This window comes from Callospermophilus lateralis, unplaced genomic scaffold (genome assembly GCF_048772815.1).
Source record: "Callospermophilus lateralis isolate mCalLat2 unplaced genomic scaffold, mCalLat2.hap1 Scaffold_144, whole genome shotgun sequence".
NCBI classification, from domain to species: domain Eukaryota; kingdom Metazoa; phylum Chordata; class Mammalia; order Rodentia; family Sciuridae; genus Callospermophilus; species Callospermophilus lateralis.
In genome coordinates, this window is record NW_027512584.1 from 122935 (window position 1) to 267113 (window position 144179).

Here is a 144179-nt window from a genome sequence, read left to right on the forward strand (position 1 = left end):
TTAGGTTTCTGAAGAGAAAAAAAAAATAGTAGGAGAATAAACATTTGTGATTGGCTCATATGATTATGACAAGTCACAAGAATTGGCTCAAATGATTATGACAAGTCCCAAGACTTGCAGAAGGCAAGGTACAAACTCTCAAGAGAACCAATGGTATAATTTGCACACCCAAAATCAGCAGGCTTAAGAACAGTAGATGGTTCAGGTTTTTTTGATAGTGGGAAAGATTTGTACTATCAGGAGCCATGCAGCAGGGGACCCCTGTTACTCTAACTTTGTTCTAATCAGGTCTTCAATTAATTCAATGAGACCCACAATTATGGGCAGCAATCTTCATTGCTCATTTACTTGTTCAAATGTTAATCTATTATGCTATCAAATATCTTCATAGGTAGGCTCAGCACAAAGTTTGGTCACATGCCTCAGTCAAGTTGACATGTAAATTTAACCCTCACTCCTTTGAAAAGGGATATGATTTCTTTGAAATACAAAGAGGCCAGCCACAGTGGTGCACTCTTGTAATCTAGGCAACTCAAGAGGCTGAGACAGGAGGATTGTGAGTTCAAAGCCAGCCTAAGCAGAGGAGAGGCACTAAGCAATTCAGTGAGATCCTATCTCTAAATAAAATACAAAATAGGGCTGGGGTTGTGGCTTAAGTGGTAGCACGTTCTCCTGGCATGTGTGTGGCCTAGGTTTGATCCTCAGCACCACATACAAACAAAGATGTGGAGTCCGCTGAAAACTAAAAAATAAATATTAAAATTGTCTCTCTCTCTCTTTAAAAAATAAAATAAAATACAAAATAGGGTGGGATGTAGCTCAGTGCTTGAGTGCCTCTGAGTTAAATCCTCAGTTTTTTGGAGGGACCAGAAATTGAACAAAGGGGCAGTACTTAACCACTGAACTCCAAATCTAATTATTTTTTAATTTTATTTATTGAGACAAGGTCTTGCAAGTTTCTTAGAGCCTTGCTCAGTTGAACTCACAATCCTCATGCCTCAGCTTTCCAAGTTGTCACATCCTGCAAGACCATTTATTCAGGGATGCAAGCACCCTGCTGAGGGATTAAGGAAAAGGAAAATCAGACAGAAAAGTAGACACAAAAGGCCAGGGCTTGGTAGTTCAACTTGCCTCTGGTAGGAGAAGACTGACCAAGAGGAAGATCAGCACATTTATTATATAGGTTTAAACATCAGAACGATTCATTGTGAGAAAGTTTCTTCAAGATAAACAAAACCAAAGCTGAGAGTAAAAGCAGCCCAATTAGAACTATCAGCTTTCGCCATATATCTCTACCTCTGGTTGGCAAACACTTGAACCCAAGTTTATGAACTAATAAAATTCCTTGGCAAGCAAGGCAAGTAGAGATTGGAAAAGGAACACCATCCATGGATTTCTTAGATGTGTCAGGCTAGAATGAATCTCCGCATCTTTGACATGCTCACTAGACACAAATTTTGCATAATTACTTTTTAGGAAATTTTAGGTTATGAAGGAGCAGTTTTAGAGCTTTCTGCTTGGCTTTCTCCATCATGGCAGTTATTAATCACAATCAGGAATCCAATTTGAATGTGTGTCAATTTCCAAGTATGTTAATGCCTATTAAATATTCAGGTTCATTGTTAGTGACCACCAAGGTGGTTCATATAAGCCATTTATTACCTGACTTCCTCATACCCTCAACAAGTAAGAGGGCTATGATACTATTTCCCAATATATCCATATTTTTTTAAATCTTGTATTATATTCATATGTGGTCCTGAGAATTGAATCCAGTGCTTCATACATGCGAGTCAGGTGCATTACCACTGAGCCATAACCCCAGCCTCAATGTGTCTGTATTTTAATATCACATAGAACCTGTATCAATAGTGCTAAAAATATGTGAGTAAACCTCATTCCCCAATATGCTACCTAACTGAACCTATGATTCCCTTTAGATAAAGAATGAAGAAATCATTAATGTATACGTATGTTATTGTACTGAAGGTTTGTTCTGCTTGAAAACTTCTGGATCTTAATACGGGTCAATTCTGGAAACTATGCAAGGGCTTGGAATATTTTTATTAAGATAATCTCCCTCAGATTTGCTGTGACCAAACTTTGATTTATCCTTCTAGTTTAAGCCAAATAGTGCATTTGTCTTGCACCAATCTATTTGTTCCTTGGGAGATCTATTGACCACCATTGTGAGTCTTTATGAATTGGGTCCATGGGGTTGCAACTCCAACAGTGCTGTGGTTAAATGCTTTCTAGTTGTTGTCATTTAAATGTCACCATCTGGATTGTCATATTTCAAAATTAATTCATGCCTACTGTTTTCAATTAGTCAAGTTTTATGAGTCTTTCTACCTCCAGCCTTGAAAATAAAAGATAATGCTAGCTTGGTAAATGATCTATTGTACTCTAATCTATAGGATTTTTCCTTTCTCATTTTTTTACATAATATTTTTCCCATATGGGCGATCATGTATCTTGAAAAATTAACAAATTCTGGACATGTTCCTGCTTTCACTCATATGAGTTTTATTTTTAGTGTATTTCTTTAAAGTTCTTCATTTATCTTACTTGGATATGTGTTTGTATGAGTATGTGTGGGGTGGGGGGTGGGGGGCAATTATTGGAGATTGATCCCAGAAGCATTCTACATTGAATTTTTGGTGATGTTGCTGCCTTTCACATCAGTGCATTCTTGTGGCCTTAATAAATTGTGTGTTTTCTAGACCATCAGAAAAAAATTTACCTTGCTTGTCTTTTATCTACTCTAGCATGCCCACTTCCCTGAACTTTTTACTCTATCATCTGATATAATTGAGGCATTTCTCTTTTACTCAGCTTAGACATTGTGCATATCATGGTGCTGGAAGTCATTTTATGAGTTTGCAAGATCTCCTTATGTATTAAATCCTTCCTCTTCAGATGATATTATCAGATAAATAAAGCCTCTGCTTTCCAATTTTATGTTCTAGTCTCTTTGATGAAGAATCTTCTAATCCATTGCCACACATACACCACAAGCTACTGCTACCATATGTCATTTAGGTTCATAGCTTCTTTAAATTGTAGTTCATTTCTTTCTTTATCAAGCCCTGTGGCCCCTGAGATGGTTGATGTTCTCATTTAAGCCTAGATATAGTCCAAGCAGCCAGAAGAGAAGTATAGACAGATCTCAAATGGTATTTTACCTTTCAGAATTATTGAGTCAATTATTCTTAATAGAAAGGAACAGGACATTTTGGTAGATTTAGATGTCTCAAAGGAGTTATAGCAATGAAAATCCTGAGGAGCAGCTACCACATTTTTCATACCTGTGTTAAGGTCACAGGTTTTCTGGTGAAACTCTTTCTTTGGATGCTATAAACATACCTTCCTTGAGGGCTTAATCTTCTTTTTAAAGTTAATCACATAGACTAATAAAGAGCAAGCTTTGTGCTTGACTTTCTCTTCACTGCCAATGCAAGACTTGAGGGTTTTTTTGGCCACTAAACCAAGGAGTCCCTTTGGCTTTTTTATACTTCATTTTTAGTTGCTTATTATTTTCTTTCTCATCCTATTAACATTATGTAGGGAAATTCAGCACAGGAATGTGTACAATGATGGAATGACAGAATGAAAGAAGGTTATGATGGTCTGTTTGAAACTAAACCAATACACATGTACATTGTTGGTAACAGTATTTTCTAATTTGTAAAGCTGTTGATTCACTTTTCTTCCTCAAATATCTGCAAGATAAATCCTGTCTACACACACTCATAAACACACACACACACACACACACACGCACACACACACACACTGCATAAGGTTCTATGTATTTGTTCACCACCTAAATATTAAATTTCTTTTTATTTCTGCTTTTCAGGACTTGGTAGGTAATATTTTTCAATGGACATTCACAAAAAGAAAAACCAAGAGAAGATCATCATCAACATTAGCAAATATCAACACAGAGCCAATCATGTTTGATTTCTTCCCATGGGTTTCTTTTATCTGCAACGAACTATGAATACAAATTCTATACATCATATATGTCCTGGAAAGAAAAATTGACATTGGGAATGAAAATATAAAAAAAACATAAAACAAACCATTTTCCAGCTTTCACCTACAAATTGAAAAATATGTGTTTAATTTTATCAAAAATTAGATTGTGTAGTGGGCTCAAGCTCTATGTCTCCTTCAAATTCAAATATGGTAATCCTAACGCCCAAAGTGATATTAAAAGGAAGTTTACCTTTGAGAGTGGAGCCGTCATAAACAGGATTAGTGACCTTACAACCAGGGGCTTTCACTCTCTACCATATGAGGACATAGGCAGAAGGCAATCAACTACAAACCAAAAACAAGATGAATCTTAATGAGAAGCTAAATCTACCAATGCTCAATATTGGATTTCTCAGCCACCAGAACTGAGAGAAATATATATATATATATTGGGTGTTTATAAGCCACCAAACTATGATATTTTTGTTATAGTAGACTGAATTAACTAATACAGTCATTTAATATTTATTCATCTATGTTTATTTCCATGATTTCTCCTAATTTATTTCAAAGTTATTTTGTTGAAATTAGGATCCCCAGTAGGGCACAAGATATTGCCATCTTGGTAAATGATTCTATTGTCCTCTAATCTATATAACTTTCCCTTTCTCATTTTTTTCCATAATATTATTCCTATATGGAAGATCATGTTTATTGAAAAATTCACAAAGTCTAGACACGTTTATGATTGTATTCCTATATATTTTATTTTTATTGTATTTCGTTAAAGTTCTTTATTTACTTTTTGGGCTGTGTGTGTGTGTGTGTGTGTGTGGTATTAGAGATTTATCGCAGAAGCATTCTACACTGAGCTATATACCTATTATATCCCATATATATATATATATATATATATATATATATATATATATATATATATATATATAATTATGAAACAAGGTTTTACTACAATGCCTCAGCAGGTTTTGAACTTGAACGTGTGATACTTCTCAGTCTCCTGAGTCGCTAGGATTACAATCTTACACCACCACACCCAGCTTGTTTCTTTGATTTTTGTTATTCTTCTTAGTTGGTGATTGCAAACTAGGATTTCGATTAGATTACATATTGATTTTTCCATAAGAGTACTTCATAAGTAAAGCACTATAATTTCTATTAATTTAATAAAGTAGAACATAATACCTGGTTGTCTCTAAACTTGTTCTTAAAATCCTCTCCGACATGCTGCTTCTTAAAGCATTAAGCTGTGCCATAGCTTACTGTATTTATAAACTTTTTAACATTTATTTTAAAGAAATAAAACAATTCAAAGGAATACATAATAATGTTACCACAAAATGTTTTGAAATAGGAAATATTAGAAACTTAATATGAAGCCAGCAAACAACTGTCTAAATTAATGTATTTACACATAATCAAATATGTTTATAGTTATTAAGCAGCAAGCTTTCAAAAAATTTCAATAAAATGGAAAATGGCTGGGCATGGTAAACAAACCTGTAATCACAGTTACTCTGGAAGCTGAGGCAACAGGATCTTAGGTTCAAAGCCAGCCTCAGCAGGACCCTGTTTCTAGTAAAACATAAAAAGTGTGCTGGGAATATGGCTCAGTGGTTCAGTGACTGTGGGATCAATCCCCAGTATAAATAAATAAATAGAAAATGTTCTTAACATAATGATACAATACATGTATAGACATATGCTCTTCCCTTTAAAAAACAGATGCCATTTCAAAATCAAAGAGCTAATATGTAATGTGAATAGCATAATTATTATTTTCTTATTTATTCTAATTCATTATATACGACAGTAGAATGCATTTCAATTCATATTACACATATAGTGCACAATTTTTATGTCTCTGTACACAGAGTCACACCTTTCCTGCCTTTATACATGTGCTTAGGGTAATGATATCCATCTCATTTTAATGTCTTTCCTACCCTCATGTTCCCGCCCCTCCCTTCCCACTACCAACTACGATATATTCCAATCTTGGCCCCTCCATTCTTTTTTTGTGTGTGTGCGTGTGTGTATGTGTGTGCTTATTATTTTCTTCTAATATGTTGTATATGATAGCAGAATGCATTACAGTTCATATTATACACACAGACCACAATTTTTTATATCTCTGGTTGTACACAAAATAGAGTCACACTATTTGTATCTTCATACATATACTTAAGAGTAATGATGTTCATCTCATTCCACCATCTTTCCGACACCCATACTTTTCCTTTTGCCTCCATCTCCTTTTCTTCCCCCCTCCAACACCCTTATGAATTAGCATCTTTATAACAGAAAACATCTGGAATATGTTTTGGGGGGATTGGAAAATTTACTTAGCATTATCTTCCATATATTCCATTGTATATATGTGACACATTTATTTTTATCCATTTATCTATTGAAAGGCATCTAAGTTTGTCCCACAATTTAGCTATTGTGAATTGTGCTGCTATAAACATTGATGTGGTCGTGTCTCTATAGTATGCTGTTTTTAAGTTCTTTGGATATAGACCTAGGAGAGGAATAGCTGGGTCAAATGGTGGTTCCATTCCCAGTTTTCCAAGGAATCTCCATACTGCTTTCCATATTGGCTGTGCCAATTTGCAGTCCCACCATCAGTGTATGAGTGTACCTTTTCCCCCACATCCTCACCAACACTTATTTTTGTTTGTTTTCATATTAGTTGTCATTCTGATAGGAGATAGATGAAATCTTAGAGTAGTTTGGATTTGCATTTCTCCAATTGCTAGTGATGATGAACATTTTTTCATATATTTATTGATTGATTATATTGATTGTATATCTTCTTCTGAGAAGTTCTGGTCCTTGGCCCATTTATTGATTTTTTTTTTAGTGCTTAGCTTCTTGAGTTCTTTATATATCCTAGAGATTAGAGATTAATGCTCTGATATGTGTGTGATAAAAATTTGTTCCCATTTTGATGGCTCCCTATTCAATTCACTGATTGTTTCTTTTGCTGAGAAAAAGCTTATCAGTTTGAATACATCCCATTTATTGAACAAAGTCAGGGCCTAATCCAACAAGATGAAGATTTGACCCTACTTTTTCTTCTTTAGGTATACCTCCGTTTTCTTCTTCTTTCTTCTTTGGTTTAATTCCTAGATCCTTGATCCTCTTTGAATTGAGTTTTGTGCATGGTGAGAGATAGTAGTTTAATTTTATTTTGCTACATGTGGGTTTCCAATTTTCCGAGAAACATTTGTTGAAGAGGTTATGCTTTCTTCAATGTATATTTCTGGCACATTTGTTGAATATGAGATAACTATAATTAAGTGCATTTGTCTTTGTGAGCTCTATTCTGTACCATTGGTCTACAAGTCTATCTTGGTGCCAATAATATGCTGTTTTTGTTACTAATACTCTGTAGTATAGCTTATGTTCTGGAATAGTGGTGTCACTCTTCTTGCTAAGGATTATTTTGGCTGTTGCTTTGGGTTTTTCATTTTCCCAGATGAATTTCATGACTGCTTATTCTATTTCTATGAGGAATGTCATTGGGATTTTGATTGAAATTGCATTAAATATGTATTGACCTTTTGATAGCATGGTCATTTTAACAATATTAATTCTTATCTAAGAACAAGGGGGATCATTCTATCTTCTAAGGTCTTCTTTTAGCATTCTGTAATTTTCATTGTATAGGTCTTCCACCTCTTTTGTTAAGTTGATTCACAGATTTTTTTAATCTATTGTAAATTGGGTAGTTTTCCTATCTTCTGTTTCAGATGATTTGTCACTGATATACAGAAATGCATTTGATTTATAGGTGTTGATTTTATATCCTGCTACTTGTCTGAATCCATTTATTACTTCTAATAATTTTCTGGTGAAATTTTTTGGGACTTCTAGGTATACAATCTTATTGTCAGCAAATAGTGATAATTTAAGTTCTTCTTTTATGTATCTATATCCTTTTTGTTTATTTTGCTGTGTAATTGCCATGACTAGATTTTCAAGAACTATGCTAAATAGAAGTAGTGAAAGAGAGCATGCTTTTCTTGTTCCAGTTTTTACAGAGAATGCTTTGAAGTTTTCCCCCATTTAGAATGATGTTGGCCTGGGGCCTAGCATAGATAGCTTTTAAAATGTTGAGGTATGTTCCTGTTATCCATAGGTTTTCTAGTGCTTTGAAAATTAATGGGTGGATTATTTTGTCAAATGCTTTTTCTTCATCCATTGATATGATTTTGTGATTTATATCTTTAAGTCTGTTGATGTGATGGATTGTTTTGCCACAGTCCGGCTGCAGCAAAATAACCAGGGGGTGACGAACAACTTGTGTACATTGATACAGCAGGAGTGGGAGCCGTTTATTGTAGGACAGGAGGAGTATATATACATTACACACAGCTTATTTACACCCAATGGGACACTGCTTCACAGAATGCCATAGAGCTCAGGAACATATCCAGCCATACTATCTAGACCCTCCCTGCATGTCCAGGTAATGCAGTATACTGGCCACAACCAAAGACTGTATCACAAGACTGCAGTTCAAATCTTAGCTCTGCCATTTACCATCTGGGTGATCTGGGCGGCTCCTCAATGTATCCACATCTCAGTTCCCCATCTGTAAGAACTGGGGAGTGATGATGTCTACCCTCTGAGATTATAGTGGGAAGTAAAAGAATCTGTACATACAAAACTAGCTCATATTGTGCCCTGGATATGTAACCACGTTCATCAATCTAACCCAATTAGCCCAATGTACAAAAGCACATCCATCTTTGCCCCATTTATCCTATCTCCAGCCAAAAGAAACGTTATGAAAATGAACTTTTCCCTCAAAACTTTTCTGCCAACTGAGTGAAACTAACCTTTAACTACCACCTCCCAAGGGATGGCTGGTCTGAGATCTTTCCACCACTATGTGGATTTCAATTCACAGAGTTTCCTTACAACCTCTTAGGGAGGTGTGATTCCAGCTAGAAGCCTCATGGTCCTGATAATAAAATTAAAAGGTCATCACTCTGGACAGCTCCACTGGGGGACAACAGGCTTCTTTTGTGGATGAAGCAGCCACTGTCCGCAGAGAAATAGCTGCCCCACGTCCACCTGCACCCAAAAGTCCTACCTAGCACACCGCCCAACAATTCCCTGCAAATCTGTCTGACCATGCAGAGAAGAAGTGTAAATGGGAATGTCAGCACACATGAAGAGTCAGTCACAACAAGGCACTTGGGGAAATAGATATCTATAAGGATGTTAGGAGATCAGGCAAAGTACAAAATGAGTGATAAGATCAGGGATAATTTCAACAGGGGGGTAGTTGAACACACTATCCTTGAAAGAATCAAGTGTATACTCACCATAGAAGTGAAATTTGAAAACAATAGGCAATGCAGACATAGATGATTTTAGTAATCCATGCTCTCTTTAAAATGAGGCTTTGGGAGAAGAATTAGATAAGTGTGAGTTTTGCATTTTGTGTCCAGAACATGATGTGATGAAAGGAATATATGGAGCAGGTGACATGTGTATTTCTTCCATCATTTCTGGGAGCATGTTTTGAAACCCTATCATTTAGAGTTTGGGGATAAAAATAGGTGTACCCTGGGTTTATGTATATAAAGATGATGCATGAATAGACCATATGGGGAATAAAAAATATAACAGGTTACTATTTTAAATAATGGATTGAATTGATATTTTAAACACATAAAGTCTGGTATTCACATACAAACATTCAATCCAAGTAGTTATACATGTAGTGGTAATATTAGGGTTACTAATTATAACAAACTGTGTTTGAGTTTTGCTTTGAAAATGATGATGGAATTCAAAAGTTATGTGATATAAAAGAAATCACATGAAAAAGCAAGTAAAGCAACATGGAGAAATACATGGGATCTGATACAGGGAGTGAATGAAAGTGAATCATATGCATATCAATTTGTGAATTGTGGATGAAATGATACATCCTATGATGTATATATACTGAAGAAATAGGAATATAACAATTTTGAATAAAAATTTAATTCAAAATACACATCATGTCCCATATGAATATACTTTCATTGATCTTAACCTGGGTCACTTACTGTAGAAATATTAGGGGTAGTACTCAATATTCACTGAAGTTCATTTTGAGTATTCCAAAATGAATATGTATGCCAAGAAAATGAATATTTCTGAAAAATATCTTCTGAAAAGTTGATTATAAATCCACACAGATGGACATGAAAGAATCAAGGTAGTATAAGTATATGACACATATAGTTCATGTTTGCAAATTCATAATATATATATATATATATATATATATATATATATATATATATATATATATTACACTAAAATGTAATAGTATATATGCCGATCGAAATTCATAAGAAGATATATATATCCTTCACATATGTACCCAAAATATTCATTTTCCTCTACATTGTTTCATGTCTAAACTTGTTGAAGTATAAAGCTCACCACAGCTTGAATTTTCAGTTACCTCAGTGTATTGGGGAGCAGTGATCTCTTCATGAAATTCATATTTATGAAAGTGAGAGTACTCTCAAAAATATACCTGTGATGGCAGTAGGATTATATATATGTATATAAAAATATATATTGTGACCCAGGCGACAGAGACAGGGAGTCAGGAAGTTACATATTTGTTGATTTTGAAAATTCTTGGAGAAGTAAAATGAGAAAAATGTGTCACAGGTTTTATAATATGTATCTCTGATGAAGCAAAAGGCAAGTCCAAGTATACACCATGCCTCCTATCAAATGCCTCTACTTCTATTCCTTTAGGATTATTTTTATCGATGTTAGGATAAGTAGTCAGAGTCTAGAAGGTTATGGGTTAGTGTCAGAGATTCAATATTTCAAATGGCAAAATGGAAAATGACTCTAATACATATGGGAACACGTGGCACATAAAAAGCTTCCACTGTCATCCACCACAATGCCTGGACATTACTATCACCCCAAAGAAGACACAATTAGAGGAGAAGAGGAAAAAAATCTGTGAATACATACCTGGAATTGGAAATTCTGAGGAGCTCACAAACTTGGGTGTGGCAGAAGAGATCCCAAAAGTAGAGGACAGGGTAAACATTCCACAAACATGGAACTTTGTTGGCCTAATGACTTCTTGACTATCTGCCTCTGACATTCATGCACTAGAAATATAGCTTTGTGTTTTAGCTTCCTTTGTAGTGAGATCATGAAAGCTTGGTCTGAGTCTATGTGAACAGGAGGACATGGGTTCATATTTTCCCATAGGAACAGGAGGCAGCAGAGCTGAGTCCTCTCTATGCAGGTAACTGTGGCCTTTGGGGTATGAATGTCTCCATGGGTGCATTGTGAAGCCTTTGGCTCACCGCCCAGTTTTAATGGCATTTTTTACATCTTCCATGGAAAATTGGTGTTTGTTTTTGAAATAAAAGAGGTCAACCAGAACACAGTGCTGGAGGGAGATCTGCCACATGGGGTGAGTCAGGGTCTGAAGGCAAAAACACAAACTGGGATGCTACCCCATATATCTTTCCCACTTGAGCATAGCAACTTGTTTCTGAGCATCGCACCAAATCCTCTCCCCACAACCACATGCCTTTACATTTTCGGGTCTCCTGGCTGCACCTTGTCAGTCACATGTCATTTGGAAGCCAATGACAGAACCACAGGGGCCCACCACAGATGTTGGATCACACACCTGCACTCCATTGCTCCAGGCCCAGTTCCCTTCTGGCTCCTACTCACTGGCATCTCTGTTCTTCACCATCGTCATGAATTCCACTCAGTCAAAAATGGCAATCGCTGGTTCAGTCATGATGAGCAACAGGAGATCTAAAGTTCTCCAGGGATTTCTGGTCATGGGACTCTCAAAAACTTCATGGTATTGGCCTAGCCATATTTCAAGAATGAAGAAGTTGACACTGTGGGTTTTGATTCATTCAGGAGCCAGTAAGTGTTGAGGAATCTCCTTTCAGTAAAAGCTCTGGAGATCGCATGCAGGCAAGGTTCCCAAGGAGTGGCAAAAGGTCACAGGAATCCAGGCCCATTGGGGTCTAAAATATGAGGTTCCTGTGAGTTTTGGATCTCAACTATAGCTGAGAAGGCTTTAACAGCAAAATCATGTAAAATCCTGGCTGAGATTCCCAGTATTGTGGAGAAAGACACCCTCGTTCTAGATCCCAGGTTCCAAAGGCTCCTCTAATGCCTGGCCTTCTAAAATCCCAACACAATTCATGGCAATAGTTCCCTGAGATCAGTTTCAGTACTCAGTCTCTAATGGCATCACACCAGAGTTCAACCTGAGGTGGACCCAGTCATCATTTCCAACCACCACACAAAAGACCACTATTCTAACAAAAACACTCCCACATGGCCCTCATCTTCTTCAATACAGACACTCATCATAACATCCTGGCTGGGGGTTTCTATAGGGTGAGCAGTCTTAGATGGTGTGCAAAGTAAGCTCTCATGCCCATCATATGCCAAATGTCATGGTGGCCTGGACACCCTTCCTGAGAAATAGGATAGATAAAATCGGCCTGTAGTTCATACTGCTCTGCTTGTCAAATTAGAGGCTTCCTGCCTGCCAGGGGTAGATTCTTTATGTGTACTGGACTCATGAAAAAACCCAAACACCTGTGTGCTAGTTACTGGAGGGCTTGCAACAACTCATTTGACCCAGAGGATCCCTGTTCTGACTTCATAGGGGTCAGGAGCCTGACCAGAGGACGGTAAGAGACTTCATCCAATAGTACACTTCGTTTTCATCCTTTTAGATTGGGATGGACACATGGGATTTTTCTTGAGTTTCCTTGGGTGCTGAGAATGTAATTCACAGCCACACACAGGGCCAAGAGTCTGATTCAGACACAGCTTTTACAAAGCACTTTACTTAAAAGGCACAGATTAGGCCTCTTTATTTCCATTTGAAACTGTTTTCTTGAGGAGTCCCAAAGGAGTGCCCTAAGGCAAACACCTCCCTGAAATTCAGGGGAACAGAACAATAGGGAAGAAAGAAGCCTGGAGAAAAACTTTTCTTTAATTGAACACTGTGGCACTGACAGCTCCTAATCATGCAACTTGGGTTACTATCTATCCAAGCAGGGATTCTCCAGAGAGATCCTTACCAGTCATGCTAATTTTTGAGTTTTCTGAGATGCTTGGCATGCCCTTCAGCAATCCAGTCCATGGCCATGTCACAGAGCTTGAATGTGGTACACATCTTGGACACAAAACCACGAACCCCTTCAGAGAGTGGCCAAAATTCAGGAAGAATACAGGAACTTAGGATCTTGGTAGGTGTTGCCCATCTGCAAAGCAAGCGGCAGTCCATTCATAAATTGGCCATGAGGAGTCCTGCAAAGATTTCCACTAGAGAAGACACATTCACGGCTGCATTCTTCTCTCTACTCTCTTTAACCACAACCCCAGTGGGATTCACCAACATAAAAAGGCTAACTAGTTAACAGTCCATTTCAAACCAACAACAACAACAAAAAAAAACCAACAAAACATTTTTTCTTCATGTTCTCAGAACATGAGACAAAATGACAAATTGAAACCCACACCCACTGAGACACACAAACCACCCCTGTATTTGGTCTGCATCTATCCACTCTGTCCTCTGACTGGTGGGTGAAAATATGTTACTCAGCAGTGGCCTGTCCTGTCTCAGCTCTGGTCTCCTTGGCCATCTCTGTGTAGTTGTCAGGAGCCAGCAATGAGCCAACACTTCTTTCTCAGGAAAAGCCCCTGTTGAGACCATTCAAGGCATTTGGCTATCCACACATCACTAGGTACCAACAAAGAATGACTCTGGCCTTGGTACAGACAATCAAGTGAGCCCACTGGAAGTGGAACTGCCTCTGGATGCCTCGCCTCCTGGATCCCAAGTTCAGAGAGTTCCATCACCAAGGAAGTGAGGTGAGGTCACTTCCTTCAGGGAAGTGAATGAGGTCACTGCCTTGGCAACCACTTTGTCCTAACAGTTGTTTCCAAGGGTCCCATGAGATGGAGGCTGCCCCACCTTCCTGTGACATTTTCACAAGACATAAAGGTCTATATACCCTAGGAGCCCGGGATCAGCAATCCACACAGACCTGATTGTGTCCATCTTCCCTGTATTGAGAAGAAAGAGGCTGATTCAGCCTCATCCCTTCATCCTGACTGGGTTGTTGACCATGGAAGATGACTTTAGACCTCACAGGTTCTACCTAGCTGCCTACATTTGCTCCAGGGATCATTTCTGCATCTACCTTTGAGCTTCTCAGCAGCTGGAGGATTCCCTACATACCTGCATGCCAAGATCAACTCAGGACCTGCTGTTATGTGAAAATAGATTGAGGGAACAGAGTATGGTTAAGGGAAATATCATGTTCGATTTGGGTTAGGAGTCATTCTGCTGGATGAATACCGGTATTGGGCAACTGGGATATTTATAGGAATGTAAGGGGAAATGAATTTCTATAAAATTTATGTTGTTCTGTATACATAAAAATACAGATAACAAATTCTTTTTTGTGTGTGTTAGGATATTTAACCCAGAACATTGTACTTGTTTGGCAAACACTGCCACTGAACTCTATCTTCAGCCCCCCACAGATAATAAATTCTTGGTTCAAATAAAGCAGTTTAATTGTGATTTTTATGATAATGATTTTTTTTGTAACAGAATTTTTTAAGTCCAATGAATGACAGACATTCAGTCATAAATTTCTGAAGACTGTGGCTGAGACTTATTCATGTATTTCCCTTTAGAATTTAGCATAACACCTTGTTTACAGAAGACCATGAGTGTGTGTGTGTGTGTGTGTGTGTGTGTGTGTGTGTGCATGCGTGTGTGTGTGTGTGTTTAATTTATATATGATAGCAGAATGCATTACAATTCTTATTACATATATAGAACACAATTTTTCCTATCTCTGGTTGTATATATAGTAATTCACACCAATTCGTGTCTTTATACCTGTACTTTGGATAATAATGTTCATCACATTCAACCATAGTTAATTGCCCCATGCCCCCTCCCTTCCCCTCCAACCCTTCTGCCCTATCTAGAGTTCATCTATTCCTCCCATACTCCCTCTCCCTATCCCACTATGAATCAGCCTCCTTATATCAAAGAAAATATTAGGCATTTGGCTTTTTGGGATTGGCTAACTTCACTTATCATTGTCTTCTCTAACTTCATGCATTTACCTACAAATGCTATGATTTTATTCTCTTTTATTGCTGAGTAATATTCCATTGTGTATATGTGCCACATTTTTTTAATTCATTCATCTATTGAAGGGCATCTAGGTTGGTTCCACAGTTCAGCTATTGTGAATAAACATTGATGTGGCTGTGTCCCTGTAGTATGCTATTTTTAAGTTGTTTGGATATAGACCAAGGAGAGGGATAGCTGGGTCAAATGGTGGTTCCATTCCCAATTTTCCAAGAAATCTCCATACTGCTTTCCATATTGGCTGCACCAATTTGCAGTCCCACCAGCAATGTATGAGTGTACCTTTTCCCCCTGCATCCTTGCCAACACTTATTGTTGTTTTTATGCATAATAAGTGCCATTCTGACTGGAGTGAGATGAAATCTTAGAGTGGTTTTGATTTGCATTTCTCTAATTGCTAGTGATGATGAACATTTTTTCATGTATTTGTTGATTGATCGTACATCATCTTCTGAGAAGTGTCCCTTCAGGACCTTGGCCCATTTATAGATTGGTTTATTTGTATTTTTGGTGTTTAGTTTTTTGAGTTCTTTATATAACAGAGATTAGTGCTCTATCTTATGTGTAAAGGTTAAAGATTTGCTTCTAAGATGTAGGCTCTCCATTCACCTCACAGATTGTTTCTTTTGCTGAGAAGAAACTTTTTAGTTTGATTCCATCCCATTTATTGATTCTTGATTTTAATTCTTATGTCATAGGAGACTTATTAAGGAAGTTGAGGCCTAATCCCACATGATGGAGATTAGAGTCTACTTTTTCTTCTGTTAGATATAGGGTCTCTGGTTGTATTCCTAAATCCTTGATCGATTTTGAGTTGAGTTTTGTGCATGGTGAGAGATAGGGGTTTAATTTCATTTTGTTGCATATGGATTTCCAGTTTTCCCAGCACCATTTGTTGAAAAGACTATCTTTTCTCCAATGATGTTCTTGGCACCTTTGTCTAATATAAGGTAATTGTAGTTTTGGAGGTTAGTCTTTGTGTCTTCTATTCTGTACCATTGTAATACCAGTCTGTTTTGTTGGCAATACTATGCTGTTTTTGTTACTATTACTCTGTAGTATAATTTAAGGTCTGGTACAGTGGTGCCACCTGCTTCTCTCTTCCTGCTAAGGATTGCTTTAGCTATTCTGGGTCTCTTGTTTTTCCAGATGAATTTCATGATTGCTTTTTCTATTTCTATGAGGAATGCCATTGAGATTTTGATCAGAATCGCATTAAATCTGTTTAGTGCTTTTGGAAGTATGGTCATTTTGATAATATTAATTCTGCCTATCCAAGAGCAAGGTAGATCTTTCCATCTTCTAAGATCTTCTTTGAATTCTTTCTTTAGAGTTCTGTAATTTTCATTATATAGTTCTTTCATCATTTTCATTAAGTTGATTCCCAAGTATTTTATTTATGTATTTATTCATTTAGTTTTGAGGCTATCGAGAAGGGGGTAGTTGTCCTCATTTCCCTTTCTGAGGATTTCTCACTGATATACAGAAATGCCTTTGATTTATGGGTGTTGATTTTATACCTTTCTATTTTGCTGAATTCATTTACTAGTTCTAGGAGTTTTCTGGTGGAAAACTAGAAAACTAGTTAGAGTGTTCCAGGTATAGAATCATATCATCAGCAATTTCTATTTCCTGAAATAAATTGGAGACTATTGGTATTAGTTCTTCTTTAAAGGTCTTGTAGAACTCGGCTGTGAATCCATCCAGTCCTGGGCTTTTCTCGGTTGGTAGATTTTGATGGTGTCTGCTATTTTGTCACTTGAAATTGATCTGTTTAAATTGTGTATATCATCCTACTTAAATTTGGGCAAATTATATGACTCTAGAAATTTGTCGATGCCTTCAATATTTTCTATTTTATTGGAGTATACGTTTTCAAAATAATTTCTAATTATCTTCTGTATTTCCGTAGTGTCTATTGTGATATTTCCTTTTTCATCATGTATGTTAGTGATTTGAGTTTTCTCTCTCCTTCTCTTTATTAGCATGGCTAAGGGTCTGTCAATTTTATTTATTTTTTCAAAGAACAACCTTTTTGTTCTGTCAGTTTTTTCAATTGTTTCTTTTGTTTCAATGTCATTGATTTCAGCTCTGATTCTAATTATTTCCTGTTGTCTGCTGCTTTTGTTGTTGATTTTTTGTTCTTTTTCTAGGGTTTTGATATGTAGTGGTAAGTAATTTATTTGTTGACTTTTTCTTCTTTTAAGGAATGAACTCCATGAAGTGAACTTTCCTCTTAGAACTGCTTTCATAGTGTCCCAGAAATTTTGATATATTCTATCTGGGTACCACTAAAAACTTTTTAACCTCTTCCTTGATGTTCTGTAACCCATTGATCATTCAGTAGCATATTATTTAGTCTCCAGGTGTTAGAGTGTATTTTATTTCTTATTTTATCATTGATTTCTAATTTTATTCCATTATGATCTGATAGAATGCAGGGTAGTATCTCTACTTTTTTATATTTGATAAGAGTTGCTTTGTGGCATAGTGTATGATCTATTTTAGAGAAGAATCCATGTGCTGCTGAGAAGGAATTATATTCTCTCATTGAAGGTTGGAATATTCTTAACTCAGTTAAGTCTAAGTTTTTGATTATATTATTGAGTTCTATAGTTTCTTTGTTCGGCTTTTGTTTGAAGATCTATCTAGTGATTAAAGAGGTGTGTTAAGGTCACCCAAAATTATTGTGTTGTGGTCTATTTGACTCTTGAACTTGAGAAAAGTTTGTTTGATGAACATAGCCACTCCATTGTTCGGGGCATATATATTTATAATTGTTAAGTCTTGTTGGTGTATGGTTCCCTTGAGCAGAATGTAGTGTCCTTCTTTATCCTTTTTGATTGACTTTAGTTTGAAGTCTACTTTATTTGAAATGATGATAGAAACCCCTGCTTGCTCCTGCAGTCCATGTGAGTGGTATGCTTTTTCCTAACCCATAACCTCAGTCTGTGAATGTCTTTTTCTATGAGTCTCTTGGAGGCAGCATATTGTTGGGTCTTTTTTTTTTTTTTTTTTTTTTTGGTCCAATCTGCTAGTCTATTTCTTTTGATTGGTGAGTTTAGGCCATTAACATTGTTATTGAGACCTGATTTGTATTCCCAGCCATTTTTGTTTATTTCTGATATTTAACATGACTTGGTTTCTCTTTGATGAGATTTTCCAATAGTGTAATCCCTCCCTCTGCTGATTTTCATCATTATTTTTCATTTCCCCTTCTTTGACTATTTTGCTGAAGATGCTCTGTAGTGTAGGCTTTCTAGTTGTAAATTATTTTAACTTTTTTTTTTTATCATGGAAGGTTTTTATTTCATCATTAAATCTAAAGCTTAGTTTTGCTGATATAAGATTCTTGGTTGGCATCCATTTTCTTTCAGAGCTTGGTATTTGTTGTTCCACAATCTCCTGGCTTGGAAGGTGTGGGTTGAAAAATCTGCTGAGATAATGAATTGGTATCTCCCTATATGTGATCTGATTCCTCTCTCTTGTGGCTTTTAAGATTCTATCCTTATTCTTTTTGTATGTTAGGCATTTTCACTATAATGTGCCTTGGTGTACATCTGTTGTAATTTTGTACATTTGGTGTCCTGTAAGCCTCTTGTATTTGGTTTTCCAATTTGTTCTTCATGCTTGGGAAATTTTCTCATATTATCTCATTCAAGAGATTGTGCATTCCTTTCACTTGAAACTCTATGCCTTTCTCTATCTCAATAACTCTTAGATTTGTTCTTTTGATGCTGTCCCATAATTCTTGGATGTTCTGTTCATGGTTTCTAACTTTCTTCACTGTGTGGTCAACTTTATTTTCCAGATTGTATACTTTGTCTTCATTATCTGACATTCTTTCTTCCAAGTGATCTAGTCTGTTGGTTTTGCTTTCTATTGAGTTTTTTATTTGATTTAAGCTATCCTTCATTTAAAGGATTTCTGACTGTTTTTTTTTTTCAGAGTCTTTATCTCTATTTTGAAGTAATCTTTTGCTACCTGTATTTGCTCTCCTATTTCTTTGTTGGAGTGATCAATTTGTGCTTGTATTTGCTCATTTAGGTCATTCTTTAATTCACAAATCATTTTGATTATGAACCTTCTGAACTCCTTCTCTGACATTTCATCAACTTCGGTGTTCATACTTTCTGTTATTATAGTGTCCTGTCTTGTTTGGGGCACTTTCCTCTCTTGTTTTTTCATGTTGTCTATGTGTCTTTCTTTCTTGCAGTGTGGATCTGAGACATTACAGTTTCTTCCCTATATTCTTGTGGTATCTGTGCAGATTGTCTGTACCTCACCTTGATGTTGGGCTTTCAGACCCTCAATGGATGCTACTGCATTCTGGATCTGGGCCCTGCAGAAGCTGGTGTGGGTGGATCTGGGCCACTGGGCTTGACCTCCTGTGGTAGTCTGCTGGTAGGAAGAGGTGGTCTTGTGCCAAAGGCTAGGCTCTGGAGGTGTCTGCCCCACTGGGGGAGGGATGAACCCGATCTACTCAGAGCATAAACCCAGGGTGCTGGAGTGGCAGTCTGGGCTGGATCTGGGCTCCTCAGTAGTCGAATGGTCAGACGGGGTGGTCCTGCACCAGAGGCTAGGCTATGGCGAGTGTCTGCCCCGCTGGGAAAGGGCTGTGCACCTGGGCCCTGCGCGCCTGGGCCCTGTGCGGCAGAGGCCAGTCTGGGTGGATCCCAGTAGCTATATTTTGAATGTATCAGTCTATGATGAAATGTATCCAACCAAGTTTTTGTTCCTTTTCAGTTGCTAAAAAAATAGAATAATAAACTAGAATTTATTTTAACTTTTGTTTTCTTACAGAAATTATTACATTTCTGAAACGTGAAAAGTAGGTAATAAAGATGAATGCAATTGGCATTTGAAAAGTCAGATTTACTAAAACAGTACATCATGAGGTGATTGATTACTAGTTTTTATGAAAGAATATTGTTTAAAAATTGTTTTTATTTAGTAATTCATTGTATTTATTCAATTATTAAGTGCTTACTTCAACCACCATTTTATTTATTTAATTGGGTTTATTTAGGGATGAATCAGTTATATGAGTTATGTATATATCAAACATATCCAACTTAAAAATTGAGCTTTTTATAGGAAAAAAGAGTTTATTGCAGTTTAATTACCCCATCCTAATGATAATATATCTTTATTTTACAGGAGGGAAAACAGATATAATTTGCTGTCTTGTTTGGAGGCACATGGTGAGTTTTAAGATCAAAATTCTCCCCAATAATTTCTTAATTCCAAGTCCCATGTTTTAATATTTAGTCTTCCTTAAAGTGATTCATAAAATTGACTGATCTCATGTATCAGTACTTAGGTGACAATTTACAGAAAATTAGCTCTGCAACTTGATGGGCGAAAACCCTTTTCAACCAAAAGGTAAGTGTTGTGGCCACAACAGATGACAGTATGTATGGTTTTTGTTTAACTGCTTCAAGAGAAGGTGGAGGACTTTTTCTTAAAAACTTAAAATTGTTGGAGTAGCAAATGTTCATATAAAAAAGTAAAGTAGAAGTGAACTTTATTCTTTTTGTTAAAAGAGATAAATATCAATTTAGTATATTCATGTGTTTCTTCTATGCATAGACAAAAAATATTTCTAGAAAACATTTAAAAAGTGCTATGTGACCTTAACCTTTCTCTCTGCAGTGTATTCTGGATATTTTAACAATGGCAGAGTCCTGTGAGAAAGAACAAGAAAGATCTTTGCATACTCTTATCAGTTCTCTAGGGCTGCCACAACAAAGTACCACAGACTAGGTGGTTTATAGGATGGAAGTTTGTTTTCTCATAATTTTTGAGGCTAAAAAGCCAAGATTAACTTGTTGGTAGGGTTGGTTTCTTCAGAGGGCCACAAGGGGAGGGCCTGGCTTCTCTCTTGGGCTTGTAGATAGCCATGTTCTCTTTAGGTTTTCACATGGTCCTCTCTGTGTGCATATGCCTGCATCCCAATTTTCACTTCTGTTAAAAGACAACAGTTATATGGATTTTATTGCCACCCATGTGACCTTTTTAAAAAATATTATTTATTCATTTATTTATTTACTTATTTATATGTGGTGCTCAGGCTCAAACCTAGTGCCTCATGCATGCAAGGCATGTGCTCTACCACTGAGCTATCACCCAGCCCCTAGTGACCTTATTTCTAAAGGTCTATCTATAAATATAGCCAAAGTCTGAGGTAGTGAGGGTTAGGAATTTAGCATATGGCTTTTGAGATAACACAATTTAACTCATTACATATATCAGCTGGAAATAAATAGTACTTTTATTATCAGTTCACAGTGGATCTTTCCTAATTTTTCAAAATTAGGTACTATCTTACTTCACCTTATCTATACGTTACCTCATGCTGTGGGTATGTTGATTATCTAATGTTCTGGGGGAAATGTATTCTCAGTGAATTAAATTTGACTGTGGCTATGTAAAATTAAGACATGAAGAAAGAGAGTAGTTTGAGATCATGTGTTTTAACATTTGAATTGAATGATATTGACTGTCAATGTAGTTCAAAATTCAAAGGAAAATAAAAATGTAATGGTTTATTGAGGAATTTATAATTGAACCAAGGATTAGTGCAAGCAGGCAATTAATTGTTTGAGTTTCTAGTTGAAAATGGATGTTTTACATGGTGTTTTCCATTTTCTTGAATGTATATAAAACTTAGGTAGATATCATAAATAGCTTCAAGTAATTTCTTCAGTCATACAATTACAAGGCAGTGAAGATTTAAACCATTCAATTTGATTTCAAGTCCATGTCCTTTTTATGTTGTAGACTGGAATGATATAGACTATTAAGGTAAGGTACTCTGTGCAGAAGTGATATAGATTTTTAGTATTTTTAATGACCTGAGTTGAAAAACTTAAAGAACTCTTATCTAACTATTAAAATAGTACAATTATAAAAGAAAGGGGTCAGTTTGTGATGTCGATGACATTTGAAAAAATAGGAAGGCCTTTGATAGGTAGATTACTAAACATTTAAATATTAGACCAGGGAATGGTTTGTGACATACTTTTCTATATATTTATAAAAAAATGGCATCTAATTTGTTAAAATATTTGCTTTGCATGCCGTCTCCAGAGCATAATTTCAGTTGGTATCTTTCAGTTTTATGGTAGAATATTGCTTGAATTTTGAGTTAAAAGTAGAAATGATATTATTTTGGTATAATAAAAAATTACCTTTTAAAAATGATGTATGAAAGATAATGCCAGAACCCTGGAAATTTTTATTTCTTTTGTGGATAGGAGGTTTTCCTAAAATCCTGATGCTACTGGTGTTCTACCTATATCTATGTGCTTCTTAGGAGCTCAGTATACTTGGTCATAATTTCTGAGAAGTAGTATTTACTGTATGTATTGTTTTGATCGGTTTCTTCAGGTGAGAAAATGTAATATAACCTGGCTGGTATAAGCCTCCCTCATTTCCTGTATTTTAATTTAGCACCTATCTCTTCTTTGCTCTGTGCCTAATGTTCCTGAATTTGGTAGTAATTCTAGTTTGTTTCCTACCTGTTATTTCTTAGTCTTAGTCTACCTGTGGTTAATATCTCTTTAGAAAGATAATGATTAGATAGAATATGTTTATCTAGGTGTACTACTGCAGCTCACTTTGGATTTTATTATCTCTAAGTTTTCTATCTATGGTAAATAACTAATATCTTTCATTTTCTGTCTTCCTATCTACCTTTTAATCTATCTTAATTGTACTAGTTTTTATCCTAGTGAGATCTGAATTTCTTACTGTTATTACAGGGTACTGACTACGAATATCAATTCAGAAATTGCTATTAGAATTTTTAAAGTAGATCTTCAATATCAGGTATTACAAAAATGTTTTTACTGCCAGGCATGGTGGTGCAAGCCTGTAATCCCAGCAATCTCAGCAGCTTGGGAGGCAGAGACAGGAGGATCACAAGTTTAAAGCCAATCTCAGCAAAATCGAGGTGTTAAGCAACTCAGTGAGACCCTGTCTCTAAATAAAATATAAAATAGGGTTGGGATATGGCTCAGTGGTCTAGTGTCCACTAGTTCAATCCCTGGTACTCACCCTGCAAAATGTTTTTACTTTTCTTTTTGAAAATAAGGTTACTTCTCTCCTTTTGAAAATTAGATAATTTAAAAATGGCAGAACTCTTTATGGAATGTGAAGAAGAACTGGAACCATGGCAGAAGAAAGTAAAAGAAGTTGAGGATGATGATGATGATGAGCCCATCTTTGTTGGAGAGATATCGAGTTCAAAACCAGCAATTTCCAGTAAGCATTTACTTTTACTAAAGCCAAATTTTATAAGATATTATTTTTAAAGAAAAACTTGTGAATGTCTTATGGGACTCAGTTTATTTATTCTACTGTAAGGAGTTAGGGATGAGAGATGAGGGGGAGGCCAGTAAGAACTTGAGAATCAAAATGGGGATGTGATTGGAGACTAGAAGGAAGCCAAAGGTTAAATATCAGATGTGTGAGAAAGAAGTAGGCTTAGATTGGCTTGTTGCATTGGAGGTCTTCTGAGATTGGAAAAATTTTCTAGTGAAACTGTTTATCCGAGTGAACTGTTTATCTGTTTATTTCTGTCTTTTCTCATTTAGCAGTTACATAAGGAAAGATTTGGAATGCTTAGATTAAAATTTTGGAATATACTAAGTGTATATTAGTATCAGATGGAAGTTCTCACATCTAGGCCTCATTGCATTGTCATTCATACATGGCTAAAACTGTATGTAGGCAGTGAATGATTCAGAGTCTCTGGCTTCAGTCCTAGATGGGTTGTAGATTCCAGTTATATTCATTTCCTTGATGAAACTACTAAGATCTATTAACACCAGTTTAAGTATAAAACATTAATGTCATTAATTTTTAAACTCTACCCATTAATATTTGTCTTTTAAAATATTTTGCATGATGAAATAGTATACATAAAGTACTTCTGTGTCTGAAGTTTGGTGCTTGTGTGATTGAATTATGAGCTACACTGTTTTTTAAAAATAGAACATTTTATCTAAATAGACATTTCCCAAATTTATTCTTGAACTAAATATTTAATTATAGCTTTATAATGTAAGTGATCCCTATGTAGGGCATATAGGTTTTTTTTTCTCGTCTCATTAAACCTGAAAAAGGTGACCATTATGAGCCTCCCCTGTTTTCTCCCATAAGGCGGAGACTATGTGTAAGACATCTGTTTAATCCATCATACTGGAATGTTTTTTCCCTAGATATTACTAATCCCAAATTATATATAATCTTTTTGTTAAAAGACTGTAGATTCTTACAGAAGAATTAGCTCTTTTCTAAGCCTAAAAGTTCAAGCAGTGTGCCAAGTCCTTTTCAGAGCCCTTCATTGAAAGTTTCATGAAATCGGTAGATGGCACCAGATGGTCTAAGGGGTAGGGATCCAGGTGAGTTTCCAGGTCATGACCTTTTGGATTTTGAAACCAACAGTTATTTTTCTGCTTCATTTTAATTACCTTGCAATATTGGTCATGCCTTACCTAAACTATAAATGGAATTGGGGTATGGAAATTTGAAAGTTTGAGTTTGTTTTACTTATATCTTAGGAAATTCTCATTCCTTAAGCCCAGAATCAAAAGAGTTATCTTTTTCTTATTGTCTTATATTCTTTTTAGTCTAAATTTTCTTTCCTTATTTATGGAATGGTATATGAAACCCTTACCTGGTAATTTAATGGCTACAGGCATAGAGTTTTACTGGATAACACATGGATAGAAGAAGGCTGTTTTTTTGGTTTTTGGTTGTCTTCCCTGTGTACCAGGAAATTTCTTTGACATTTCACTCTATTCCCTGGGTATCCAGTTTTACACATAATAGATGGTATTGTGCTCCTACGTTTCTGTTGTTCTTGCTGGTCCCTTACAATATCTTTACACAAGTTCTCCATTTCAAGTGATTTGGAGATAGACCATCCTATACTTAGGAATAGTATTCCAAAAATGCAGAAAGGGAATCATTACACCAAACATAGATAATCAGACCCATTCTGTGTATAGATATACAAACCTGGGCTCAAATTTTTCCTACAATGTGCCTAATCAAGTTTGAGTGGTTTCTACCCTATCCTCAAGCAGCTGTTGATGGTTTTACTGGTAAAGAATAACTTTTGGTAGAGGAAACTATAGGTCCTTTGCACGAGATTGCAGTCCTTTGTTCAGGGACTGTAATCTTGTACTTATACAACTAAGTATATTGTATCTTTCACACTTCAGAAATTCTCCGCATCTGATCTTTTCTTTCCTTTTGACCAGGACTACATTTTTCAGGTAATCCCTAAGAACTAATAAATAATTCTTTATAAGAAATATAGTAATGGATTTAATTTGAAAAATATATGCCCATTTGTGTACATTGGATGACTCGAGACTTCCTCATTGTGCTGTTTTTATTGTTTATCTTTATTTTTTTGGCAATTGTAAAGGAATAAAATTCCAAGATTAATTACAACAAAAATTAGAACACCATTTTTACTTGAAACAATGACTGACAAACCATGGTGTATTATTTATTTGTTTTTTTGTATCAACATTATCACACATGTATGTATTTAAAACAACACATGCATTATCTCACAGTCTTATGTAATATTACTGTGGGTCGGATGATGGTTTAGCTGGCTCCTCTGCTTTAGGGTCTCACAAGGCCACTTTCAGTATGTGGTTCCTGAAGTTGCAGTCTTATCTGAAGCTTTGTGGGGGAAGTATCTGCTTCAAGTTCACATGGTTGTTTGTAGCATTCATTTCCTTACAGGTTGTCAAACTGAGTCTCAGTATCTGACTGTTTTTTGGTTCATTCTTTGTCAGATGGGTCTTCCCAGGTTGGCTACTTGCTTTCTCAAAGGTATTAAGGGAGAATCCTTAGCAAAATGTCATTAGAGTCTGAATTAATGTAATTACTAAAAGAAAACCATGTTTATCCTATTACTTTTGCTGTATTCTACTGGTTCGAATCAAGTCAGAGGTCCAATGCAAAGGGAGGGAATCACACAGGATATGATTAACAGGAGGTGGGATGTGGTGGCCACTTTAGTATATATCTGCCAGGCGTGGTTCTTTTATTTTGGGTAGTTGGCAATCACTTCCTCAAAATTGAACACAGTGTACCTGCCATCTCAAGGAAAATGACTCAATTGGAGATAAAATAATTCTCAATTGGAGAATTATTTTAATTAGTTATTGTTGATTAGTGGATTGCCTGCTCTCTGAAATTGTGATAATTAACCAGAGTTTTCTTCTAGAAAAGTGTTTAACAGCATTAACTTTGTTATACTTATGTTAAAAGAACTATTTTAGAAAATGAAATTTTCAATTCTTAAAGTGCATATATTTAGAAAAAATATTTAAATTGAAGTAAAATTTTGCTTAGTTATAGTTCAGTATGGCATTATTGATTTTTTTAAACTACATTTTAAGGCTCAAATATCCATATCTCTCTTTTTGGTACTAAATTCTAGATGTTATTTGTGTTACAGTAATAACTTATTTCAATAACTTCTTAACAGTCCTGTGTCAATTGGAAAGTTAGTAACAAAGCAAAATTCTTAAACTTGATCAGCCCTCAATTTATAAACAAAATACTTCAAATTTTGTTATAAAATAATATGTATTTTGTGAGGAAAGTTTAGAAAAGAGAGAAGAATATATCCGGATCATGTTGTATATGTCAATATGTATTTCACTTCTTACTAAACATTCTACTTGGATCATATCATTGATTATTTCTCAAAATCTTGATGTTAATGACTGCATGATTATCCATCAATTTATTTTACCACTCCTCTATTATTAGATATATAGGTTTTAATGTTTCTGCTATTATAAATAATTTTCCATTACACTTTCATTTCCTTATCATGATGAATCCTTGAATGTAGAATAATTTAATCATGTGAACCTTATTTTAAAGGCTTTGGTAACTACTGCTAACATTTTTATGCAGATAATACCAAAATATAATCTCTACTTTGCCAGTAGTGAATGTTTCATCATTTTTTAAAAAATTTATTTATTTTTTTAGTTTTTAGGTGGATATAATATTTTTATTTTTTATTTTAATGTGGTGTTGGGGATGGAACCTAGCGCCCCATGCATGCCAGGCGAGCACGCTACTGCTTGAGCCACATCCCCAGTCATCATTTTCAAACTTTAACTTAATTCAAACTATCATTAGTCTTTTTAATTAAATTATTTATTTATTCTAATTAGTTATACACAATGGCAGAATGCAGTTGATTTCATATTACACATATAGAGCACAATTTTTCAAGTCACTGATTGTGCACAAAGTATTTTCACACCATTCATGTCTTCATACATATACTTAGGGTAATGATGTCTAACTCATTCCACATCATTCCTACGCCCTTGCTCCCTTTCTTCCCCTCCCTCCCACTGCTTAAGAAAACCATATATCAATAAGACATAACAGTTCTATCATTAGTCTTACAAGAAAAAAATAATTCAAACAGTTCCTATATTTCTCTTACCCATTTTCCCCCAATGTTAACTTTTTATCACAGGCAATTAATATGAACTAAACCTCAGAACTTATTAGAATTTTACCAGTTTTTTCATTAATGTTTCTTTTCTTTCCAGGATCCTATTCATGATCTCACCTTGTAGTTTATTCTTAGTCTTATGTTTTCTGCAGTTATTAATTCTTTTTTTGATCTTGATACTCTTAAGCGTAGCTGCTAATTATATATTTTGCAGTGTTGAAGAATGCCAATACAGTAAACACTATTATTTGCATTTCTTTGACTAGTATGTTGGAAAAAAAGGTATTTTGAATATATTGGCCATTGCATTTTAGTTTGAATTATCTCAGTTTATGTCCTTTGCCCATTTTTTTCCTAAAAGTAGCTGTCTTTTTTTCCAGTTTGATTTTTAAGCATTGTTAATCTTAAAACTTGCTTGCTATATATTACAACATGTAGAGTGGTCTGGCTTACTCTCAACAATGATTGTCTTTTATGAAAATGGCATTGGAGCATAATATTGTGGTGTGTGTTTTGTGTATGTGTCAGTATTTTTAATATACAATGCTATTTGAATATTCCTAAATTTATTGACCACAATTCTCATAATTATTTATAATAAATATATGTGTATATTTTCACATAAATGTATTTATTACTGTATATTTGACCACAGCATAGTTCATCTCATACTTTTTACTTCTCTTTTCTTGAGATCTTCCTGCTAGTTTGAACCACCCTTTCTCCTCATGGAAGGGCTGAAATTTCCTTTGAGGCTCTGGTCTCTAGGAGCAGGGCTGCTGACCCAGATCACTTCTGTAAATAACTTCTATTCTGTTCCCTGTCTGCTTGGCATTCTTACTTATTCAGCCTACTGGCCAGGTTGCTTTTATATTTGCCTTATTAAAGGAGAGGTTGGCCTACCACAGCTTTCTGTGGGATGATAGGAAGAGTGAGGGGACCAGTCTTTTCTGATTTATAACATTCTCCAAGAAACATGGTTCCAAAATTCATATTGTCTGATATGTTTCATATTGTCCTTAATGTTTCTGTTTGTTTGTATTGATATTTTGAAAGCAGGATTTAAAAAATATATATTTTTTAGTTGTACATGGATGCAGTATCTTTATTTTGTTTATTTACTTTTATGTGGTGCTGAGGCTCAAACCCAGTGCCTCACATGTGGGAGGCAAGTGCTTTACCACTGAGCCACACCCCAGACACCAGGATGCAGAATTTTTTAGAGGCACAAGAACTTTTAACTTTTATAACCATGTTAATATTTTTTATACTTGTCTCCTTGTTTAGCCCAAGATTTTGCCCAGTTCTATTATTTGCTTTTTGATGGTGATACAGCATTTTTAGAATCCCTCTCAGAGTGTATCACTGTTATTAATGTAAAATGGATTTACTTTTCTTTTATCTTGAAAATGTTGGACTATAATTTTTCCTTCAAATTAATTGGCTAGTCAGGAATAAACCAGCTCTCTTAGCTTGCTTTCAAAGTTTTAGTAAATTATAATTTTGTCAAATTAGAAATCATCTTTGTGTTTTTAAGCTTATTAATAATTGAGGCATCAAAGGTTATTCTTATAATATTGGCATATAATTAATTTGCATTTATAAATTTTATGAAAAATAATTATAACTATAATAAATAAATGTAATATTCTTTCTCTGAAATATTTTAACAGGATTACATAATGAGCTCATCACAAGTTGTATCTAATAATTCTTCAGAATTACTATTTGACTTGACCCAGGAGACAGGATTATCACATTACCAAGGGGGACCAACACTTTCTATAGCAGGTTGGTATTAGTACTTTTTCCAAAAAGTTATAAAAGAAAAACTTGATGAATTTGCTTATGGAATTAACTTTCTATTTTGAAGCTCAAATCCTCTTGTGAAGTCTTTCATATATTGTAACATGGAGTTGTGCTAATAGTTTTTGAATGCCTTTTTGGGTAACTTTATATAAAATCTTGGCTAAACTTCTTTGAACTCATTCTCACTTGGAGCCAAACTTAACACCTTAAAGTAATTTATATGAATTATAGAGGTCCTCATATGCCCTAAATATTCTATTTTAAAAATTAGTTTCTATGACCAGTTAGGGGAAAAAGTGTTTGTTATTATTGATTTCTTCATTAGGTTAGTGTCACTCTAGTCCAATAAATGGTCTCAATATGATAGTAAAACATGATTTTAAAGTGTTAGTGTAAAGTAACCACATTAAAGAAATGATTTGTACATAGTAAGTACTCAATAAATGCTATTTGAAAAAGTAATGAAATTTACCTATTGAAGAAGATTTTAAGTTCATTGAGGGTATAACAAAATTCTTCATTAATCAAAATACATTTGTATAGTATAAATTTTGTCTTATTGAAAATTTTCTGTAATCAAAGTACTTAATCTTTATGTACTGGCAATTTATATGTGTTTCAAATATTTGATGAAGTAGAGATGTATATGATTTTTTTGGAGTTTTTAGGTTGTTTACTAAACAGATCAGTGTGAAGAATCTACCAAACTCAACTTCTGTCCATTCTTTTTCCATAGTAATAATGCTTAATGTTTTTTTTCTTTTTTGTGTGTGTGGTATAGAGGATTTGAATCTAGGGCATTACATGTGCTAAGCAAGCATTCTACCACTGATCTAGAACTTTATTAAAAATATTTTTACTTGAGACTAGCTGTTGTTGAGTTGCCCTCAAACTTTCAATCCTCTTACCTCAGCCTCATGAGTCATTGTGATTTTAGATGTACACCACTGTTTTTCTTTTCCACAATATTTGATACTCACTTCTCTTGGTGTCACTACATACCTAGTAAACTTCTAGTTAATAAAGTAGGTAAGACCCAAAGAGAAATGGGGATGTATTTGTGCTAAATCTGGTTTTACAAACGCATGGACTTTTATTCATAGAAGATATGAATTCTTGAAACTTCTTAAAAGTAAGGATTATGACACCTATTCTCTAGTCAGGTTTTCTGATATAAAGAATGAAACTTTAGTCTGAGCAGTAAATAAGGTAATTTGAAAGAAGTAAGTTTGAACCTCTAATCTGGAGAATGTTTAGTCAGTTTACCTCTTTCCACTTTTGTTTTCTGATATTATTCAAAGTAGAGGTACTTATTTTTCTTATATTATGTATTCATTCACCATACCTGAATCAGCCATTTGGAGATTTACTTAAATTCTTTTTTAAAAAATATTTTTTTAGTTGTAGGTGGACACACAGTATCTATTTCATTTTTATGTAGTGCTGAGGATTGAACCCAATGCCTCACGCATGCTAGGTGAGCAGTCTACCACTGAGCCACAACCTCAGCCCTTTATTTTAATTTTTAATATAGTTTATTCCAGGCTTTTTTTAATTTTAAAATTTGTTTTAATTAGCTATACATGACAGAAGAATGCATTTATGCACTTTGATATACATAGTGGGATATAATTTCTCATTTTTCTTAGTGTACATATTGTAGAAACATATATCTCATGCAATCACATATACATAAAGTAATAATGTCTGTTTCATTCTATGATTCTTCCTATCCCCACATCACCTTCCCTCCTCTCCCCTCCCTTCACTTCCCTCTACCTAATTTAAGGTAATGCTATTCTTCTCTAGTGCCTCCCATCTTATTGTGAATTAGCATCCAGGTATTGGAGAAAGCATTTGGCCTTTGATTTTTCAGGGTTGGCTTATTTCTCTTAGCATGATATTCTCCAACTCCATCCATTTACTGGCAAATGCCATAATTTCATTCTTCTTTAAAGCTGAGTAATAATCCATTATATATATATATATATATATCACATTTTCTTTACCCATTCATCTATTGAAGAACACCTAGATTAGTTCCATACTTTAGCTATTGTGAATTGAGCTTCTATAAACATTGAATGGCTGCATTACTCCAATATGCAGATTTTAAGTCCTTTGGGTATAAACTGAGGAGTGGGATAACTGGGTCAAATGGTGGTTCCCTTCCAAGTTTTCTGAAGAATCTCCATACTGCTTTCCATCGTGGTTGTACCAATTTTCAGTCCCACCAACAATATTTGTGTATACCTTTTTCCCCACATCCTCGTCAACATTTATTGTTGCCGTATTCTTGATGATTGCCATTCTATTCAGGGCTTTTCTGATGGCCAAATAAGATAAGTAAATTTAAAAATGCATTTATAAGGTTTAAATGACATGACAGCAGTTATGTATGATAAATATTAATAATTATATGTACTATGATGTTCAGTAACACACGGTAGAAATTATGAGGGTTCAGAGAAGACTGAATTTGAGTTTGATCTTGAGTGAGTATAGGATTTATACTGGCAGAGATAGAATTTCTTAAAAGTAGGGAATAGCACAGCCTAATAGAATGGAGATAAGTTAAAGAATCAGAAGTTCAATCAAATGCAAGTGACTTTTTTTAACATTGAGATTTCTTCTGTTAAATTCCTCCATTAAAGCAATCTATTTCTACTATTTAGCCTGTTGTAAAATCAACTGATTCATTTGAAATGCTAGCACTTAGTGGTTTTTCAGGTAACCTAAACCTCTCACAAGAATGCTAAAGGGATCTCATGGAATCTGTCTTATGGACCTGCAGTTTGTAATAGAGTGCTTCATTAGTGGGAGATCATTTTTATGTTATCTCAAAGGATGTAAGAAAGAAGCTAACTACTATAATACTTTTTTTATGGCATATTTGCTCTTACTATTATATCTGTTGGAATAATTTTTCCCCCTAAAATAAAGATGGGAAATATTTAGTTAGTAATGATAGTAGCTTTCACTTTCTACTGAGTGTTTTTATGTACCAAATATTTTCTTGGGATATTTTAAGTATATTATCTTTTTCTTAAATAGCTCTATAAAATAAGGCATTATAACTTATTTTACAAAAAAGGAAGCTTAAACTCAGAAAAATTAATTAAATAAGCTTAAGAGTGCATAACTAGAGACTGACGTCGTAGTCTGGATTTGAACTTATCTTGTCTGACTTAAAAGCCAAGAATATTTGTAGTTTATTCACTGCTTCTACTTTTAGTGTATAGTTGGCATTATTAAAATATGATGTACAGTTTTAGAATCCATTTTTACAAAGCCCATTGTGTATTATTTTCTAAAAGGACTTTGCCTGGCTTGGTTATAGTCTAAATATCCCCATTTTTCTTAGTAATGCTCTAAATAGGTCTAAATTCTTTATCCTTAAGGCAATGGTTTTTAAATGGAAGAGGTTTTTTTTTAATGAAATCCCTGTACAAACAAAATTTTATGTGAATATCAAATAAATAAAATGGAAAAGTGTTTTTTTGTCAGACATGCCCAATATATTCCCTAAAATGACCCCATTAAATTCTGGGGAACATAGTATGAAAATCCTTATACTAACTCCCTGCATTATGTGCCCTTTCATATGAATGAGTAAAATATTATTCAAACTTAGTTGTTTCCACTTTGTACATGGCAATAAGTGGTTAAAATCACCTAAAGCTGTCAGTAGACCTCTCTTCAGTTTGTTAGGTGAGAAAAGAGCTAACATTGCAGTAGACATTTTAAGTTGCAAAATAAAAAAGCATATGAGGGTATCAATTTTTGGAACAAAAAAAAGTTATTGTCAGATTTTCCTTCTTTTTTTTAACAAATTCTAACACATTTAAGTATCCAAAAGTAATTTACTTCTGGGAACTTGGTTCAGTGTTTTCTGCTTTAAAATTTTTGGTCTGGCTTCTTTTATAATAGCAGTTTATGTATTTCTGTTTGAAGCCACATTTAGAATTTCTTGCATAGAAAGGTTATTTTACAAATTATCTTAATTCTTGGAGTTTATAATAAATGTTTATACTATTTCTGTATATGCCCTGAGTTTGGATCACTTAATTTTTGTTGTTATTTGTGTGATATGGTAATTAATTTTATTATCTGTAAATTAACTCCAAAGTATTTGTACTTAGTTATGAGTAGTATTCTAGGTGTTCTAAAATATTTTTTCCACTGTTTAAATCATTGTAGGTGTGAATGAAAGTTCATTTTTATCAAAACATCCTTCTGCTTCTGAAGTAAACAGTGCTAATCCAAAAAATCCTAAGCCCTGTGAGGTTGTTTCTGGAACAAATTCTCCAGCTGAATTCCCTTCAGTTAAACCTCCTTCACTGACATCTTCCCAGGCTATGCCATCAAAAGTTAAATATGAAATCTGACATTCTATACTATAAAAATTACTATAGTATGTATACATAAATTTTAGAAATTATTATAAATTTTGAAACTATTAGTGATTATTTAATGTTCAAAAGTGATGAGTTTTGAATCATAAATGTTCTGAATTTATTTTAGGTGCAAACACCTCATCAAATCAATCTAAAAATGGAACACCTTTTCCAAGAGCTTGTCCAAAGTGCAATATTCATTTCAATCTTTTGGATCCTTTGAAAAATCACATGAAGGTAAAACTTTCAGAATTTAATTTTTATAAAGGTTGAAGCCAGGCATGGTGGCACATGATTATATTTGCAACTACTTGGGAAGATGAGGATAGAGGATTACAAGTTCAAGGCCAGTCGGGCAACATAGTGAGACTCCCCCTCTCAAAAAGGAATTTTTTGAGATTTACAGTCACTATGGTCTATCTCAATATTTAGATAAGAAATCTTCTCATAATGGAATTTCTATTTAGCTTAGATAAAAATCTGCTTTCATAGTAATTATGTAAGACTGGCATTCCTTAATCATCAGATTTAAGAAATTAAGTTCGTATATTTATAATGGATGCTTATTCTTATTTTATTTTAAAAAATCAATATTTTATTGGTCACATTGTTTTTCAAATTTAGAAAACATTTGTTTAATTTTTTAATAACTTATAAATTTTGTTACCTTATTTTCATAATCGCCAACATGTACATGCCACATTACATATGAAAATCTGAGTTTTTACATTTTAATTTTTAAATGTCAGACATAAACTTCAAATGGTGAAGTGTTTCATATGAAATAATTGTTTTAACACACAGTTCAGAGCATAGTTTATATAATTCTCTTAAACTAGTTTGAGCATTTTATTATTTTAGGAGGCTCTGAAATTCAGATTTTAAGGAATTTTTTAGATTATATAAGAAAAAGAAGGGTTCTGTGGCAAAGAAGTAAGGAAAAGTTCTTGCTCACTATTTCAACGGTACAGATTTGTGGCTTTATTCTTGTTTTTCTATTCTATTCATAGCCTTCATGTCTGTTTTTACGTCAGTACATATCTTTGTTACTATAGCTGTGTAGTGTATTTTTAAGTCAGGTATTGTGATGGCTCCTACATTGTGCATTCTGCTGAGGATTGCTTTGACTATTCTAGGTCTTTTATGATTCCATACAAATTTTAGAATTTTTTTCAAGTTCTATGAATAATGTCATTGATATTTTCATAAGGATTGCATGGTACATGTAGATCACTTTTGGTGTTATAGCCATTTAAATTATATTCTCCTAATATGAACATGAGAAGCCTTCCCATGTTCCATTAGTTTTTTCTTTTTTTCCTCAAGTTCTTTATGTTTATACCTCTTTGGGGTCATTTTTATTATAGAAGTCTTTCACAGTTCTGGTTTTATTTATTCCTAGGTATTTTAGTTTTTGTTTTCTGAGACTACTGTGAATAGGATTGCTTTTTGATTTCTTTCTCAGTGGGTTTGATATTGGTGTCTAGAAAAGCTACTGATTTTTGTGTGTGCATTTTGTAAAATCTTACAAATCTGCTGAATTTGTCAGTTCTAAGAGTATTTTGGTGGAGTCTAGGATTTTCTGAATATAGAATTGTGTCTGTAATCAAGGGATACATTAACTTCCTCCTATCCTATCTTTATCCCTTTTATTTCTTTCTGTTGCCTGATTGGCCTGGCTAAGGTTTTAAGTACTACTATATTGAATAAGAGTGGTGGAACATGTATGAAGGCACGAATTGGTGTCAATACACTTTATATATAACCAGAGGTATGAAAAAGTGTACTCTATATGTGTAATATGAATTGTAAGGCATTCCACTGTCATTTATAAAAAAAAATTGTAATGCATTTCACTGTTGTATTTATAAAAAATTATAATTGTATTGCATTCCACTGTCATATTCAATTAAAAAAAAAGATTGGTGAGAATAGGTATGCTTGTCTTATTGCTGAGTTTATTTATTTATTTATTTTAGTGTTTATTTTTTAGTTGTAGCTGAACACAATACCTCTATTTTATTTATTCATTTTTACGTGGTGCTGAGGATCAAACCCAGTGCCCCGCATGCACTACGCGAGCGTTCTACTGCTGAGCCACAACTCCAGGTCCTTGTTGCTGAGTTTAGAAGGGACACTTTCAATTTTTCTGTATTCAGTATGATGTTGGCTATGATATATATCCTTTATTATGTTAAAGTATGATTGTGTTATATATAGTTTATTCAGAGCATTTTATCATGAAGCTTTACTGAATTTTATCAAAGGTTTTTTTCTCTTATCTATGAGATCAAGTTTTTTTATCCTCTATTAATTTTTGTATTAATGTGCTATATTACATTTATTGAATTGTGTGTGTTAAACCATCCTTGCATCCCTTTCATGAAGCCAACTTGTGGACAAGCTTTTTAATGTGCCATTGAATTTGATTTGTATTTTATTGAGGATTTTGCATTTATTTGCATTTATGTTTATCAAGGATATTAGTATATAGTTTTCTCCTTTTTGTTGTGTCATTATCAGGTCTTGGTTGCAGGGTAATTCTAGCTTGGTAAGCTGAGTTTGGAAACATTTTCTTCCTTTTTTTTCTAAATAGCTTAAGAAGCATTGCTGTTCTTTAAAAGTCTGCTAAATTTCAGCATTGAATCTGTCTAGGCGTGGGCTTTTCCTTGTTTGGAGACTTTTCTCCTGCTTCAGTCACATTGCTCATTACTGATCTAATTGGATTTTTAAAATATGTGTTCAGAATCTCCTCCATTTCTTCTAGATATTCCATTTTTTTTGGGTATGTAGTTTTCCCAGATTTTCCCGAAGGATCTTATGATTGTTGTCTTTTGTAGTATACCTTTTTCATCTCTATTTTTGTTAATTTGGGTCTTCTCTTTCTTTTGGTTAAATTTGGTAAAAGTTTTTCAATTTTATTTTTCTTTTCAAAGAAACAGCTCTTTGTTTCATTTATTTTTTCTTTTCTTTTTTTGGTACCAGGGATTGAACTCATGGGCACTCAATCACTGAGCCGCATCCCTAGCCCTGTTTTGTATTTTCTTTAGAGACAGGGTCTCACTGTTGCTGAGGCTGGCTTTGAACTTGTGATGCTCCTGCCTCAGCCTCCCACGCCACTGGGGTTATAGGTGTGAGCCTCTGCACCTGGCCCCTTAGTTTATTCTTGTTTTTCAAAGACCTTGAGATTTATCTTAGGTTATTATTTGGGATCTCCTCCCCCTACCTCCCTCAATATAGCCATTCATATCTATAAACTTCCCCCAAAGTACTGTTTTCACTGTATCCCACAGGTTCTACTATATTATGTTTTCATTTTTATTTGATTCTTGGAATTTTTAAATTTCCTTCCTGGTTTTTTCCATAACCTACTGTTTGTTCACCAGTGTATTTTTAGTCTCAATGTTTTGATATAATTACTGCAGTTTTTCTTGTTACAAATTTCTGGTTTCATTCCATCATGATACAATATGATACAAGTAATCATTTCAGTTTTTCTGAATTAGTTAACTCTTGCTTTATGGTCAGAAATATGATCTATTGTGTAAAAAGTTTCATGCACTGATGAAAAGAATACACGTTTTGCAGCCCTTAGATGTATATGTCTGTTAAGTTATTTGAACTATGGTATAATTCACCCCTGATGATTTTTTGGTTGATTTTATTTGGTCTGTAGGGTGAAAGTGGGAACTGCGGTTACTCATTATTAGGGCCATCTCTCCCTTTGTGTCCTGTGGTGTTTTATAAAATTGGTGCTCTTATGTTTGGTGCATATGTTTGTAATTGTTAATGTGTCTTGATGAATAATTTCCTTTATCAATATGTAATAACCTCCTTTGTTTTTTTTCTGTTTTGTCATCTATGAGTATAGCTATTGCTGCTTGCTTTTGGATTTGGTTTTCTTACAGTATCATTTTCCATCCTTTCACTTTCAGTTTGTGTATGTTGTTGCCAGTGAGTTTTTTAGAATGTATATTATTTGGTCTTCTTTTTTAATCTAATGAGCTAATCTGCACCTTTTAATTGAAGAATTAAGACCATTTATGTTGAGAATTCTTATTAAAAGGTGTGTGTGCACTTTTTTCTTGTTATTCTGTAATTTTTAAAATTATTTTATTTGTGCCAAAGATTGAACTCAGGGGCATTCAACCACTGAGTCATATCCCAAGCCCTGTTTGTATTTTATTAGAGACAGAGTCTCACTGATTTGCTTAGGGTCTTGGTAAGTTGCTAAACCTGACTTTGAACACACAACCCTCCTGCCTCAGGCTGCCCAGGTGCTGGGATTACAGGCATGTGCCACCATACATGGCTAAAGTTTTTTTTTTTCTTTTTTTTTTTAGAGAGAGAGAGAGAGAGAGAGAGAATTTTTTTTATATTTATTTTTTAGTTTTTGGAGGACACACCATCTTTGTATGTGGTGCTGAGGATGGAACCCGGGCCGAACGCATTCTAGGCGAGCGTGCTACTGCTTGAGCCACATCCCCAGCCGAGGCTGAAGTTTTTTCCTAGTTGTTTTGAATGTTCTATGTTGTGTCTTGCTCTTTTATTGATCTTAGAAATTTGATGATTTTATTAATACTGTTTGGTTCTCTCCTTTTTTTTTCTTATTAGCTGTTCTAATCTCGTCTACTGAAATTTATTTTTTCCTGTGTCATTATTTTTGTGTTAGTCTTTCTTCCTCACTTCTGTGTAGAATTCCCTTATGTATATTCTATAATGCTGATTTAGTGGTCAGGAATTCCTTTAATGTATGCTTATCATGAAAGTTCTTTATTTTTCCTTTGATTTGGGAAACTTTGCTGGGTATGGTAATTGAGTTTGACATTTATTTTTTTTTAGGCCTTGAAATACATCATTCCTTGCCCTTCTGGCCTTTTTGAGTTTCTTCTGAGAAATCCACTGTTACTCTAATGTTTTTGTCTTAAAATATGACTTGACCCTTCTTTTTTGCAGCTTTATAAATATTTTTTGTTAGGTACTTTTGGGAGTTTAAATATAATATGTTGTGGGTAAGCTTTTTTTTCTTTTCTTTTTTCTTTTTGTTATGTCTACTTGGGGTTTTTTTTTGTTTTATTTTGTTTTGTTTTGATACGGGGGATTGAACTCAGAGTCACTCAACCACTGAGCCACACCCCCAGCCCAATTTTGTATTTTATTAGAGATAGGGTCTCACTGAGTTGCTTAGTGCCTTGGCAGTTGCTGATTCTGGCTTTGAACTCATGATCCTCCTATCTCAGCCTCCCAAGTTGCTGGGATTACAGGCAAGCACCATGGCGCTTGGCTAGTTGGGACTCTTTATGTCTCTTTGACCTGGATATCCATGTCTTTTCCAGGATTTGGGAAGCTATCTTCTGACATTTCGCTGAATAGACTTTCTATGCCTTCAATCTGTAGCTCTTCTCCCTCATCCTTTCTGATCATACCTGTGTTTGGTTCTTTAATGGTATCCTAGAGATCTTGTATATTATGTTCATTTTTACTGATTTTTTAAAATTAGTTTCTGAATCTGATAACTCCTCAACTTTTTCTTTAAGTCTTGTTATTCTTTCTTTTGGTCTATCTAATGTTTTGGTGGGGCTTTCAAGTGAGTTTTTAAAAATCTGACTTATTGAGCTTTTCATTTCCAAGAATTCTGGTTGGTTCTGTTTCAAAATCCCTGTCTATCAAATTTCTCATTCATATCCTGCATTGGTTTCCTTAATTCATTCAGCTCTTATATCCTCTTGGAATTCATTGAACTGTTTTTAAAAAAATTATTCTTTTAATTTCTCTGTCAAGTAGTTCATCTACTTTTATATCTTTGGATTACAGATTTATTAGAGATTTATAAATCTCAGGAGCTATTCTACTGCCTTGTGCTTTCATATTTCTTGTGTTTGTATGTTGAGATTTGCTCATCCACTGGGATGGATATCTTTCACTCTTTTCCACTATTTCTTGGTGAGCCCTGGGTTACTGGGTTTCTATTTAGTATTGAATTTAATTCAATTTGTACTTCCTTGTGTACTTTCCTGTGGCTTCTTTGGCTGTGGTTAGATTTTTACACAATATATAATATGTCAGAGCCTAAGTGATTTATTTTCTTTATAGGACTTGCAAGAGGGTAGTCTGTCTGGTATTTCAGGCAATTTTGCTATAGACAGCAATAGATATAGAGTGTACCCTCTGTGATTACTCCTATAGTGGGAATCGAAGCCCCTATCAGGTATGTGTTGGGGGTTTCCCCTGGGCTTTGTTGATCTTGGTTGTTAACTTGGAAGCAGTTCTGCTACTGGCTGTTCCAATTGTGGTGATGTCCCGGAGCCTTTATCTTTTGTTTAGACATTCAGGGCATCTCTAGTTGTTTCATGGGGAGAAACAATGGCCAGTTACAGCTCCCTCCACTGTCACACTCACCTCCAACCCTATCAGCAATATGCTGTCTGATAAGGTATGGGAATGACAGATATTGATGCACCATATACCATATTTATGGTGCCTATAACAGTTATGCTATTTCTTCTGTTCTTGTTATAATAGTGAGGGTTCCCAAGAGGGACTTCAGATTCACCCACCTTGCCATGCTTGCTTGGGGACAGGTTATAGTCTGTGGGCTTTTATTCCTCCTATTCCCTAAGTTGAAGTATCTGCCAAGGTTTAAGTGTGGCCCAAGCAAGGCATAATTCCCCTCAGCTGGGTTGGAAGTGTAGCTCAGTGGCAGAGCACCCAGCTGATGTGTTCAACACAATCAGACTCAATCTCAATCACTGAAAAAAAAGAAGAGGAACAAAGAAGAAAGAAAAAATGAGATAGATAAATAAAGTAAAATCCAAAAACTAAAAACAGTAATACCACAACAAATGAAAAGAAAGAAGAAAAATAATATTAAATAACAAACAGTTAAATAATAAAAATAGAATTAATCAAAGGGATAAAATATAGTTGGAGAAAAGTAAAATAGAAAAGGGAGAAAGGAAGAGAAGAAAAATATTTCATATTAAAAAGAGGAGAAAAATACAGGCATGGTGGCACATGCCTGTAATACCAGTGACTTGGGAGGCAGAGGTAGGAGGACCAAGAGTTCAAAGCCAGCTTCAGCAATTTAGCAAGGCGCTAAGTAACTCAGTAAGACCTTGTCTCTAAATAAAACACAAACAAGGGCTGGGAATGTGGCCAAGGGGTCGAGTGTCCCCGAGTTCAGTCCCCAATATCAAAAAAATAAGAGGAAAAAAGTGAAATAAGCACAAAACAGCACATAAAAATAAGAACAACAACAAAAACTTAAGCCAGGTGTGGTGGTATATGCCTGTAATCCCAGTTATTCAGGAAGTTGAGGCAGGAGGATCACAGGTTCAAAGCCAGTATTGAAGAGAACCTGTCTGAAAAAATGAAAAGGGCTGGGGATGTAGTGCAGTTTTGAAAGTACCCCTGAGTTAAAAAAAAAAAAAAAAAGTAAAACTATGAATAAAAAAAATGAAAATTTTCTTTTCCCTCGAGTGCCCAAGTGAGCAGGAAGGATAGAAACTCTTTGACTGTGCTGATCAGAGAATTTCTTTGTCTTTAGTCTGTGTGCTGCTTGGACAGAGAGAAGACTGGGGCTTACTCCTTTCTTTTGTGGTAGTAGTCAGTTGACTGATGGTAGCAATTTGTGGCTTGATTCAGTTGGAATACCTCTCAGCTGCTTTGTACACCAGAATGAGCTAGTGTGGAATGCAGAGTTTCCTAGAAACAAATTCTCTCTGGAGCTATTTGTGTTATGCACTTCTAGAGCAGAGCTGATGCTGACATCATGGCATGTCAGAATGTGGAACTCCCCAAATCTTCTCTTCAGAGCTTAGTACTTGGAGGGTAGAGCTAATACTAGCTCTGTGGAGTGTCCCTGTATGCCTCCCCCAAGGATGGAGAGAGGATATAGAGTCTCAAAGATCTGTGGTGGAAGGGATGGTGGTGAGTTCTGCATAATCCACAGTCCATTTTTCTGGTGTTTCCAGTCCTGGCTACATGTGACTGCTCATTCCCCAGACTCTGAGAGCTGCGTCTGGCAAACTGCCAGGTTTAATGAGAAGCACCATCTGTTACTACATATGCTGATTGCTGAAGCAGTAAGTAACCTCAGACAATAGGACCTTTTCTAAGATGGCTCCAAATTATAAAACTGAGAATATGCAAAGAAGTACAGGTGTCTTCTACAGAGCCAATTTAACATGCAAACTGTACTGTTGTTTGCTTAGCCTATATTTCTGCAGGAGGCTGGATCCTGTGCCAGTCATGTTTGTTGGGACTCTGTTTCTTCTCTACCTCTGGGGCATACTTCCCTGGGATTGGCACTGGTGCATTTTGTTTCATTCTGTCTTCCACAGTCGATTTTATTTGGGCTTCTCCAAGTCTCTATCCACAGTTGAAACCTGGTATTTTCTCATAGTCATTCATCTCAGTGAGCAACTATGTTACAGTTATTTTAATTTGGTTTCAAGGAGATGCAGGCAAGTGTATAATGCCTCTAATCTACCATTTTTGGAAGATCTCTTGCTACTATGTTCTCTTAGTCATATTTATTTATTTATTCATTTATTTATTTATTTATTTATTTATTTATTTATTTATTTATTTATTTTTACTAGGTAGCAAAGTCACATTATTAAAAATTAAAAATAGGAAGGTGTGTATGGGAAGAATCTTTACCTCAGACTCTTATGACCTGGTTGCCAGTTTTATATCCTTCCTGATTTTCTTTCCACATATAGAAGTAGGCATGAATGTTCTTATTTCCCCTCTATTTTGCATACAGTCTGTATACAAAATAGAATCAGTTAAACATGCAAAACGTACACATTTCTGAGCCTGGAGAGATTGGCAACCTTATTCCATGTGTGACTTTTACATGTTATAGCATTATTTGTGATTACTTGTACTGGAAATAACCAAAATATTAAAAGATTTATGTAATGGAACACTGTAACATTTTATGAAAGGAGGGTATCTCTATGATAGATAAAATGGGACAATGTGTAAGAAATACTATTTAACTAAATTGAATGCAATTGAATAATGTATGTGTTTATAATAATGAAGTCTCAAAGCATAGTCACAAATCTAGGAAGGAAATGTTTAAAACTGGAGAGTTTCAGGCACAGAAAGACAAATACTACATGATCTCAGGCAGTGGGCAGTTTTAAAAAGTTGATCTCATAGAAATCAAATAGACTAGAGGTCATCAGAGATGGGGACAAGTAGAGGGGGAATGGAATAGAAATTGGTTGGTCACCAGGTACAGTGTTATAGTTTGATAGGCACAGCAAATTCTTATGTTCTATGGCATAATAGGGTGAGTATAATTAACAGTAATGCATTCTATATCTCATATTAGAAGAGGATTTTGATTGTGTTCACACAATTGCATCATAAAAATGTAAAAATCACATTGTTTCAAAAATGTATAAATATAATGTGTTGATCATAAAAATTAAAAAATAGAAAACTGGGGACTTTTTTTTACTTTTTAGCTTTTATATTTTTATATTTTAGTTAAAATTTAATATAATTTCCATAAAATAATGTAATTTTTAGATCAATAATTTTAAAAAACTTAAATAGAAGTTTTTAATAAATCAAAGTTCATTATAACACAGTTAATGATTTTTTCCAATGGAAAAATATTAAAATATCCTATAATAATTTATTTGATTCCATGTGTCAAACATAAAACTAAGCTTTGAATAAATACATTATTTCATTTATTCTTTAGGAATTTCTTAAAGTTAGACATTTTTCTCATTGTATTATTAGTTAATTGGTATTCTAACCATACCTCTTATAGTAAAGCCCAAGTGCTGATGAATACTTTTTTTTCTTTAGCAAAAATGTCTGTAGGTTGTTTTCTTTACTATTAGGTAGAAATTTGAAAATACGTGTATGATATAGTAAGATATACTATAGATAGTGAGGTACACTAAAAATAATAAGTAAATTATTTGCTTGTCATATAAACTTTTCCAGAGTATTCATTATAATTTTAGTCTTTATTTACATTAATTTTGACTGGTACATAAAGCATAAAATTTTTCGTATTAATGGAGTACGATGCTTTGATATGTGTCCATTGTTTAATGTTTTACTCTGCAAACACTTATCAATTCTTTATGGTGAAAACTTTAAATTTTCTGGCTTTTTTTTTTAAATTTTAGCTGTAGGTGGACACAATGTCTTTATTTTTATTTATTTATTTTTATGTGGTGCTGAGGATTGAACCCAGTGCCTCACCCGCACCAGGTGAGCAGTCTACCACTGATCCATAATCCCCACTCCCTTTTTCTGGCTTTTTAAAGTGTACAGTGCATTATTGTTATCTATAGACACCCTACTATGTAATAATAGCATACCAGAACATGTATTCCTATCTAACTGTAGTTTAGTATCCACTGATAAAACTTTTTACATATCCTTATCTTCACTTATTCTGTCCTAGATATATAATCACATCTCAATCCATATCTTTCATTACTTAGCTGATATTTGTGATACAGAAGAATCTAGCTTTCATAACTGTATCATGAATGTATCCTTAACATTTTAAAATGTTCAAAAAGTGTTTTGTTTTTGATTCTAGTGTTCAGTGTTTGTTGTTGTTTGTTTTTTGTTACTTTGTGTTTTGGTACTGGGAATTGATCTCAGGGGCTCTTTACCACTGAACTACATTCCAGTTCTTTTTTTTTTTTTTTTTTTTTTTTTTTTGCAACAAGGTCTCACTAAATTGCAGAGGGTCTCATCTAGAAAGTAATAAGTTTCTTTTTCTTTTTCTTTTTTTTTTTGATACTGGGGATTTAGGGGCACTTTACCTCTAAGCTACATCCCAGTCTATCTATCTATCTATCTATCTATCTATCTATCTATCTATATTAGACTAATATTTTTAACATTAATAATTTTATAGTGACATAACTTACTATAGAAAGTTTGAGTCAGTCTTCTCTAGTGTACAGTGTATTCTTTTGCCTTTATATTTGTGTCTTCCTTTGTTTTAGCACAGTTTGCCTGAATTATATTTTAAAATATTTATTCCATACAGTTGTATGTCCAAAATGAATTTTCCTTTGCATGCTATATCTGTCATTTTCTCTCTAATCCTAATCTCTCTTTTTTTAAACCTTGCTATTCTCATTACTGGCCTCTCTTTCCCTTCTTTTATTTTGCAGTATCTGTTTACTACTATCCTTGTCTCTAATTTATCTTACCTCTCTGTTATTCATTTTTCCCTCTCCTTTTCCCTTCTCCTTTTCCCTTGATGTCCTACTTCTTAATCTCTCTCTGGGATAAGGTGGGATTCTAAAGCAATTTTATTTCTGTAGAAAGGGCATGTTTTGTGTTTGTGCACAGGGAAGAGGAAGAGGAAAACTAGGTATTCAGCCTCTTTTTTTCCCCTTCTCAGAACCCAGTCTCTAAGTTTTCAGCAACATCATGCAGTGCTTTAGCATTCTTACTGGGACCAGAGATGTTAGGATCATGAAGTGTCAGACTGGTCAACAATTGTTTAAAGTCATCCAGGCTTCATGGTAGAGATGACAGATTTCCAGGTCTAAGAGATGACCTGTTGTTGGTGAGGGGTTACTGTGAGGGCTGGGGTTGTGGCTCACTGTAGAGCACTCATATATCACGTATGAAGCACTGGGTTCGATCCTCACTGGGTTCGATCCACATAAAAATAAATTTTAAAAAAGGTATAGTTTCCAACTACAATTTAAAAACAAATTTTTAAAGTTGCTGTGAACAAGATTTGTATGTTAATTTTTAAAAATCTGATCCTGTCTTTTGTGTAAAAGAAAAAAAAAGAACAGCAAGTAATTGATTATATGATATATATATATATATATATATATATATATATATATATATATAGAGAGAGAGAGAGAGAGAGAGAGAGAGAGTAATTTATTACTCTAGGTCAACTTTAATTTCAAATTAGACATTTCTGGAGAATATAAACCTTGCAACATACTCTCTCATAAACTATTTTGTAGATTTCAGAAAATAATCAGGTGCTAAATATGACTCAGAATAACTTCTACTAAATGCCAGATTTTGTGTTTGGGACACAAAATAATCTGCATTTCTTATTAGGAAGACTTTTCTCTTTTATTTATTTTTGTGCATTATAACTTCTCATTGTTTGAGATCTTTCTCCAAGGAATCCTTCAAATAAGTGAAGAGTTTTGTTTGTCAAAATGGTGCCAGTGATACATATTAGTAGTAGTAAGAAGATACACATTTTGAGTAATTTTTCTAATAATGCTAGTTGTTTTATTCCCTACCATGTTTTTCTTCATTTATCCTTAAAGTAGAAAGTAGCATTTTTTTAAAAGAAGGAACTTAGTCTTGTAAAACTCCTTAGAAATAGTCTGAATTTCCTAAGTTTGAGCTCTCAGATATTATGTAATATTGCAAGAAGAATATAGGAACATAAATAGCAAAACCTTTCTTACCTCCCTTTTTATGTTGTATTTCTATTTCAATTATAATTTATTCTGAATGGAAGACTACAGAGATTCATGTTGTATTAGAGAACTAATCTATTTGTCCTAATTTTGCATGTGGGTGAAACCTCAACTCCTTAACATAGGTTAGTTATACCACTTATTTGTGGCCCATTTTACTTAGTATTTTTTTTCTTTGTATCTATTTTAGATTGTGTGTGTGTGTGTGTGTGTGTGTGTGTGTTTTCTTTTCAGATTTATAAATTGATAAGTAAAACAAAATAAGTAAAATGCAACCTTGAAAGAAATGTTATAAGTCTGTCTTGGACCAGAAAGGCCCACTGTCCCTTGTAATACAGAGTGTTCCACCAGTTGTCTAACATTTCACATGTGGTAGAAGTGGATGTTGTTATCTTAGAAATGAAATAGGTGTATTAAGAGTTTAAAATTTTCTTATGTTGATGCCAGTTTAACACATAACACATATAGAAAACACTTAAGTTGTAAAAGAATTACCGCTTGTTAAAAAATATAACTTCTAGGTCTGGGGCTCTAACTCAGTGGCAGATCTCTTGCGTAGCATGTATGAGGCACTTGGTTCGATCCTTAGCACCACGTAAAAATAAACATAAAATAAAGGCATGCTGTCCATCTACAACTATCAAAAAAATAGATAATATATTAACTTCTAGGCCCTATCTCTGGACATTGTAGCTTAGTTGTTCTGAAGTGAGGCCCAGGAATTAGCATTTTAACAAATATTATAATGCACATCTTCCTGAGCTTGCCCTTTAAGTAAAAACTATACAACTGAATGTTATGTGCAATAAATAAATAAAAGATAGAATTAGTTCTATGTTGTTGAAAAAGAAAAGGAAAAGCTCACATATGAACAAATTCCATATTAAAATCATTTTATGTGACATTGTGATTTTACTCCCGAAGAGGTAAGTTTCCTCTTCAGATATTTAGCATTCTAGGTTTTAAGATGTAAAAACACTTTTCTTTTATACCTAATGTAAAAAAGTGGATTTTTTTCTTTTCTTTCTTTCTTTCTTTTTTTTTTTTAAGAAGGAAGATTAGTCTTATATATCTTTGCGTTCAATACCTTTTCTAGTACCTTGAGTCTAAGAAATAGCAGGTTAGTAGGGTCAAAGTCTAGTTCCATTAAGGTCTTACAAAATTTTTTTGTGTTACTTGATAATTAAAAATATACATCAAGCAAATGAAATATTTCTTTATGTACTCTCGAAATAGATGTGAAATGAATAATTTTGGACCAAGCAACAAATTATTATTAAATAGTTACACCTGAATAGATAAATTGCAAAGGAATGGTTATTACATCTATAGCCGAGTCCTGTTTAAGGGTTTTCATTTCTTTTTGAAAAATTTTTTTTTTGTTTATTAAGACAATAAGTGTTTGTCATTTGAGATTTTTAGAATATGTATATGCACCACAAATTTTTGGTGACTGTTTTTCCAGATGTATTACCAAGCAGAGTTTTACATAGCCTGACCTTACTTGTAACCACAGAATAATTTTTGCTTTTTTTTTTTAAACAAGGCTTCTAATTTTTTTCTTTCTCAGTATTGTTGTCCAGAAATGATAAATAACTTCTTGGGACTGGCTAAAACAGAATTTTCAAATACAGCAAATACAAATAAGACTATTGATTCAGAGAAAGGAAAATTGATCATGTTAGTTAATGACTTTTATTATGGAAAACATGAAGAAGATGCCCAGGAAGAACAGAAGACTCACACAACCTTTAAACGCTTCAGTTGCTTGAAAATTCTAAAAAATAATATTAGGTATGTAAATATTTATTTTTATTTCTATTTGAAAATTGAAATGCTAAAAATATAATTGTTGTATCTTTAGGTTACATTTTCCTATGCTATTCTAGATAAACAATTCTAATACTTTCTACTATAGACAAAGGCAGACTTTTTGTTTGTTGGTTCGTTGTTGAAAAGCTTTTGTCATTTCTTGTATTTTAGAATTTGACACCAGGATCTACTTATTTGTATTTCTTTCACATTTCTTAAGATGTACAAAGTTTATTTTAACTTAAAAGAAAAAAATAAGTTCATTTTGTTTTAGCAGTGAATCTTTTAGGTAGTTTACATTTTATTTTTCTTCAGTTATAGGAGAAAGCACTTCAAAAGTGTCCAGTTTTGAACTTCTTTATGCTAATCTTAATGCTCAAAGCTTTCAATTCATATTAAGAACATTTACCTAGTGGGAAAAGTGATCTATTTTGGGGGATGGGGTTACTAGGGATTCAATTCAGGGACACTCAACCACTGAGCAACATCCCCAGCCCTATTTTGTATTTTATTTAGAGATAGTGTCTCACTGAGTTGCTTAACACCTCGCTTTTGCTGAGCCTGGCTCTGAACTCGAGATCCTCCTGCTTCAGCCTCCCAAGCCTCTGGGATGATAGGCATGTGCCACCAAGCCCAGCCAAAAGCAATGTGTTTTAAAGATATACCATTTCTAGGAGATGTGTCTGCTTTGATTTTATAATTTGACACCTTTAACAATTAGAGATTTCATTCACAATGAAATTTTGAAGAGGTGTACACAAATGTTTTAAATTTTAGAAACTTACTTTGGAATTTTTGCATTACATGATATACTATAAAGATATCTTATGTAAGTGAGTAACAAGAATAAAATAACAAGATATATTGAATGGTATTTTTCATTGATTATATGGCATGACATTTATAGTATATAAGGTTACTTTCTACAATTTCATTATAAAAATTTTCAAATACTTATCAAAAATTTAAGTCTTATTGGACACTTCTACACTTACAACTTTTATTTTATTCTTAATATTTTACTGTACTTGCTTTATCATATTTTTCTTCCTTTGGACTATCTGACTTTTAAATTAATTTCAAAGTAAGTTGCAGATATCAGTGTACTTAGACAAGATATGTGTGTGTTTGTGTATACAAACATACATATATATGTGTATATTCCATTTACTCTTTATAACTATCACCTGTAGCATTTTTAAGCATGTACTTACACGTCTGGGCCCAGCATTTATTTGTTTTCTTGTCTTCTATGATATGCTCCTATAATAATCATTAATGGTTGCTTTATGGTAGAACTTTTTCCAAGTTCTTTCCCATATCTTATATCATATGAATTTTCTCATTGTTTTACCTCCTTTGTGACACTGTTAACTGCCATCAAGAACTAGTGGTCCCCATTCTTTAACAAAGGGGAAGTTGTGCTTTGACATATAACACTGAAACAGTACTATAATAGAACTCTACCACCTATTTACATATTTTTACCATTTTAATAGTAAAATATGTCAGAAATCATGTTAATAGATGCAATGAGGGCTGGGGTTGTGGCTCAGTGGTAGAGCGCTTGCCTAGCACCTGTGAGGCCCTGGGTTCTGTCCTCAGCACCACATAAAAATAAATAAATAAATAAAAAGTATTGTGTCCAACTACAACTAAAAATATATATATTTAAAAAATAGATGCAATGATAAGCATGGAAGTGTGATTAACTGATTTAAGCTCCTTGTTCAAATTAAATATGACACATATCATATTACAAATTATTTGAGCAACAAGTTTTTTTTTTTGCTTTTAAGATTAGCCATTTCCATTTCATATCAAACATGAAAATGGGAAATTCCTTTTTTCAGGAATTATTTCAGGAGACATAGGTCTATGTTATCAGAATATTTAGAAATTTTCAGCATGCTCCGTTTGATAACATCCAGTGATTAAGCATTTAAAATATATTGGTTATCTGATAAATGTAACCTTAAAGTAAAGTACCTCATAACCAAAATTATGTGTATTATATAACATTGCTTTTAATTTTTCCAGTAAAGCTGGGAAGGCAAATTATTTTTCAAGGATGGTAAGAAACAAACAGCTCAAGATTTCTACTCTGTTCTGTTATTATCATACTGTGATATTAGTATTTTACCCCTTACTTATCAATGAAAATAGGTATATTTCATTCTGTGAACATGATTCCAAAAAATTTGCCCTTTTAGTTTCTCCCATTTCCATCTGTTCATTTGAAAAATATGAACTCCAGATTGGGCTTATTTAATAATTGAGAAAAATAACTAGCTGATTAAAGGATCCTTTATATAAATATACTTAAGTGCTTATGATTTTGAGCTAAAAGATATTGGCTTTGCATATGTAAATACTTAACCAAGACTAGGACTTTTCTGGTAGGTGTTGTAGAGCTTGTGTTAAAGCCAAAGAAGAAAGATATTTTAAGGTGTATCATAACTTGCTGTAAAGAGTAGTGTGGTAGAGGTGTAAAAAAAGAGATATATGTTATAACCTTCTTGATGATAGTTATCCAGATTGATGACATTATCATCAATGTTAATAGTTGCAAGTTTATTTCTTATAGGGCTTCAAAATGAGTAATTGTAAATAGCTGACCAGTCCAAAAATTGTTGTTTTGATTGAATAACTTTTATTTTCAAATTCAGCAAAAAGCTTCAGTAAGCTCTTCTAAATAAGTATTCTCATTTATACTACACTCTGTGCTGTTGAAGGTCATAGTTTCTTTTCATAAGGAGCCTTTTAGGGAAGCTGAAATAGCAGAATGTAAAACTGAAAAATGGACCTTTTTTATAAAGGGCACAGTCTGCAAGTTAAAATAAACAGTATGTGCTAACAGTAAGCCAGTATCATTAAAAAAAAGTTCTTGTAATTTTAAGCATTAAAATTGCTATTACATGCATTTAGAAACCAAGACACAAGTAAAAATACCAGTAATTTGTCTTTTAAGCAGCTGGAATCTATTATATGTCTTCACAGTCTTAAAAGATTTCTCTCATGACTCTAGCTGCTTTTGGTGCTAGGGTTTCCTTTCTTTCAGTGTTTTATTTTAAACTAAAAATAGTATTTAAGGTATAAAAAACAAGCCTGCTCTTTTACCTTAAATTTTTAAAAATAATCTGAAGTAATGATTGAGTTAGAAAATGAGTGATATTTTGATTATTTTGAAATAAATTCGAAAAAATTCACTGAAAAGGCAATATTTAAAATATACTCTTTTCTAGAGGACTTTTAAGACATTTTGGATTTTGAGTAATACTTGGTATTTTTGAGATTAAGAGTCAGAGATTGGTGAGATTTTGTTTTTAAATCTGAATTTTTGCACCTGTTGACAATCTTTTATAGGTTTATGAACCACATGAAACATCATTTGGAACTTGAGAAGCAGAGCAGTGAAAGCTGGGAAAACCACACCACCTGCCAGCACTGCTACCGTCAGTTTCCCACACCATTTCAGCTGCAGTGTCACATTGAAAGTACACATACGCCCCATGAATTTTCTAGTAAGTTGCAGCTTCATTTAAATGTTGAATATTATTGAATTTGAAGATAGAAACTCTGAGAAAACCTGAGTAACTCTGTAAGAAAAATAAGAAATAGACTCTGGAATTTGGGGGCAAAACGGAAAAATTAAGTTTTAACTTTTAGAAATTTTGAAATAAAATTTGTTACTAAAATTAAAGTCCCTCTGGCAAGTAATTCATTATAGTAATTGCCTTGGCATAATCTGGACATTACATATTGGGGATTCAGAAGCCTCAAATCATATATATCAAATGCGAAATCAGTGTTCTTCATTTAAACTTTAAGTAACTACGGTTGTAGTTAAAATCAAATTTTGAAGCTAAGTAGCTTGAGTTTAAATACCAGATCCTCCTTTTGTTATAGCTATAAGAATTGAGACATGAACTCTTGGAAAATGAGGATAATAGAAATGCCTTCCTCATATGCTGTTATAGGAATCAAGTGAGTTAATTTAGGTGAAGTGTTTAGGAATGTGCTTGGCAACCAGTTAACAAACTATATGATTGATCACTTCTGCTGCTGCTGCTGTTACTACCACTATTTATATAAATTTGTAAAATAATTTTTTATATCTTAAAATGTAATACCTTTTCCCCCCTCTCACTTTTAGCCATTTGTAAAATCTGTGAATTATCATTTGAAACAGAACATGTTCTTTTACAACATATGAAGGATAATCATAAACCTGGTGAAATGCCATATATCTGCTAGGTACATACACATTTTTATTGTGTTCTTTTAAGTGGTGTGTTTGTGTTTTAACTACAAGATTTAAGCCCGTTAACCCAGAGGTCAATACATTTTTTTTTCAGGAAATATTTCAGGTTTTGATGGTTTACTGTCATTGTTGGAAACAAGCAACTCTGCCATAGTAGTACAAGGGCATGTTCCAATAAAAATTTATATATAGACATTGAAATTTGATTCCATAAAACTTTCATGTGTCATAAAATATATCAGTGTTTTATTCTTTAATCATTTAGGTAATTTGGTTACCAAAATTAAAGTCCCTCTTATAAATAATTTATTAGTGGAAGGCATAACTCATTCATTATATGAGGGGTAGGCAGTGAGCTGCATTTGGCCCACAGACTGTTGCTTGCTTACATCTGTGGTAGTCAAAGAAGAGCCCAGCTAGACATACAGATGGACATGTTTTACCATATAGGGAAGAATGTGTATACAAGGGAAATTTGAAATGCTGTTAGTTATAAAGAACCCTAGCTAATGTTTTGTGACCAGTATTTTTCCAGAATTTGAAGGAATAGGAAGACAAAAGAATAAAAGATTGATTGCCACCACCATAGTGAGGGGTCCATTTGCAGTCTAAAAAGAGTGCTGTTTTGTAGCAGAAAAAGCACTTTATAGGACAGGAGGTGCCAAAACTTGAAAATTTCAGTCAAGGCAGTGATAGATGAACGATCTGCTAAAAACCACAAAACCTAGTTATGTTTTGAGAAGAATTCTTTAATTTTGAAAGATAATTTCTGGGTTTTTATTTTGATGCTTCTGTTAGTGGAATTTTTGGGTGTATAGGCATCAGCAAGAGTAGTAGTACACAGTGTTCTTCTAAACAAATGATCCATCATTTGCTTTGTAATTGCACATCAGTTATAAATTTTTGAATCAAACAAAACCTTCTTTCTATTTCTAGGTTTGCAATTATAGATCATCATCATTTTCTGATGTGGAAACTCAGTTTAGAACATCCCATGAAAACACTAAGAACTTGCTGTGTCCTTTTTGCCTCAAAGTTACTAAAATCGCAACACCTATATGCATCATTATATGAAACATCAGGTGAGATTTTCTAATTCCTGTTTCATATTATCTTAATGAAAAACCAGGTTAAGTCTTGAAACAGTGATTAGTTTTATTCTGCAAATGAAGCAGAGTTGTTCCAAATAACCCAATTAAATTTATAATTTATGTTGAATTATTTGTGAAACTTCCAGTTCTTTCCTTACCTCCTTTCCAGTGATGGTGTAGACCATAAATAAAGATCATAAATAAAATTGTGAAAAATGATTAGAAATAGGCAACCAAGGATTGAGGGGGAAAAAACAAGAGAGAAGGTGAGTGAAATAAGCAAGTGGCAGATAGTTAGGTCCTAAGAGTAGATCTGGGAATGATTTTGAAGGAGTTTTCAAGAAGCAGGATGGGGGGAATATTACTTTGAACTGAGAAAAAAAAGATTGTGGATACATAACCTTATTTTCCTATTTCTTTTCAAACTTTATTTCCACTTTCAAAGCTCTGTTATTATGAGAAAATGTGTTGTCATTGACCTAGGTTCATCCTTCACAGCTACAAGGCAAAGGAAGCTGTTGATGGATTGATGTATGAATTCTGCCAGAGAACTGTGTTTAGATCCTAACTTCTTTCCTGGATTACTTCTGCCAGTTCTGCTGTGTAATTTTTGGAACTCAGCATTAGTGCTTGGAATTCTGATGTTATGCTTATTGTGTTTTTTTTTCCTGAAGCCCTTAAATTATCCCTGTTTATGCTAGAAATGTTGATACAACAGTGTTTTTGTCAAAATCAGAACCTAATGGATTTATTGCACCTGATCATATAATCAGGTTTTTCCAACTCATTAAGCATTTCCGTATTATGAATTAAACTGGCACACCAATTTATTCACCATTGGTAATCACCTTGCTATGAGATGCAGTTGTTAGATAATCATGAAATCAGGTAGTAATTTTTAATTGGGAAAGATGATAAAAGTAGCATTTCCAAATGAATTTGGGATCGCTGGTGTTGTGACTGGGATACCACTCATCCTTGAGAAGTTCTGGAAAGATCTTTTATTTGATGGTCCCCCAACAGTATTCCAACAGGTGTTAATAGGGGTTCTCCCAGTATTGTCACTGGTAAATCAATTTGGTAAATGCCTGGATTTAAAAAATTAAACAGTTTTCTTTGTCTGTTTTTTTAAAACAGGACTTCTCAGAGCTTTTAATATGCTAATGGACATTGTAAATCTCCAAGCAAAAGATAAAGTATGTATCATTTCCCAAACTTGTTTAACCACTGAACACTTTATTTGAACATACCTATTAACATTTCTTGATAAAGAGTTTGGGAAACATTGTCCTTCGTATTCTGTATTTCATCTTTAGCCTTTAATTTTAAAAGGGAGAGTAAGGTATAAACTATTTTATTTTGAGTCTTTTTAATGTAACTTTCCCCAGATGCTTTACTAAGCTCTACATTGAGTTATAGACATGAAAATAATGATAAGATGTGTGGAGCCAGTGTGTGGGGTGTACAATGTGTTCTATTTATTTTTTGTGGTGTAGGGCATTGAATGCAGGACTTTGCACATGCTGAGCATGTGCTACTAAGTTGTGTCACCAGCCTAGGCTATGTTATTTAAAATCAAACCTTCATGCCTGGAGCCATCTTGACTTGCCATGGGTTCCTAACTTTTAAATTTTTTGTTTGGGTGTGCCTGGGAAGTAGATAGCCAGCAGTAAAGATAGGGCAATCTATTAGTAAGGAAGAAGGATCATCAGGCATCCTCCAATGTATTTATAATATGTATACTTATTTATGAAAGACTGGGAAACCTTCACTGAGTAGAATTATAAACTTTTAACAGATGACAGTACAATATCAGGTAATAAAAATTGTTGATTCTGTGTCTCATTTTATTATGTTGAAGACCTCACTTGTAATTGTTTCTTTAAAAGATTATATTGTTATGTCTTGAGTAATTTTAGAGCAAACAACCCAGTTTATATGACTTTTATGAAATAATTTAAGAATTTCTGATATATTAAAAAAGCTTATTAGATAAAACAATAAGCAGTTAACATATAGTAATCACCATATGGTATCAGGGTACTTAATCCTCACAACCTATATATGTTTTATAAATGAGGAAACAGGGTTTTAGTGAAAGTAACTTGCCTGATGTTGCATTGTCTCATAAAAGGCAAAGACAGGGCTGGGGATGTGGCTCAAGTGGTAGCGCGCTCGCCTGGCATGCGTGCGACCCGGGTTCGATTCTCAGCACCACATACCAACAAAGATGTTGTGTCCGCCGAGAACTAAAAAATAAATATTAAAAAAAAATTCTCTCTCTCTCTCTCTCTCTCTCTCTCTCTCTCTCTCTCTCTCTCTCTCTCCCTCCTCTCTAAAAAAAAATTTAAAAAAGGCAAAGACAGAACATGACTTTAGAGCACTAGTTTTTACTGCTGTCACGGAGTTGATTTTACATTGGCATTAGATCTAAAGGTAGAAATTACATATAGTAAGAATTACCCTTAAATACCTCAAGACTCTCAAAAAATTCAGTACAGTTATTTTTCTATACTCTGAATAGATCATTATATCTTTGATTGAACATTGTTGTTATTAAAAACTGTGATACTGTATTTTCATCACCCTTAGCACATTAAAATGCATATGTACATAACATCAGAGATGTATAAGTCCACCTCAGGGAATTATAGATTGATGTTTTCTGTCTCAGGATTTTGGATAAATGTGCATTGAATGAAGTAGCAGTCATTTGAACTAGTTAAATTGTACCTGCCGCTCATGTATTTTTCTGCATTAGTCTCTTGCTTTCTGCTTCACTATTTAGTCGTCCAACAAATATTTATTAAGGATGCCTTACTGTATGTCAGGAACTGTTTTAGGTATTATATAGCAGTGTGATTTAGGAATTGGTACTGTAATGGAGAAAGATAATAAATTTGTGTGAATGTGTGTTTGTATATGCTGGTGATAAGTATTGTGGGTAGGAAATAAATGTGGAAAATAAGGAGTGCCAAGCACTGGGGAGGAGGGTTTTCTATTTTATATACAGCATGGGCATTAAAGGGCCTCTTCAAAGGAAATTAAGGAGTAAGCCATGTGGGAGAGGTAACATTATGTAGGCAATGAAGTGAGTATAAACCAGAGTTACTAATAAGATTGGCAAGGAGGCCATTGAAGCTAGAGCAGAGTTAACTAACAGAAGGATGAATTGTAGGAGATAAGGTTGTAGCAATAGAATGCAGGCCAATTTGTGTGGACCCAGAGTCATGACTTTGGAAAGCTCCTGGAAGGTTTTAAGTGAGAGACCTAGCATATTTCAAGAATTACCAACAACCATGGAGAGAATAGATCACAGGGCAGAAAAAGACATGAAAGGAAGATAGAAGTTTTTTTTTTTTTTTTTTTTTTTAAATCATAGTCTGGGTGACTTGCACCAGTATGGTAGAAGTGGTTGGAGGTAATGACAAATAGGAATGTTATCAGTAGTCTTGAAAGTGAAGTTGGCAGGTTTTATTAATGTGTTAAAGAGAGAGGGGGGGCAGGAGGGGACACTGAGTTTTTTGTCTTAAGCATTTATAAGAATGGAGTTTTAATATTCTAAGCTATGGAGAAAACTGAGCAAGGAACAGATTTAGGATGGTAGGAGAGAGATATAGGAAACCTAGAGTTTAGTTTGTCCATAGAGAAGCATATAAGATGTCAAGTAATATTGCCAAATAAGCATTTGGGTAGGTGGTATTTAAAATCATGAAGCTGGATGAGGTAACCTAGTAAGTGATTCTAGTAAAGAGTTCTGGGAAATGAATTCTAGTGAACTTTTGTTCTGTCCTGTTGTTCTGGTATCTGTTTCTTGGCCAAGTTTTTCTCTCTTTTTTCCTCCTCTCTTTGAATACTTTATAAGTGAATTTGTGTTAAGTTGCTTATATCTATGATATAAGATAGTGCATTACACTGCTAGTCTTAAGATACAGCTTAAATTATTCTAACATGTTGTTCTTACATATTGCTTTGGACATTGTGAAGAACTATTTTCTATTTTTTTTAAATTTTAATTGACATATAACAATTGTACATATTTATTGGAAATAGAGTTATAATTCAATACATGTTTACAATGTATAAGTTCAAATTAAGGTAATTAGCATTTCCCTCAAACATTTTTATCATTTGTGTTGGGAACATTCACATAACTCTCTTCTAGCTCTTTATAATAATATATAAATTATTATAAACATAGTCACCCTGCCGTGCTGTTGGATACTAGAACTTATTCTTCCTATCAAAGTGTTTTGTTTTCCAGTGTCTGATCTCCCTCATCCATATCCCTGCACCCTTCCTAGCCTCTAGTGACCACTTTATATACTTCCCATGAGATCAACTTTTTTATCTTGAATGTATGAGTGAGAGCATATGATTTTTGCGGGGGGAGGGTACTGGGAATTGAACCCAACTATACTTTACCACTGAGCTATATCCCCAGCCCTTTTCATTTTTTGAGACAGGGTCTTGCTAAGTAGCTGAAGCTGGTCTCAAACTTGAAATCCTCTTGCCTTAGCCTTCGAAATTCTGGGAATACAGGAATGAGCATTACACCCAGTTGAATATGTGATATTGTATTTCTATGTCTGGCTTTTTTTTAATGAAATGTTTGCTGTGTGCTAGTAACTTTGCTAGATACTTCTCTGTATATTACCTCAGAGAAGTATTACCTTAAATTTTATGAAGAGTTGGTTGTATTTAAAGGGAAATAGTGATGTATCTGGCAGAGATACAGCTTTGAAGAAAATATTTTGCATGTGTTATTTTAAATTTCTATATACTATAAGCATATGTATATGAAATATATTTTTTATATTATTGAGAATAAATGTGTAAAGGTTTCAGTTGATATTATACAGTAGGAAGAACACTGGATCAGGGAGTCTAGCATTGTTATTATCTAGCTATGGGAGAGGGACTTAGATTTCTCTTGGGTTCTATTTCCCATCTGTAGAATGTGATAGGACCAGGATATTAGGAGGAACTCAGGGAGTTTTCAACTGAAACATAGGTTATGATCAGTTATATTTTATGCCTCCGTATCTATGTTGACCAGTGTAGTAGCCACTGGTCACAATTACCTGTGTAAATTAATTAAATAAAATTTAAAATATTTAGCTCCTCACTTTCATTTGCCACGTTTCAAGTGCTCAGTAACCATTATATGGCTAGTAATTACCATGTTGAACAGCAAAGCTCTAGAGCATTTTGTTATTGCAGGAAATTTTATTGGACAACATTGCTTTGTATAACCATTTTTGTAACTTAACCTTTGAAATATCTAGTTAGATTTACTTGAGTTTAGAGGGTGTAATTTACTTTACCAACTTGTCAAATGATTGAAAATAGCAAAATTTTAAAATGATTTTGACATTTTCTAAAATTAAAACATGTTTAGCTCATTTTCATAGTATCATGTTTTTAAATAATTTAAGTTTATAATTAAAAGCTTTCATACATTTGGTATAACTTCTATTTGAACCTGTTAATAGAACTTTTATGTTTGACTCTATATAGTAACAAATACATTTGATAGTAATATAAGTTTTAAAAAATACTATCTATGATAAGAAATTATAAACTTTCATTAAAATTAAGTTAGAGTAGTTCCAGGACACAGAATTTTGTGGTTATAAAAGTTATTTTTCCTTTTTTCTGTTTCTCAATAGAAAAAAGGAATACATCATTGTACAAAATGTAGACTGCAATTTTTGACATGCAAGGAGAAAATGGATCATAAGACACAGCATCATCGAACATTTATAAAACCTAAACAACTAGAAGGATTTCCTCCTGGAACAAAAGTGAGTTCAAATATGTTATATTTTAACATTTTGTATAATAAAAATTAGCTCTAACCTGGTTTTATCTATTAAATATGACTTTTTAAAAATGACTTCAGATTTTTATTGACTAATTTTAGTTTTCATTGTTTTTATGCTTAGAAAGGAAAGCTTTAACCATTGAGTTCAGTGGTGGGTACTACGTTGAAATGGCATTTCTCCATTAAAAGTGTACGTAGTTTAACTGTTCCTTGGGTCAGGGGGTTGTTTCAATATTATATAGGCTATTTTTGAACTATGTCAGTTTTAGCAGTTAACTCTAAGAGACTTGATATCAGGAATCTTATTTTATTTATCTTTGTATCCCCCAATGTCTGACATAGTGCCTTGAATGCCATAGGTTCTCAGATGTTTGTTGAAGTTGTTATCATTTAGTCTACTCTCAGAGAAGCAAGTACTGCTGCTGGACAGCATTGCATTTTAAGTGAGCAAACACATGTCTGACTGCATACTGATGATTGTAATTTGCTTTTCCCTTTCTGCCTTATATACATCTGTTTTCTCTAACTTCTTTACATATAGTCAGCTCTTGAATATTTGCTCTAGTGGAGGAAAACAGAGGCATGGATAATCCAAAGTGAAATAACCCCCAAAACATTTATATTTGGCTTTGGGTACTTACCTTTGAATGTGGGTATGTCTGGTACTTGAATTAAATAAAATAATATAAAGCCATGCTCTGAAGACTTAGAGCAAGAGAAGCTATCCAGCATTCTTCCCTGCAAACCATTCATTTCATGCTGGAACTAGACATGCAGAACACTAATGTAAGCAGTGCAGTCCTCTCTCATTTTTCCCCTTAATAATAATAATAATATTAATGATAATGATACTAAATGTTGTTATGACATCTTAGAATGAGGCTTTCAGTGTACTTTTCATACATTGTATTATTTAATCCATACAATCATTCAGTGAGTAGAAAAGGCAAATAGTGCCCTGTATTTTAGATATGAAGAAGTTTAAAGAGGATATCTTATTTACTCAAGATTACATGGCTTGGAAGGCATAATGTGAGATTCAACCTCAGTTCTTTTGATTCCTGACCTAGTGCTTTTGTATAATACCTAAGCACACGTTTCATAGGACTTCATCATAGTCTGTTCCTCACATGCATGAGGAGAGTATAGTCAAGTGATCAATGAGAATGTTGGTAGGCAATTGACCTTTCCATTGTCAACTAACAGATATAATTGAATATTTTCTATTTTGAACACTAAATGATAAATTTTGTGTTAGTTCCCTTTAAGAGAAGTCTCAATATTAAATTCTTCACACAGTGCAAAAAGTTGACTTAACTCTTTCTTATAACATTTTATAAGTATAAATCCAGGATAATGAGCCTGTAAAGGAGAGGTCACATTTACTATAGATCTATTTGTTTTGTAGTTATGAAAGGGTGATATCAGTAGGCCTTTCTAGAGTGATTTTTCAAGCTTTGTGAAACTTAGACCTATATATGAATTTTTAAAAAAATTATGTCACAGCATAAAAATAGCTATGGAATGTGCTCTTTTGATAGTCATACAATTTTTATTAACTCCTAATTACTCATTAATAACTGTGTTTACACATAACTGATTTTACATTAAGTGAATAAATATCAAATTTAACTTTATTTAATTGTTTTGAACATTTGGAGTAAATAAGACTAAATACAATTGTAGTTTATGTGTACTCTTTCAAAATACTTGATGTTTAAGTGGTTTTTGTACAGTGATATTTTAATAGTAATATAGTGATTTTTTTTTGAAGTAAATATATTCTGCATTCTTGTAGGTTACTATTCGAGCTTCAGTTGGACCTCTTCAGTCAGGATCTTCACCTACACCTTCCATTAATGCAAGCACTTCTACCCTTCAGCTCTCACCTCCAAGGACTAAAAATATAACTGCTAAAAATCCCACAAATCGAATACAAGTAAACCTAATACAACCAAATCCAATGCAAATAAACCTAATGGAAATAAGCCTAATGGAAGTAAATCTAAATACAAATCAAAAATCTCTAATATGCAAAAGAAACAAAGCACATTGGCTAATAGCAATAAAAAAATCCAAGTTAATACTGCATTGAGGAACTTAATGTGATGTTTTATTCCTAATATACAATACCAATTTAAATTTAAGTATAAAAACATTATACTTTAGTTAATTAGAATAGTAATATGGCTCTTACTTATTACTTTTGTTTTAAAATATATTTATACCATTTTCTTTGTGTCTCCACAAGGTGTCGTCGGGGCATTCACAAGTGCATTGAGTGCTGTTCTGAAATAAAAGATTTTGCAAACCATTTTCCTACATATGTCCACTGTAGCTTTTGCAGATACAATACTATCTGTAGTAAAGCCTATGTAAATCATATGATGAGGTAAGAAGAGTTAAACCTGTAAATTGACAACTAAAATTATAGTACAGGAAGTTTTTGTTTTGAAGCAAAGTTATCCCTATTAGAAACTAGTTTTTCTCCTCAAAGAGCCAAAAGGACCTAGCAGTAAGGAACTTTTAAGATACTATCTGATGTTATTTTCCAACATAGTAACTCAAGTAATTACTGGTCTTAAATTGTAAGAACGGTTAATTAAACTAATAAAATTAGGATAGGTTTGTTGGGAAAATAATTTTTCTGTTTTTTTATTTTTCCCTATAGGTATTTAAAAATGGTGATTTTCAAATAAAACTTTAAGTGTTTTAAGCTTATTTAGCATACAAATAAATGTCCTCATTAGGAATATCCTCTTCAAATTAGTCACTTTGAGAGAAGCTGTGGTTTTGTGATGAAATCCAGTGATTACTGCTTCTGCTCATAGAGGAATAGCTGTACCTAAATGTATTGATAGTTGAAACTATTAACCTTTTATTCAACTAGTAGCTGTAGCTTTTTAATTAATAGCTAACATTATTGGAGGATTTTCAGTGATGTTAGGAACTTCATTGAATCTGGTTTTCTTTCTATGGTCCTTCATCTGTCAGGCCATCTATACATACATTTGTTCAGTGAAAAGGAGAGACTCTTCTGGTTATGATGCCACCGTTGGAATTCTTTTTCATTAATTCATTTAATTTATGTTGTTTAAGTACCTATCATTACACTATACTAAGAAACCCCTTCAGAACCCATATTATTTTCATTTGTATTTCTTTAATAGGAGAATATTTTATTCTATCAGGGTGGATTTTTTATCTTTAAAAATAGTTATTCCATTATAAATGTGATATACTGCTTATTCATAGTGAGTTTGTTACATTTAAATAAACATTAGAATTAATGTATAACTGAGTTTCTTGGAGATCATGACATAACCTCTGTTTTGCTTTCTTATCATTATCAGAAACTGCGTTTCCAGAATTCTCCTACCTTTCATGGAAACTTTAGCCCTTCTCTCTCAGTTTTTCTGCCTTGATGATTGGCCTACCTCCTGGTGTTTTGGCTTCTTTAGTGCCAGCACTTCACATCAGCTTTTAAGTTTTGGGTCCTCTTCATTTTTAGTCTCATCCTATATACTCTTCATTCCTTCTGAATTCTTAATACTCTATGATGTTCAGAGTTTTGACTCTTTTTGCCAGTCTAGCAGCATTCATCTAACTTTATAGTCATCGTGGTCCTCTGTTTCGAATCCTGTTCTTTTCTTTGTCTTCTACATTTTTATTCATGCTCACCTAGCATAAAAGCCAGTTTAAGATTTCAGCCTCTTCCCCTTTCCATCTTTATGTATGCTTAATTCTAGAATACAAGAGTTTGTTTATTCATTCTGACTTTATAATCTTTAACTTTGATTAAGACCTATCTCTTTATTTTTCTTTTTAAAGACCTCCTTATTTTTACCTACAGTGTTTGTTTAATCCTTTTTCAGTATCCTAAAGATTTTATTTTCATCTTTCAGTTGTTAACCCAACTTATTAATTGCTCAATTGAAGGTCATCTTTTTCATTTTTCCTTAAATTAGCTCTTTTCAACTCCAAATATTTTTCTTCATCCAGATATTAATCTCAGAAATTAAGCTTGTCCCATTTCTCCATAGCCAGTTCTATCTTTTATTTCCTTCAATTCATCATAAACTAATTCAGTTAACTTGTATCTTCATCCCTATGTCACTATTGGTCTTCTGCTTATAAACACTTTCTTTAATTTTAGGATGAGGGAGCTGTGTCCTTCCTGCGTATTTTCTTTATTTCTTGTCAGCCTTTTTCCATCAACATTTTTCAAAATGTTTGTTGCCAGCTTAATTGTGACTCATTTCTTTACCCTTTTGAGTATCATCCCTACCTATCAACTAACACTGACCCTTTAAAGATTATTGTGTCATGTACTTATCACCACACTTTTCCTCTTTTTTCATTCTTTACTCCTTAACTTTATTTTTAACGTTGTTGCCACTCACTTTTGAAACGTTTCTCTTTAGTCTCTATTAAGCGGTTAATACCATTTTTCTTCTTTTTAGGTAACACCTCTCTTTCATTGCCTGTCTCCAACTGTTTATAGTCCCTTTCTTAGTAATTTTAGCACTTGCACTTTCAGCTTTCAACTTGAAATCTTAGAATTTCAATCTTTTGTTTTTCTAAGATCCAAATCTGTGTTTCTAATTATTTTGTAGATGCTTTTACCCTAGACCCACTGGCATCTCAATAGAACAACAATAAAAGCCAAATATTATTATCTGTCTCAGATTCACATTACTATCATCCCAACTTTTTAAGTTCCATCTCTTTCAGGGCACCATTTTGTGTGAATGTTTAGCTCCAGCTAGAAATAATTTACTGCTCCAAGTTTCTGAAACTCAAGAAGTTCTTTGGATTCACTGTGCATCATGGCTTCCTGAGACTGCCTCCCAACCACTGCAGTATCTGATAGACCTATTGCTCTAAACCAGGCGCCATTATATTTTCCCCTAGTATACTTCTGGGTAGAATGCTAATCTCTTATTCTGTTCAAAACACAAAGCTACCTAAGGATGTCTTTTATTTTGCCCTTAATTTCTAAAGGATCAAATTGGAAAGTATTTTGTGTTTCTTAAACTAAGGTTCATCTGGCCTTCCTTCTCCCATTTATCATAGGTTTCCTTCCTGTCCTGAAGAACTTCCAAATCCATTATATCTCCAACCATTTGCAGTTGGCTCAAGACATTCTTCTTACCCTTTTTCAAACCACCCAAACCTGCATTTCATTGTCATCACATATACTCCTTATTCATTGTTAGCTCCTTTCTCCTTTTTTTTTTGTTTTGTTTTTCCTTCATTGATACTGTTGTTTCCTTTGCCTTCTCACTGAGTAGCACACCCTTATTTCTACTTACTGCAGATACTTGATCTAGGTTTGAAGTTTTTATGAAGGGAAGCTTCATTTCTCCAAAAGATGTGTACATTCAGTTCTTACCCTATACCATACCAACTCTGTAGCCTTTCAAGTAGTCTTTCTTTCTGGTCTCATACCTGCCCAGTCTTCTATAAAGAGAGACTCTGATCCTCATAAGTTGGCTAATCTTTTCAAAAGTATTTTTCTTCCCATACTTATTTTATATAGTAGTTTTTTCTTATTCTTTATTAGTCCCCATGACACCCTGTCCTTCCCTCCCAGTTCATCTTTCAAATGGTCAATTCTTTTGAATTGTGTACCATTCATCTGATCTGCCTTTCATTTTGTTTGTGTATGTAGAATCTCCTTGAGAAGTGGTCTTTGTATTTATCATATCACTTACTACTTTATAAACTATAAATGATAATCATTATTTATAATTAGAAGAGGCCCCAAACTTAATCTCAAAGAAGAGATTAAAAAATCTTGAAGCTGTTGAAACATCTTTAAAGTCAGACTCTTTGAAGGAAACAGATCATTAACTTCATAATTATAAATTATTTTTTAAAAATAGTATTACTGGGGTCAGTTATTTGAATTATTGTACTTTGCTAATAGCTTGTAAGTGGTAATCGAAATCACCTGAGAAAGTGAAAATTAACTACTATATAATATTACTGTTATTCCTCAAAAAGATATATGAGACAACTTTTTCTTCTACATGTAAGAGAATTAAGTTAATGGACATTACTAATATCTCTTTTTAATAGTATTTATATCACCCAGATTCATTTTCACAAATACTGATTATTACATACTAGGAAGGTACAGTTTGTGTTTTAGTCAAAAGACCTGACAAAAACAATTAGAGAAGGAAAAGTTTATTTTGGAGCTCATAGTTTTAGAGGTCTCTGTCTGTAGATGGTTGACTCCATGGGCCTGGGCCTGAGATGAGGCAGAATATCATGGTGGAAGCAAATGGTGGAGGAAAGCAACTGGGAACATGGCATCAGGAAGGAGAGGCAGAGCACTCTCATGATCACAAAATATATATCCAAAGACGAGCCTCCAGTCACACCCTACCTGCCTACAGTTACCACCCAGTTAATCCCTATCTGGGATCAATGCACTGATTATGTTAAGGCTCTCATAAACTAATTGAGTCATCTCTAAACTTTCTTGCATTGCTCACACATGAGCTTTGGGAGGCATATGAAACCATACAGTTTTCTATAAAGTGTGATAGGCAGGTAGTATTGGGGGTCAAGTCCTTGCTGTTAATTTTTGCTAATTAGTAGGAGAAATATGTTTACCTAGGTTAATGTGATAAGCAGATGACTATGAGAGCACAGAGAAGGTAAGAATAAATTCTTTAAATAAGAAGTAGAGAAGACTTTCTATAAATGACATTTCTCTTAGGCTTTGAAGAAAGATGTTAAACGTTTCCAAGTAAAACGAAAGCTGTTGTAATGATTTGTTCCTGTACACAGAGTTCTGTGTCACTGTTGATTTTTTTCTTGCATTAATTTATGAATATATATTCATTCCACATTTATTTATTAGCATTTATTCTGTGTCAAACCATCTTCTTCTCTTTCACTCAACCATGAATTCTAGGGCAGGCGACTTACCACTCTAGTTATTATATCATCATTCTACAGTGTCTTAAATAGTAGGTATACCATCAATATTGTTGGATGTTAAGGAAGTCATTCCTTTTGTGTTTCTCAGAAAGTTAAGTTGTTTCTTACATGGAATCAAGATTATTAAGGAAAATATGGTCAAAGAGGGATTTTGTCCTCAATTTCCTTGAGGTATAATTTATACCTAATAAAATTTACCTATTTGTGAAGAACAATTCAATGAGCTTTTGGTAATTATAGTCATGCAGTTGGGTAGCAGGTTTTTTAGACCTACGTCTTAACACTGTATTTTTACTGTATTGAATAAAAGTCTTAGCCTTTTCTGTTTTCTTAGGTGTGTTTCTGTATTTCTATCAACTTTGTGGAAATAGGGAAGAAAGGTAGCTTTTTCCTCCTTTTTATTTGTGAGTTGTGATTCACTTTTCCATTCTTACATTACAAAAAATTGCAGTTGTAGAAGTTATGTAGTAAATACAGATGAGTTACAGAGGCAGTATAAATGCTTTTTTTTTCCAAAGATAGGGAACTCTAAATCATAACTGGATTCAGACAACTAAAAATTTAATTAGGAACATTTGTAGATATTTGGTTCAAGTTATAGATAGATGTGGAAGCCATCAAAAAGACCCTAAAATATAATTTTTCTCTCTCCTTATCAAAGAATAAATAAAAACAGTATACTTATTTGAAGAGAAAAAACTTTAAAATGTCATTAAAAAAATAACTTATTTTGAACTGAACCTGGTGGTACATACTTGTAATCCCAGTGACTTAGGAGGTTGAGGCTAGAGGATTCCAAGTTGGAGGCCAGCTCATCAATTTATGAGAGACCTAGTCTAAAAATAAAAAGGGCTGGAGGTATATTTCACTGGTAGAGCATGCTGGGGTTCAATCCCCAGTAAACCTGCCTCCCAGTCTTGGACTCATTCCTCTAAGGAAACAATGATTTATATAATTTTTTGCACACAATTTCAGGGCTTCCCAACCCCCGATCTCTCTAAAAACTGTGTTTTTGTGATAATATCTTAAATTCATAAATCTCCAAATAATAGTTACCCTAGCTTGAAGAAATGATATTTGAAATCTTCTGAGGCTGTTTTCTAGGGATTATATTTAGCCAGAACATTTCTGTTCCTTTACATACAGGCATCACTGATGTGAGTAGCCATTTATCTAGTTTGTTGGCTACTGCTTTTCAAACTTTAACTTATATAAGAACCACTGAAAAACTTGTTAAGGCAGTTTCCTGGATCCCACTGCCAGAGATTAATTCAGTAGGTTTGTGAAGAGCCTAAGATTTTGCATTTCTAAATAAACTCTCAGGTGATGGTGATACGGTTTTCTGTGACTTTCAGATATAGTGTGCTAAACTACTTCTGGTTTTCTAGTACAGAAAGCTTTCCTTATTGGCTACAATGTTTGGTTAGTGGTTTTTTGTTCTGTGATTAGAGGAAGCATTAAGTTATGAGTTCTGCTTTTTTTCTTAAACCTCTACTAACAATTACAAAGAACTGTCTAGATGTTTGAATTTACAGATGGTAAACAGTAATATTTAGCTGAAATAGTGTGTACTTTCTAGATCAATTGAATTCTGTTCCCCTGCCTCTATACCAGCATGCTAAGATTATTAAAAAGTTATTTTCAAAAAGTTGATTTCTAATAATAATTCAGATTGTAGCAAAATTAATTTGTTAATAAAAATTTAGAATTGTTTTAAATGTATAATAAATGAAAAATTTAGTTTGTTTTTTAACTCTTTGAGCATTTCCTTTTTACATAATGGTGAGGTATTGATCATCTAAGTATATGCTTAGGGAAAAAAGTATGTGTCATTAGGAATTAAAAGCAAAATGGAATATCAGATCAAATGTTAAATTAAACAGAGTTAATGGTTCAGTATTTATTCTATAGTCTTTTAAAAACTAGAAACTTAAGTACAGACTTGAAATATGTTTATAAATTAATATAATTATTATTATGAAATAATATAATTCTATACTAAAATTATTAAAATGTCTTCTGTCTCTCCAGCTTTCACAGTAGTCGTCCAAGTAAAAGGTTTTGTATATTTAAGGAGCATTCTGAAGATCTCAGGTAACTAGTTGATTTTTTTTAATTCTTTCTACTAAACAATGGTTATAATTTACATTCTTTCTTGCATAACAAATTTATTGAAATATAATTCACATGCTGTACAATATGCATTTAACAATAAAATTAATAGGTTATGGTATTGTGCTATATTATACTATACAGTATAGTATAGCATCCAAACCTATAATAGGTTATAATATTATACTGTACTGCTGCTGTACAGCAATGACCACAGTTAATTTTAGTACATATTGGTCATTCCAAACAGAAACCCTTTCCCCATTCATTAGTGGTTATCCCCATTTCTTTTCAACTCTCCCCATTACTAAGCAATCATGAATCTACTTTGTGCCTATGTAGATTAGTTCATTCTAGATATTTTCTACAAATGGAATGATAGACTGTGTATGTAGTCTTTTCCAACTGTCTATAAAGGTTTATGTATATTGTAGCATGCATGTATGAATGCTTCATTTTTCAAAGTGCTGAATGATATTCCATATTATGAATATGTCATAGTTTAGCCATTCATTCAGTTCATTTTCACTTTAGGTTGTTATAATGCTACATTGTGAACATTTACATATTAATTTTTTTAAGGACATGTCTTTTTATTTTTCTTTAGTATATACTTAACATTAAATTTGCTGGATTTTATAGTACATTGATCCTTTTGAGGAACTGCTAAATTGCTTTTCAAAGTAGCCTCATTATTTACATTCCCACCAGCAGTGTATGAGGGTTCTAGTTTCTTCACAATCTTTTGTAACATTCTGTATTATATCTTTTTTGTTATAGTCATCCTAGTTGCTAGGAAGTGCTGTATCATTGTGGTTTGCACTTTTAAATTAAACTGTCTGGGAGTGCCAGTTTGGAAATCTGAGTGATTCCTAATGGATATTATATTGCTCCTTATAAGACCTGAGATATGCCATTAATCTCTTGGTAAATTTATTTCATTGGTGACAAATGGTGTCAAGATGAAATTCTCATGCATTTGCATTGTAAAATGAAAGGAAAAATCAGGCCCACCAACAATATTTGAATATCAAAAAGTTACTTAAGATACCTATTAAAGTGACGCTGTTAATTTTTGAAGCACATATATGAAACCACTGAAATTCTTGAAATCAGTAGTCTTCATAATTCTTTTTTGTTTGTTTCTTTTTCAAATAGAAGTATACATCTTAGCTTCTGTAAAGAAACTATGGATGAATGTTGATAATTAGCATTGGTTATACCACACACTGAATTCAAAATCCATTGAGCACCATTTTTTAAAATTCTGATTTCCTTTGTTTCTTTTTCTTTGTTTATTTTCTGCTTATGTTGCTATTCTCCTTGAAATAACAATATCTTTGTTCCACCAAACTAATTTATTGATAAGTATAGCCAAAGACTTGTTTGATGCTTTGGGTTCATGGAAAAGGAGGAAGAGGGAATGGCATTATGTCTTAGGATCTTTGTGTTTATTATCTCCTATGCATAGTTTACTCTTTCCCAGATATTATATGGTTACTCCTTTATCTCCACTCTGACAGTGATCCTTTCCTTAATTACTGCATTTGAAATTGTATCCACTCCCCCCATGCTTCACTCTAGCACTTTTACCTCCTTTTAATATTTTTTTTCAAAGTGCATTTGCAATACTGTATATTTTACTTTTTGTTTGTCTGTGGTCTGTGTTCTCTTACTACATTCTATGTGGCTTGTGTTTTTTTTTTTTGTTGTTGTTCATTTGTTTTTGTTTTTTTAAGCCTAGCATATAGTAGGCATTCAGTAAATATTTGTTGAATAAATTAATGTATATGGAAAAAATATGTATTTGGACAAAAGGTCCCATTTATGATGCTGAGCCAGTAGCTCACAGGAAGATAAAAAATAATGGTTCAATATTAAAACTTTTAGTCTCATTAGAGTGTTTATTGTATTCAGAGAAATTGATTGTTACTTGAGGTACTGCCTTAATAAAGACTTTTATAAGAATGAATAGGATTTATTGCATTTTAAAAATCAGATTTTAATTTGATTTTTACCTCATTGTTGTCTAGCTCAGATGTGTGTTAGTTTTTTAAACAAATTATCTGATTTTTTAAAGGTCTGGAGTGTTTTTCTCTCAACTACCATTATGTCTCACATTGGAATTGGTCAATTTCTGTGAGTGGAACTTAGCATATTTATAAAATTCCATATCCCCCAATCTTTGTAATTACTTATTGAAATGGAATACTTTTTATTGTGTATATTATGTGTATTATGCATTTATCATGTATGTATTGTAGCAGGTTCTGTGTAGATGATAGGGATAAAGCAATCTTGGAACTAGCCTTCAGGGAATGTTGTTCATTAGGTGGGAAATAAAGTATGAACAGAAGTAACTATGGATTTTAATAAGTGCAATAAGTTATTTCAGAGAAGTGAGAGATTACTTGGAATGATCTGGATAGGAATTAGGTTTACTTTGTTTTTAAGGATGAGTGTTTTTTTTTAAACTGGCAGAAGAAGCAGAGGGATCTTCTAGTTGGAGAAAATAGCACAAAAGTGCAGAAATGAAAAAGAGAAGACATACAGAAAGTATGGCTAGTAGTAAATGGATGGAACATGATGTTTGTGTGATAGTAATGGATTAAAGTCTGTAGCAACAATTTTGAGCTTACAATCATATTGGAATGCATTGAAAATTAAACTTAGGAAATTTGGACTTAATTCAGAGGGCACTGGAGAACCATTAGTGTTTTGTGTAGATTCAAGTGATACTGAAGGAAAGTTGAATTCAGGGACATGCAAGGTGAGTTGTAGGTGCATAAATCATTTAGATTAGGGATCTGAATTAAGGTGGTGAGGTGGTATTACATTGTGTTTATGATGTAATATGGGCTCTGGAATCAAAGTGCATAATTTTACACCTGATTTTGACCTTTACCAGCTCTATGTCCTTGGTAGGCTACTAAGCTAACTCTGTACTGTATAAAAGGGTAATAATTATAACACTTAACTCTTCAGGTTGTTGTAAGATTTAGATGAGATGATATGTTTAAAAGCAGCCTGGCACAGATAAGTACTCAATAAGTTGTTAATATTATAGAATGCTTGACATATTAAATGTTGTAAGAAAGGAGAAAGTCATAGGTGACTATGGTTTGAGCTTTAGTGTCAAGTGAAATGGGACCATAAGAAAGTCAGGAGGAGATGATTTGGGGAGAAAGCAGATGATTTTAGATTTGATGTGCCAGTGAATTCTCTCAGTGCACACATATATCATGCTATTAAAATAGAACTTAAGGAGGAGAAATCAGTCTGAAGTATCCTGTTTGTTTGTATTCATATACTGGTGTAACATATATATTATGTAATGAACATCAAATATATGAACGTTGAATGTATATACTTTGTATTAAACTGATAATAACAGTGATCAGTTAAATGATCAATTTTTTCACCTAAACAAAATTTAGGTGAAACTTTGATTTATTAGAGAGATTCCAAAGACTCTTATAGACCCTTAAGTAGAGGAGCAACAGGCAGAGCAAATAAGGAAAACAAAAAGTCATCAAGAACTTACTTTAGTTCTCTCTGCTTTGATCTGCTAAGGCAGCACAATGCTGTCTTATTTTCTCTGGACTTGGGTTTCTTTCTGCTTTCTCTGTACAGACCATCTTTTCTCTACTAATGACTCAACTATAATATTCCCAGACTCACATATTTTCCCAAATCAAGAAATTTGATTAAAAATTCCAATTACAAATCCCTGTTTAAAACAGATTGAGTTAGTCATGCCATCCCTTTTTAAATTATCTATATCCAGTGGAATAGGCAGTAGCCTGTTCTTTACCAGTGAAACTCTTTTTAGTATCTATGAGGGCAGTTTGTTCATAGAAAAAATTGTAGTTAGTTATTTAAGCTAAGTATTTTACATTTTAACTTTCTTTAAGCTTTTAAGTCTCCATACTCCATTTAGAATTTTAGAAATACTCCATTTAGAATTTGAGTACTTTTTAGTAATCACTTTCTAGAGGAACTTTAATTTAATGTAAGATAAAGTTCATTTAAATTGAACAGAGTGAATTTTTTTCAACAGTGACATTTAAGTTCAAATTACTTTAAACAATTTAGTGTCATTTATCCATTAAATATACTTGATTTTCTTTTAAACAGCACTTCAAATGCTTGACCCAACTAGCTCCCAATTGCTTAACATTTTAATAAATCTAATAAGTTCAATTATATAGTGGCTTTCTAAGTTCTCTGAACCATCTCAATATTTTTACAGTCTTAATAATATTTAAGATACTTTTCAATTAAAAGTCACGAGATCAAACACATTTTAAATATGAATCTTAAGGCCATTGACACATAACTTTAACATGCCAATTATGTTTAAATACTTCAGATAGCAAATGTTATTCAGTTTAATTCAGTGAGTATAAGAACTATTCTAGACTCAGAAAAAGTTTTTCATGATTTTGGGACTTGTTTCCTAACTTCCTTTGAAAGTCCTTAATCATTTCATGTGTTATTTAAGAATCAAGAACATATTGGAGTTCTCCCTGCTTTGACCTGCTAAGGCAGCATGATGCTGTCTTTATTTTCTCTGGACTTGAGTTTCTTTCTCCTTTCTCTGTACAGCACTCACAAGTTTTGTTAAAGAGAATGAGTAGTATAGGCCCCATCAGGTAGGCAATAGCATTCACAGTGCTGGGATGATGAGGATTCCAAATTTGTGGACTCCAACATTTTTATTAACTACGTCAGTTAATTCCATGTTAAATAATAACCACCCTTGAAAGATCATGCTAAAACCTTGGCATGTAGTGGCAGGTATCATACTATACTTCTAAATACTTTATAATTTTCTTCTAATTTTGTCCTCAACTAAATAAAACACTAGATTATAAATTTCATTCAAGTACTGACTGGCTTTTTTTGTTGTTGTGGTTCATAATAACAGTGATACAGTTGTATAGACAACCTCAGTAAATATATATTGAGTGAATGAATGCTATTCTCACTTTGCAGATGGGCAGGGGAACAAATAGAATGTGACTTGCCTATATTATTGCAAATTGTTAATGGAACCTAGACTGGTTGTAGGTCTTTTGACTGGTACAAAAGATAAATATTTATAAAACATAAATACTCTATGTAAATAAGTAGTAGCAAAATTTGGACATAGCTGTACCATTTTATAGAGAATCATTTCAGTTACATCAAATTTATATAACAAATAACAAGTTACATTTATTACACAAAAAGATAATTTGTGGAAAAATAATCATTGAACTTGTATATAGATTTAACAACAGATAAAAACTTTTCTTTTATGCTATTTTTTAATAGGGGCATTACTCTAGTGTGCCTTAATTGTGATTTCCTAACTGATGTTTCTGGCTTAGATAATATGGCTGCACACTTAAGTCAACATGAAACCCATACTTGCCAAGTTGTAGTAGAGAAAGGTACGTATATATAACTGTGCGCTTGTGGATTTTGTTATTTATTCCATTATTTTTGGTCAACCACAATATGAACTCTTTACTAAATTGTTACTCTCATCATAGTTCATATGCTGTTGTAAATATAAAACTTTTCTTCTAATTTCAGTTTCTGTCTGTATCCCAAATTCTGAACATCTTTCTGAGTAAGTTTAATTTTTTTCAGTGCATTTTACTTTGATGGATTTTAGCACTTACTGCATTTTTAAGTGTATCATTAATAGCAATGAAAAATATTTTTTAAATGTTTTTTAAACCTGCTTGTTGAAATAGGTTCCTGCTCTGTGGAGCTCGTGACCTGGTGCAAGACAAGTTGGAATTTCCTAAGTTCAAAGTTCTGAGATATTTTCTTACACAAAGCCAGTCAAGCAGCCAAGTTTATGACACTAGCTTTCATTATTCAGCTCTGTTCAGCTTGTAAATGGGTTCAGATTCCTGTTCTACTTTATCTTTGTGTCAAGTTGACATGTCTTAACATACATATTTTTTCTCCAGTTGGTTTTCTCTAAAAATAACTTATTGCTATGGTCTTTTCTTACTTTGCTTAAAATAATTTGTGTTTCTCTCTACTGTACTTGCCTTCAGAGTAATACATTCCAAGTGATATGGTTGTTTGTCTTCTGTTTTGTCTGCTTCTTAATTTCATGTCTTAAGTTTTTGGACCAGATGATTGTCCTTTTTCTCATTTGTTGTCTATCATTGTGCTATCTTTTTTATCAGGTGCAGAATCAGCCCAGAGATTTCAAAAAATATCCAGGGTACACCTGGACAGTGTCCCCCTTCGATGGACACAACTGATGACTGTGTATAAACTATATTATCACCTGTAACTTCATTTTTTAAAAATTGGTTTGACTAAAGCAGGACAAAGCTTGCTAATTATTGTAGGTAATTAGTTGAATTTGTGTGACACTAATAGGTTTTAACTTAAGCCTGATCTTTCTTTACCATCAAGTTATTCTAAATAGTTGATTTGCCTCATCAGCTATTGCCATGTCACATGTTTATGCTTTTTGGTTACTGTTGAATAGGTCTAATTTTTAGATTGAGTCTATTGTCATTCTTAGAAAATGACTCTTAAGCTATAGAAACTTGGATTCTTGCCTTATTGTCACATTTTGGCAAAACATCTTGCCTGTATTTTAGATGATGGTCAATACTTTGAAGAAGAATAAAGTAGGGAAGAGAAATACAGGAATATGGGGTAGAAATTAGGAGACCACCATTTTAAATCTGGTATCAGGGAAAACTTCGCGGACACATGACATTTTGAGTAGAGGCTTTTACCTATTTTTAAATTGAATTATCTCTTACCTATTGAGTTGTAGGTGTTCTTTATGTACTACAGATAAAAGTTCTTTATTTTTACAATATTTTCTCCCAATCTGTTGCCTAATTTTTGAAAACAGGATTATTTTAATTTAGTCTCCTTTATTCTGATTATTAGTATTTATTTATTTAGTTTAAAATATTTATTCTTAAGTTTTAGATGAACACAATATCTTTATTTTACATTTATGTGGTGCTGAGGATCGAACCCAATGCCTTGTGCATGCTAGGCGAGCACTCTACCACTGAGCCACAACCCCAGCCCTGATTATTAGTATTTAACCAGGAGTTGAAAGCTATACTTTTTTTTCCTGACAAGAATCCTGCTTAGGGGCTGGGGCTGGAGCTTGGGCTTATTGGTAGAGTGCTTGCCTAGCACGTGCAAGGCACTGGGTTCCATCCTCAGTACCACATAAAATAAATACATAAAATAAAAGGTATTGGTTCCAACTAAAACTAAAAAAATAACAAAACAAAAACTATTTAAAGAAAAAAAAAGAATCCTGCTTAGGTTGATAGCCACTCCTAGCAAATTATATGTAGAAATATTCAAATAAAGAAACTATTACACTATAACTTCCCTGAACTCAGGGATGTATAGTTGACATTGCTAAGGGTGTATAGACCGTGAATTCCTGTAAGAGTCCACATAGGTCAGCAAGAGTTAAAAAAAAAAGAAAGCAAATACAGAAAAAGGACAATGGGCCATATTTATTTGTACCTTCTCCTGCATAAGAATTTATAAAAATGTGAGACTATGAGTCAGTGAATGACATTTTAGGAAAATATATTGTGTGGTTTCCAGCTTTGGAAGCAAGTAAGTAAATGGATGAAAATTTGACTGAGTAACATGGTGGAGCTATCTTAGCAAATGTTAAGATTTTTTTGTAAGAATTTCTTGCTTAATGATAAAGGATGCAGACTTTTCATAAAGAGGATAGAGGCCATTGAGAATACTACTTGATCTTTAAGGATATGATTGCATAGAATAGAACTCCTATCTAGTTCTTGTTTTTTGGAACTGTGATGAACTTCTTCTTTAATTGCCTTTTCTACCTAGCACTTGCTGTCATTCCTACTCCCAGACCTCAACCAGAATAGAAATCTTATTTTCAAAATATTTTGCTAGCATTTTTTTTTACATATACCATAAAACTCACTATTTTAACGTGTACAGTGAAGTGGTCTTTAATGTATTCACAATGTGTTATAACCATCACTATTGTAATTCCTAAAAATTTCTTCCACTCCAAGAAGAAACTTCACACCTGGTATCAGTCATTCTAAATTTTTCCATATCCTGGAAACCACTCATCTGCTTTCTTTCTCTATGAATTTACCTTTCCTGGACATTTCATGTAAATGGAATCATATAACATGACCATTTACATATGACTTCTTTTTATATAGCATAATCTTTTTGAAGTTCATTCATAACTGTAGCTAGCATATTATGTGAGTTTCATTCCTCTTTATGACTGAATAATAGTCTACTGAATATATGTACCACGTTTTGTTGATGGAAATTTTGGTTTTATGACTTTTTGATTATTACAAATAATGCTGCTGTAAACATTTGTGTACATGTGCTTTGTGTGAACATTTATTTTTAGTTCTTTTGGATATATCCATTCAGGAGTTTGAAGGAGCATACAGTTCCTCTGTATTTAACTATATTAAACTTTTCCACAATGGCTGGCACCAATTTACATTCCCATCAGCAATGTATGGGGGTTCCAGTTTTTTCCGTACTCTCCCTAGGCCTATAATTTTCTTCATCTCTTTAAATTATATCCATCTGCATGGGTGCTAAGTAATTATTTTATGATTCTGATATGCATTTCCCTGATGTCTAATGATACATAATATCTTTTCATGTGTTTATTGGCCATTTTTATAACTTGTTTAGAAATATGTCTAATCATATACTGTGTCTAAAATTGGTCTCTTTTTTTCCCTCTCTTTCTTCATAAGAGTAAGTCTTTGCCTTTTGCTGTCTCAGAAATAGCTTTGGATCTTCACCATTGAGCTTGGACTAGCATCATAAATTCATCCTGGAAAACTCACTCAAGGCCTACCTGCCATTTTTAGATATGATGATAACTGGGCAAGCAGTATTTTCTGTTTTTGATTGGTGGACGGCTTTTCTTTATTTTCCATTTAAAAATGTTTCAAAAGCATATTTTGATGGAGTTATTGTCATGGCTGTAATTTGGATTTGGGCAAATCTCATTGGGAAATGAATTATGATAGAATGATAACGTATCTATGGTTGATATATTATTGGTGCTCACTGGAAGTGTTAAAGTAGAATCTGGACAACTATTTATTGGTTGTTTATAGAAGAAATTAGTGCATAGTAAAGAAAGTTGAATTATGTGCTTTTTGAGATTCTTTGCAGCTCTAAGATTCTGAAATTTGTCCCAGTGAAATGGTATAAAAAGTATCTTATTTCATCATTATTTTGTACAAACTTTTTTTTTGTAAAAAGTTTGATTCTCAGGGTAATGTAGATTTGCCTTGAAAATGTGGAATTACTTCAATAACATAACAAAGTATTATGCACTTTATTGTTTTTAAGAGATTTAATTTGTTTTACTTTGTTGCAGTTGAGATAGTTTGCTTTCAGTTCTAAAAAAAAGTTTTCTTCTTACAGATTAGCAAGACATCTACAAAAAGAGGCCCAAGCTCAACGTAACAATTCTGAATTCACAGAAGAGCAAAAGATACCATCAAATAATATCTAGATATATTCAATTCCAAATGAAATTGCTCTTGAGTCCATTAAGCAGAAAAATAAACAAAAAACTGTTATATTTAAGTAAAAAAAAAATCAGATTGATTATGCTTTGCCTAACATTAAGTGAACATTTATACAGATATATAACTTATCACTTAATGAATTACTTTAGTTAACTATTTAGGCCTTATTTAACTCTAATGGAAGTCATCCACACTTTTAGTTGAAAAGCGTGGGTAACCCAAAGACTGGAGATTGTTCCGAGTCACTTGGAAAAACAGAAGGATTGGGAATAAGTGCATTCCACCTCAATGCTTAACTCTGAATTTTCATAACTCTTTATGTATCACCTCTCAAAGCAAAACAGAAAACACACACAAAACCCCCCAAACCAAAAAACAAATGGAAAAAAATTAGCTCAAGTCAAGAAGTTGGCGTACAGATCTGTCAGCTAAATAAGTATATAAGATTGCAAAATGTTTCAGTACTGTTCTTTCTTCCTTGAATTAAAATTTTTGTATATCAAGTTGATTCCCTGATAGAGATTATGTAAAAGGGGATACTTTAAAGTAACTTCATTCTAAAAGAAGAGAAGAAATGGGAGGAAACGACTCCCATTTTCTCCTGGCTCAGAGTAACTAGTTTTAAGTCAATTTTTAATCCTGTAGATAGTGAAAAATATGTGTTAGTCTTTTCCTCATCTCTTAAGAAAAGGCAGTGTGAAAATCCTGGTGACCTAATTCACTCTTATTAATACTTTTCTTTTTTTGCACAAGGGGAAATGGGAGTAATTTTTGCATAACTTTTTAATTAAACCTAAGCAAGTTTTTAGTCCATAGGCCTGTGTTTATTAATTCTTAGTTACAGGAGTTTGGGGAGAAAAAGCCCCCAGAGGGTTAGCTGTATTTCTTGCCCAAATATATTTGTATTTTTAAAATATTTAAAGTCTACTTCAAAAAAATTATGTTACTGCAATACAGCACCACACCCTTTTCATTTCCACCTTAGCTATTCATATTCTTATTCTGAATATTGTTTAGACAGTTTGAAATAACTTAAATGATTTTTCCTTCAGTTTTTCCCCTTTCCTTTAAATTATGTATACATTGCATACCTGTATCACAATAGCCAAGGGGTTTTTTGTTTGTTTTTTTAGAAAGAATCTCACCGTGTTGCCCACACAGGCCTTAAACTTTTAGGCTCCTGCCTTAGCCTTGCCAGTAGATGGTACACATAACTATGCCCAGCTCACAACAGTGTTCTTAAGGGCATGTCTGTTAAAAAAAAGAACAATAAAAACACACTTCTGTGTAACTTATTGTTAAAGAAATCCTAGATTCCTCAGCAAGGAGTTTGTGGAAGGTCCATTTTCAGAATGACTATGCCCTACTTCACTTTACTTTTCAAACCTATCCCTCTGCTTTCAGTTCGGGATTTTAAGTAATTAAACCATGACAATTTTCCAAACTCTTTGATTTGAAAATCCTCATTAGTCTTTGGGACTGGATTCCTAATGTAGATCTTGTTCTTTTCCTTTAGGACATAAAAGGAACTTATTTTGCTGAAGCTTATAGATTGAGTGTCTCTCTTTTTAATATAGTGATTTTGTATATGTTTTATCACACATAATAGAACATGAGCATATTAAAAGCAAGGACTGTGCCCTATCACATCTGTTTTGTAGCTTATTTTATAAAACAGGTAGACTGTAAAATCTGCACCATTCATCACAAATACTGATTTTGTTAATATTGCCTACGTTTTTAAACAAGTCAGAATTGAGCTTTAATCAGAATTAAATTAGACCATTGTGCTATCTTTCAGATATCTTTTAGTAAATTTCAGGCTTTATGAGAAGATGATTGGAAGGGAAGATGTCAAAAATCCCTTTTCATTGCCATCCCCCTTTTTAATTTTTTTAATTTTCTGTTTTCTTTTTTAAAGTTAGTATTTGGGGGCTAGAGTTCTGGCTCAATGGTAGAGTGCTTGCTTGCCCAGAATGTGTGAGGAACTGGGTTCAATCCTCAGCACCACATAAAAACAAATTAATAAAATAAAGGTATTATGTCCATCTACAACTAAAAAAGAGCTATTTTTAAAACAAATAAAGTCAATATTTTAACTTACAGATAACAAAGATAGTACATATAAATGGGGTAACATGTTTTGATACATGTATATATTGTGTGATATTTAAATCCAGTTAACATTTTCTACTCACTTATCATTTCTTATGTTTAAAAACTTTCAAATTTTTCTTTTTTCTTTTGAAATGTAGGATGCATTTATTTATCCCTCCACCCACCCCTACTGGCTCCAACCCCTGGTAACTACTATTCTACTTTCAACTTCTATGAAATCAACTTTTTTGTATTCCACATGAATAAGATTTTTTGGGTCTTGTCTCTGTGCCTGGCTTACTTCATTAATATAATGATCTTGTTCCATCATGTTGTTGCAAAGGATAGGATTTCTTTATTTTTATGACTGAATAGTATTCCATTGTGTATATATAACATTTTTTTTTATCCACTTATCAGTTGATGGACTCTTAGGTTTCCATTTCTTGGCTAATAGGAATAGTGCTGCTATGAGTATGGGAGTGCAGGTGTCTCTGCAGCTTACTGATTTCCTTTCCTTTGGCCATATATCCTGGAGTGGAATTGTTGGATCATATCATAGTTCAATTTTTAATCTTTTGAGGAACCTCCACACTGCTTTCCATAATGGCTATCTTTGTTGCCCTTTAAATCATATCTAGACCTATCACCAAACCAAACTTGATTTAGAATTGGTTATGGCATATTAGTTTAGAGGAGAATATATACTCATCTCTCTCCCACTTCTCAGCCCTTTGTCTTCAGATTCTCTTCTCTAAAATCTGCAAGGTGCTAGAAAAGGAATAATAATTTATTTAAAGAAGTATAGATCTCTTTTGTAAATTTTTTAAATTGTAGATGGACACTATATCTTTGTTTTATTTTTTTTTTAATGTAGTACTGAGGATCGAGCCCAGTGCCTCACACATGTGAGGCAAGTTTTCAACCACTGAGCTAAAATCCCAGTCCCTATAGATCTCTTATAAATAAAAATTCTTGATTTTAGTAACTGACAGTTAAAATTATCTTGGGATGTATAGCATTTTTTTTTCCCTACAGAAAACCATAGGCAAAATTGCAACATGCTTGGAATTGCGAAGCGCAGCTTTACAGGTAAATGGATTTTTTTAATGAATTATTCTAAATTGTTCTGATAAGATATTAGACATTCATGCCCAAAGCAATATTATCTCAGAAGGGTTTTATAACAATTGTAATTGATCAGTTGAACTCACACATAAATGATTTAGTTCATACTTTGTACACTGTAGAAATAAAAGATATGATTTTAATTTTTTCTGTTTCTATTAGCTTGAATATTCCAAAAATCAGTTTGGAACTTTTCATTTTCTACCTTTAAAGCAAGAAATATATTTATTTTAATATTTGATTCTTGCCACTTAAAAGACATAGGGTGTAGTGAAATCTTTGTAATGAAAAGATATAATATGCATATTTTAAATTTAGTCCACACAGTCCCAGGAAGAATTTAAACTGGAGGACCTGAAGAAGCTAGAACCAAGTAAGTTTGTTTTATATTTTTTAGTGATATTCCTTTAGAAAGAGTTTTATCTGTTGTGAATATTAAGATTGTTTAGCACAGAAAGTGATTGGATTTATTTCTCTTACTTTTTGGTGCTTTTAAACTCCTACAATATTTGCATTTTTAATTACCATTTGGATTTCATCTTGCAGTATGGGCAAAGGCACAGTGTGAATAACTGAATGAATGTAAGTTAATGTAGCCTTTTTAAAATTTTTTTTTAGTTGTAGACAGATACAATACCTTTGTTTTATTTATTTGTTTTTATGTGGTGTTGAGGATCGAATCCAGTGCCTCACACATGCAAGGCAAATGCTCTACAAACAGAACTATAACCCAGCTCCTGTACTCTTTTTTTTTATTGAGATAAGATTGCACATCTCAGTGCATTTATGTGACTAGGGAATAGTAGATTTTATTTATCTGACTAAGTAAGATTTTTAAGTAGGGAATCATAAAATCAAAGCATTTTCAAACAGAAAGGAGTCTCAGACTTGTGGTCACATTCTCGATTGAGGAAAGAAATGAAATGATTTGTTTGCCCTGTTTCATTTAAATCCCCAGTAACTGAGCAGGGTCTAGATCTCAGAACATTTGTCAGTCTATCTCAGTTCACACTAGTGCAATCCTTTTAATGTAAACATGCTTTGAGTAAGAGGTAAAAAATTAATTTAAGAACTAAAGAGGGCCTTGCACAGTGGCGCATGCCTGTAATCCCAGCGGCTCGGGAGGCTGAGGCAGAAGGATATCAAATTCAAAGCCAGCCCTAGCAAAGCAAGGCACTAAGCAACTTAGTGAGACCCTGTCTCTAAATAAAATATGAAATGGGGCTGGGGATGTGGCTCAGTGGTCAAGTGCCCCTGAGTTCAGTCCCAGTATCCCCTGCCAAAAAAGAACTAAATAGAATGTTCCTATAAATTCCACAAACTGCCAATATCTAATTCATTCATAGCAATTCTAAAAAAGACATATATTATTGAGATAGCTGAAATGTGATTGTATTACAAATCCAGGGTAGAAAAAGGATTCTCAGAGTATACTGAAGGGGATCTGATTTTCTGTTGTTTGGGTTGGAAAAGAAAAGTTAACAACAACAGACAACAACAAAGGAATGCGTAACGGATTTGTTGTGATTCTGGTGGCTTTTCCACAGTTTTAGATGATCATATTTCATTTCTTCAGAACACCATCCTTCTGAATATGGCAAGAATTCTGATGAACTCTGTCATTTTAATAGTTTTGGTTACTTTATGTAATCCAGATCATAAAGTTTTTTTTTTTTCTTTGTGGTTCTGGGGATCAAACCCATGACCTCACACATGCTAGGCAAGCGTTTTACCACTGAGCTACATCTCCAGCCATAGATCATAAGAGTTGGAGATGTTATAAGAGACACACTTATATTCAGAAATAGTTCTTATGCCTATATCCAATGTATATAAGGATACTAATCAATGTAATATTTCTCACAATTTTTTGGGTTTTTTTGTACCTAAAACTTTATTTTTCAAAAGCATTAATAAATACTTTGTATATGATTGAGATATAATTTATATAAAGCACAGTTCACCAATTTAACATATCATATTCAATTTTTTAGTAAATTGGAAGAGTTATGCAGACATCACCACAATCAATTTTAGGACATTTTCATCACCACAAGAAGAAACCCTATTCCCATGAGCAGTCATTCACTTCTTGCCATCCCCCTAAAATTCCTTCCAATTCCCAGCCCTAGGAAACCATTAGTTTGATTTCTGTCTATAAATTGTCCTATTGAAGACATTTTATTTAAATGGACTCATATGATATATAATCTTTTATTACTGGCTACATATAAGATTATTTTGAGAAAAACACATTGATGGCTTTAAATAAAATGTTGCAACAGTTGTTTATACAGTGGTTCTACTGAAAATTATGTTTGTGTGTGAGTGTGTGCGTATGTGTGTGTGTGTGTGTGTGTGTGTGAGAGAGAGAGAGAGAGAGAGAGAGAGAGAGAGATAGATAGAGAGAGAGAGAGAGAGAGAGAGAGAGAGAGAGAGAGATGATGCTGGGGATTGAACCAAGGGCTTTGGGCATGTTAGACAAGTGCTTTACCAGTAAACTACGTCACCAGCCCTCAGTTTTTTATGATAAAAATAATTAGGATTTTGCCTTCTTATTCAGTCACTATTTCCTATTAGTTTGTTTCCAAACAAAATTTAAGAATCTTATAGATACACAGAGTGGCTGTAAAGACTGTGGATGTTTATTTCATATATTTATTGTCTCTTCCTCTGAGCATGCTCAAGTACTTCTATTGCCTCACAAGATCTTTCATTAATTGCCTTTTTTTTTTTTAGAATAGCATCTATATGCTAAGCACTCGAATCCTCTCAGTTTCATTTTGCTAAGGACAACACCGACATTAGCTTGTAAATCCCAGGAATGAGTTTTAGGGTCACCTGGACCGGTTCTTTCACTATGCTGTTATTAATACCTGTAGTGGTGCTGTACTACATCATTCCTAAGTACAGCTCTCCAGTTCAAATTCCTAAGAAATTATTGATCCATGTATTAGTCGAAGATCAGGTTAAAATCTATTACTTTTTCGGCTTTTTAAAAAAGATTTGGAGTAGAAAAGGAAAGAGAATTTTGGAGATTCACTTTATTATATTTTTTATAATGTTTTTCATTTGTACTTTTTCCCTTCTTGATAGTTATCCTTTTAGATGATTTTAATTTGCTGTTGCTTCTGAAAGAAACATAAACGAGTATTTCAGTAGGGTAGACTCTGTAATTTGGAATTTATCCAAGCAGGGCACTTGTTGTGAGTTAATTATTGAGTTGTAATTAAATATTTTCTACAAATTGGTATTTAGTAATATTTCAGATTAAGTATACTTATTCAAGCTTGCTTTTTAAAAAATTAAGCCTCTTCTAAGGAAAAATAGTGAATTCTAACTTTTAATATGTTAAACTTAGCTGGTTTCCTTTCTTTTAAAAAAAGTTTTTTTAAAATTTAATTTTGTGCATGTGTGTGGTGCTGGGGATCAAACCCAGGGCATTGCCCATATAAGGCAAATGCTCTGCCACTGAGCTACATCCCTAGCTCTTGGCTGGTTTATTAGGCTGATGTATTCTTTACTTCAACATTTTGAAATCTTTTAAATTCTGTCTGAAAATACTAAAACTATGATTGTGAAAGTCTGAGCCATTTTTTCTTATGTAATTGCAGTAATGTACTGCTGCTTACTCAAGCATATCTCCCCACCACCACCCTGCAAAATTCCCTTCTATTAAGTCACCCTTCAAGGCTTCACAGAATCCCACCTCTCCCTGAAAGCTCTCTCTGCTGTCTCTATAGAGGCATAATTAAACTCTGCCTCCTCTCCTGTATAGGATCATTTTAACTATCCATTGTCAGACTCTCACATGTGTTATTTTTCACTTGTATTTGTTTCAGTCCTCAAAGAGATTATGAATGGACTCTTCCCCCACCCCAGCGCCTATTGAATGCTTTAAGTGTAGTATGAACTTTGCAAGATTGTGTTGAGTCAAATAGATTTGAATGTTTTGAAGGAATCTTTTCCTATAATTTAAAAAATACCCTTTCAAAATTGAGGCAGCTGCCCATTTTTCCTACCACAAAAATGAAACACGTCAGTCACAAAAGCAGAATGCATTTTGATATTTGCCTGTGTGTCATCTTTTGAGGGTTAGCTTCAGGAGGTTGGTAGGTCCGTCCTCCAAGAGCAAGGCTGGGAGTGCTGAATTTTCCATGGTGGAGTAGCATCAGATGTCTGCCATGTAGTGATCCAAAGTGTGTAAGACCTACCAAATCAGCCCATGAATCTCCAACCCATGACATGCTTCATACTTATGATAATATCTTTTGTAAAATTCAAGCTCCTCTTCAGATCCTCCTAAGACATCATTGCTAGTATTGGTAGAAAGAAAACTCTATGTAAAGTTTAAGCTATTTTAAAAGAACAATAGAAGCTGTTATTCCATAGTTGTTGAAAATGTAAACCTATACTACAGTTATAGAAAGTAAAACATAATTTGTTTTTTTAGTTCTAAAGCTATTCACATAAATTAAATGTTTGATAATACTTTAACTTGTAAAAATAATATAACAAAGCTATTATTCTAAAGCAAATACTTCCTCTTCAGAGCTTTGATACTAAAGAAAAGAAAATACTATTTAATTATTCTGTTACAATACAAATGCAAGATAACCACTGAGCCACATCCCCAGCCCTATTTTGTATTTTATTTAGAGACAGGGTCTCACTGAGTTGCTTATGCCTCACTTTTGCTGAGGCTGGCTTTGAATTCTTAATCCTCCTAAGCCACTGGGATTACAGGTGTGCACTACCACACTCAGCCAAGATATTCTTAATAACCAAGATATTTTTCAACTTTTTTGTTTGTTTTTGATGTACTGGGGATTGAACCCAGGGGTGCTCTACCACTGAGCTGTATTTCCAGTCCTTTTTATTTTTTAAAACTTTTTTAGTTGTAGATGGACACAATACCTTTATTTCATTTATTTATTTCATGTAGTGCTAAGGATCGAACCCAGTGCCACATGTGCAAGGCAAGCACTCTACCACTGAACTACAACCCCAGCTCTTTTATTGTTTTATTTTTATTTTGAGACAGGGTCTCCCTACGTTGCTTAGGCAGATGAACTTCTAGTCCTCCTGACTCAGGCTTTTGGTACCTAGGATTACAGACACATGCCACCATCACAGGATCAACTTTTAAAAATTATTGTTATATACATTTTTAATGGTTGATTTTTTTGCCCATTTTATTAAACTCTTATTACAATATGATCCTTTCTGTGTTTTTGTTTCTGATATAAGTGAGACATGATCTTTTTGTTACCTGCTCCCCATTCTTGGGTATCTATTCCATTGTTGTGTAAGTGATCAATATTTATTAATATTACTTATTAATATTGAGTTGATTTAATAGTTTAGTAACAATGATCATGCAGAAGTATAGAAAAGATGTTCTTGTATTAAAAAATAAACAGTACTTCTTAGTAAGATAAGAAATATTAGGATTCTAGTCAACTAGATCAAAAAGGTCATGGAGAGAGTGAATGTCCATTTTAGATTTTCCCTCGCCATTTTGTATACATTTATTTAGGCTGTAATTCTCTCAATAGCCTGTAAAGGAAGTAGCATTCTCATTTTAGAACTGGGGAGATTAGAGTATTTATGTAAATGTTCAAGTTATTGTTGTAATTGTAGGGCTAGGTTTTGATTTAAACCTTCTACTTTGATCTCCTGCTGCTTCCCCTTTGCTTGTCAGACTTAAGTTCTCACAGTCCTTTCTATGCCTTGAATAAGGCAAACTCTTTCCTACTTGGAACCTTTGTTGTTGCTCCAGCCTGTTCTCTAATACCTGGGAAGCCCTTATGCTAGAGCCACTTGTGGATGATTCCTCTCATCTCAGGTCTTGGCTCAAATGTCTTCTTACAGTTTAGTTTCGAAAGGCACCCTGTCTACCTTAGCTACTCTACCAAGTTCTCTCTGCTTTTACACAGCATCCTGTTTGTATCCTTAATACCACTAATCACATCTTACATTATCTAGTTTATTTATTGGCATATTTATTGTCTACTTTTCCTTAGAAAAGTCTAAGGTCCAAATATGAGTTCTTGATTACTGTGTATCTTTAACACCTAAAGCAGTGATTGGAACATTGTGAGTACTCGATATGCATTTGTTGAGAAGAAGAAAGAGATAAAGGATGAGGAAGAGCTAAAGGGAGAGAGAATTAAGAGTGAGTAATGAGAATCTAGATACAAGTTTCCAACTTCTTTCTCACTGGATGATTGACTCCTATTGGAATAAGTTATGTAATTACAACTTATTCTTTTTGAATTTCCTTATTTAGGAATCCAATATGCCATACTCCTTTTAACTCAAATCTGCAAGACTCCAAAATTAAAGTCTGAGTAATTAGAGTAAAAATCATGGGTTGCCCAATTAATAATGCTAAATATTCACCTTGAAATAATTGCAGGTAGTCACTAGGAACCCATAAATTGGGAAATGAAACAATAAATTTCATAAAATACTTTTCCAGATACAGATAGAATTGTATAACATCTGTCTGTAGGCTTACATTCCAGAAAGTAATCAACCAGGACACAAGAGGTGATAGCATTATGTTGTTTGATGACTTCCCTGAGGAGAGAGTCTGCTGTGTGTGTGTGTGTGTGTGTGTGTGTGTGTGTATGTGTGTGTACACATGTGTAAATATATATATATATATATATATATATACACACACACACAAACACACACATATATATGCATGTATATATGTGTGTACACATATATAATAAATTTCATCATAAAAGGAATATTAGAATTATAACCTTGTTGCTACAAACCTTACCAGTGTGATAAGTATTGAGGGAAATCTACTTAGGATAAAGAATAAGATGTGATTATCTATTCTCTTTAATTAGTCATCTTCAGTATCAATCTTTTAGTTAAAATACTTCAGGAGAAGAGGTATTCTCTTTCACCCCATATCACCTAGGACCTTGTACATTGGAGAATTATTTTATGGTTCATTTTCTATCAGGGCTCTGAGACTTTCCTTGGAGATCTTACAGTACTCTGAAAATACTGGTACCTGCAGTCCACTATGGACATTTTTATTTTGCTAAGACACTCAGTAGTCAATTGCATAGTCTTGAAATGATAGTGAAGCTCGGAATTTAAAATACATATATTAATGTGTGGTTAATACACTATAAAATACGATTAAAAGTATCAATTTAAGATATAACATATAAGACTAACTAATATATAAGACTTACATAACATGTAGGACTAAGATAAAAGATATAAGACTAATGTTTGTCTATGTCTTTATTCTAGTCCTAAAGAATATTCTCACATATAATAAAGAATTTCCATTTGATGTTCAGCCTGTCCCATTAAGGTAAATAAATAAGCATCCATATTTTGTCTTCTGATTTTATTATCTATTTTATGCCTGTTTTTTAAATATTTCTGGATTTTTTTCCCTATCAAATTTGGTATTGGTGATATGACTGATACCATTGGTAGCAATGAAATGATTGACATTGACATTTATATCAACATTAACCTAATAATCAGCATCTTATCTGGGAAGTTAGTGGCTTTGAGGGTTAGCTGGTGTATTAAGTGGAGTAGCTCACTAATTTTTCTGTCCTTTTTTATATGGGAGAATTTTAGCCCCTGGTGAGGAAGAGCATTTAGAATTTGAAGAAGATGAAGAAGAAGGTGGTGCTGGAGCAGGGTCTCCTGATTCTTTTCCTGCTAGAGTGCCTGGTGGGTACAAAAAATGTACATTATATAATTCAAGGTCAGGTGTTTGGAACTTACTTTTGTACTTGTTAGTGGCAGGTAAAACATCTCCAAGTTTGCCAATCTTCAGCAAATTATCACAGCCATTCTGTTAGCGGTAGCTATCGGTTTATTGTGAAAGTATCTTACTATTTGTGTCAGGGATCCTCAAAACATCCCATGTTTAGTGATTGGCTAGGAAGACCCACAGGACTCAGCATATAGCTGTACTCACAGTTGTATTCTGAGTCATTACAACAAGAAAACACAAGAACAAAATCAGCAAAAGGTAAAGGCACACAGGCAAATTCCAGAGGAAACCAAACTTCTAAGAGTCCTCTCCCAGCAGAGTCAAATATGTACTTGATTCTCTCAACATTCTTTCACACCTGTGAAATGAAAAATATTGTCTATTGGGGAAGCACTGTAGAGATTCAGTGCACAAGACACTTATTGGGGCTAGCATGAACCAAAACTACAGACTCCAGGAAGAAAGCAAGTGTTCAGCACAAACCATATTGTTTGCATGGACCATTTAGGCACAGTGATCTTCTTAACAGGGCACGATGGGAATCCTGCTGAAATCCAGGTTCCCAGATGCTAGCCATGGACCAACATTGTAAGTAGGCTTTCTAGAGTAACTGTTTGCTATGTTATTTATTTTCTTTATATATCTAGCTGTTCTTTAAATAATCATATATGATTGTGAAACCTGGACCTGGAGGAACAGATACTAAACAGTTGCCCTTAACAGGGAAATAAAGAATACATAGCAAGTCCTTTTTATTTATGAAGATCTTGACAAGGTTGTAAAATACCCTAGTTAAGCACCCTGAGTAAATTTTTTGACTCTTCCACTTCTATACTTTCTTCTGTTCTTATACAGTGCACAGTTTTTACTTCTGATGAACTAGTTCATTTTTGGAAGTGTAGAAATAACACTGTACTATTGTGATGCATTTTTTTAAAAGACTCTATGCTTTATGATATAATTAAATATAATATACTTATCATCCAGAAAACTTTATAATTAAAGTCAGATTCCAGTAATTTAAATACTCTTTGGTAGAAGACATTTGAAATATAAACAGTATAGGCTTAGACAAACAAGATACCTGCACTTTTGAGTCTAACATCTGCCAATCAGTAGCTAAGTGACTGTACTTAATTCTTTATAAAAGGAGATGTTGACAATGCCTAATTTGTAGGGTTACAGTGAAAATTAAGGCACCACATACAAAGCATTTGGCATGATACTTTTCATTTGCTGGTGTAGTGGTGGCTACTGTATTTTCATTATCACCTCTAAATGGTGCTAACGTCCTACACCATAGGATTATTGGAAAAATTACAGTCACTATAAAATGTTATTGTTAGTGTTTCTTTGGTACAAGGTAAGTATTTCCAATCTGCTTATCCTTATGAAGAAAGAGCTATATTTTACTTGTCATATTTGTAGGAAATTTCAAGATTGCTGAGATGATGAGGTAAATAAATTTGCTAAAATTTTTCTGTATTTTTTATTTTCTTTTCAAACCACATGCTATAATTGAAATAGATTACAGTTCTATAAATTTCTGGTTTGGTTATTTGTTCACTAGCTATACTTCTGTAGCAAACAAGATCCTTGAAGCAGATGATGCAAGTCATGAAATGGACAGATTAAGGTCTTTATGGGGTTCAAGTTGCTGAGTTGAAAAGAAACTCTGTAAATTAAGTCTATTTGCTATGAAAGATTAAGCCCAAAATAATCAGATTTTTGTATTCTGATATAGCATTTTGGTATTTTATTTCAGAGATACAGAAAGCTCACTAAACCCTTCTATTCCCTGAATTATTTTCCTCAAAGTAAGAAAGAGTACATATAGTTCAATTGGCTATATTTGATTTGCGATGATATTTTCCAGGGCCTGTGTCATTATAAAATTGAAAATGTCATTGAAGGACAATTTAACCTTTAACTTAATTGTAGAATGGGAAAAAATTGTTATACTGTGGACATCCAAGATTTCAGTCGTGATAAGGCTGTTGTGTCTACATTATCATGGCATGGTGCTTCTAAGAATTATAACATTTTTATTACGTTTATTTTATGTAATTTATATAATTGTAAGTTTGTTGTACTTTTTTTTTGGTACTGAGGATTTAACACAGGGTTACTTTACCAGTGAACCACATCCTCAGCCCTTTTTATTTTTTATTTTGAGATAGGATTTCACTTAGTTGCTGAGGGCCTCACTGAGTTACTGAGATTAGTCTTAAACTTGGGATCCTCCTGCCTCAGCCTCCCAAGTCACCTGGATTCCAGGCTTGTGCCATAGCATCTAGCTTATTGTGATCATTTTAAAAAAGATTTATTAAGGTGTCCCTTACATATATAAAAGGCATCTTTTCTAGTGTGCAGCTTTATGAGTTTTGACAAACACACATGCTAAACACTACTACTGTTAAGCTAATGAGATGAAGTATAATGTATAAATATGGTATGACCAAAAGTAGTTTATTCCCTTTTAAAATTAAAAATGGATTTTTATCCAACGTTTCTTGAAAAGAATAAAAATTGTTAAACCTTTCTTTGACATTAATATCATTTTCAAAGCCTTCAATTCTCATAAGACAAACAGTAAGTTTTGTGTACTGCTTTAAACACTAACTGGCTTAAGTCCAAATAGTAGTTTAATTTTCTTAAGGTATTCTCAGTAGATTTCATTTAAATAGAGGATATAAATTTATGACTTATCATTTGTTACCTGAAAATTTATTTATCATGTTGAATATTAAAGATTCTAAATGATAAACCAAAGTAATACAAATTAAAAAAAAATAGCTGACCAGGATTACATGCTTATAATCCTAGCTACTTGAGAAATTGAGGCAGGAGGATTGCAAGTTTGAGACCAGTGGGGACAACTTAGAGAGAATTTGTCTCAAAATAGAAAGAACTATGGATGTAGCTCAGTGGTAGGGTGCTTGCCTCACCTGTGTGAAGCCCTACATTTGTTTCCTAGTACCACATGCACAAATTGCCATGACACAATTTTAGACAAAATTTTAAAAAACATTTCTGAGTGACCTAAACATAAGCCTAGCAATCTCAACATTATTCTAGATTTGTATTGGTTATTCATCTTTTATATAGTCTTAGATATGTACAAAAAATGTTTTTTTGAAACTCAAAATGAAGAGTGAATCTTACTTCTTTAATATCAAACCTGTACTTGTTTCTTTCCTGCATAAATATTCCATTCTGAGTTGAACTTGAGAGTTAAGCAAATATGGATTTCATTTTCAGCTGAAGTGCAGTTTTTTTCTTACCCATGCATATAGGAAGTTGAACACTGCAATAAAATATTCATTGCTTTTCCATGAATATTAAGGCATCCTTATTTCACAGAATTTCAGAATATATCTAGGGTTAATCAGTAAATTCCACCAAAGTGTGCAGTTAAACTCTGGCTCTCCGAGCACTTCCTTCCTCTCAAAGTCTCAAATTCTCAGACTGAGCCAAACAGTCAGAGCCAGAGTCCCTCATCCAGTCATGTACTTATGTTGAAAGGAAAGGAAAATACCATTCAATGTTATCTGGTAGTTCTCCTAGCTGTTTTTCAATAGTTTAAAGGCTTGTTAATATTCTATTACTCTCAAGCAGTTTTGGAAACATTTTAAGATTTCTTTTTTATAATTTGTTTCTTGTTTGTTTGTAGTACTGGGGATTGAAGTTGGGGGTACTCTACCACCTAGCTACATCCCCAGCTCTTTGATTTATTTTTTTAGTTTGAAACCAGGATTTTGCTAAATTGCCCAGCTGGCCTCTCCTGCCTTAACTTGCCAAGTTGCTGGGATTACAGGCATGCACCACTATGTCTGGCTCAGTTTTTTTTTAATCCATGAATCTTGTCACTTGAAGTCAAAAAAGGTTTTCTCCAGAGCTTTGCAGAAATTGGTTCATAGGAAATGTCTATTGAGTAGGCTCTTCATCAAGGCTCTAAGCAACATCTGGCCTGCTTTTTCTTGAAAGTGCTCTGGCCACTCAAATTTTTAACCCAGCACCTGTAGTAACTCTTCCTTGCATGCTAAATAGCATCTGTGTATGAAACATATACCCACTGATTCATCGTAGGTTTTGTGAGAATATTTATTATTTTTTTTCCAGATATGATGGTGACACTTAAGAATTCAGTCATTATCCAAATCACGTATTTCTGAACACAGAAAAATACATATTTCTAGTACCAGTCAATAAAGAAAATAAAAACAAGAACATACTCATATAACCTATATACAAACAACTTTAATCAGGTATAATTTTTGACAGACTTAGAAATATTATTATTTGAAGCTAATGACCACTAAGATTTTTATCAAACTTTTAATGTAATTTCAAAGTGAACAAACTTCTTATGATTTTACTCTTTATTTTGAAAGGTTGGAGCAGTTCCTCAACTACTAATCAGTTACCACCCAAAAGAAATTGTGCATGTGTTTTCATATTTTCACACAATTTTTATGTGTGTACAAATTGCAGATGTGCAGTACAAATTGCAAAATTTTTCTCTTGCTAGATTTTTAAGACCCATTTCATGTTTTGTGCCATCTACAAAATGTTATGACCAAATAATGATTTGATAATACCATTATTTTAAATTATGTTAAAATTATCCCAAAATATTAGAAAATATTATTTTTATATATCCTTTCTATTGCATTTTAAAATTACAAAGAAATGTGCACTTAAAAAAAGTGTGTGACAGACTTTGAATTGGTAGTATCACACATCTGAATTTAATTACAAGTATGATAAATCTAAAACAAAGAAGACATATATAATCACATACATATGAATGCTTAGTTTACATTTTAGATATCAGGTACATCTCTGTCCTAAAAGTATGGACAAAAATTTTGTACTTGTTATTCATGACATTTAATTCACCAAGCACCAAGTTAAAATGAACACTGACTCACCTCTTATTGAAGTAAATGCCTGTGACAAACATTTGTACAATATTATGTAAAAAGCCAAGCAAATGAAATTACTCAATAAGCAAACTCAAATCTGTGTTTTAAAAAAAAATATAATCTTTGGTAATTTTTCTCTTTTAATGTTCTGACCTAGACAATAATGTACTATTTTGGACAAAGACTGTCATGCCATTTTCAATTTTGGACTAGAAATTGTCCTTATGGTATGATATGAGATATAAACAATAGCAATTTTTAAAAAGCAAAAATAAAAAGTTGAAAGAAAAAAATGACTTCCCCTTCTGCATGTGAGGACAGGGTCTTAAGAATCCCACTGACCTTCATATCCATGTCACTCCAGATTCATCTTCAGGCTGGTGGTCCTTTCATTGTCTGATTCTCCATTATCTCTATGGCTACAGAAAGACTATTGAATGTGAGGCCATCCTACTTGATACTCAGACCTTCATTTTTCTCAGCATTCTCTTGGAACAAAGAAGTTGCGGTCGGGGAATGGGGGGTTTCAGATGCTCTCCCATTGTTTTTCTGTACCTGTTGCAGGTAGAGTGGTGCTTCATTGCTTGGTCTGTGTCAGTGCTGTGGGGTGCCCAGCAGAGGCAGAGGCCTTACTTGCACAATTCCCTTTCCTCTCCACAGTGGAAGTGGCTGTAACATTCTTGGCTAGGTCAGACGCTTTTACACAGTTTTTAAAACATTCTTGAGCGAACTCGTCTGTGTTTAACAAACAGCCATTTGGGGGATCCATAGCTACCTTCATAAATTGTTTTCCACAGATGAAGCACAATGAAATAGAGCAACTTGAGTTTTTACCCAAGTACTACCTGTTAATAAATAGTTTCCATCAACAAAATGGACTTTTTGGTGTCCCCTATTACAGTAATGTGGTGAAATGGTTCCAAACCTTCTAATTCATTGTCATTACTTTATCAGAGTTGTCTTTAGATTTAGGCTTAGAATCTTCCTCTCGCAGAAAATCACACTGAATTGAGTAATTCCTTCCAACTCTTTTTGACACCAGTGAGAGCATGCTTGCTCTGGTTGGTGCATAAGAGGTGCTTGGGGCAGATAAGTCAGAAAAAGACGTGCTTTCTGTGTTCAGTACAACTTGGGGCTCACCAGCTACCAATGGCTTCCTTTGTCTTGCAGTAAAAACTGAAAGTGGAATTAACCAAATGAACACAGTCCTGCTGCTCACTGCTATTTGAGTGTTAAAGACCTATCATATTGCTATCTGGGCTACTCAGTCTCTGTCCATTCCTGTGAATGTGCATTGCCCAGTGTACAAAGTTCAAATGTTACTCTTTTTTAATCACTCCCTTAATTGGAGTTCTTAGTGACAGCTCAATAACATTCCTGGGATGTTATTGAAAACTTGGTTTGGACAGCTGTAGCCATTTAGAGTTTTCCATATTTAAAAGTATAAGGCATAAATAGTGGCCTCACAAAAATGTCTATATTCTAATCCTGGGAACCTGTGACTGTTATGTTACATGGCAAAGGAACTTTGCAGAAGCTTGAGATGGGGAGGTTCTCCTGCAGTTCCTTTTAAGGCTTTAGGGACAATTAAAATAAAGATGTTAAAATGGGACATGATGGTTAAAAGCATGGACTCTGTAGCCAAACTACTGTGTGATTATGGATAATTTGTTTTTCTATGCCTCACTTTTCACCTCTGAAAAATAGAACTAAACTATTGTTGTGAGGATTAGATGAGAGGATTAGGACAGTACGTGGCACATCACAAATACTCACAAGTGTTAGCTATTTCTTATTTACATAGCAATTCCATGTGGAAGAACATTTCTTCTGATCTCTGCTCTAGATCTGAGAGCAGATAATTTAGCTGGAATAGCACAGTTTACACTGGATTGTGTGTAGTGATTTCTTTCTTATCCTTGTTAGTCTTCAGATTTTATGAATGTACTTGACTTGTTCTCATATTACACTATGAAATTGGATATGTTAATTCTTCACTTATAAATCTTCCTTTTAATGCATTGGCTCAATTTACAACTATCATGGTTTTATCTTTGATGCAAAAACATGCAACCTTTTTCATCTAACCTGGGAGCTATAGATGGTATGGTATTATTTTAGTATTTGATCTTCTTTTATGTTTATTATTTCTTCACTCATTGATATAGATTCTCTAGCCATTTGTTTACTAGAGCATGATAACCTCTAGAACTGGAAATTCAGTCATTCATTCAGTAAAATATTTCTTCAACAAAGATCTGTTTATTCCTTGTGCATACTACAAAAGGAACAGTTCCCACACCTTTCAGGATGCTTATTGTGTAGTCAGCAAGACAGAGCCAAAAGCACATGATTATGATTAGAGATGTGCACCAATGTCATAGGTTGGAAAAAAGAAGGGCTGAGGGAGTTCAATAAATCTAGCCAGATTTAGGACTCACTGAGTATTTAGGAGTTGACCATGCATAGAGAGAGCACATCATAGACCATTCTGAAACACCTTAAATAGGCACCTTTCTATGTAATCTATGATCTTAATTACAGTCAGCTTCCTTCATCATGGAGCACAATGTTTGACATTCTACCTTGAATTAAACAAGAAATTCAGACTTGCAATCACTGCCTCCATATTAAATTATCCGAAGCAAAATGATTACATTAAACTTACTGTGTAATCTCAGGCAAAAAGATTGTTGGTAAGGAATGTAGCATCAGCCCTACCATTTCAACTGAAAGATCTAGATGATGACAGGTTATAAAATTGACTCACCCCAAAGTAACAACAAGTTTAATATCAACTTGGAAAAAAAATAAAAATCTTAACATCAAAAAGACTTTGAAAGTTGTAAAGCAATCGTCTTTTGACTGTCAAAAAAAAGGGTAGTAAAGAGGTAAGACATAAAAGAGGTAACATTCATGGGGGTTTTGGGGGGTGGGGTAGGGTGGGTTCCTTTTTTTTTGTCTTTTTTGGAACTAGGGGTCGAATCCAGGATTTTGCAAATGCAAGGCAGACACTTTGCCACTGAGATACATCCCAACCCAACATTCTTAATATATAAAGAAAAATTTTAATTGTAATAACCAAAGCAGAATACATGAGAGGAACAGACAACATGAGCGAGTGTGCGCACGTGCGCACACACACACACACACACACACACACATACACACACACACACATTTAAAAATACCCGTTAAACATATAAAAAGATACTCAACTTTATTTTTAATAAAAAACCTAAATTAAAGCTACTGTTGGTGAGTCTTAGGGGAAATAGGTACTTATTAATCACTGGTGGGAATAGAAAAATGGTACAGTTCCTTTGGAGGGAAATTGAGCATTCTCTAACAACATATAAGTACATATTTTTGCCTTAGCAATCCCATTCCTGAGAATTTACTCTGAAAGTGCACCCGCAAAATACAGGAAAAAGAGGGGGAAACACTTGCATATATACCAGATTCTCTGTTGAGGTGTTTTTTATAATGATAAAAAGTTAGAAATAATGTAACTGCCATATGAAGATTGACTGAATAAACTATGATACATAGGATGCTGTAGAAAATAATTCAGAAAATCTCCATGAACTAATGAGTGATTTTTCAAAATATATTATTAGCAGAATTTATCAAGGTAGTTCACATTAGCAGATTAAGGGGAAAGAATTCATAATGTTGTCAACAATGCAGAAAAAGTTCTCAGTTAAGTTTGAAATACAGCCTTGATTTTAAACAATTCTTGGCAAAGAACAGAAAAACATCCTTAACTTGATAAAACATGGCTACATGACATTTACAGCCCAAAATAATTTAATGATGAATTTGAAGAAAACAAGAGTGTCTATTACTTCTTTTCATCAGCATTGTTTTGGAAGCCCTAGCTACTGCACTAGGATAAGAAAAATGAAATATAAAAGGGGGGATGTTCTTTATTTGCATATTTATGAATATATAGAGAATATGCAAAAAAACCTATTCATAACTCATTAATAAGATAATGCGGTTTCTGGATATAAAATCTGTACAGACAAATCAATTCTATCTCAAACAAGTAATAGTTGCTTAGAAAATGAACTATTATAATATTTATAGTAGTATTAAATAATATCAAGGACCTTATTATAAATTCAACAAAAGAAATATAAGAATTTTATGTAGAAAACAAACCTTTGTTGAAAGAAAGAAAAGAATATCAAAAGGAAAAGGAAACTAGAGTAATCTTGAAATTAGGGAAAATATGGAAAAGTGACTTAATAATTGTTATGGTTGGTGAGATGTTGAATTGTACGTTCTCTTTTACTTTTTTCATTTCTCTTGATTGAATTGTTTATGAGAACGCTATTTATAAAAACAGTGAAGTCATTATTCTTTTTTTCATTTGTTCATAATAGTTATTCTTGACATTAGATTCATTTGGACTAATTATAAATGCATGGAATATAATTTGCTCCAATTCAGTCCCTTCACCCTCCCCATCCTCCCTCCCACTGTTCCCTTTGATCCACTTTACTGATCTATTTATTTACATTTTTTAAATTTAGTATCTTATAGATATTCAAAGTGATGAGTTTCATTATAGTATATTCACATATGTGCATTAGAAAGTTAGTTTGGGTTCATTCCACAGTTTTTCCCTACCCACTCCCCATTCCCTTCTTTTTCTTTTATTGATTTTATTTTTTTTAAATACAGGACAATGGAGTCTATTACAATTCTTATTACCCATATAGAGCACAATTTTTTATATCTTTGTATAAAGCATATTCACGCCAATTCACGTTATACATGTACTTGTTTTTTTTTTTTGCATTACAATTCTTATTACACATATATACCACAATTTTTCATATCTCTGTTCGTATATAAAGTAGGTTGACAGCCAATTTGTGTCTTCAGACATGTACTTTGGATAATGTTGTCTACCACATTCATTCCACATTCATTAGGAGGCTAATCCCCTGCCTCCTCCCTTCCCCTCACTCCCCTCTTCCCTATCTAGAATCCAACTATTCATCCCATGTTCCTCCTCCCTACCCTATTATGAGTCAGCCTCCTTATATCAGAGAAAACATTCAGCATTTGTTTTTTGGGTATTGGCTAACTTCACTTAGCATTATCTTCTCCAATGCCATCCATTTACCTGCAAATGCCATGATTTTATTCTCTTTTTAAAAAGTTCATTGTGTATATATGCCACATTTTTAAAAATCCATTCATCCACTTAAGGGCATGTAGGTTGGCTCCACAGTTTAGCTATTGTGAATTGTGCTGCTATAAACATTGATGTGGCTGTGTCCCTGTAGTATGTTGTTTTTAAGTCCTTTGAGTATAGTCCAAGGAGAGCAATAGCTCGGTCAAATGGTGGTTCCATTCCCAGATTTCCAAAGAATCTCCATACTGCTTTCCAGATTGGCTACACCAATTTGCAGTCCCACCAGCAATGTATGAGTGTACCTTTTTCCCCACATTCTTGCCAACACTTATTGTTGTTTGTCTTCATAATAGCTGCCATTCTGATTAGAGTTGTATCTTAGGTTTGATTTGCATTTCTCTGATTGCTAGAGATGTTGAAAATTTTTTCATATATTTGTTGATTGATTGTATATCCTCTTCAGAGAAGTGTTTGTTCAAGTCCTTGGCCCATTTTTTGATTGGGTTACTTGTTTTTTCAGTGCTTAGCTTTTTGAGTTCTTTATATACCCTAGAGATTAGTGCTCTATCTGATGTGTGAGGGGTAAAGATTTTGTCCCAGGATGTAGGCTCTCTGTTCACCTCACGGATTGTTTCTTTTGCTGAGAAAAAACTTTTTAGTTTGAATCCATCCCATTTATTGATTCCTGGTTTTAATTCTTGTTCCATAGGAGTCTTATTAAGGAAGTTGGGGCCTAACCCATATGATGAAGATTAGGGCCTACCTTATTCTTCTGTTAGACACAGAGTCTCTGGCTTAATTCCTAGGTCCTTGATCCATTTTAAGTTAAGTTTTGTGCATGGTGAGAGTTATGAGTTTAATTTCATTTTGTTGAATGTGGATTTCCAGTTTTCCCAGCACCATTTGTTGAAAACGCTATCTTTTCTCCAGTGCATGTTTTTGGCACCTTTTTCTAAAATAAGCTGATTGTAATTTTGTGGGTTAGTCTCTGTGTCCTCTATTCTGTACCATTGGTCTACCAGTCTGTTTTAGTGCCAATACCATGCTGTTTTTGTTACTATTGCTCTGTAGTATAGTTTAAGGTCTCATATAGTGATACTCCCTGCTTCACTCTTCTTGCTAAGGATTTCTTTAGCTATTCTTGGTCTCTTATTTTTCCAGATGAATTTCATGATTGCTTTTTCTATTTTTATGAGGAATGCCATTGAGATTTTGATTGGAATTGCATTAAATCTATATAGTGCTTTTGGTAGTATGGTCATTTTGATAATATTAATTCTGCCTATCCCAAGAGTGAGGTAGATCTTTCCAGAAATAGTAAATGAATTCAGCAAAGGAGCAGGATATAAATCAACACCCATAAATCAAAGCCATTTCTGTATATCAGTGACAAAGCCTCTGAGAAGGAAATGAGGAAAACTGCCCCATTTACAGTAACCTCAAAAAAAATAAGATACTTGAGAATCAACAAAAGAAGTCAAAGATCTATAAAATGAAAACTACAGAACCCTAAACAGAGAAATCAAAGAAGATCTTAGAAGATTGAAAGATCTACACATTCCTTTCTGAAAAGGAGAAAGGGAGGAGGAGGGAGGGAGAGGGGGAAGGTGGGCAGGGTCAGATCAGAATATGATAGCCCAAAGGGTGTTTTGGCCTGCTGAGAACTTCTAACTGAAGGAGATTGGAATCCCGAAAGCAACCTCAGCAGCAAAGCCTCTGCCCTCCTCCTTCCCTCCTGTCCTTCACCCTTCTCTCCCAAAGCCTTCTCTCATAAAACCTAGAAAGCGCTCTCTCTCTCTCTCTCTCTCTCTCTCTCTCTCTCTCTCTCTCTCTCTCTCTCTCCTCTACCCTCCCTGCTATTCCCTTCCTGTCCCCTTACCCTCCCTTACCCCCTCCCTTAAAAACCCTCATTTCAGACAGGACCTGCCTTAGGTCCAGAAGGAAAGAAGGCTATACAGAGAGGCTAAGAAGAATCTGACCAGACAAGGCTTGATAGGACACAGGCAGCCTTTTACCATTAGCTCACACCCCCTTTCCAGTCATTTCTACATGGCCATCCATTCTTCATGGAACATAAACATAAAAACGGGAGTTTTCCCTGGATCTGTAGGTCTTTATTTCTGAAGGCTTTTATGTCAAATAAAGTTCTATTAAATAAATGTTATGATTTTTAAAATGTAAAGATATATACTAGTTCATAAATTAGAAGAAGCAATTTATAAAGATAGACTCTTTCTGAAACTCATCTGAATTTTTATTGCAGTTCCTGGACCTTTTATACAGCTATAGAATTAAGATACTGTATTAGTGATAAGAGGATAAACAGTTCGGTAAGACAGAAAACTCAGAAAGTGATTGCCACATGATTTATAATTGAGGTGGGACTGCACATCAGTGGTGGAAAATGTCAGTCTTTTCAATAAGTAGTGCTGAGACAGTTGAGTATTTATGTGAAATTGAATGAAATTAAAGCTCCTACTATACACCATAGACAATAATTCTGTGTGACATATAGAATTAAGTGTGTCTTGTATATGTGACAACTTACTTTAATGCATTCTATAATGAGGCAAAATCCTAGAAGAGATCATAACAGAACATAGTTTTGAAAGACTTACAAAATATATTTCCTACTTGCTTTTGAGTTTGTATAGATTTTTGCTCTTCAGATTCCAGATAACGTGCGGACTAAACATACACATTGTCCTTAACAGCAGCTACAGCCTTCAGGATGTAGATTAACCATAGCACTCCTCACCTTCCATGGGTGTGTAGTTTTCTACACAAAGCCCCATGTCCTGTTTTCCCAGCTCTCCTGCTTCAGCCCCTCTTCTTCCTGTGCTACTGAGGTATCTACATAGGTGAGTCCTACAGAGGCAGATGAAAATCAGGGGGCAGGGAAGTAGGATGCGTCCATAACATCCATGCCCTGAGAGCAATCCCGTGGGATGAAGATGTGATTAAGGAATAAATTATAGCATTTTACAGAAATAACTATAGTTAGTACAAATGGCTTATATTAATCTGTAGTTTTGCACCAAAGGAACAGATGGGTGCTGAAATTAAATGGAGGAACTTTTATCAATTGCAGAAATAAAGTCAGATCCATGGGTTCATTAGTGCTAATTAAAAGAAAAATATGACCACAAAGAAAAAGATTTATTTAAAGAACCTAATGCACAGCACTAATACTGGTACACTTTTAAATTCCGATGTTACTAGTTATCAAATATATAGTATACTGGAAAATATTAACATTGTTTGATAGACCTTTTGTAAAACTGCATACTCATTCAGAAAGTATACTTAAAACACAAAAATATTTAATGATGTTGTAAATGTTAAGTTACCTTTGCATATGTTAAACTGAAATATTTTTATGTAAATATTTTTTAATTATTAAATGTACTAAATTGTTTTTGAGCTTTTTGAGACACATAAATGAATAACACATAAACACTGAGGAGTTATTAAATGAGTCCATGTTGAATTTGATTAAACTGAGATTTTAAAACCCAGAAAATTAAAACTATATATAACGTACCATCTGGTTGTTGTAAATTCAGGGTATGTTGTAAACAGTATAACCAGAATTTAGATAATATATATGAAAAATTATTCATTAACCAAAGGGTTTTTGTTGGCTGTTCTCATCCATTTTTGGTTCTTAACAGGGAAATTATGATAAGGTTAGGTTTAAAGGCTTTTCTAAATAAGCCATATACTTGATCAAAGTTAGAAATTGGTGGCAGAGCTCCATTGTGGCAAATTATATACTTCAGATTTTTTTTTGCATAGAAAAATATAGTGGGCTATTCCCTAAGGAAAACATGTTTGTTCTTTTTACCACTTCACTATGAAGATCAAGTTTTGTCCACTTGGCCATGTAAAGGCTTCCTTGTCCCCTTCATGAGGTCTCCTATCCAGTCTATTTTCATTTCTCTCCACATACCACAACAACTCTCACATACTTGCTCACACCAAATAGGAATCCCTTAGCCTGAGAATCTCCTCTCAGCTCTTTCCATGCCTCTTTAGGAACTGTAACCTTTGCAGTTTCTAGATTTTCCGTCTGTATATGTGAATGCTCATAAGCAGAAACTTATTTGTTTCTCCAGATCTGAATGGCATAGATTTAACTCCTGTGCAAGATACTCCTGTGGCTTCAAGAAAAGAAAATACATATGTTCATTTTAATGTGAACATTGAGCTCCAGAAGCATATTGAAAAATTAACCAAAGGTTTGTAATTATCAGTTACTGACTTCTTAAGGACTTCTTAAGGACAGTACTTATCTGGGTTTGTGTTGATAGTGTGCTTAAAACAAGATCTTATGTCACATAGTTATGAATATTGACTTAAAGAAAGTCAAATCAACAATTTTTTTTTAAATATGAGAATTAGCAGTTGCATTATCTAGTTGTGTAATAATGTGGTTAAATATTATTTGACAGGGAAGTATTTCTCATAATACAGAGTTAAGGAAGCAGGTTCTCTAATAATTACCTTAAGTCCTTTTAGGAACCTAATGATTACTTTCTAACAGTTAAGGAATTATTTTTTTTTCTTTCAATAAGATGCATTGGGTAAAAAGATACTATAACTGGCAGTTAGTTTGTAAGAATATGGAAAGGACAATCTGGGCATGGTGGTTTCAGGAGGGAGAGAAATAAAATATCAAAGGAACTCTTTTAAATTTCTATTCTAATATAGGTGCTTATTGAAACCATTTTTATAGGTACTGCTGATACTTAAGTAACTTCTGTTTTTCTTGTGGTATTTAATATTTTATATTCTTTGGTAGTTTATGATTCTACCTGTGTACATAACTTACATTCTTGCTATACAATTTTGTTGTACTTTGTAGAATTAAATGATATGGAGAAATGTCACTCAGACATGGTAGAAGAGCTTGGAGTGACAGCCACAGTGAGTTATCAACAGTTGTGTCATCAGACTGTTTGACACATGTTACTTTGTAAAATCATAGGCTTCTGGTGACACATAAGAAATGTGTGGTCTCTGGCTTATGTGGTTTGTTTTAATTCCTTAGGTGCAGCTATCTTCTTTGAATTCAAACACTACAAGCCTAAAAAAAGGTTTACCAGCACCAAGTGTTTTGCTTTCATGGAGATGGATGAGATTAAACCTGGGACAATTGTAATAGAAATGTAAGTGATATACATATAGGATTCACACTGTACTAATGGTTACTAGTTCATGTTTCTTCTTAGTCCCTCTTATCTAGAATGTAACATTGGAGTAAATCAATCATCAAAGTATTTTAAACAATCATCTTTCTATTGTGGTTACAGATACAAGAAACCCACTGACTTTAAAAGAACTTTGCACAAGGAATGATTCTGACATGAGTAATGTGGAATTTCTGTGAATTATACCACTCAGTAGAAACCATCATAGCTCTGGGTAGCATATTCATCCTTCAGGAGGCAGGAAGTGAGCCCTACCTATAGGCCAGTAAGTCCTTTGCAAAGCTGTACCACAGAACTAAAGTCCAGCACCTCATTGTTATGACTCCTTTGGATACAAGGTTTATTGTAGATTTTGAAACATGTTTTTACTTTTCTATTAATTGTGCAATTAATAGTCTTTTTCCTAATTTACCACTGTTCCTACCCTGCTTCCTGGAACAATACTGCTGTGGTAGGTATGCTCATCTTCAAACTTTAAAATACAGCAATAAGAAGATGCTAGAGTTTACACCTTTGCTCACTTTTGCTCCAATATGGTCTTTTGATTTGAATTAACTTCACACTTTTGAATTGAATTGGGTAGGATAGTACCAGATTGCTTTGAAAGGAAATTGGATCAGTTATGGTCTGTCTTATAGGCTGTTCCTTAGAGCTGGCCTAAATTCACCATCATCTGATAGTTCTACTTAGAAATAGTGTGCCTTGACCAGATCAATATCTTATATGGGAGTGCCCCCCAGATTGTAGCTCTGATTTTTTTCCAGATGACCAGATTGTTTTTCTGAAAGTGAGCATATTTTTAGTCATGTTGATTAGTTGTTCTACATCACATTGCTATTGTTTCTAGGGTTAACATTAATGATTATAGGGTTAACATTAAAACCATCTCTCTCAGAATAATTACAAATTTTTGGGTGGGTTTAAATCATGTCATCTAAAAATAATTGAGTCAGATGCTAATGAGATACTGCAGGAACAACTGCTGTTTTTCTGACAACTGATTGTGAAACCTTAAAACCTGCATACCTTGTCTTTATAAAGTGATGAGTATGCAAAATCTGGAAAGATATTCTATTTTTTAATATAGGTAGATACAACTGCCATTTATTTCCTATTTAGATATATTGACATTCATATGAAAATTTGCACGTCATTAGCCTATTATAATTTCACCATTTACATTACTTTTAACTTAATGATGAGACATAAATAAAACTTTCATAGTACACAAGGTGGATATTTGATACACAGAACATAAAGATTTGTGAGGAGCTTTTCTGTGGGTTACAGGTAGAACCCATGTATTTTAATATTCACTATTTTAATTGAACAATGCATGAAGGGAATGCAATACTTGGCCTATTTTTAAACTAGTGTAAACCCTAATCATACCATCTGTTTGCTTTTTAAAATGAATAACAGTAATTTTAGCCCTTGCACTTCATGTGATCTAGTCTTTAATTTTTCAGTTGTCTGTTAGGTCAATTTTGTTTACTAGATGAATATTAATAAAACTATATGAGCCTGAAAGAATTCTCAACCAAATTTAGTCTTTTCTTTCATCTGGATTGGGTTAATTTCACAAGTGCAAAAATAGTTCAGTCTACAGTAGTTCTAGGAAATGAAGAATTTGCCTTAATAAAATGTTCACTCAACTGAAACTCTGAGTAGTCAAAATTTCCAGACTGTAAACTTCTCAAGAGAAGGGCCTCATCTTCTCCATGTCATGTAAACTTTCCAAGGTGCTTGGCAGCACTCTGTACCCTGTGGAGTACTCAGTACCTTTTTGTTTGATGTTACTGATGTTGAAGTTGCTCCATTAAAATCTACTATTAAAATGTAGCAAAACTGATACATTGTTCTTTCTGTTTTTTCATAGACTATAAAACATGTATATCAAAGTGATAATTTTAAAAAAAAAACCTTTTTTTTTGGTTGTAGATGGACACAGTACCTTTATATTTATATGTGGTGCTGAGGATCAAACCCAGTGCCTCACACGCAACCCCAGCCCCTCAAAGTGATAATTTATATGAAGAAACATTTAGCATCCTTCACATAAGAATGCTTTTTTTTAACCTCTATTTATTTATGTGATGCTGAGGATTAAACCCAGGGCCTTGCCTGTGCTAGGCAAGTACTCTACCACTGAGCCACAACCCCAGCTGCCACCAAAGAATGGGGTTATATGAAAAAAAAGAGGATGCTTTGTATGAATGTCTTTCATCAGCATGCACTTTGAACTCTGATCTGCAGTAAGTGCTCCAGCAATAGGGTAAAGCACACTGGTTACTACAGTAGAACAGAAGGTGCTAACTCATCTTTGGAGTTAGATCCAAGGGAACTCCCATAATGGCATGAAAATTTAGCTGTTGGTAATAATTAGAACCATTGCTGTTACCTCTGAATTTATAATTAAAATACCAATTCCTATAATAAGAAGCACAATCCTGGTAATGCTTAAGTGTAATTTCCATAATAAAATATTTTATTATCTACAAACACATGTCATCCTCTTTTCCCTTGATTGGGGTCTTAAATATACAATGTTCTTATTCAGCTAGAATGATTTCCCTGGTCAGTGCATTGTTCCCAATACCATCAAGTAACACAAAGTCATCAGCATCTTCAAAGTCTTTTAGGGAATTGCCTAGGGAGGCTGGGGACATCGTCCCAGACCCATCAGAGGAAAAACTGTTTTCATAATTATATAGCTCTCACATGCAAGTTCTTCCGCATGCCTTATCTTTATTGGATGCACATGGTTAATAAGGAGATGCTTTGCTTGCTTGCTGCATTCTTCCTGCCATGCTTATGGTTTCTGACAAGTAATTTATTTAGTCACTGTGTTGTTTCTGAGCATTATAGTCAACTTTACTAACTCTTAATGTGTAAAGTGCTTTAACCACCTCGCAACCATCAAAAAAAAAGATGCAGCTCAATGCCTCATTCTCCAGCATTGCCACAGGGCTCAATAATCTATAGATCATGTAATAATTTCATTTAGCAGCACAATAAAAGTCAAATTAGTTTCCATGAGACAGTTATGTATGATAATCTGGATTACTGTGGCCTCCTACTGACTGTATTAGCATTGTAATGTTATTTCCCCTTCTAGGATTCTGATGGTGTTTTTTTTCTTTCAGTTTATATTTATTGAATCATTATGAAAACTGAATTCTTAAAGTCTTGAAGAAATGGATTTATAAAAAAAATTAATGTGCAGTGATAATGATCTCAACCTGCAATGTATAACTTTTCTTCTCCTTTAGTTACTTTAACTCCTGGATTTTGAAAGTGTAGTTGAAAAGGTGACTCCATGAGGTTACAGCTGAAAATGAATAGCTAAACCCTATGTCTGCACTTACCAGGGCCAACATTTGCCAGTGACTTACCTTCTTTTATACAAAGTTGTCCTCCAGTTATATGGCAATGGAGAACCCATCATTTTGTCTGCATTTCAAAGCACTTGACTGTGATGTAAGTAATTTCAATCTTATGGATATGTTTCCCCTAGAATGAGTGTGTGTGTGTGTGTGTGTGTGTGTGTGTGTGTGTGTGTGTAACAGTCTTGGGTCAAGTTAAGGGTGAAGTGTAACCTGGTGTGCATCCTACCTGAAAAATAAGAAATGAAAGCACTTTTTAAAAACAGGATTAATGAGTTGTTTCTCAATATTTCAAAGTACTGGCTCACACATTTTGTTAAGCTTCTTTGGTAATACAGAGTTTAGCAGTTTTTCAACCTGATCTTCTTTTTAAATGTTGGTACTACTTAAAGTGATTCAGTTCTACTGGAGAGGTTGAGAATTTGGAGACTTTCTACCTTAAGAAAAAAGAATTCAGTCCTATGGAGCTTCCATATTAGCTGTTATAAAATCCACATATGAACTATTGATTCATATTCTGCCAAAATTTACCTTTTAATTTTGAAATAACCAGACTATTCTCTCCTCTGCTTCAGCTCCTACCTAGGAGCTCCTGTTATGCCAGATTGCTCATCTCCATGCTCCAGTACATCCTCAAAGTGTTCTTTCACACTTCTTACTTGAAGCTGCTGTGCTTCAGCTCACCAGACAGCATCATCTCAGCATCCTGTTATCTTAGCGCTGCCGAGTGTGTCTAACTCAGCAAAGCTACACTCCGTAGAACATCATTTCAGGGCCGTGAGACTGGACTGTGTAGCAGGAACCCACTGAGAATGAGCCTTTTTAGGCATCATTAGGCAGAGACAAGAATAAATAAAAGAAGGAAAATATGCACTGTGTTTTATCCCGGAGATTTTTATGGTAGGAATGAAAGTACGTAGAAAGTGATGAAGGAAGACAAGGAAAGATCTGAAGAAGGAAGAAGAAGAGAGAAGGGATGAGAGTAGGAGAGAGGAATGACAGAGCCAGGAAAGGAACTTACAGAGAGGAAGTCGAATTCATTCCTCATTTAAGACTTCTCCTTAAGAGACTTACCCTTCCACAAAGAAAGCAGAACCAAGCATGACAGAGCCTTGCCACCTTTCTGCAAAGGTTGTAACTTTCTGTGTTCTGCTAAATTCCTAATTATGTCCACCCCATCCAGTGTAACTATACTTTAGATCTTTGTGTACTAAAAAGTTACATAGATAAAGACAAAATTGATTAGAGGAAGTATTAAAACCCCTTCCTGAAATTAATAAATGATATTCAGTTTACTAAATAACACAACATGCACAAAAAGAAAGCAAGAGCAAATGATATACAGTGTGTGGGGCTTTCATTTAAAATCTTGCCTCCTAATAAGGCAGTAAAATCTCCTGTCAGGGCATCTGTAATATATTCTCTTTTCTTTAGTCTATTCCAGACTTTATTCTGGTTCCATTTTGTTAATTATCTGTGCTGTTCTTGATTTTGTCCAACATGCACTATTTCCAAGATTGTGACATTGAAATGGAAAAAAAAGGTAGAGAATTCTTATTCTGTCTGCAGTTGCAAAAAAATAAGGATTTCAAGATAATATTCTTCTTCCAATGTAAATTCATAGCCCTATTCATCTCTTTTCTGATTTCCTATTTTTATGTTAGAAGCTCCGCTTCATTCAATGCCTTGACTGTAAAGCATCATTGCAGGTGCTAGTTTCCTTTAACGACAGCTCTGTCTGCTCTACTCTGTGGCATGGTGGTTGAAGAAATTATATAAACTTCCTCATCTTTTTGTAGGAGAAAAATAATTTTCAACTTGAGTATTAGTGAAAAGACTCACCCCATCAAGCAGAGGACAACGAACAACGTGATGCAACTTTCCTTGCTCCTTATACATTTCTTTACATTTCTCCCCCCACCTCCAGCAAGCAGCTCAGTTGTACCAGTGATTTTTCTGTTTAGAAGTTTCATGACTGGAAATGTGAGCTATTATCATGGGAACAAAAGTTACTTCATTTACACCCAGGTATGATGATGGGTGTAATCCCATTGGTCTTTCAGGGGAAATTCAGTTACTTAGAAGTCATAAAATGTTCCATTAATTACCATTAATGAAAACTGACAATGACTTCTGGGGATTTTGAGAAATCTATGCAACAAATGCTTGAACAAAGAAAATATTATGTGTGGTTACTCTTCCAGATGACTCAAATTTAGTGCTTCTTATTTAAAAAAATGAAAATACAAATAGGCATGTTACCTTCCTGAAACAATATAAAAAAACACATTAATGCATGTGCATGATAAAAAATATTTATGCATTTTGGATGAAGCATGCTTTTTAACATTTTTACCTAATGCTCCAAAATTCTGGAGAGGTGAATACCATTGATAAGGAAACATTCTATTCCTGAAAGGGACATTGGAGATGTCAAAATTGAGTTGTTCTAACCCAAGGGTGAGAATTAGTACCAATTTAGTATCTAAAAAACACTGATTCTTGGGATTCCATATTTAGAGATTCTCCTGCAGTAAGTCTAGGGTTGAGTACAAGAGTTTATATATTGAAAACTTGCATTTGGTTAGGACGATGTTGAATAAAAGTGGTGAAAGAAGGCAATCTTTTCTTGTTTGTTTTTGGAGGAAATGCTTTTAGTTTTTTTCTGTTTAGTATTATGTTGGCCTTGGATTCAGCATATATCTCCAGTTTTGTTTCTAGTATCCCTAGTTATTCTAATGTTCTGAACAGGAAGAGGTGCTGTATTTTGTCAAATGATTTTTCAACATCTATCTTGTTTTTAAGTCTATTGATATAGTGAATTGTTTATTGATTTCCATATGTTCAAATAACCTTGTATCCTGGGATGAACCACACTTGATCATGATGCACCTTTTAAATATGCTTTTTTATGTGATTTGCTGGAATTTTGTTGAGAACTTTTGCATCTATGTAAATCAGGGATATTGGTCTGAAGTTTTTTTTTTCCCTTGATGTGTCTATATATGGTTTTGGTATCAGGATGATATTAGCCACATAGATTGAGTTTAGAGAGGTTTCCTCCTTCTCTATTTTATGGAATACTTTAAGGAGCAATTAGACAGAAGAAAAAAAATTAAAGGGACATAAACAGGCAAAGAAGTACTCAAACTATCACTATTTTCTTCTATATACAGATGATCCAAAATACTCCACCAGGAAACTTATAGAACTAATGAATGAATTCAGCAAAGTAGCAGGATATAAAATCACCCATAAATCAAACATGTTTCTATACATCAGTGATGAATCTACTGAAAGATAAATTAGGAAAACTACCCGATACACTATTAATAGCCTCAAAGAAAAAATAAAATACTTGGGAATCAATCTAACAAAAGACATGAAAAAACTCTACAATGAAAACTACAGAACACCAAAAGGAATAAATTGAAGAAGACCTTAGAGGATGGAAAGGCTTCCCTTGCTCTAGATAGGCAGAATTAATATTGTCAAAATGGCCATACTTCCAAAAGCATTTATACAGATTTAATGCAATTTCTGTTAAAATCTCAATGACATTTTTCATGGAATTAGAAAAAGCAATCAGGAAATTCATTTGGAAAAATAAGAGAATACCCAAAGTAATCCTTAGCAAGAAAAGTGAAGCATAAGGCATCACAATACCAGACCTTCATCTATACTACAGAGCTATAGTAACAAAACCAGCATAGCATCAGCACCAAAATAGACATGTAGATCAATGGTATAGAGTAGAAGACAGAGACAAACCCCCACATAAATACAGTTATCTCACACTAGAGAAAGTCACCAAAAACATTCACTGGAGAAAAGAGCCTATTCAGCAAATGTTGCTAGGAAAATTGGAAAGCCACCTGTAACAAAATGAAACTAAACCTCTATCTCTCATCCTTCATGAAACTCAACTGAAAATGGATGAAAGACTCAGGCACTAGAACAGAGATCCTGCATCAATAGAAGAAAAACGTAGTCACAAATATTCATGATGTCAGCCTAGGATCTGACTTCCTTAACAAGACCCCTCAAATGCAAGAAGTAAAATCGAGAATCTATAAATGGGATGAATTCAAACTAAAAAGCTGCTTAGCAAAGGAAATAATCAAGAATGTGAAGAGTGCATCTACAAATTGGGAGAAAATCTTTACCACATGCACCACAGGTAAAGCACTAATCTCCAGGATATATAAGAGCTCAAAAAAATTAGCACACACAAAAAAATCTCAAATAACCCAATTAATAAATGGGCTAAGGAACTGAACAGACACTTCACAGAAGAAGAAATACAATCAATCATTAAATATATGAAAAAATGTTCAACATCTTTAGCATTTAGAGAAATGCTAATCAATACTGATCTATGATTTCATCTCATTCCAATCAGAATCACAATTATGGAGGATTCAAGCAACAATAAATGTTGATGAGGACATGGGGAAAATGTACACTCATACATTGCTGGTGGGTTCACCATTATGAAAAGTGGTATGGAGATTCCTCAGAAAGCTTGGAATGGAACCACCATTTGACCAAGGTATTCCACTCCTCAGTTTATACCCAAAGGACTTTAAAATCAGCATTCTATAGTGACACAGCCACATCAATGTTTCAGCTCAACTCAAAATAGTAAACTATGAAACCAACCTAGATGCCCTTCAACAGGTGAAAGGATAAAGAAATTATGGTATCTATCTAACTATTTATGTATCTATTTATCCATCCATCCATTTATCTACCTACCTATATGGTTAATGTATTCCCATGACATTTCTATATGTATCTATATAAGTCTACATTATCATATATATATATGCTATATATATGGAATGTTACTCAGCTTTAAAGATGAATGAAATTATGGCATTTGCCGGTAAATGGATGACTCTGGAGAATATCATGCTAAGTGAAATAAGTCAATTCCAATGAACAAAGGCCAGACGTTTTCTCTGATATGCAGATGCTAATCCACAATAAGGGAGGGGGGACTAGAGAAGAATAGTGTTACTTTAGATTAGGTTTAAGGGAGTGAAGGGGAGTGAAGGGAGGGGAGGGCATATGGGGGTAGGAATGAAACAGACAATATTACCTTATGCACATATATGACTGCATGACTGATGTGATTCTACAACATGTACAATCAGAAAAATGAGAAGATATACTCCATTTATTATGGTATATCAAAGTGCATAAATACATTGTACTGTCATGTATAACTAATTAGAACAAATTTTAAAAAAAAAGGAAAAGTTGCATTTATCACTTTGAATCAAAGACCGCTTCAATCACTTGCCTAAGATTATAGTAATCATTGAAAGAACAGATTGTGGATCAGCTACAGGATTAGTGTATTCCCATGATATTTCTATTATGTTATCAAAATAAAAGTAATATGGATATGTTCATTACTCTAGTATTGTCTTACTCTGAGGATTAGACATTAAGTCAAAAGTAAAGACCATGTGCCAGATGAGACCATCTAGACTTAGGCAACTTTGAACGTGAAAAGCTGGAATTGGTATAATTCATGACCCCTGGTATATTGAGAAAGTCGGGGAAAGAATGATAGTTGAGGTAGAATAGTAGGAGTGGCAAAAGCCAGAGTAAGAGAAACAGAGAAAGATTTAAGAACAGTACTGAAGTAGCAACTCTAGTCACAGACCTACTGAGCACAATGGCCTGACGGTGAATAGTAATTAGGTCAACATCCAGGGAAAATAGACACAGAGGGGGAAGACAAATTAACCCAGGGAGGCCAAGTACCATAGGGGGCATCAAAATGCTTAGATGATTAATGTACTTATGTCAGGCATTTATCACCTAATACCATAAAATGGGCATGATTGCTTTATTAGGCCTTTACAATTGCCTGCTGCCCTAGCAGGACTCCTTTCCCAGCACTACCTGGCTTCTTTATAGGGACAGATGCAGCTTCTAACATCAAGTTGAAAGCTTGTTGCAGACAAAGGGAGGAACAGAAGAAATGTAGAAAGGGAAAAAGAAAGACAGTGGAATGCATCTGACACATCTTTCCTATGTACATATGTGAATACACCGCAGTGAATCTTACTATCATGTACATCCACAAGACTGGGGTTGTAATTAGAATAATATATATTCCACGCTGGTAATTATATCAAAACAGATTCTATTTTTATATATGACTAAAAAGAACAACAACAAAATTGTTGCAGGACCAGTATATTAAGTTTTCATACACCAATCACCATCGTATTTGGTCTCTCTTACATCTTACAATAAGTGAAAATTTGGAACATATGAACAAAGTAATATAAACAATAATGAAAGAAACAAAAATATAAGATTTTATAATAGATGATTCTAAAATTGGTGCCTGAATCACAACACATGGTAGCTTCAAGGAGAATGGGTAATTTGACAAATAGCCAAAAATAAAAGACCAAGGAAACAAACAGTTAAGGAATGTAGGGAGAAGGGGAAAGAGAGAGGAGAGAGGAGAGAGGAGAGAGGAGAGAGGAGAGAGGAGAGAGGAGAGAGGAGAGAGGAGAGAGGAGAGAGGAGAGAGGAGAGAGAGAGAGAGAGAGAGAGAGAGAGAGAGAGAGAGAGAGAAGAAAAAGGGATGGAGGGAGAGGAAAAAATATCAGAGAGTAGCATCAAGCCAAATTGCATCACGACATCAGGTGTAGTAACCTGTCACACCAAACAGTTATTTTTACTGAACTAAAAAAATCTCCTCTCTAATAAGAATAAATTTATGTGCAGGGGCCTCTGATTTCTTTTTTTTTTCTAATCATTATTGGGTACAGACTCAAAAGGACAGTTAAAGCAGTTACACAAATTTAGTTTGATATATAATTAAACACGTATCTACTATATACCAGTCCCTTTTTTAGACATTAGAGAATGCAGATAAATAAAATGCTATCCTTTCTTTGAGGAGCTCATAATGTGGAAGAAGGGACAGAATAGTAAACAATTAATTGTGACATAATGTGAAAACTGGCACAGAAGAAGCCTGATCATTGTGCTGTGGAAATAATTAAATGTTGTCTAGGGAAAGGAAGGGAGAAGGCAGAGTTCATAAGGTGTAAGTGATATTGGAGACCATGGAGGATGAAGGAGTTTATCCAAATCATCACAAGGAAGAGCTAAGGGGAGCACAGACCCAGGCACAGAGACCAATGCATGGACAAGCACACAGTGTGTGGTCCCTTGGTAAGGTGAAGAGGGGTTCTAAGGCAGCCTGTAACGAGAGGTCAGTGGTTCTCAATCTTGAGTGTGAGTGCAGGTTACATGGAAGAGAAAGATGAGTGCTGCATCCTGTCTCTCCAGTAAAGAGCAATGGGATCTTTGTCAGATTCTCTCTACATTTGTGCCTCCATTTCTTCATTTTTTCATCTGTACATTGGGAATGGCAAAAACAATTCTAATCTTCTTGTATGGTTTTAAGAATAAAATGAAATAATCCATGTAAAGAACAAAACAGTGCCTATGCACCTAGAAGTACACTGTATGTCAAATACTGTCAATATTATTTAGTAATAAAAAACATTGTATTAGTCAACTTTGAGTCTCAACAATAAAACACCAGACACAGGCTGCTGATCAATTAAAAAGAGGCTTATTTTGAATCACGTTTCAGAAGTTTCAAATCTAAGATTGGGCAACCCCTTTGGTTTGGGCCTTGGTAGGCACAAAACATTATGGTAAGAATGAATATTGAAGCAAATGCTCACATCTAGATTCAGGAAGCCATGAGAGATAGGGACATGCAAAGTTCCAAATTCACTTTGAATGCCCTCTCCCAATGACCAAAGGATCTCCCAGTAGACCCCCACCTCTTAAATTTTCAGTACTTTCCTATAACAAGTCTTCAGGTTGCGAACTTCTGGAGATCCTGTTCATATTCAAACCATGCCAAACTTGAAGGAAAAAATAAAGTAATAAGTAACATCATTGATTCTGGATTCAGACCAAGGAAGAAGTATGACTTAATATCCATATAAAATTATTGAGAGTGTTACTCAAGTTTGCTGTGTTGAAGACGATAACGGTAAAAGATGACAACTTAGTTTTGAGGATGAGAAGGTACAGAACACTTGGCCTCTGTCAGGTAGAAAGTCCTCAGTGAAGTTAGCCATTCCTTCAGAGTCATCAAAGAGGAGGTGAGAGTTACAGGCATTTGTATGGGTTAGGGAGGAAATTCGATATATTTACCTCAGGTAAAAAAAAGAAAAAAAATCACAAGAAAATAACAATGAGATTAAAATATAAGTACTTTATTTTGACTTTGGAAAGTGAATAGCTAATATTTTAGTGATGGAAGTGGTAATGTGTATGTGTATGTGTGTGTTTGTGTGTGTATTTCCATTGGAAAATGCAGCTTTTCCATATTTTTAAAATACTGGCATTTTCATTGACAAGTGCACTGGCTTCAAGTCCCTCCAATTCTTCTGAGTGTAATTTCTGCAATCATGCAGAGACAAAAAAAAATTTCTCTCAGGGCAGTCAGAAGCAAGACTCCCAACTCTGAGCATTAAAAATGTATTTAGCCTTTGAATCTGCTTGGTTTTGCAACTGATTTCAAATGGCAGAGACCATGGCGTGCTAGGGGTAGGAGAGGCGACAATGTGAGGACTTGCCAGAGGACTACCTAGAGAAACAAAACAAAACAAAAGAAAAACCACAATGGGTAGTCTAAGTCCCTTAAAAAGCACTTTGAAAAATGACACATTTTAACTCTTGCAAATCATTCCTCGTTGTGATTATTCTATGATTTTTCAGATATGAAGAATGAGTTTCAGATATGTTAGCTGGTTTGCTCAAAAATTCATAGTAAGGAAACAGTAGAATCTGCTTGGCTTCCACATCCTCCTGTGCACATTCTAGCATATCTTATTGTGTGCAAAGTAAGGAACTGTTATTTTGGGCAGTGGAGGCAGAGGTGTGACTCATCATGCAAAGACTTAGCAATAGGTTCCCTGGTCAGAGGTCAGTAAATTAAAATGTGTCCCTCCACCTTCAATACTCACTGAAATGCTTTACTCTGATTCTGTTTGAGAGAGGTCTTTATAGAAGTACTTTCAGCTGATGTATATAGTTCCTTTGGAAAATTTGTTAGTAAATTGATTACTTTTTGAAATTGAGGTGACAAAAGCAGGCTACAGGCTCATAAAGTGAAGTTGAACAGCATTGCATTCTTCTTCTGCCTCCTAATCATGCAGGGCCCTAAGGGGAGTGCATTCAGACTACCAGACACTCAGCAGCATCCTGCTTTGCCATTCTTGAATTGTTTCTGTCACCACTAAGGGCAATTCCTAAATTCACTTTGACTGTCTCAATCTCATGGTTAGTTCCATTCCAATGCCTCATACTCAAAAAGAAATGAGCTAGAGAATAGATTCTGCAGACGTTTGAGGTGAATGCATATGTACGGGGACATGGATAGTTGATGCAGGGATAAAGAACCTTTCAGGAGGAACTGCGTGTTTGATCTATTTTGCCAGATCTACATTTACACTATTCTTCTTCCTCTCATTTCCAGGACCCAAAGTTCAGAGTGAGAGAAGTCAGAAAGTTGCTGTGGTAGGGAGAAATAGAAGTAATAAAGAGAGAGGAAATTAATTCTAAATTTTATATTTTCAACCCTAAGTTCTGACCTTCAGGCAATCATGTGTTAGGCCTAAGCTCTTCAATATAATGCAAGCTTTACTTTGATACTCAAATATGTTGGTTTATACTGTGATGCCATCAATGGTTTGTTGTTTCCTATCTTTAAAATTAACAAATATTGATGAGAGTATAGCAAAAAAAACAATAAAATGTTATGTTGATGGGAATATAAATTAGCATTTTTTGCAAGATAATCCACTTTAAATAATATAAAATATTGACATTAAAATCAAATTATTCTCATTCTAGAAATATACCTTTAAAAAAGAATCAGAATACAATTAAATTATTAATTTAATTTGTTGAAGAATCATATTTTAACTTCTAACAATATCAATATATAATACCAATAAGTAAGAAAAGATAAAAAAATAATGCGATGATAAAAGCTATACTTTACTATTTTTAGAGGCATGAAAATTTAAGGCACTCTACATTTTTTGTGTACTATTTTGATTTTAATAAAATAATTAATTTCTACAGTAAAAATAATAAAAATATTGAATTTCAAATATTGAATGTTTTGTTTGATGACATCTGTATTTTTTATATATTTCATCATGAGCACATAATGAGTTTATAACTCAAATATAAAACTATTTGCAACAGTAAAAAATAACTATATATAATATATGCATAAAAATGCATATATATTTACTTATGTTAGTGTCAATTTTGCAATAACCCTAGCCAACTGTTGTAATTATTGTTGCTTTCTAATTTCAGTACTTTAGTATCTATTTAATGTAGCTACATCTAGATCTCTGGGTCAAACTGCATGTTCTTTTCTGTCTCCAACCTTATTTTGTGCTTTTTTAAATTAAGGAATTGACCCCTTGTATTTGTATTTCTTGTATAGCAACTGAAATTTTTATTCTGATATATTTATGTTCTTAAATAACTCCATAACAACTGAGATTAGGAACAGACTTGCCCATGAAAGGTGGAGATACTTAAAATCCACAATATCAGTCATTCATAAAAAGGTAAGTTTTGTTTCTGTTTTAGTAAGTTATTGCTGTTGTAATGAAGAAACTGATTTATTCTTTTACATACTGATACATGGACATTAGTTGTCATAAACAATAATAAAGGATTGATCAATCTCAAAGCAGCTCTTTATGGCTTAAGAAATTAATGAACTTTAAATCAAGATCCACCTTGTAAAGATAAAAATAACGTGCCTTTAAATGAGTGAATTGTATTGTATGTGAATTATATCACAATAATCCCACATGAAAACAAGATTTGTACCTTTTTAGTCAAGGCAAATAAATATTACCTGCCATTGAAAATGAAAAAGGTTAAATAGAAAACATAAAAACATGATGCCAAAAGTTAGATTATAATATAGAACTTAGTAAATAAGATAATTAAAGCCACTGTTTCTCAGATTAAATTAGAATCATATTACTGTGTGCACTATAAAAAATATACTCAAAACAAAGACAAATGTTGAAAACTCAAAATGACGTACCAGGCCAATACTGGGGGGAGGGTATGTGTTAGAAATTTTACATTCTGTCAAAATAAAATTGAGAACCCAAAATTTCATAAGGAGCAAAGACTGATGTAATATACTGGTAAAAAAGAAATACAACACTGTAAATATAATCACAGAATACAGCTTCAAAATATATTGAACAACAGATAGCACTACTAAAAAATTTATAGATCAACATTTTTAGTGGAAAACCTCAATATATCTTTCTCAGATGTTGGTAGAACAAGAAGAATGAAAGTAAGAAACATAGAGATTTCTTGTTTCAACTCCTACCTGAAAGGAGTGTGAGAGCTTTGACTCCCATATTTAAAAGAAAAAGCTGAACAAATAAAAAAAAATCAATGATTTCTTGGATTCATCAAGGAATGGTGCTTGGAGGACCAGTTCCACCACAAAATCTAGAGACAGGTAGGTGAGTCCAGAATCACAGCTGAGATCAGTTTACCTAGAGCAGAAGCCAGGGGAGCCCTAAACTTGAAGGTAAACATAAATTGCAACTTCAGAAAAACAAAACAAAAAAACCCAGTAACATTGATGAATCACTGGAGGCTAAGTGTAGATCAGTGTGGAAAATAAGAAACTCCCCGGAGCTTCAAACTTGGAGGAATCTGAACGTTTTCAGAAGTTTTACATCTAGAATCTCTAACATATTCTCACATTGAAATGTCAAGAGAGATCCCCTCTGGCCCTAGCATAGAGAGCAAAATTCATTTCAAAGTAATGTTCTTTAGGGAAAAGACTTTAGCAGACTCATCCCACGTGAATTTTCCTAACACAAAAGGTCCCTCTAGCCTATTTTACCTAAGAAGAGGGAAGCTATACTACTAAAAACCATTGTGAAAATCAGAACTCCAATACAGGTTCACTAGAAGACAGATTTGATCATAAGATTAGAGGCTGCCCTTTTCCCCAAATTCACCTCCACACTGAAGGGCTCCAGTACTCCAGTGGCACACTGGCGCTGAAAGAGCTGCAAGATGCAGGCTGTCCCTGGAACACACTCTTGAGAAAACACCCAAGTCAAGAGAGGAAGCACAAACATGAACACTGGAGGTATTTGAATCCTCTGGTGCCTCTAGCAACAGCAAATATTAAGTCCTATACAAGTCATAGCCAGATTGAGAGATGCACAGGAAAGGGTTATTTATCTGAGTTCCTATTAGCTGATACAGTATGATTGACTTTCAATATAGAATTACAAGGGTTGGCAAAATTTAAGGGAAAAGATCTTAACAGATACAGCAAACATTAGAGCCAGACTCAGAATTATCATTCAGGAAACTATGGTTAATATGTTAGGGGATCTGTATTAGTTTAGTCAGATTTTTTTTCCCAGACAAACAAAACCAATAGGGCATGGTGTATGTGAGTGTTCATTCATCAGTATGTGTCATTTAACCAGTTGCAAGATACGATTCTGCTTCTGCATTTGATTTTTAGCAATTGTTTTCCTTTGGCTATAGGTGATCAGTTCTCCTGAAGAGTATACATAGAAAAATTTTCCAATGTACTTGGGGGGGGTGTGCGGGTTTTGAATGCCTGAGTTCAGTCTCTCTTTTTTTTAAACAGGTTTTCCAACTATATTAGGAACACGTAGCCAATATTATTATATTCATTGGTTTTCCAAAAATGTTCGAAAGCTAAAGACTGATCTTAATCAGAGGACGAATTTTATCTTTCCCTGACTTCTTCTGTACTAAGCCCTCTGTGAATTGAATAACACCCATCCACATTGGAAGGGAGTCTGGTTTACTCAGTTCACAGATTGAAATGCTCTTTTCCAGAATCACCCTCACAGGCATGGCCTTGCGCTATCAAGTTGACACATATAATATCACAAAACACACACACACACACACACACACACACACACACACACACATCCTCCAATTATAAAGGAGTTCAATTGTAAAATTAGAGGAAATGTATCCAAACAATTAGAATTAAGCAACATACTTCTAGATGACACTTGGACCAATACTTCATAAAATAATTTTTAAATTTATAAATAAATGATAATGAAAATATATGTTATTCCAATTTGTGCAATGCAACAAAAGCTGATGTGTAGAGGAATATAGAGAATTAAAAAAATTAAAGTCCATAATCTAAACTTACATCTTAGGAATTAGAGAAAAAAGAACTATTTAAATCTCAAGAGAGTAGAAGAAAAGAATAGAAATCACAGCAGAAATTGATAAAATTGCAAAAAGGAAAACTATAAAAAAAAATCAATAAAAAACAAAAGGTAGAACTGTGTCTCAGAGTTGTGACCCTTGTTTCTCTGAAGAAACAATATCACTGAAAAAGTCAACAAACAAGAAAAAAGAGTAAAGATATGAATTACCAATAGTGTAAATGAAGGAAGGCTAAACACAACTGAGTGTTTATCATTAAACATTAAAAGATAATAAAGAATATCATTAACAATGTTAAGTTCCCAAATATGATAATTTAGATGAAATAGACAAATTTCTTGTAAGATGAAAATAGATAAAATTTACATAGGGAGAAATAGAATACAATTAAACCAACATCTCTGACAGAAATTTAATCAATAATTAATACTCTTCCCAATATAAATGACCTAAGATTGTTCACTGATCAATTCTACATAACATTCAAGGGAGATATGATACCAGTTATCCTTTCTAGGAAAGAGCAGCAAAGGCCACCCTTTCTAAATCATTCTGCAAGGTCAGCATTACACTGAGACAAGCCTGATAAAGATATTACAAGAAAGGAAAACCACAAAATATAACCATTCATGACCATTGATGCAAAACTCCTTGACAAAATATTAGTAAATTAAGTGCAGCCATGTACAGAAAGAATTATACATCACAGGAAAATGGGCTTTATTCCAGGTATGCAAGGCTAGTTCAACACTAGGAAATCAATATAATCCATTGCATCAACTGACCAAAGAAAAATACATTATGATCAAATCAAAAGATGCAAAATGTATGAGGCACTGGGTTCCATCCTCATCACCACAAAAGTAAATAAAGAAAAGAAAGAAAAATAGCAAAAAATAGAACTGACAGTATCCACTGCTCATCTCTGATAAAAAATTTTTATCAAACTATGATGAGGGGAGAAATTTGTTCAAAGTGATAAAGAACAGCTACAAAAACCTACAGCTAACATTAAACTTAATGATGAGAAACTGAATGTTTTTCCTCTAAAGCTGGGAACAAAGATGTTCTCTCTCACCACATTGTAATGGAGTTGTAAATAGTGGACAAATAAAAAAATAGAAAATAAAATGTATACCTACTGGAAATAAGGAAATAAAATTGCCTGTATTACAAATGTCATAATTGTCTATGTAGAAAATCCCAAAGAATCAACCAAAATATAGCTTGAAAGTAAGTACATGGCAAATCACAAATTGAGATAAATATAGAAAATTTAATTGCTTTTTTGCCGCAGTCTCTGGCTGGGCACAAATCATGAGTCTCCACACAGCTTGTAGATTCAAACAGCAATTCTTTATCCCCGAACTCACACCAGCCATCTACAAACACGTTCTGGGGGAATCCACGTTCTTTTCCCAAATCCACACTCTGCCCTAATCCACTCTCTCCCAAATCTCTCCTATTATGCTAAACTGCCCTATTCTAAAGGGGGAACACCCTAAACACGGATCCTGCCCTGGTCCTTGAGCAAGGTCACCTTTCAGAAGTCCTTCCACTAGACAGCATGGGAGTAAGCTGGCAAGGAATTTGTCATACCTACTTGGCTGATGGCTCCCAGCACTTTTTCATATATTTGCATTGAAAATTATGATTTTCAATGTTAAAAAGATCATTAACAAATTAAGCCAGGCAGAAATCCAACTACACATGCACACACACACACACACACAAACACACACACACATACGCACACGCACATACACATACATACACACACATACACATACATACACACACAGAAACACAAACATTTTTTTGTAAAATGTTATAAAACTTTAGTGAAAGAAATTTTAAAAAAATCTAAATAAATGGAATGGTAATGTTTGCATGCATTCAAAAATAGATATTTCTTATATATTATACTATCAAACTCATCCATATAGATTAAACACAACCCTAATAACAATGTCATCTGTTTTTTAGATATTAACAAATCGATTCTAAAACTGATGTAGAAAGACAAAAGATCTAGAGTAGCCAATATAACACTGAAAATTGAAAAGAAAAATTTGATAGGACAGACACTATAGAATTTCTAAGTTTACTATAAAACTATATTAATCAAAAGAAGACTATATTGGCAAAGAATATATATATTCTTGAAGTTATATTTATATATCCATGGGGTGCAGTCTTCTACCAATATATATATTCTTCACCAATATATATGACGGAACAGAGGTCCATGCAAATATTATACACTGTTCTTTGACATAGGGACAAAGGAATTCAATGTAAAATGGATAGCCTTTTCTATAAATGGTGCTAGAACAAATGAAATGTATATATATACATGAATGCACACACAAATCTCACATCTATAAATAAAGCTAAAAATGAATCATAGACCTAAATGTGTAATGCAACAGCATACAAATTCTAAAAGAAAACAGGAGAAAACTTTTTTTGACCTTGAATTTAGTGATGAGTTATTAAGTATAAGATCATATATATGATCCATGAAAGCAAAATGTGGCAAGTTGGACTTATTAATAAATAAAAACTATGTGCTTTGTGAAAGATACTATTGAGTAAATGAAAAGTCAAAGCACAGACAGGTAAAAATATTTGTAGAACATATTGGATAAAAGATTTGTATCAAGAATGTGCAAACAAACTGGAGGGTTTCAAGATGGCATACTGCAGGAAGTCACTTTCCTGGCTGTTATGAGGCATAAAACCAAGAAATCAGAGAGGCAGCTTCTCAGCAAGGTGGGTGAACAAAAAAAAAGAGGGATCTTACACCCATAAATCAATTGCATTCAAAACAAACATGAAGACCAATGGTACAGAAGAGAAGAAACAAAGACAAATCCACATAAATACAATTATCTCATTCTTTAGACAAAGGTTCTAATCTACATCAGGATGGCCTAGGAACTGAATTCCTCAACAACACTCCTAAAGTACAAAAAGTAAAATCAGAGATCAATAAATATGATGTAATCAAACTAAAAGGCTTCTTAGCAGCAAATGAAACAATGAAGAATGTGAAGACAGACTACAGAATGGAAGAAAATCTTTGCCATCCTCTCCTCAGGTAGAGCACTAATCTCCAAGATACATAAAGAACTCAAAAAAGAAAGAAAGAAAGAAAGAAATAACAACAACAAAACAAACAAACAAGAAACAAACAATAAATGGGCAAGGGAACTGGATTAACACTTCACAGAAGAAATATGTTTAGTCAACAAATATATGAAAAAGTTTGTGCAACCACTCTGGAAGGCAGTATGCAGATTCCTCAGAAAAATTGGAATGAAACTACCATTCAACCCAGTTATTCCACTTCTTGGTCCAAAGGACTTAAAAGCAGCATACTGTAGTGACACAGAAACATCAATGTTTATTGCAACTCAATTCACAATAACTAAGCTATGGAACCTACATAGGTACCCTTCAACAGATGAATGGATAAAGAAAATGTGGTACATATGCACAATGAACTATTACTCAGCCATTAAGAAGAATGAAATTGTGGCACTTACCAGTAGATGGATGGATCTGGTGATTATCATGCTAATTTAAATAAGCCAATGTCTCAAAACCAAAGGCTGAATGTTCTCTCTGACATGGGGATGCTGATTCACAATAGGCAGGAGGTAGGGAAGTATGGAGATTCACCATATTGGACAGAGGGTAGTGGGAGAAGGGAGTGGGCAATGGGAATGGGAAAGACAGTAGAATGAATCGAACATAACTTTCCTATATTCATATATGAATACACAACAGTGTAACTCCACATCATGTACAACCACAATAATGGGAAGTTAAGGTATACTCCATGTATGTATGATATGCCAAAATACTTTCTACTGTCCTGTATAACCTTAAAGAACAAATAAAAAAAGACAAAAAAGCAAACAACCTAATTAAAATCTGGGCACAATGTTTGAAAAAAATAACTCACCCAAGAAAGGTAAAAATGACAAATAAGCATCTGATAAGAAGAATCCCAATATCATGTCTCATTAGGAATTTATAAATTAAAACAATAATGAAATAGAACTATGAAACTATTATATTGATTAAAATTAAAAACAATGTAAAAATACAAATTGCTGACGTGGATGATAACAGGCGCTATCTTTCACTGCTGTTGGCAATGCAAATGATACAAACATCATGATATACAACGTGACCAATTCTTACAAAGCAAAGCAAAATCTTTTCATATACTCCAATGATTATGCCCTTCGTATTTACATAACTGATTTGAAAATGTTTACCCATATAAAAATCTGCATACTGTGTGTTCAGCAACGTTAGTCATGTCCACCAAAACCTGGAAGCATCCAAAATGTCAATTACCTATTAAATTCAATAGGTAAATTAATTAACTATGATGTAACCATAAAATACAATAGTATGGACTGACAAAAAGAAAGGTGAGTTATTATATTATAGATGAAGTTTTAAAATACATTGCTAAGAGAAAGGCATGCATCTTTAAGGATTAAAAATCATATGAGTTCAGTTATGTGACTTTCTACAAAACACCATTTTAAGAGAGTTAAATATTCCATTGTTGCTAGGTGTTTATGGAATGGTTACAAGGAGTTATTGGATGAAACACAAATAATTTTTTATAGCAGTGATGCTAACCCATATGATAGTCTAATGGTGACACTATGAATTTGTCACATTCATAGAACTTTGCAAAACAAAATATGAACCTTTATGAATATGAGTTGAAAACTAATTGTTTTCAGATCTCCAAATGGAATGAAGAATATACCCAACAATTTAACTCAATTTAATATACCCAACAATTTTACAATTTATAATGCAAAATGGCACAAACAAAAAGAAGCCTTTTAGGTTGATTACATCGATGCATGGAATAACATCATTGGGAATGGTAGTGGGTGATGGAGGAATGTACTGATGTAGTAACTATGGAAATGAGTGGACTCTGCAACAGCAAAGATAAAACAACTGCACAGAAAGGTTTTGATCTAGCTGAAGAAGCAGTTTCCCACAAAGTAACAGATAAAAAAATGATACTATTATATATACATCTATAATTGAACCACTAAAGAAGTGGATGGCAAATGATAAAAGTCAGGTTTATCTACTATTGGAGTGGCATATTACAGATAGAACAGTGGAGAAGGCTGGAATGATTCCTTTGGAAATGAATTAGAGTCATAGAAATCAGTATGAACTGCTTAAAATGGACACAGATGCCCACACATAGACAGAGTTATAGACTATGTTTATACATGAGTTAATGCACATATTTTTTTCTTCTTACTCTTGTAGGTGAAAGGCTCTGGAAGCAGCTACACTCCAATTGCAATGGACACACCAGGCATCTGTGTCTTGATTTCTAATTTATTCTACAATAAATGTGAATCAATTTTTTTTTGTGTGTGAAATGGCTGATTCTAGGACTCAGTCAGAGAATATTTAATACGGGAATCTATGGAAATGCACAAAATACACACAAATGCACACCTCCTTACAGACGCCAACTTAAAAATCCCACAATTTTCAAAGCTGAAGCAATATGAATAATAAAAAAACATGAAATGATGTCTATATGTACAAATTTTGAAGAACGTAGATCATATTAAAACACAGTTAAAATATGTATGTAAATTAGGAAAAGAATATAAACTCTATAACTCATTCTGAGATTCATGTAATGTAGACTACAAACATAGAGAAAATAAAACTTTAAAATATTGATAGCTGATTTCACTTTGAAAATGGATACAAAATTGTTGTATAAAATATCTACTGAATTAAAGTATATTTTAAAAAGTCATTATGTAAAGGTTTTTACTAAATTATGCAAAAACATGAGGATAGACCAGAAAACCCATTATCATAGTTCACCATATTAAAATGTTTAATTTTCACATTTGATGAAGACAAATACATGACACAGTCGTATACCTAAAAGTTTTTTTAATAACTTTTAGTAAAGAAGAAGGAAAGAATAATGACCTCATCTCAATAAGGCCACATTCCAAAATTTATAGCAATCAATATGATTAGAGAAAATCTTGGTGCATTTCTTTTAAGAGGGGAAAAATGTACGTGTTCTGGACATTCACATATGTTCAACATAATTCTGCTGGTTCTAACATGTTCATCTCAAATGGAAAGCTTGATCCTAAAACATAGAGTGACATACATAATAATCAAGTAAAGACAAATAAAAAGTGTATATTTTGTAAGGGAAGAGAAAGTACAGAAAAATTTAGAACAATAAGAGTAAGCATCAAAAATGGGAAAGTATAGAAAAATAGGACAATAAGAGTAATCATCCAAAATGACAAAAATCAACAATAAGAGGAGTCATGAAAAATCAGATCAACTTACAGAATTCTACTGCAAAAAGATAACACTTATAACTTCAGAAAAGCCAACAAAAGATCTAACTTTAAAAAATATTCTCATATACCCAATTTTAATGTATTGATTAAAGACATAGATGATGATCTAGATAATTTACATATTCTTATATTAGAAGAAAAATTTTAAGAAAATTTGAATATTTCTCAAATTAATCTAAGAATATAAATGTTAACAAATTAAAATACTTATGCAACATTATTTGCAGAACATGGAAAATATAAAATAAACATTGAAGAGATGGATTTTTAATCAACAAAATCATCCCTGAAAAAGAATATTAAGGAAGGGTAAGTAAACTACCATAAAATATTACAATTTATTAAAATGCCTTAGGAATGAAACATTATAATAATGAAAGATAAAGGGACAATATGATCAAGCTAAGAAAATGAAAATCTCAAAAACAAAGATAATATTATTTATTACATAATATTTTGTGTTTTGACAAATGGTTTCCTCCATTCACTATGGAGGGATGGATGGTATAGTAGATATTTTTCAATGCCTGGCTCTCCACTTAACACCACGTATACACTAGACACAATAAGGACATACATATATAAAATAAAATATATACAAATAATAGAAACTTTTAATTAAATTAGGTTGTTGTTGTTGTTGTCATTGCTTTTTAAGAAAAAAATGTAGAAGAACATTTTTCCTGGATAGTCAAATAGATATTTTTAAATGAGACCCCAAAAAACACAAACTATAGAAAGGGAGGGAGAAAGGAAGGGAGAGAGAGGGAGAGTAAGGAAAGGAGAGATAAAGACCAGAGACAGAGACAGAAAGAAACAGAGAAATAAAGGGACATAGAAAGGAGGGGAAATAGAGAAAAAGATGGAAGCAGGGAGAGGTAAAATATGTGAAGAGACAGAAGCATGAATATTTTTTTTTAATATCAAAAAGAAAGGATGTCTGTTCAGTTAAATTAATGGACAGATGATGGTGCTTCTTGTAGAGAAAATTGCCAGAAATGAAATTCTGCAAAACAGAGGCAAAAAAGGAACAACAATAAAATGGGAAAACATATGAAATATATTTGAAGAAGCCATTTATAGAAAAAGAAAATTAAATGGTTACCTTGTCAGCAAAGTATTCAAATATTAACAATAAGAAAATGTAGGGCTGGGGATGTGGCTCAAGCGGCAGCGCGCTTGCCTGGCATGCGTGCGGCCCGGGTTCGATCCTCAGCACCACGTACAAACAAAAATGTTGTGTCCGCCAAATACTAAAAAATAGATATTAAAAAAAGTTCTCTCTAAAAAAAATAAAATAAAATGTAAATTAAACCAACAATGAAATATCATTTTATATTAGAGAGCTCAATGTTCCCTGGAGCTGCAGTGATGTGTGACTACTGAACTGTCCTAAGGTACCAGGGGAGATGTAGACCTATGCATGCATCAGACATTATGGTTTGGATCTGGAATGTCCTGCAAAGGCTCATGCACTCAAAGATTTGGTCTCCAATACAGTAATGTTCAGAGGTGAGGCTTTTAGGAAATGATTGAATCATGAGGGCTCTGACCTCATCAGTGGCTTAATCCATTGACTAGATTAATAAATTGAATGGGATAATTGGGAGATCAGACATAGTTGGAGGAAGTGGGTAACTTAAAGCTTGTCTTGGGAGGATTAATCTTGTCCCTGGTCCCTTTCTCCCTTCCTCTCTGCTTCCTGGCTGTCTTGAATTGAAATTTCCTCTGCCATCCCCTTCCAATATGATGTTCTGCCTCATTGCAGGTCTAGAGAGCTGGAGCCTGCAACCATGGATTGAATTCTCTGAAACCATCAGCCAAAATAAACTTTTCCTCATTAGTTGTTTTTGGTCACAGTGACCAAAAACTAACAGAGTGAGCAAGCACTGTAGAATTAAATATAAACAGAAATTCAGCCAATCTACTTTTAAATATAAATCTTACAAAACTTGTCTCATCAATATAGGCCCCGACAAATTTGAGAATATTTATCAAGGAGTTACTAGTGGTAGTAAGCATTTTGGAGGAAATCTATCATCAAACAGATATGTGAAATGCAATGAGAGTACTATGCACCAATTAGAAGCAATAGAATACTTGAATATATGGGTTCATGAATGCATCTTAAAAATCAAATGTTCAGTGATAAAAAGAAACATAATATCATAACAACAAAATTTCTAGGTACACAAAATAACAATTCACAGTTTGCGACAATGCATGTTTACTCACTCTGAAGAATCTTTCAAAATTAGTGTGAAGTGAATTCTAAATACAATTTTTTTAATTGGAAGTTGCAGTCCCAGAAAAATAGAAGCAAGTCAGAGAAAGATGGGATGCTAGAAGAGAGTGATTCATTTCTCACCTGACCACTGCTTTATGGTGAACTACAAGAAGGTACAGCTTGTGCTCTGTGTGCCTGGTTCATGTGCTTGGCCATGTGAGACGTTTCTGAACAGACTCTATGAAAAACATATATAAATACTTTGAAAGAATTAACAGGAAATTGAAATAGAGATCAAAATTTATTTGGAGGTCCCTCATATTTTCTGTTTCCTTTGGTTAAAATTTTCTGCTTATCTTTAAAGTTAGGGAAGGGAACTTGCTGCTTGTTGAAGGCAGAGTCCATGTTTTGTGGTGTGTGTGTGGCATATTGTGGAGTGGCAGGAGCCCCAGGTGGAAGATGCATATGAATGTTCACAGAATACACGAGCTGCAAAAATGACTGAAGGAGAACAAAGTTCTAGAAAGAAGAAACTATGAGGGAATGTATAATTGACACACAGAAGAAAAGAGGTACATAAGAAACATGTTAAAATGACTTCTGGGGAGGCAAGAAGGTGTGGGGAATGTGGACAGTGGGGTGTGAATAAAAGGAGATTGTGCTTTCTGGAAACTAGGGAGATGATGAGTGGGATTATAATGTTACCTGTAAAATCAAAAGGAAGGAGAAACATAGAAAATGCAATAGATTGTGTTGTCATCATCAGCAAAAAGTTGGGGTCTACATTAATGAACAAGCATAAAAAAATGTATAATGGAAGAGGATATGCCTATTGTTTTCTTTTGAATTCAGAAAATAAATCAATATTGGTTTTGTTCAAATAAATATGAAGATAACTTGTGATAAATGTAAGCTTTTTCTATATCACTTATATTTTAAAGAATACTAGGAAAGTCCACACAGGATTAGTAATAATTCATGAAACAAAACAGAGAAATTATTTACTAATATATTGCCAAATGTATTTAATTTAGAAATGGGTTGCTCATAAACTCCCTCAGTTTTGGAATAGGAAAAATGCTGCCTTTGTAAAAGAGAAATAGTTAATATTTGTTAAGGTTCCTGTCTTAGTCAGCTTTGTGTCACCATGATGTAACACCTGAGACAGGTTACTTATGAGGAAAATGACAGTTTATTTCTCCTCATAGGTTTGAGGGTTCAAGTCTAAGATGAATGGCCCTAGAGGTTGCAGCCTCTGGTGAATGTGGCATGTCATTGCAAGACTTCATGTCCAAGAAGGTGCTCACACCATGTGATGGGAAGCATAGAGACACTGAGAGCCAGGAGTCTCCCACAGTCCTCTTTGAGGGCAAACTGATGACCTAATCCTCCCACTAGACTTCACTCTTACAGGTCCATAGCACCACATAATACTGTACCTTAAGGACAAAGCCTTTATGTTTGGACTTTGATGGGACACTTATCCATGCCATAGCAGTTCCTTTTACTTGCAAATGATAAAAGACCAACTCAAACAAACTTTAATTAAACAGCAAAAGAATAGGCAAGAGGCATACATGGTAGTAACTTTCAAATAATGGGTGCAGTTGGGCTCATTTTCAGCTGAATCTCCAATATCTAACAGCATCACCCATTTGGATCTGCCTTGATTTTCTCTTTCAGTTTCTCAGTTTCTTGTCACAGTTTCTGTCATTGTGTTGACATATCCTTCAGCTTTTTTATATAACAAATCACCATGTATGCTAGAACTCTGAACTTACCTACAATAATGCAATAGAAAAGAAAGAAAAACTGTACCTCTAACTCAAGATCAGGAAATTCCAGACAACTCTGAGTAGCCAAGCCAGGATCTCAGACCCAGTTTGTAGCAACAGAAAATAGGATTTGTAGACACACTAGGAAAACATAATTTCTACAAATATTACCCATAGTCTTCTGCTTCATCTGATGGCATGTTTTTTTCTCTTGCTTGCATTTTGACATAAATGGATTATTCAAAATTTTTATATTTCTACAGGGATGAGTTAGCTTTAATTCTCACTGGAGAATTATCTTCTCATTTCTGATTTCTCAATTGGTTTCTCTCAAAATTAGGATTAGGAAAAATATATAAATTTTCCAAGAAATGCTGAGAAGGGGATCCTCATATAGATAACTCGAATTTCTCCCAAATCCTTTAAATACCTTATAACAAATAAAAATCTTGATTCTGAAACATCAACTGACTTTTGACATAATAAATTTATGAAACAATCTAGTAGTTGCTCTCCCTTCCTCTTCTCTAATAACCTCTTCCTACATTTCCTAATGGCTATCTCTGAGGGGCAGAGATGGCTATTTAGGGTAATGGAGACTCAACAGGAAAGCTTATTCATGATGGATAGCTCCTCCATCCTAATGATAAAACAGTGTGTGTATTTGATATCATTCTCTATACAAAATTAATTTCTGATAGGACAGGGGTACTCAATGTGATAATTGACTTTTGTAAAACATGGAAAGTGCAACAGGAATAGAACCTAGAGTAAATTTTTAATTTTTAAAGGAATATAATAGATATTTAGATATTACTGACATTATCCTTTTCTTTTTTTTCTGCTTTTTTCCTCTTTAATATTAGAGGACACCAGACTCTAAATGTCTTGATTAAAACAGTTATTCTAACTTTTTGTGACATTATTTTTAAAAATGGTTTTAAGGCTGGGGATGTAGTTTAGTTTAAGATAGATCATTTTCGTATCATGTGTGTGGCTCTGGATTTAAATCCCCAATGTTTTCAAGAAGTTATTTTTTTAAAAATCTGTCCTTTCTCTCACAATAATTACCATTCCAGGATACATTTTATTTTATTCAGTTATTATGAGTTTTGTACATAAAATCTTTTCTGGCTTTTCAAATAATTCATGTTTGATGATTTCTTTACACACACACACACACACACACACACACACACATATCACATCACATCATATTACATTCAAATAATGTGTTTCTTATTCTTTCTTTCTTTCTTTTTAAGCCATTCTCTTTTTAAAACTCAGATCTGGGAATCTACAATCCAAAATCTGGGTATGATTACCTAGACAAACTAGTATTCCACAGGGAATGTAAAACCTACATGGTCTCGATTTTTATTCTTGATTAAGAGTTAATTACCATTTAAAATTCTTTTTTTTGTCTTTTCTGGAATGCAGGCATTCCCAAGAGCCCAAATGTTTTAGAGTTATTATTCCATAGGTCAACTCTATGCCTTACTCCCATGGAGTTAAATTGGCAGCCAGGACACAGGCTGACAGCACACAATGCTATAGTGGACTGAAAGGTTATATAATCAATCAACAGCCTGTTGGAAAAGGTCAGTAATATTACAATTATTAAAAAATACATTTTCTTTGGGGACTTGAAATAAAGATCAATGAAGAACTGATGAAGCTAAAGTTTGCACTTCTCTGTTTACACATTCCAGGTGGTACCTGACCTTCAGAAATTGTACAGTGCCTCAGAATCTTCATGAAAATGTTAATTTCCTAGAACTGTAGTGGAGCTGTGATGCTGGTATGCTTTTCTGTGCTTTGGGGTTTATTAGAGTTCTGTATTAAAGCATGTTTTTCCTCTTTGATTCAGAAAATTTCATTTAAACTAATTTTTTTTTCCTTTAGAGGATGAAAATTAGGACTTTTCTGGATCTCAATTTTCTAGAGTTTTTTTTTTTTTTTTTTTTTTAAATTTGAAACCAGGTTGAAAGAGCTGGAAAGAAACCCTGCAATATAGGCCTCTATAGACTAATGACTCATCTCTATCTCCTTAAGATTCAGAATTTCTGGAGGTCAAGAAAAGAAGTGAGGGTTGATGTTTTTGCATTGTCCTCCTGCTGTTTGTTTTGGATCAGAGTTTACAAGATTGAATGTCCAGTTTTGGAAGTTGGAATCCAGTTTTTATTTTTAACTACAACAGCAAATCCTTATATATTCTAACCTACAGTAAGGTTAGAATTTGGTTAGCAATGAGGTATTTTTATTTCAAAATAGCTAGAAAAGAGGAGTTTGAACATTTTTTTCCTATAAAGAAATGATGAATGCATGAAGTAATATGGAAATGCTAACTATAATGTTTGAATCAGTATACAGTGTTTATAGGTATTGCAGTGTCAAATTGTACTGTATAACATATATATATATATATATATATATATATATATATAAAATATAAAATTATATCAATTTTAAAAAGAAAATATAATGGGGTAAAAGTTTGGAAGACATTTATATAAATGATCAGTATGACCTTGCAGATTAGTATCATATCATAAAACTGGAAACAGATTTTGATTTTTTTTAATGGGACATATATACACTGTCAGTTTTATTATATGTAAAAAGATGCTAAAGCACAAAGTTTTTTTTTATTGGTTGCTCAAGACAATACAATGATCTTTACATGTCATACATTTGATTCAAATGGGGTATGCATTCTTATTTTTCCACATGTGCAGATTGCAGGATCACATTGGTTATACAGCCACATTTATACATACAGCAATACTAGTGTCTGTTGTATTCTGCTGCCCTTCCTAGTCCCCCTCCCCTCCCCTCACCTCCCATTACCTCTCTCTACCCAATCTACTATGACACATATCTCTCTCTCTCTTTTTTTTTTTCTTAGAAGAAGATTACCACTAAATAGGGATGAGAGGTGGGAGAGAATGAGAGGGAGAAGGGGAATTGCACAGAAGATGTAAGGAGACCCTCATTGTTATACAAAATTACATATATGATGGTGTGAGGGGGAAGAAAAAAAAGCACAAAGTATTTTTATTCTATAGTTCATAATTTGATGCTTTATTCATGAAGCAAATATGGGAAGAGCAAAACATATTTACAAGGTAACTCAGAGTGTAAATTTCTTAATAAATATTTCCTGGAAATACAACAGAATAGTTAGGGACAATTCTACTAAGCATATTCCATAAAGAACAAGGTAAAATATTGGAACATGCTTTTGTAACCACATAAATAGCAAGAGAGGAATCAATTATTCTGGGCCTACATCCCTTCCTTCACAAAAGAAAGCAATGAATTCTTTTATAGTGAGGAAAAATAAGGACAGGAGTGATAACTAGTCAATCAGACAGGAATAAATCATACTTTTTCGAAATAATTTTAGAAAAAAAATTCAATAGTAGTTAAAAGAACATAAAAGTCTAGTACCCAGGTGATAAAATGCCAAAAGTATGGTATCAATTAAAAATAAATAGAAAGGAAACTATAGCTTATAGACCCCCCAAACTCAAGCTAATACTAGAAATAGCAAGGAAAAAAACACATTAAAACAATTATCCTAACTCTGATCTATTTTAAAAATAAGTAATGGCACAGAAGATATGGAAGAGTCAGTCTGAATTTTAAGAATGAAAACTAAAATGTATAAGGTAAAAAATGCCCTGAAGGGCTGGGGATGTGGCTCGGGCAGTGGCGCGCTCGCCTGGAATGCGTGCGGCCCGGGTTCGATCCTCAGCACCACATACAAGCAAAGATGTTGTGCCCGCCGATAACTAAAAAATAAATATTAAAATTCTCTCTCTCTATATATAAAAAATGCACTGAATGGAATTAATGGCTGATTAGATAGTGTGGAATTTGTCTTTAAAGATTAATGTACTTGAAGACATAGCAATATAAACTGTCCAAAATGAAAAGAGTAAGAAAGGAACTTTAGAAAATGAAAAGGTTATCAATCGCATCTGGAACAACTTCAAATATCCTATACATATGTGAACGGAATCATTGTGGGGGGTCCAAGATCAAAATACACAAATATTAGAGAAATAATGACTTCGAAAAATATTTTATTAAAACTATAAATCAACAGATTCAGTGATCCCCTAGCAGAAGAAACATGACAAAATCTCAACCAGTGCATGTCAAATATTACACAAGAACAATGACAAACAGAAAAAATGTCAGAAATTCCTTGAGATAAAAGAACACAGTTGCCGCAGTCCAGCTGCAGCAAAATAACGGGGGGGGGGGGGGGGTGACGAATAACTTGTGTACCTTGATACAGCAGGAGAGAGAGCTGTTTATTGTAGAATCTGAGTGATATTTATACATTTTGCACTGCTTATCTTAATTAGCATAAACTAGATACAGCAGTCAACCAATCAGGAATCTCCACACTTAATGGCTCGCTTTTGTTACTTTACAAACCACTCCCTCTGGCATTTTGCCAGGCGCCATCCAGACTTGTTTACAGACTCTAACACACAGTGACATATGATCAAAGACAAAGATGACTGAAGATTTCTCATCACGTAAAAAGTCATAAGACAGTAAAGAAGTATTTTTAAAGTATTGAAAACAAAAAGAAACAAATAAGACCTCCTTAACTTATAATTAATTCTATACTTACAAAAAAATTTCTTGGGAAAATTAAGTCAAAAGGAAGACTTTGAAATATACAAAAGATTTTTAAAAATCAGTCACCAGATGGGCACTACAAGAAATCCTTTATTAGAAGGTGAAGAATATAGCAACGTGGAGTTACATAGGAATTATACACACAGGATATGGTAACTATGTGGTTAATGCAAAAGTTATTACAGTTACTATTCCAATATCTTAAAAAGAAACCTGGGTGGAGGGTGGGGAGATTGTCATTTGAAGACAGAGGAAGTAGTATGAGCCAAGACATGTAGGCGAGTCTCTAGAAATGTGAAAAGAAAAGAAACTTGACTTCCTTGGATCCTCAAGAAGCCACACAGTCATGTCTGCATGTTGATTCTAGAACTTCTGACCTACAACCACACAACATTGTATTTGTGTCCCTGAGTTATTTTATAATTTGTTACAGCATCAATAGAAAACTAATACAAAAATCAAGTGAGGTTTATATCAGAATTGAACAATATAAAGTTTTAGAATCATCCAATTTAATGTTTCATATTAACAAACTGAAAAATTAAACCATATGATCATCTTAGTAGATGTAGAGAATGCATGAGACAAAGCTCACGTTTATTGCTGATTAAGAACAAAACAACATACAAAAATCCTCTTAGCAAACTATGACTAGAAAGGAGTTTTGATCTGATAAAGTAGATCTATAGAAAACTTACAGGAAGCATTATACTTAAAGATAAAAGAGAGTACTTTTCCCATAAGATCACAAGTATAACAAATTTGTAAGATACAAGATACATGTACAAAAATCAATTATATCACTATATATATACGATAAGCAATTAGAAATTGAAATTTAAAATACCATATGCACTAGCTTCACATATACAAAATGCTTGGAAATAAGTATGACAAAATGTGTAAAAATTTTGTACCAAACTCATTTTGAAATGTTGATTAAAATAACTTAAGAAGTGCAACAGAAATTCAATCTTATACTTGGTCCTCATAGTCCAAAACAAAAAAGATATTATTATATCTATTCTTTCCAAATAGTTCTATAAATTCAGTGCAATCTCAATTTAAGCCTTAGTAGAATTTTTGCTTAAATTAGTAATTGTTCTAATATATATATTTATATAAAGGACTGAGAATAACCAAAATAAAATTTAAAAATCTTTTTCTCTCAGCTTATCTATGTTCTGTGAGTGAAAAGATTTCCTCCTTTATATGACTGAATAGTATCCCATCGTGTATATATACTATATTTTCTTAATCTGCCCATCAGTGATGGACATTGGGTTTATCCCATACTTAGCCATTGTGAATAATGTTTCAGTAAACATGGAGCACAGTTTTTTTTTCTCAATATACTGTTTTCATTTCCTTTTGATACATACTCATTTTATTAGATAATACAATCCAGGCACAGAAATACAAGTAACACAATGTGAATTCATTCATTTGTAGAATCTAAAATTTGATTTTATGAAAGTAGAAAATAGAATGATGATAACTAGAGACTGGGAAAAGTGGCAGGAAGGAGGAGATGAGGTAGGATCGAATACATAAGTATAAAACTATAGGTAGCAGAAAGCAGTTCTAGTGTTCTATTTCAGAGTAGGATAGCTATAGTTAATAACAGTACCTTGTGTATTTCAAAAATGATGAGAGAATTTGAATGTTCTCACCATAAAGAAGTGGTAAAATATTTGAGATGATTATATGCTTGAATTTGATCATTACACATTACATATATATCAAAATATGATATGATGCACATAAATCTGTCTAACTACTATGTGTCAATTAAAATTATGTGGGAAAAGAGTAAAGTTGGTGGGTTAATGATGTGTTTCAATAATTATTATGAAGCTATTATAATAAAAAGTAATGCTCTGGTACAGTGATGGAAAAAAAGAGTGAACAGAATGGAGAATCCAGAATTAGACTCACTTATATAAACAGCTGATTTCTGAGGAAAGTCCAAAGGCAAACCCTCAGTGTAGAAAGAGCAGTCTTTAAGGCTGGTGCTGTAACAATTGAACAATCATATGCAAGTCACTAAACTTTGAATTGTCAATTATACCATACAAAACAATTCACTCCACTCTAGCATGTATCTAAAATGCAAACTGAAGAAGTACCAGCAAAGAGATAATAAATTGAGAACTATTCAAGTTAAAGATGTGATCACTCACAATTGAAAAAATACAAAAACAAAAGAACTTCCAAGAATCAAGATGGACTAGTATAAAGAAAATCATCCTTAGATTTCTTCCTGTGAAATGGAGAACATCAAGAGAAAGAAAGACATCATAGAGAAAGATAGAGGCTCACTCATTAGCCATGGAGTAGGAGATGTCTTCTCAGCAACAATAGAATCCAGCAGACAATGAAGTGATGCTTTCAAATTACAAGAGAAATTATTATGACCCTACCATTTTTAGTGAACTGAACTCTTTCAAGATATTGTGACATAAATTTTTTTAGACAACATGATTTTTTATCCAGATAGATCAGTAATGAGAAAAGCATTACAAAAGAAAATTACAACATGGAAGGAAGTTAAGGCATTCAAGACAGAGCACTGGACACAGAAAACAATATGTATTTGGACAAATATAATTATTGTTAAATGTGAATTTAAAACAAATTTATGTGTTTACCATAAAAATGGTAGAACCAGGTGCTGGGGCTGTAGCTCAGTGTCAGAGCGCTCGCCTAGCCTATGGGAGGCAATGGGTTCGATCCTCCTCATTACATCAATATAAAATAAATAAAATAAAGGTATTGAGTCCATCTACAACTAAATTTTTTTTTAAAAAAGGGTAGAACCATCTCTGATGACACTGGAAAGATGAATGGAGCTTTTGTGCAATGGATAAAGTAGGATTATATGCTTATCACATTTAAAAGGAAAATAGAAATTCTAAATAATTTTAAAAATTTTATTGACATGGGCTTGGGATGTGGCTCAAGCGGTAGCGTTTGCCTGGCATGCGTGTGCCTGGGTTCAATCCTCGGTACCACATACAAACAAAGATGTTGTGTCCGCAGAAAAACTAAAAAAAATAAATATTAAAAATTCTCTCTCTCTCTCTCTCTCTCTCTCTCTCTCTCTCTCTCTTTTAAATTTTTTTTAAAAAAATTATTCATATTTATGGGGTACAGTGTGATATACATGTATACAACATGAACTGATTAATTAAGGTAATTATCCCTCCATCTCCTTATTCAACCATCTTCTTATCATTTCTTTGAGCTCTTTTATGGTTCTTCATAAAATAAGTAGTAGGGTATTGTGAACTATAATCACACTACTATGCTGTGGAACAAAGTAAAGATAATTTTTGTTGTTATTTTTCAATTAGTACTAGTATCATTGCACATAAGGAAAAAAATTCAAACACTAGTGATTTTCAAAAAGTGTAATTAAATTTTTGTCATGGTAGACCAAGGTGCAGTCACTGCAAGATTACTAGGGTGGCTCAGCAATCATTTATTTCAAGCTTTCAGCACTGTGTTTCTTCTTCAAGTTCATGTTCAAAGTCTAAGATAGTTGGTGGAGTTCTGGATTTCTGACTGGAAGAAAAAGAACATGTAAAATCTCAAAACCAAACCACTCTTTCAGACAAATGTGTTTCCTTAAAGATTACCAATAAGCATTTTGCTTATATCTATCTCACTTAGAAATGATCACCTATGGTTGCAAGTGAGGCAAGAATAGGCAATGTTCTATCCAGTATGAGCCATAAAATAATGCTTTATCCTGTGTTGTTAACAATTAGAGAACTCAAGAGTAGATTTTGTTGACCTCAGAACAAATCCCAGTTAATTGCTTACATGGGATTGATCTTTTTAACTGAAATTCTTATTTTTCTTTCTGAATGCAGTTCTTTACAAAAAGGGCAAAAGTAAGTCAAAAGAGAAATAAGTAAGCTTTTTTCCATTTTGGAATAGAGGGAACAGGCCCTAAATTGCCTGATGTAGTGATTTATAAATAGTCAGAATTCAGTAAATATTTTATAATCTACTGAATAATTTCTTATATCACATATTCTTGCTAAACACTGAAAATTTGATCAGTGTTTAGCAATTATAGACTCATGCTACTGTGCAAAACCCTTTACATTTGGGATTCTCTAACATGGTAGCAAAAGATTTGGAAAATACAAAACGATTTCCTGTAAAATAAAGTTTTTTTTTTCAAACCATTCAAGAGAAACAATATAATTTAATAAAATTTTAATATTTATGTTTTTTTGTATTCCTTTCCATCTCTTTTTGAAAGAAAAATAATGTATAAATTCAGTTTGAACAGTTTTAATTCTACTATAACATGACATTTCCCTTATAATAACTTGAACTGTTGCAGAGAACATAAAAGCCACAAGATATATATATATATATATAACTAATAGGATCCCTTTCCTTTGTTCCTTGGTTTACAAATCTTCCTGACTTAGCAGTGGCACCCAAATGCAATTCTCCAAACCCTGCTGACAAGTCTTAGGAATTCAGTTCAGAAGAAATACTGTCTAGTGCATATATTTTCCTTTCAACCAGAGGATTTTGAGCAAGCCTCTGAGGGGTTTGCTGTAATACACTTGTTCCTCTTGGGTAGATCAGTTCTTCAAGAAAATATTCCAAAGGATAGCTGCAGTAAACAGCTAAGAATATACTAGCAGCAAGGTTGATAGAATGCTATCAAATAAGCAAGAATTTCTCAAGACATAAAAGCAAAGACAAAAAAAAAACACAGAAAAACTAAGAGAAAAATTATAAACCCCACCGAATTTTCCAGTTGGCAAGCCAAAGATCATTCCATGAAATGCATCTAAAATTTTTTTCTGTTAAACTCTTTTTAATCGAAAAGAACTTTCTAGGAAAATCAACGTTTTCATCATTTGTCCTTCCTAATACATGGGTGTTGGTATTGCAAAATAACAGAGACACTTACAAATATTACTGAATACCTCAATATGTCCACATATTTTAAGGATTTTTTCTTGGCTCATTATACCTTCCTTTGTGTATTTATAAGTGAGCAGTCAGCATTTGGAGCTGAATGGGTGTCTGTGTTGCTAGCAATTAAACTATTTTTCCTGTTTCAAACTCAGTCTTCCATATTCTACTTTGTAAGGCTGGGGTTAGGAGTCTGCCAACCATACTTCCCTTTTTCCAGCTGTTTCCCTTTAGATTCTGCCAATGAGGACATTAGGAAGAGACAGAAAACACAGAAGGAAGGAAGTCACCCTTCTTTTCATTCACTACCTTTTCTTCCTTTTCAGGTTTCCATTTTTTTTTTTCTAGTGTCATCCTGGCAGGTAAAATTTGTTCAGTAGCAGCACTTAGTTCCAGTTTGTTTTGTAAAAGTACCTGTAGGGCTCATTTCATTGTGCGCTCTCAATGCCATCAGTCCCAGCCAACTGACACCCCTCCACTGTCCACAGGCTAGCTCCAGTTCCCTCTCTGAGCTTGGAAACACCCTCGTGGAGCAGTGCATCCTCCTTAAGGTCTGTGTTCAGTTTCAGGAATCCTTTGCCAGTTTTCCAAGTTTTAATAACTGCAATTTTGCCCCGTTGTCTTCAGTATGAAGGATCGTACTAACTTCCAGTAGTTGTTAATTGTGTGATATCTCATTGGTTCTTTCTGCAATTTCAGTTTTTTGAAACCTTGAACACGATTCATTATTTTAAAAGATCTCTCCTAAAATAACTGGTGTGGTTTTTTTTTCCTTCTAATTACACTCCATCTAGTGCTCTTTGTTATCCTCAACCATAGAATAATTGCCCTCTTTGTGGAAGTAAATCTTTTCATTTAGAGATTAAATTGATGTGTAAGACTAATTCATTCTTTCAAAATATTTATTTGGTATCTAACAGATATATATATATATATATATATATATATATATATATATATATATATATATATATATATATTACTTCTGGCACTACAAGGAATTCAGAAAGTTATTAGGCATAAATTCACCTGTGAGTATTTAGGAAATTTTAAATTGTGGAACCTGGATATGTTTATAATAGTTAAAGGACATTAACTTCTTTGTGAATATTACATAGAATGAGTTTTACAGCAATTTATAGTAAAGAAATTATTATTTTTGAAAATTAGAAAACACAATGAATTTTAATAGAGAATACATAGTAGTAACTTAGATTTTAAAAGTGTATCTTTAAGGAACAATTATAAAGTATATTCACAAAGAGATATTGAAATATGACATTATAAGGGAGAAAAGAAAATTAAAGGAAGAGAATATCAAAAGCACTCAAAACATGTATACTACATCAATAGTTGATAGGAATAGTGGGTTTATAAAATGTAGTAGCAGGAAAGAAACTCCACGAAGCATATTGGGGTGAGATAGTGTAAGATCTTGAAAGATTATTTAGTGATCAGAGGGTCTTGTTTTGCTTTTTTTTCTCCAGGTAACACAATGAATTCCAAAGATAGTTGATGGCTTACAAGGACTGATCTAAAATATCTTCAGAATTGACTTGATATGGAGAAGACTGAAGAACAGAAAAGCACTTGGAAATATGGGTAAAATGACTAAAAACTTCTTCTCATACAGGGAAATTCGTGTGTTGGGGGCTGTCAGAAATTAGTCATTCAGAGGCTTGTGTTCTCAGCATCTGAGGGAATAAATATAACATTTATTGTGATGGAAACACATGAAGAAGAGGTGTGTGTATGTGTGTGCATGTGTGTGTGTGTGTGTGTGTGTGTGTGTGTGTGTGTGTGTTATGGAGACTTGAGTTTATTTTTGTACCCAGAAAACTTTTGATATTCTATCCCTCTCTTGTGATGAAGACGAACTTTATCATATAAGGTTAAGAATAAACCTTCCATGAAATTATGGAGGCAAGATGGCGTGTTGTTGTAGAAGCAAAGTTGTGTATGTTATGCAGGAAGGATTAACTGAACCATGATATCAAAAGACACTGCGATAAGATATGAACTGAAAAAGTATAAATTTCCAATGTATAGATAATTGACAACTTTATGAAGGGAAATTTTGGTGCAAAAAATGGGGGTCTAAAACCTGATTGGAGGGTGTCAAGTCATAATTTCAGAAATGGATTAGACTTAGCCAGTGCAAACAATGCCTTTGAGCATTTTTGCTGTGAAAGGCATTAGTGAAATGGGACAGTGAGAGGGGTTCAGTTACATTGAAGTGTAACTGAGAAAAATTAGCCTTTACAGAGGGAATTAAGAAAGTTTTTGATAAACAAAAGAATGAAAATAATTTCAGTAAAAGGGCCTTAAATAAGTGATAGTAGATTTACTGATGAGAAAGAAAGTATCCGTAGATAAGAACAAAAATAATTTATTCATAGTGATATAAAGAAAAAAAATTGAGGGGCACAGAAGCATATATTTTGGCAGATTACTTACTAGGTATACATAAAAGTTCTCTTCTGGGTTCTTCTGTTTTATCAGTAAAACAATAGTCATTGTGAGCACTTAAGAGAGTTATTTTTAGAATTTTACAAAGAGATGATAATTGTTTCATTATGAGATTTAGAGGATGAATCAATTTTAAAAAGGCTTTTAATTGCCAAGGGGCACTCAAGATTTTCTTAATTTTTATTGACTATATATCAATAGTACATATAAATGCTTTTGTTTTGTTTCATTTTGTTTTTCCAAATTTTCACCTGCTTTCAGTATAGACTGAGAATAAATTAATTGGCTAGGGTTTTGCCAGAAGAGCACAATGGAGAGATGTGGGAATTATGGAAGTTGAGTAAAAATGTGAGGGATGATAGAACAGGCAACCTAAGTGAAGAAAAGAAGTAACTAAGTATTAGAAGCAGAGAATAGAAGGGTTCATTGTAGATCTCACTGGGGTAATTGGATTGTTGGATGTGTTAGTACAAGGAGTGAAGTGAAAAAGTATAAATTGGTAGTCAACAAGAAGGATGCTTGACACTGAGATTTTGTATGTAGTACCATTATTATTAATTAAAATATATGCATTGTGACCTTAGGAGTCAAGTAGAATGGGTGACAAAATCATGAAAATAGAGGAATTCAAAGGACTGAGAGTCTAATGTGTTGG

General features: G+C 33.7%; 1 protein-coding gene and 1 pseudogene across 1 annotated transcript; both read left to right on the forward strand.

Annotated features, from left to right (window-relative positions):
* The first annotated feature begins 19685 nt into the window (after positions 1-19685).
* LOC143640245 (zinc finger protein 280D-like) lies at positions 19686-74100 on the forward strand (annotated as a pseudogene).
* A 1049-nt stretch (positions 74101-75149) lies between these two features.
* Positions 75150-104482, forward strand: LOC143387593 (axin interactor, dorsalization-associated protein-like). Its single transcript, XM_077108119.1, has 9 exons — positions 75150-75154; positions 77936-78003; positions 81176-81231; positions 81586-81640; positions 88558-88621; positions 88892-88995; positions 103240-103362; positions 104175-104292; positions 104437-104482. The coding sequence occupies exons 1-9, from the start codon at positions 75150-75152 to the stop codon at positions 104480-104482; spliced, it is 639 nt and encodes a 212-aa protein (XP_076964234.1).
* Positions 104483-144179: the final 39697 nt, after the last annotated feature.

Coding starts and splice junctions, on each gene's coding strand:
- LOC143387593 (XM_077108119.1), top strand. Junction 78,004..81,175: donor TGAATTCACAGAAGAGCAAA/AGATACCATCAA, acceptor TTTTTTCCCTAC/AGAAAACCATAGGCAAAATT. Junction 88,622..88,891: donor GTTCAGCCTGTCCCATTAAG/GTAAATAAATAA, acceptor TTTATATGGGAG/AATTTTAGCCCCTGGTGAGG.